Raw genomic sequence first — 144179 nt, 5'->3', positions numbered from 1 at the left:
TTTCAGAAAAACTGATTTCATGCACAGTTTCATCCGTACAGCTCACAATCCCCCACGCTTTGAAGTGAAATTAGAAGTGTGTCTGTATGGATGGAAACGACAGACAGATTAGAGAACAGAAAACAGGCTTTGAAGGAGCATTTTAACGCCCCCTCTCATCCCCCCCTTCAAATCTGTTGAGACAAAATAAAACCCTGCAAAGTATCTTTCCCTTTGTCCCAACTTTAGTTGGATGTATGCGCTAAATTTTAGGGTTTGCTTTTCACTCACTCTTTTGTTTTAATGTCCATTGAGTGAAAGTCCGTGTTTATTGTGGTCCTTGCTTTTTAAGAGCAGTCCTTGAAAAGGGTGTGTTTGTGAGGAGACTGACTCACAGCAGGAGACTGCTATTGATCAGGTGTTTGCCGAAAGGAAGTGGGGATGAAGGGAGGAAGAGGCGAGGAGGGTGAGAGGGGGTCAGGATGGGGTGAGAAAGACGGGGAAGAGCCAGTGACCGGGACGTGCTCTCCCCTCGCACCAGGATGCAGCCCAAGTCTGAAATATGGCTCTTTTCTTTTGATTCTGGAAACAATGCACCTGCTGGAGGCCTGAGGACATGTCCTCTCCACATGTGTCCTCTCCTATGTCTCTGAGCTATCGCTGACCTGTACCCATGTGAATAAGTGCTCTGGTTTTCTATTATCACTATATATCACTGACTTAACTTGGACAATAAAAGTACAAAAAAATGTTGCTAGTCACCTCTTCTTGCCCTCTCACGAGATTCGATTGTTTGTGTGTTGTTTTTCCCGTCAGAGTCAGAGCTGAATGCTGTTTTGTCCTCAAAACAAAAGTCGCTGAATCCTGTTTCACTCGCGCTGTTTATCTAAGCTGTGATTCAACCGAAATGGGACTTTGGGTATGAATTCTTTCGCGTGGAAGCAGAGCGTTGGCAGCAGAGCGTTGGCAGCAGAGTCAGGCTCGCGTCATTGACAGCCTCTTTGAATAAATTCCTTCCAAATAGCTGGTTTGAAAGAATGAAAAGAGGTTTGAATAAAACTTACTATTGATCTAATGCACCGCTATGATGGAGGTCCATTTTTTACCCATAATGCCTTGTGAAATCATCCCTTTTTATCCCTGTGACTCATATTGTGTGGAAGTGAAGCATAATGGAGTAGGTGGCCACAGAGAAACCACCCGGGACAGCTCGTCATAGCACTTCACTTTGATTGACATAGAACTTCCCTTTTTCACATTAGACATGGCGAAGTGGTATGAAAGTGGCTCTTTTACATAACATTGGACAATTGCATGCCTAACCTCCTTCATTCACCACCGGGCCTCTGTGAATTCAAACTGGAGCAACCTCAACACATCTGTGTTTTGTAATGCTAAAATTAGCAGAACCCAAGGCATGTGCTTGATTTGGTAATACGGCAGGAAAACTGTGTTTGAGTGGTAGTTTTCCATTTTAATATGTATATTTGACAGAATTAACTTCTTAAATTAGACTAGAAAGTTGTTTGTATTGTTTGGGCATTTAATTTAGGAAATATGAATGAGCTATATGGACGTCATTTATATCAATGCATCAAGATTTATTACATTTTCTGGAAAATTTAATTATTTAATACAGCTTAAAGGTTCACTCAATATTGTTGTGGATGAAGTTATCCAATGTGAATGTCCTGTTTTTTGGTTAATTCAGTGAGTTAAACGCCTGACAAATCCTGGCACTTCACATTAATGCCATTATTTTGCATATATCTCAGTACTTTAAAAGCAACCAAACGCATCACCAAACCAAGTTGCAGCATGCTCACCTTGACTGTCTGATTGTGTCCCCTTGTCCTTTTCATACTACCGTCTTGATTATTTTACTTATGTCCTCCATGTGATTACATGTTGATTGTCTCACTCTTTATACAGTATATAGCTTTGTACTCTCTATTTAGCCGCTTCATGTTTTGTATGCTTTCTTCTGTAATGATGTTACATGTCACTTGCTTTGTTGTTATTTTAATGGATGATTTAACATTTGGCCAATGGTCAACAGTTGAACACTTACAATGTTTCCAGTGATGTTGATCGTTGTGAATGTAAACTGACAAATGAAACTGATCTCCACTGTCCCTGCAAGTAACTTAAGTAATAAATCATGTTAAATTAGGGAAGTCATTTTTTTGGCCCCAATTCGGATTTGAATCCAATCCAATACTTATATTTAATTAAATGTTGATTGAATATGTATCTGACATATTGAAATATCAGCTGTAGCCTACTTAATTTGACTCGCCTTGTTTTTCCACAAGGTACTTGATCCAAAAAGTCCCATTTCATGATATGAATAAAAGTCTTACTGGGGAGAACCCGACTCCTGAAATCTACTCCTGAGAGAAGACGTATAACTAAAAGAAACACTTGCGACTGCACAAACAATCTTTGGCTGAGAACGGCCAGCGGCTACAAAGAGCACAAAGACCCTTTTGGCCTGATTATCAAGTCAAGGCTTTATTCCATCTATTGTCTTGGCTCTCATGAACTGATCAGACAACTGTAAGAGGCACATTTGCTCGGCCTTAAACATGGATCCCTATGATTAGCCTCACCGTTCTGACCACAGATATATGGAAGTGTGAGGATTGAATATAACACAGGATATCACCTCAATCCCTGTGGGCCAATAGTTTCTTTCATGGTACCATGCAGTTCCTCCTCTGCTTCTTTCACCTTGTCTCCTCAGAACTAAGTGTTTCTATAGATACAACTGCGCACAGAATAGACCACTGTGTTGGATGATTTCTAATAGTGATGGTTGATGTGGAATAAATGAACACTTCTGCGACACTGAGATGTTTTCACACAGTAGCAGCTCTCAGCTGTGCCGAGTGTAAATGTTTAATGGAGAGTTAAGGAATAAGGGGCATCTCCCATCTCTCTGTCGGCATCGTGTCTCATTCCCACCTGGCCAAGCTCCAGTGCTCACTGCAGCATTCTGACCCACTACGCTGCTGCATTGAGACCGGATACAAAGCCTCATTGGAGACTCTGTAGCTCCACTGAAGTTATGCGGTATATTGACTAGTTTCTGCAGCTCAGGCTACTGTTCTCAAACTTGGCCTGACTATAAACTTCCTCCCTCACTTGACTCTTGTGCACCTGTATTTCATTTTATGGCTGTCGCCTTCACAACCTCAGTGTCAGAGTAGTATGCTGTTGTTTGACCACCACCCACCGGCCTGTGTCACGGTCACAGCCTCGGCATTTGGGGAGAAGCCCTGGCTGTCCTTCAATGGCTCTTTCACTGCCGCTTGGTGACAATGCATTTTTTCCATGCCATAAAGCAGATGCTGTATTATAGCAGCACAATACTGGGCCCATCTGAAACTGTTTACCATGTGAAAGGCCCACCGGGATCAGGATGCCTACCACTGTGTGGGGCTTTTTGACTTGCCACTCTATAATGAGTACACACTGGAAGGAAAAGGCGCGGGCAGCTTTAACTGGCATTGTGATTGCTGCATAGAGAGAGGAAATGCAGTATAAAGTGCTGATCCAGGCTATTCTTCCAAGGCCTTTTTATAGTTTACTAGAATACAGAGATTACTGTGACATCAAATGAGCTTGTCAGCAGTTACACCCACAACAGATAGATAGGCAAGAAACAGTTCAGGAGTCTGTCCACCTTAAAACAAAATAGAGAATATCCTGTCAAACTAACACAACTAACACATGCTGTTAAAATAATTTCAGTGGATTTCTCATCCCTGACTGAGTTCCAGCTACCTTGACACAGCTGTGGCAGGTGTCCTCCGGATGAGGACACTGATCTTTTAAGACTTCTTTCACTGAAAGTCAACAAATGAAGAACTAAGAAGTGGAGTGAAAACAGCTTGACTACAGAGGCTTAACCGGCAGAACACAAAAGCCTTGCAGCTAAATCATTAGCGTCCTTTGTGTGACTAGTACCTGTCTTCTCTTGTCTTGCTGTTTGTTGTCGGTGGGTTGAAGAGGCCCCCCTTGTAGAGAGTTGTCTGGCCTCAGGCCTTCTCGTATGATGTAGTCCCCCCCCGTTTATATTAAGACAACTAAAACAGTGTTGGACCGGGACTGCTGTTGGACTTACTGGTAGTCTTCGTCACTAATTGAGCACTCAAACAGAGAGGGACCTTGAAAGGCCAGATGCACCCGGCCAGACAGCCTGGTTGGTCAGTCACTCTTCACGGCCAGGCTGTTCCCCACCCCAGACGTGATTTCAGGGCCTACTGGAGTCAGGCAGCACTCAGACCTCCTCCTGAAGCTGTGGTCCCGTTGGCCCCCCAGCGCCTCTCGGAGGGCTTATCCTCCCTGACAAGAGCTCTGAGGTCTCCAGTCCTCAACTAGTCATCAGTCAAGTCAAGGACACACGTCTATCATGTCAAGAGCCTGGAGAAATAAGAGCAGCACCGCACACATTAAAAGCCCAGACGGGGACGCGTTTAAGTACATTAACCCGGCTCCAGTCCCACTTCAGAAGAAGGATGTCACGATGGGAAATAAGGAAGTTACTGTGGGTGCATAAAGCAATTGTATAATTGCATTTTTTCCTTTGATGGCAAAGCAGTTGGGTGAATGTGCCGCTGAACTCACTGAGAAAACAATGTTGCTGCCTCGAGTTTAGAAAATGTTTGATCAGAGCTTTGCCTTAGCTCTTTTCAGTAAATACAATACATATGTGTTGCACTTTGTTTTTTTTTAGCTAACGCAGTGATAATGTCTGTCGGCCGGTTGGTCCGTCCACTACTTTGGTCCAGACCGAAATAACTCAACAACTATTGGCTGGATTGCCACGAAGGTTTGTTCATACAGTCATGGTCTCCAGAGGACGAACGCCTCTGACTTTGGTGACATTTGATTTCCATCATGAGTTCATGTTCATGGTTTTAGTGAAATATCTATTGAATAAATTGCCGTTTATATTCCCTGCAGGATTTATTTGAATAACTTAGGTGATAGCTTAACATTTCCTTTTGTTTTATCAATGTGATTCATTGCATTTTATGCAGTATTTCAGCTTTCCGAGTAGTAAGAGGGCAATTTGTGTTAAGCACTGTTGCAATACATCTCATCCCTTTCGATATGCTGCACAGCATCTTTGAGAACTATTTGCATACCGATTGCCATTTTTCTGCCCAATCAGCCCATAAAAGACATCTGGGGTGGATAAATAAGTAGAAAAAGATTTTTAAGCACGCTGTCAATACATTCAGCTCACTACGAATCCCCGCCAGCCAATATTTGAATTAGAAAATGTTAATCCATTCACTCAATAAAACGTTCCGCCACTTTTCCGATTATGCAGCTGTCTCGGCTGCCATCTAAGTTATTTCAGCGTTGAGCATCTGTCCCTTCTTTACTGTATCATTTCCCTGAAGATTACAAGGCGTCCTGTCACAACTGCAGAAATGTTAGTTTTGCTTATCAAGAATGAAGCAGAGGGAACCCAGATTAACACTCGCACAATGGAAGCTGCATGACATTTGTCGTGGTTGGGAACAACTGAGCATGCAGCACGGATACCAGAGAAATCCCATCACGGAGGAAACTCTTTGCCTGTAAGTGACAGAGGCTGTTGTCTCCAGCAAATCAAGCGAAGGCATTTTCATGCAGCTTCTGCTTATCTTTTCTGAGCCAGTTTCTCTGACATCGTGCATTCAGGCACAGCTTGTCTGTCAGCTTCGTTCTGTTGCTAATTTATTCATTTAAGCAGCGGCAGCCACATTCAAAGACAATGGTGCACAAGCTCCGCGATGAATTAACCTCAATAATTATGCAGATTTAGGGGAAGAAAAGGCCAATTGTTACACACTCCTCAAAATTCCAGCCCCCTCCTGTGCTTGACATCCAAGTGAATTCATTACTAGACTCAAGAACATGTTCAAACTTTCCCTCTTAAGAATCCACTCTGCACTGCATTATTAGTGTAAGAATATTTTGATTGTACGCTCTAAGGTCAGGTTATTGTTTGTTTGCATTACTGATCATTTTCATATAGTCTTCAGCCTAATGGAATCCATGTATCCACGATGAGTGCATTATCCCATGCCTGTAGTGCAGCGGATCCATTTTTTCAAAACATTTGAAAGGAATTCACGTTAAGCGTTTCCAATACAGACCTGGCTGAAAGTGCTAATGGGTGGTTTGATCAATACATGAGCTTTTCCACTGTAAATACCAAAGCTGGCTGAACACATTTTAAAGGAGAGCATTAGAATCCATTAAGTGTTCATTAGAATCCAGGAGCCATTTGAGCTGCAATATATTTCGAGCATGTATCGCATCACTCCGATTTATTCCTCCCCATGAAATGTCATGCTGTTAGAATATATTCCTATGGTCTTATAGTTAGCGATAGTTCAATTTCTGCATCAAGCCACACTTTTGGCCTTATCCCACATGGGAATAAAAACAACTGCTGTATACATAACATCAACAACATAACAAGAAAAATTCCAGTATACAAAAATACCAAATACATCTACTTAATATAAACATGTTTATGATTATTTTCAGCTGCCTTTCTCTGTTTTATGCGAATGTAAGTTGAATATCTTTGAGTGTTGGGCTGTAAGCCGAACAAATGAAGCAATTAGAAAGAGCTTTGGACCAGAGACATTGTGGTTTGACATGAAATGATTGATAACTATAATACTTGTTGGTATTCCTAATACTCAAAGAGAACATATCAAAACTTCTAAATGCTGGACAGATGCTTCAGTAACCAGACACCTGGCCACATCACACAGTAGTGATATAACGATTGAGGATCGTGGAAGGAAAAAAACAACAACAGAGCAAAACAACAGTAACAGACGTCCATTTGCATCCGGTACTCGGCTGCTAAAAACAGGGGCAGCTGAAATTCTGGCTAATGCACAACGCGGTGGAGGAGATGAGAGCGTCTCTCCAGCAGTGTGTCTGCTACTCAGCTGGTCCCGCATGAAGTGTAATGTAATCTGGACAATAGGAAGCCCAGGGATGTTGTTTTTATTCAAGGGGTTTCTAAGAATAGGACCGAGAAGTCTCCTCACCGTCTGTGTTTACACGGCTCATAATTGGCTTAATATCTGAGCTAATCTGTGCTGTAATAATGCAGAATCAGTCCGTGGGACACGTGTTCGCCTCTAACCAAAGTTATTCCCCGGTTCTCTCTGTACCATTGTGTGTTTGTGACGACTGCCTCCTCTTACTTAAAGACAACCTGTGTCGAGTGTGTGTGTTTGTGTGTGTGTGTGTGTTTGGGGATATATGTGAGGGTGAATTATTGATGCAGTGTAAATCCAATCTGCCTCATGGCAGGCTCAGTGTAGTTTGCATACACACATACGCACGCACGCTCACACACACACACACACACTGATGCTACAGAGAGTACAGTGTCTTTCCTCCTCACTCTCCCCTCCCTTCTCCTCCATTCAGCCTCAGTTGTGCAATACAGTTCGTTTTTCTTTCTCTCTCTCCGTCCCTCACCCACCGTCTCTCTCGCTCTTTGCGGTCCTTATTTCTCTGCCACAAACGTCACACTGTGCCACACTCGAGCTGCAGCCGTCTGTTATTGTGCAGCATGCAGACAAGCTGCTAGGAGCCGAGCAGTGATATCATCCCATTGTCCATGGGCTGTCGCCTGCATCAGAGAGCATGGAGTCCGGGAGGAGAAGGGAGGGAAGGAGAAGGGAGTGGGAGACAAGAGGTGGAGAGGGATGTAGGACTGTGTGGTCTTCCTCCACTGGGCCAGTTAGAAATAGCAAAGACCCTAAAGTCTTTTGGGGGCAAACAACAGAGAAGGCCAAGCAGTAATCGCTTCTGTAACACGAAGGTCAGGGCCGATATTTAGCGTTGTTGGAAACTTAATCGAGACAGGCCTGTATTTATAATTTCACACATCACCATTAACCAGGTCATTTAATTTTGTCCCCTAAATGCTTTGTACCCAGCCTTTATTTGTTTGTCCCGGCCAATCACCCAGTGGTTATTTGAGAATTTACACTATACACACACATACACACACACACACACACACACACACACACACGGGATTCATGTTTCGGTGATGTACTCGTATGCCAGACACACAACCGAACACTTACACTAACGTGCAAACATTTGCAGATTCATGTTGCAGAAACGTACACACTCGCACACAAACGCATATATATTGTTCGGTCCACACACACATAGCAGCTAGCTATCCAACACATCCACCGCCCTTCACTTCTGCTCCTCTAATTTGCTCCTGCCTTCAGCATACCTTCTTTCTCTCCTACATTTCATGCTGTCTTCCTGCCTCTGCATTTTTATCTCGGCACCTGCAGCATCAGTCTGCTGTAGACGGGCTGATTAAACCCTTCAGCGCTGTCTCCTTCACCACTGGCCCAGCACACCTCGACATAATGCCGCGTCACTGACACTCCCACCGCGCCAGCTCTCTGCGACTTGTTTCACTTCGGCAACTCTACGTGTATTGGAGGAGTGAGCAGAAGATGTTATTTTTACACAGCCTTTGCCTTTCTTCCGTTGTTGCCGTTGACTCATTGAGCAGTATGGATTTCACATGAGAGCAGGAGTAGGGGGCGAAAGATCGGATTGTCAGTTTTTGGACTCACTAAAAAGCAAATAATTTTGCCTCACAGCATTTCCTGTGATGTCGGTGCTTCAAGGTGTTTCTCTTTGCTTTTGCTTTGCCATCTGTTTTATCTCGCTGCTTCTATCTCGTGTAGTCGTGTATTTGAAGTGAAGCCTGTCGAAAGTTGAGCCTTTATCACCTTTATCTGCTCATTCAGTACATTGCAGGTTGGTATGCTGATGCAATCAATCGGCCAAAGTTAGCATATTTTAAGCTAAGATGGTGAACATTGTACCTTCTAAACATCAACATGCTAGTATGCATGTTAGCATGCTCACGTTAGCATATAGCTCAAAACTGAGCAAGATGGTGAACATTGTACCTTCTAAACATCAACATGCTAGTATGCATGTTAGCATGCTGACGTTAGCATATAGCTCAAAACTGACTTTGCTTAAGTGTTTACAGAGCTGCTTGCATAGCCCCGGTTAAACTTCCAATTGAGTGCTTAGAGCTTTGTTTAAACCCACGTGAGGCATCGTGGCGCCTCCACAGATGGTGCGAGCTGCAAGCAGGCACAAAACGCGCTGTTCGTTGCATTATTCCCCGAAACGCCGGAGGGAATACAAACAAAACATACTGGAAAGAAGCATGAAGTCAACCGGCAAAACATGAGCTAAACTCCACAATGCCGAGAAAGAATTGTGAACTCATATCTCATATTAATGGACACTTGATTTGCCAAAATGTATGATAGTGAAACGAAGGTTGAAAACCCTGTAAACAATCAGATTTTGCTCGCAAACTTTTTAGTCGATTTTTAAGCCCTCCTGTTTCTAAAGCATTTAAAACGAATTGGTCGTGTTTGTAAAATTGGCAGAAACTTCAATGCATAAACTAGCAGCTGGCGCCTCGTTACAAATATTCAGAAGTGCACGATCAAGCGCTGCACCAACTTGTGCTCGCCGCGATGACGCCGTTTCTGGCATGCGCACTTCCCTCGGACAAATTCTGTGTGGTAACAACAAGAGCCTGCATGTCCACCCCCTGATGATGAAATGTAAGTCACAAAATCCCTAGAGGACCCTCATGGTTGCATAAAGTATATTTCGGCTTGAATTAAGGCTTTAAACTCTTAGTTTAGTTTTTTTGCACTGCTACATCACTTCTGTTGGACTGTGTTTGCATTTGTGTGGATACCATATTGGTTTGTGTGGTCTTGGGAGGCTCAGGGGGTGCTGAGGAGACAGGTGGCGTGAGAGCTGAACACACAGCGTGGGTGAGGATGAAGAAGAGGATAAGAAGGAGGGAAGAAGAGGAATCTCATTCCCCTCCTGCTGCCACAAACATGCACTTCAAAGATGGCACTGGGCTCTACTCAGCTGTTGTTGTGGTTCGCTAATGAAACTAATGAAAACTGATGACATGTACATCGGTAATGACAGTCGAGGAGCAAACGCTAGTTCGGCTTTTTACTGTGCTAACGAGTTAATGCTTTAGCTTGCCGTTAAATGAAACCGACGTCCATTCCTCCGGGCCGTGGCTGGAGTGCAATGCGTCAGCGGGCCGGGTTGTTTCTGCTCATGGCTGCAGTGTTGCCAACAGTAATGAACACGATGACGCGCCCCGTGCAGCGTCGATCGCACACTCTCACACAGACGGCGGATGGAAATTGGTCCTGGTAGGGAAGCAAAGGAGGCTCACACATGCCTGCGCCTTCTGTGGACACATATGGATGCAGGGCTGAGCACACATGTACATACTGAGAGAGAGAGAGAGTGTGTGTGTTGGTAGTGTGTGTTATTTGTCTGCCTCGGCTGCTCACCGGACCTCGGATGATCTTCTTATTGGTGACAGAATGGAGCATGTAGAGGAGGAGACCTGCTCAGTGGGCCTCTCTCCCTCTTTGCTGCAGAAAACTCTGGATCTCTTCCACCTGCCCTCACGTCCTCAGCTGGTGCTCTCTGCAGTTGGAGGAAAGCCCCTCACACACACGGTACCAAACCAGGCCGTAGTGCTGCCTCTACTGCATGGCTATTGTTGGCAAGTCACTCAAAGTCATTGGCTGGAACATGGTGAGTTAACAATAGCTAAGGGAGGAGGGGTTCCTGTTTCAGTTGGCTACGAAGCAGTATTTGTGGTCTATCTTTAAAGTGAAATTTGGTTGAGGATCAGAGAGGTTGCAAACAAGCCAACAATCTAAATCACTTCATAGTTAAAACTCAAAATGTGCACAGTGGAAATATCAGTGGTAATTCTTCATTGCACAGAGAAGCTGTGCAACATGGCAAACAAACAGGGAAACATGCAATACAAAGAAGGCTAAAGAGGCCTCCAGTCACAGTACAGTCAAACAAAAACAATGTAGACAACAACCATATTTGTTTTTTTGTTCTTCTGAGATACAAAGCTTATGATGTCCATCGAGTGGGGAGGAAAACTGAGTTACTACACATTAGGTTTTATTGGCTGTGATACCATTGTACTCTCCAAAGTAATTGCTGAGATCCAAGAACATTTCTAGAAATGGATCCAATGAGGAAACAAACACGAATGTTCAGACAATCGTACATGTTGTAAACAAATCTTCCCATCCCAGTAACTTGTCTGAAAGAGATCATGAAGGGGAACATTCAAATGATTGTTCATTGTCAACATCCATTGCAGTTTACACATTCTCACTCGACTCGCTGTAGTTGTGTGCGAGTTTCTCGCTCTCCGTCAGTTGCTTGGATGGACAATGGGTTTACAATAGAGTGAGTTGAAAGTCTGGTGCGTCGCGTACAGACACTAAAGCGTGCCTCGCTTTAGTGTCTGTATCAGACACACGAGGGCCACCGACCAAGCTTCAGGATTTTGAGATTGTTTTCTCGGAAGCCAACGTTTGAGTTCTAACTTCACCCTTTGCCTTTGTTAGCTCTCACAAATAAGTTTGGCTCCCCTGAGGGTTTGTTTGAAGATCTGTGTGATTGTCTGATCGCACTTGTTTCTTGCCTTGTTGGACTTCCTCTTTGCAGTGTTGCTGCATTCCCAGTTCTCAGCAATTAACTTAAATATTACAATGTAATTAATTAATTATTATAGGAATAACGGCCTAAATTACAAAAATAAGACCCAAATTGAAATATAACTCAATTATCCCTTTAAGCTAGGGTCGCTAATCTTGAGAAACTACCAAGAGTACGCTAGGTTTTGAAAACTATGCCAACTCTTTTCCAATGAAAGTAGCTAGCAGCACGAGCTGCAAAAGTTGCTAAATCTAGCCAGAAAGTCGGCAACATTAACAGCCCGTTTCTTAAGGCCTCCCTTGATGATTATTGTGAACATAAACAACGAACATGGCTATTGTTAGTACTTAAAGCTGTTGAGCGAGCAGCTTGTAGAAGACTCCGGTGACCATCAATGAGTGCAAGAGCAGAATAAGTGAAGCCAGGCAGGTAAACAAAGGTAGCCGTCTAATTGTTTCATTTGGGCGATCGAGCTTATTAGAGTCCTGCGACAGCCACGGATGCCAGATCGTTTCCTCTTTTTGTTTAAGCATTTGATTATTGATAGCTTTTGGGATGTAAGAAGAATTCTTACAAAGATATCCTAACTTCTTTTGAAGAAGATTACCAACCCTAACTCTCTCACAGAAACAGAATTGATGCTGTAAACTGTGAGGGGAAAGTAAAACGAGACCAGTCCTTCTCTGGCTCCTGTTAAGTTGGACTATTGTGTGTTTTGAATTGTGTCATTACGGGTCTTTCAGTTCAAAAGAAATACGAGACACTACAGGTCCTTAACCTCGGGGACGGTCTGCTGCTGCTGTGTGTGGTAAATCTCTCCTATTCTATACTTTCTTTGTTTTATTTTACTGCGCTCTCCCTGCCTCTCTCTCTCACTCCGTCCTTTACTTTTTCTCTCCATCATCCTCTCTCTTGTCTGTGAGCATGTTAACACTCCAGCCCTGTCAGTGAGCCTCATGGCTCCATGGTAACCAGTCACACCATTCTTTACCGGTGTGTCTTTGTGTGTGTGTGTGTGTATATTGATGGGCGGGATCAGGGTCTTGTTTAGTTCCAAAAAGCTGAGAAGAGGTCGCGGCCGTCCCTATGGGCCTCTTGCTGTAATTCATGTAAATTCCCTTAAGACCCCGGCCGCTTTGTTTTCCTCATAGTCAGATCAGATGCCCGTGTCATCAATGCAGCTTGATGCAACACAAGCAAACAACACTCCTTAATGCCTTCGCCCGGCTCCTCCTGACAGTTAACCAGATACCTCAAGTTATCGTGATAGCCTTGCTACGTGATACCTCTGAGTCCTCAGCGCTATTGTGCTGTAATGAGTTCAGCCAGAGTTAACAAGGCGAAAATTAATACGGACATGGACGAGGACAAAATGAACAAAGTGCCAGAGAACAGCGCTGCTCTGTGTTATCGGGGTTACTGTCACGGCTTGAATACTTGATAGAGGATCTCATTCACACAATTGCTGATTCGATGTGACCTGAAAAACGTGTTTGGAGTAGTCAAACAAACGAGCGTTGAAAATGACTTGCATAAGGAGAAAACTTAAAAAGGGCTAAATCATCTATACTTGTCTGAAGTACCCCCCCCCCCCTGCTGCCTAGATAGCCTTCTGAACCCAGCGCTCATTCTCTCTTGAGCCAATCATATTTCACTCCCATTCACATTACTGAATGGGATATTTGAAAGGAGTCCTCGCCACGAACACCCACTGATAAACAAATGTGCACAAACACACACACACACACGCACACCTACACACACAACTACATACACACACACAAAGACAGGGTGCAGCTCTACTTAGGAGGGCTTGGTCTAGACCGCAGCATGAACTTTGTTCTGTTAAAAGTTGCCATTGAAATATGCAGTTGCCATTGAAATATTGTTATTCTATTGGTGTTGTGACAAAGAGCAGGGAGGGCTCTGGTCCTATCTCAGTGTGAGTCTGAAGGAGCAATAGGCCGGCGGGGTTCGCCCAGTGTCTCCGCTCAACAGAGTCAGTGTGCAGAAATAATGCCCATTAGACTTGGTCAATCACGCCCCTCGCTCAATGAAATATGGCCCTTTCTCTCATTTCATCCCATGATGCATACACCTCACCGCTATCCATCATCTCTCCCAAAGATGTCTGCCACTATGAAGGCTTTTATTTATGATACATTTTTCAAAATGAATGCCTTCTCATGCGGTGACGCTGGATGCTGCCAACGCTTAACGTGAAGCGTTATGTGCACGTAGAAAACCACTGAAGCCGTTCATTAGCGAATTAAGGTGGAATTCCAGCGCCGAGGTTTCTGGTCTCTCGACCACCAATGAAGCCCTGACGCTCTGCGGGCTGATGGTTTCATCATGGTAAGTGGGAGGAAATTATATACTCTCAGTAGCATGCAACAATAACCATGTTGTGAAGCTATTAATCTCAAAAGTAACTCGTCTGCCAAGAAAAATGTCGTGGAGTATAAAGTTATTTCCCTTCTGAAATGTTCTCTATAAAGTACAGTTCATAAGTAATTGTACTTAGTTACTTTCCACGACTGCAACTGGCGTCTAAATCATTGTTCAGTTTGACGGACAATGTGCTTTGAGGCAGATCACGTTACATTTTCTGTGCTTTTGTAAAGAGAGGAGCATTATTTAGGGCCGGGCCCAGAGAATAGTGACTCTTTCAAAGGGATGGCTCCCACCATTGTTGCCCTCTGCAACCACAGCTAACGGATGTCAAAAGACCTTTTTCACATCTATTCTTTTACAGCGTGGTCGCTATAATACCGCTGAGGAGTCGGCAATAAATAAGCTTCCCCTCACGGAGTCAACTCGATTAGATTGCATGGGGGACATCTGTTGAGTGTAGGTGAGCACTTTCTCTGGCTTCTCACTGTCTGGGAAAGGAAGTCCTCGGGATGTGCCTTGAGGCTTTGTCCTTTTATTCATGTCTCTTTGCTGGCTTTACTCCACTCTCCATTGAACATCCAGAAAGCTGCATTGACTCGAGCACAATCACTGCAGCTGACAGTTATTCTAGTGTACACTGGGTTTAACATGCAATTAGATAAGATAAGATCATCCTTTATTAGTCCCTCAGTGGGGAAATTACAGGATTACAGCAGCATTGCTCACAAGTAAATAAAATAAAAGATAAAAATCAAGGAATATAATAAACTAAACAGTAAACAGTAAAACAGTAATAAAATAAGACAGTAAAGAAGAGTATTAAACATACCAGTATGTACAGAATATATATACAGAATATACAAACGGATCAGGTAAATACTTAAACGTATTGGATATTGCACGGATTAGATAAGATATTGCACCAGGTGAATGAATTAAAGTGTTCAAAGTGTTCGTGTTCATTGTTGCTTTTGTGTTCTGCTCAGTCATCTCCCCATCCTGCCAACGGTCGTGTCTGATACAAAACAAATAACTTGTCGAATATTTAATGCACTGTACAAATGTGTTTAAAAAAAACAAAAAAACACCCGGTAACTTTGTGGGTTCTGCTCGCTGTTCATGTGATACCAGGAAATGTTTAACCTCTATTGTAGAGAGACAAAAGGTTGTTTTAATCCCCCTGTGAGAGGGGAGGGAGGGTCAGGGGAGGGACGTGGGAGGAGGGTGTGTGGGTGTGTTGGAGGGAGTCGGGGGTGATTTTGTGAGGGAGTCGGCTCGTCTCTCTTTACTGTCACTCGGTCCCAGCAGACACATCGAGGAATACGCAGCCTCAGGGATTATGTCAACTGAACTATGCTCTCACACAGCAGATGCTCACTCTGAGGGGACTTATTCGTATTGACTCGTACGGAGATAAAGGTGATGTATTGTCTCTTTTGTTTAATGGGTGGTTTGTGACCAATAGTCACCCGTAGTGTGGAAAGTGCAGCTTTTGTGATGCTCTTGACGGTCTGCAGGTGATCCAAGTCAAATGAAGATGTGTTGTTGAAGTTCAGAAGATGTTTGGCTTCTCCTGAACAAATGAAACTTCTTTGATTCTACTGCTGGAACCTTTAAGCGATCTCATCATCAACAATTTAGATAATCATGAAATCGTTTGTCATTTATTAAGGAAAAATATTAAATATTTAATGGTGTAAGCCTCTAAAATGTGAGGATTTTCTAGTCTTCTTTCTTTTAACATTGTAAATAAAAGATGTTTTTTTTTTTTTTTAACTTTTGGTCATATAAAACAAGACATTTGATGATGTTGGCTTTAGGATTCAGAACATGTGATGACTGTTTTTCACTGTTGGTCATGGACTTAACAATATAATCGATTAGTGCTGAAACAATTAGTTGATTAACAGAACATTTTGTCAGCAACTAATTTGATAATTGATTGATCAGTCGTGATTTTAGTCGTTTTTTCAAGCAAAACACTTTCAAACATTGCTTAAACTATTTCAGCAATTTAAGCTTCTGAATTGTGAAGATTTGCTGTTTTTCTTTTTCTCATGTGATAGTACACTGAATATCTTTGGGTTGTAGACGGTTCGACAAAACAAAACATTCAGTTTGTGGCCAAGGAAAATTTTCCACTCTTTCTTTCCTATTCACAAAACAATGAATCGATAAGGAATATGGTCAGTTACAGCTCTAGATGATTCCCAAAAAATGTCTAATAAAACAGCAAATCCATTTGTTTTTGTCCTCTGACAATCAGCTGGGTTTTTAACAGTTTCATAGATAGTTTGCACTTTTCCAGCACTCACAAAACAACACATCGTCTCCATAGCGTTTCTTCTGCTGAATCTCATCTTGTCTTCAGTGTAATGGCGTAAAAGCAGATCCCACGCTTCTGTGAGACGTGTCCCGTGATGTAAATTCATCATAGAGGAAGAGAGACGGCGTTCCGGCTGCAGTTATTTCTCCCCTCTTTGGCGCTAATGATGCTTCATCGGGAGAGCGATGCAGCCTCTCATTAGGCAAGAGTCTAAAATTAAACCCACAGGCCGCTACGCTGGTGCTGCTGAGCCCCCTTCCATTTTCAGAGGACACACACATCAAAACAACACCGCCTGCAGGAGACTACCAGCAGACTCTCATTAGAGGAATGTGTGACACCTCACTTCCTTCACCCATTGTCTCAACAGGAGGATATCTCACTTTACTGGACAGCGTGATGCAACGAATGGAAACGTAAACTATCTCTTCAGAAGTTTAAATAGAGGAAAACAAAGTTTCCCAAGTCTGTAAAGCAGACTTTTGAATGCCGTGAGCAGTGAGAGGGAACCAGTGAGCTATAAAACCAAAACAGTGAGTTGATGGACACTAAAAACCCTCAATAGAGCTCAGAGGAACTGTAGAGTCAGGTGATGATTGGGTTCATCACCATGAGTAAGCCCTTTTGGGTCCCACATTCATTCGATCAGGTGTTAACATAAAGATCTTCATTAGTTTCAGGACACAGTTCCTCTGTTACGTCTAATCGTTTCTCCTTGTAAAATGCTGGTACGCCATCTTTATTCAGCTGTCTGTTTCGTTTGTCGGCACTCGTGACACGAGAGCGCTCCCCAAGGTTTTGAGGCCACCGTGTGCCTCCTGCTGTGTGGTGTTTTGTAGTCCCGCTCAACGGCATCCGATCTCAGGCTATTTTCAGTTTCTCTCTTCTTATCACCATGGCAGCCGAGCTGGACCGAGCTCGGCTCGCCTCTGTGGTGTCGAAGAGCTGAGGTGGCGTGGCGGGATGGCTGGCTCGATGTCATGGGGGGGGGGGGGGGGCACTTTTGATGGGATCAGCCCTCCTTCAGTTCATTCAAACAGGATGTGGAAAGGTCATTTTGCTGTGTTTTATTCATAGCTCTCTCCGATGTTTCACTGCCATCTATGCACAGCGAGGCAGACATGATCCTGTAAAAGAGCTGAACAACATGATAGCTGGGCTGTAGCTCTGTGCACAGGTATGGTGTCAGCACAGGTGTCGGCAACAACGTGATGCTGTGAGTGAATAGTATGTATGTCAGTGGTTTATAGAACTGGGTCAGGAGCCTTTCAAATCCAGGGCTGTGGGAAGTCCAGATTTTCTGTTGTAATATTCTGTAAGAAGTAATATTTTATGGAGTAGAGCTCTAAGGCTTTCTGAATCCTTGTATTGCACAACAGTTTGAAGTGAATTTTGTACGTTTTAGGAGAATAGCTTTAAGAAACACATCAAATGTTTCTGGACATGTTTCCAGTGTGCGCATGCCGCAGAATCGATTCCTGGTGCGGTGAGACAAAACGGGGATCTTCAGAGAAAACAACCGAAGAACCCACATCTGTTATTTGTGTGAAACTGAATTAATGTAAACCTGTATTTCGCAATAGTATCTGGGTAGCGGTGCAGAAAGCAGTGTTCGTATTTAACCGGGTGGAAACGGCAGCGTCCCTCAATGGGGCTTCCACACTCTTATGTGGCGCAGCAGGCTGAAGTCGATAAGCCTTTGCTAGAAGTAAATTGGATCGGCTTCTTCAATCATTTTGCCCATCGATTGTGATATGTGTGTCTGTGTTCACTGCGACAGTGTTTGAGAAGAGGAGAGGATCAGGCATGACATAAAGGAGGGGAGGACATAATAACAAGGTAGGGGAGAGAGTAGATATAATGTAAGGGGATTATTAGAGAGGAGGAGGGGAAAAGGACAGGACGGGTTAAGAGAGGACATGGGAGCCTTTTCTGGGCCGTGACCTCATGTTACGAGATAATCGGAAAGGAGAAGACAAAGGAAAAGGACATAATAGATCAGAACCTCCCAAATTCAGAGAAGAGCAAGGATTTGTCATGTGAAACACACTTTTGTACTTTCTACTGCTGAAAATAAGATCATCCATATATCACTTAACATCACTTTCTGCTTTGGGGGTTTTGATCTAAAGGCTGAAAAACTCTGGGATGAAGGAATTTAAGAAAAGGAGGTTATTTGCTTCTCACATCTCCATATTATCCGGCTCCACATGGGATCCCGAACGTAAAGTACCAACACTAAAAGAAGGGAGGAGACCAGGGAGATGAGACGAGACAAGAGGAGAGACGAAGGGAGGAGATGTGTCCTCTTCCAGCTCTCAGCAACAGGCTTTTGTGTATCAGTTTGGATTACACACGTAGAAAATCCATGTTCACACTGTGGTTTGCACAGCTTGGACGTTTGCTTTCTTTTCACCATCAGAACTAGTCACAGTTGGAAGTGATTTAAAGTACATTTCCAAAGAGTCAACACACTCAAGAATGATTACGCTTAAAAAAGAAGTCGCTCCTTTCACAAGACCAAGCGTTTGATGGGGAGGAGAGATTTCAAGTGGGGAACACCCCGGTGTGTAATCTGTGACTGAGCAGGAGACTTCCAATATGATTTTAGCAGATTGTAATAAAACCAAACATGGATGAGTAGGCCCATTGTGAAGTCAAATTGATCGACTGGTTGTTGGAGAATATGCGTACTGCTGCCGTCCTTATTAAGAAAGATTGTATTTTCTTCTGTGGTTGGTTTAAAGCCCCGGGTTGAGCACTCAATGTTTTTATTCTCTCCCATTTTTGTTTAACCAGATTGAAGAAAACCACAGAAGAAGACGAAGCAGCAGACGACTAGCCAGGGAGGAGGAGGAAGAGGAGGAGAGAGGGGATTTGAGTTTCTGTGGTAAGTTCGAAACATTTCCGTCAGGCTTTCAATCCATTTTTTTCCCCCCTCGAGACTTATATCTTCACCAACATCATTTTCCAAAACTGTGTGAACTTCCTGCCTCTCGGAATCAAACGTTCTTGTTCTTCTCAAAGGCATTTCCCCTCCCGTAGGATGTGAATACACACAAATGTCAGTCTGTTTGCCATGCCTGGCAAGTGTCCCCAGTCCAAATATCTCCATCTATGCTACTGCCAGCGTGTGAATGTATTAATACGAACGCTCTCTGTGGAGCTCCTCTGTCCCTGAAGGACTTCCACCGCTACGTCTCTTTCTCTCTCGCTCTCTGTTGCGATGCCTGCTCTCTTGCTCGAGCTGTACAGCAAAGGCCACCGCTTGCTGGACTGGCAAAGTGTCTTTTTGTGTCGACCTCCATTTTGGCAGCCAAGTTTGGCAAGGAATGTATATAAAAAACAAAAACGGATTTCAAGTGTCAAACTGTCTACCGGTAATTGATGCATTTGGTTGTCAAGGTAACACACCCTCTCATCCTCACCCACTGCTGTGCAAATCACAAAATAGCACTTGGAGCCTTTATTATATGCCAAGTGGCTCTCTCTTATTGACACATAATGCGTCGTAATAGAGCATGCAGATGTGTAAACGTTCCCGAATGGCAGTTGCCCAATTAAGAGCTCAAGTAGCTCCCTTAAGCAGAAGGTCTCAGTGTGCATTAGAGCCCAGAGAAAACAGCTCACACAGGTTACTTTAAATGACCCTCAGTAACCTTTGGCTCATCCCCTCATTCGGTAGTACTCAAAGTGTATCTGTGATTCAGCGGGGAGTTGAGCTGACGCTCTGTGAGCGGAGGTGACACGGTGTGATGTGTGTCCACCGCCCAGCGGAGTGTGAAGGAAGGATTCCACCTCGGCCTCGCAGCACGCCGAGCCGGGAGGAGAGGCTGCACGCACAGCCCGGCGGAGAGCTAAGGGACTCTGACGGCTCGGAGCTCATCTACCGCTGCTGTCGGTGCTGCTAGACGCTTGTTTTATTTCTGCCGATAGGTATGTGCTCGCTCTCTCTCAGTTTCTCCATTCATGTGCCTATTTTAATCTTTTGCTTCGCCTCTGCCTATCAGTCTGTTTGTCTCTGAATCGCTCATTCTTTCCGTTCCTCTCTCGTCATCCCGCTGTGGCAGTCGAGGGCTTGTTGTTCTGAATGTGCGCTGCCGGCCAGAGAGGCTGAGTCCACATTTTTTTTCAATGGTCGAGTCATAGAGGGCCACACTTAGGAGCGGCAGACCGAATTTGCGGTTTGAAACGCAGTGAGCCGTGAAGCGACCATTGTGAGCAGCAGCATTCAGGTCCCAGGCCCTTCAATAGAAGGCCGCAGAGGTTTCTGTTTACCTCCATAGTGCTGTCTTTCACTGGTTCTTTTCTCACGTGGCTGACGGGGAGTGTGGTATTATTGTTTGTGTGTTTTAATGCCAAGTGGGGGGAAGGTGGCGAAAAAGATTGGGGATCGGCCAATCGGAGCTTTGCCTTTATAGAAATAGCTATGATATTGTTAACTCTACACAAGTATGACTTTTGATTGATTGAACCCGGCCTTTTCATATACAGTGCAGTCAGAACGCATTTGTGGATTGATGCATTTTCTCTGCTCCAGCACATTGGATTAGAAATGAGAACGTGACTGTGAGGTTCGAGGGCTGACTCCAGCATTTGACATGAAGAGAAGGACGCTTAGCCCTTTTTAAAAGCCTCAGTTTTAGTGCTGCAGGACGACAATCTTCAACACACAGAAATGGCAACCGAGGAGTTATGCTCTTGATCGTCGATCTGACCTCAGGCCAGCTCATCGTGTGTTTCACTTGCTCAAGACCAGACTGAAGGCAAGCAAGAAGTGCAGATGGCTGCAGTACAGGCCTGGCAGAGCAACAGCAGCGAAGATGCCAATCCTCTGATGCCTGTGGGTTGTAGAAGCCAGTCTTTTTCTGCAAAGGATTTGCAACCAAATATTAAATATGATGAGATACTTAAAAGAAAAGAAATCGAGTGTATTGCTTCGAGTTTAAGGATAGCATGGACTGCAAAAACCTTCGCTGCATCTCATTTCCCTTCTAAAAAATTTAAGAAAACCTGTTAATTACGACTTGGATGGTATTTGTTTTAGTTCTTTTCCCCTTCATTTGTATCAATAATGATAACTTCATGTTCGCTCAAATACGCTAATTCCTCTGACTGCTCATGTTTCCTACCCTGTATGACTTCTCTTTACCATTTCCCACATCTCCTCAGCTAACAGGTGAGTACAATGTTGAAATGCATACCAGAAACCGGAATTCCCCCTTGAATTTGGCCAATTATAAAGCTTAGAATTGGCACTTTAACCTCAGAGTTATTGTTTCTTTTCAAAAGCAATGCACCGCAGCAGTTCTGAGATCAGACGAGCTGCAGATGAGTAAAGGGATCCAAACACCCACAGAGGGCCCCTGGGCAGCTCCCAGTACGCGCATTTTCAGATGAACGCGTCGAGATATTTCTTAGGTACCAGCCTGACAATTCTCCAACGGCTACTGTGTGAGAAACGGGTTGTGTGGATGTGATTGAGTGGATGTCTGTGTGTGTATTTCAGTGTCTCGGCAGGCCGCATGACAATCGGAGAGACACAGCTGAAGTGTCAGAAAGAAGGACATGAATAAACAGATAGATGAATAGATGGATACAAAGACGGTGAGGGAGAGAGCAAATGGCTCGGTGATGTGAGAGAGGTTTGTGAGGCCCCTCCTCAGGGGCTTCTGCATCTTTCGGGCTTGTGGAGGAAGCCGGCTTCATGCACAACTGACTCACAAAACTGTTCAGCAGACAGCCCGGAGAGTCTGAGGAGACACCGTTCTATATCCGGCTCTGCATCTCCGGCTTTCTTTTTCTTTTCCCAACTCCTCTCACCTGCACAACCTTCCTCCAGGCCCTGTTCTACCTCCGCTGCCCTCTCTGTGCAATTACCTGGTCCAGTCGTTTCTTGCACTGCTGAATTCATCTATACTTACTCCTCTATATTCTATATAGAAAAAAAACAGCTCAACTTGAAGAATTTCAAGTCGACCGAGGGGTCACCAACAGACAATCCAGCTCCTTGAATTTCAGTGGGCAGCCCTACTATATTCATTTGTTAAGTTAATGACAAGTTAATTCATCGAGTGTTCATTAATAATCCTGAAGCCAGCAGCCGATTAGCTTAGCTTAGCATAAGGACATAAGCAGCCAGCCTGGCTCTTTCTAAAGTTGTGGTTTATCAGTGAGTTATATGCTGGAACTATTTTTCGGACAGAGCCAGGCTAGCTGTTTCCCCCGGCTTCCAGTCTTTATGCTAAGCTAAGCTAATCATCTCCTGGCTCTAGCTCCATATTTAGTGTACAGACATGAGAGTGGTATCAATCTAACTCTCGGCAAAAAATTGCCAAGAAGTATAGTTTCACATTTAATGACTTATTTAACAGAGTGATCCAAGAAAGTGGATTTCTCACTCGAGCTAAAGAAAAAAAGATGTTCAGACAGAATACTTGACTGGCCAGAGAGGATGGATTTTATTTTTTGAAGTGAGAAAGTAGAGCATGTAGTCTGCTCTGAATATGAGAGCACATCACAATAATATAACAAGCTATATACTGTCGTCTTTTGTCTCTGGATTTTTACCACTTCGTCAATTACATCAAACCTCTATCTACCAATATCTAATTGCAATTATTTTGACAGATATTGGCATTGTGATGCATTTTGCAATCTGAGATGGAATGATCATTTTTACATTCATACATTACTTTTTACATTTTACAATTTTACAGTCATCAGTATTCTCATCTTCATTGAAACATTTGGGGATTTTTCTCTTTTTTTCCGCTTTCCACTATTTCTGGTTTGGCTGCCTTGTTAGCATTTGAGTCCTACTGTTTAATGCTATATTTAGGTGACCATAAAATGCATCCATTCATTCGTCATGTGCAGACAGCGGAGGGCGAGGTGGTTCCAGCAGATCCACTGTACCATTATCGGTTATGGCAGTAATTCATTCCTCTGTCATGTGTGACCCTGAGGGCACAAACGCACTGAAACACCCTCTGGTCTCCCTCCCTGGAGGCAAGTCACACACACCTTGTCCAGCGGTGCTGCTCAGCCTCCCAGTGCCGACCTTTTTATGTACACGCACCGAGCGATAGGCAGTCAGAGAAAACCTCCACTACCGCCTCAACCAGCCATTATCAAACCCTCAGCAGGTACTTCGCCTGCATTAGGAGCCAGTCTCATCCCGTCGAACTCAGACACAGAACAGAGGCTGTTAGCGGAAGCCGGGGCGGACTTTTAGTATTAAACGGGAGCAATGTTTCCTCCGGAATCACCATTTGACAAATGAGGGCTGATGGAGCAGTTCTTGCCGGGGCCATTATTTCTGATGGGGCCAGACGATCTGTAAGGATGGAGCACTGTCTGAGCTGCGACACCCTCTGGGCCGAACACCAAACCCACTCAAAACCGCACTCAAACTCTGCACATGATTGATGTAAAAGGGAAAATCTCTTAAGCTACAACACCAGGAAACGTTTGAGTCTCTGGTGAGTTTTCACATTACTTAAAAGGGGAGTTTTGCAGCACATAAAGGGACTTCCTTTATGAGAAAGCTAAGTCCTTCGTTAGTGTCATTACTACTCATTCGGCAACATTTCAGTCATCCCGACCCATGAGACGGATAGCAACATGTTCACACTAAGCCTTGTTGAAGGGCCATCAGTCAGTCACCACCAGGGGCTTTTCCGTAGTTTTCTTTTATCTTCAAAATTCTCTCTTTAATTACACAAAAAAAAAATGGGGTCATCCAATTACATGCTAGCAAAACAAAATACTTCCATTCACTGAAGGGAGATGTTATCTCTTCCCCTGTTATTTAATTGTTGGTAAAATATCACACGTTTCTCAGCCTCGGAACTGAATTCGATCAAATTCCATCAAAAGTCTGGATGGGGGAAGTTTTAAAATTCAAATTCTCGTCAGTTCAACTATAGTGTGAGGAGTTTACTCAGGGCTGTCTTTGATGAATTGTTCACCTCCCCTGAGTTGTTTGTTGAGTTTAGCATATGAAAACCTGACTCGTGAAATAAGTGGCAATAGCTCAAGCCAGTGTAATCCAAGCTCATTCAGACTTTGCTGAAAGAGTGTTTGGATCAGTGCAGCTGGCACACACACTGTTCTCACATTAAGCAGCATTTCTGCACGTGTTATTTCAGTGTCTCCAGTGGATTATAGTCTGCTTGATTCAGTTTTCATACACCAACAGGTTGGATGAATGCTGTGTGCTTAGTTTCACTGCTTCTGTCTCAAGAGAGGGACTACAAAAGAAATGGAAGTCTGTCCAATATTTAACCAAAAGTGTTACTTTAACTCGATTCATCAATTGATTGTGATGATGCCTCTAGATTCATTGTTTTAAGTAATTTATCAAGCAACGATGATAAAACATTACTGCTTCCACATGCATCAATTCGTGGATCTGAATGCTAATCGCTTACAATTTGGCTAATCTGTTAATCATTTTTGATTTATTCAGCTCTTTGCAAATTGAAAGATTTCTTACTTTTACCTGTCAAGCTTTTTATCACAACCACAACAAGACTACAGTTAAATAATATTCATCTTTGAGAAATAAAACTTAAAAAAATTACAAGTAAGCAATGATGAGCAAATATGGATGAACGGACATGTGAATTAATGTCACACTTTCCATAATGCCCGTGTCTATGATGCATTATAAACACACTTATAATTCATGAATATTAGAATTTAAATTGTTGGAATACACGATCACTTAATAATGCTTTGTAATCACTGTTATGATGCATTTGAATGTGATTTATAAATGGCCATTGTTTGCTTCATAGAACGTTTTACCAAATGAATTACTCTTTCTGCATGCGTCTGCAAAATCACACATTTTTTTATCTCCATGAGTGAAACGGTATCTCCGCTGACCCAAACTATCTCCTCTTTAAAAGTCTCTCTGCTTCACCTGTTGCTCTTATATGCAGGATCCTACCTATCAGTGATGGTCTGTCTCATCAAATCAAAACAAGTAATGAAACCGTGAACAAAAAGTAATCATTCGTTGCAGTTATGTTTCAAAGCTTTATACTATTATTGAGTAAAAAAACACAACTCACAGATCCTTTGATAAGTCTGTGAGTAGCAGTGTTGTCAGAACATTTTGCAAGGGTTAACTCCTGATTATGTCTTTCATTAAAAGAAATGCCGTGATTTGATTTTCTCCCATTTTGAAAGGACTATTGTTTGTGTCCTCTATGTCTGAAATTGGATGGTGAGTCCTTCTAGAGAGCAGCGGAGGGGAAATGATTTGTATTCACCTGCCGTATCTGAAAGGAGCTGAGCGAGGGGACAACTACATAGTGCCTCCTTTATGTGATAATGGATTGCTCTGACATTCACACACATTGTGGCGTGGTGTGTCTATCAGTCAATACTCACTAACTCGTGGGATGAATGGCACATTTTAAACGGATGCCATTAAAGAACTGTCTCGCGGTGACACCGCAGGTGACGGGGTTATGTGTTCCTGTCCCGTCTGAATATGCTGCACTAACACATACAACATGTGTGTCTTGTCATCATCCAGTCCTGCAAATGAATCCTTTTTTCTTTCTTTTTTTTTTTACGTTTTGCACTCTCTTTTATTGGCCCGGCTGGGCAAATGGATTCTTCCGTCAGCTGCACAAAGGAGACAAAGTGGAACCGGGGACGGGCGGTAATGAGCAACTCCTCTTACAGTGTTACATATGGACCGGCCTCGGTGTGGGGAAGCCTTCTGGAGACAATGGAGGGGTTTGAGAGGTCCCAAACCTTCTGAAGCCCCTCTTTGATTGAGTTTCCTGGCACTGGGCTCCAGTATTGGGGCTGATTGTGGAATGGGAGCTGTAGGTTTAGGGAGGGGGGGTGAGGACCCTCCTCTGCGCTGACCTTTCACAGACACAGGTGGGGTGGAGTGGAAGGGGCTTGAGGAGGGGAGCGACAGGAGAGGCCTATTGTGGTGCTCTGTGAATGTAGAGGTGGCCCTCGATAACACTAGACCTCGCTGCCTCTGTCCACCTGCTGAGGATTTTCTCACCAATACTTTCACTGGCAAAGTACATGTTCTGGAAACAGATTGTCCCAGCACACTGTCAGTCTTCACGCTTTCTTATCTGGTGGTTGTAAGTCGATTTTTCTAGTTCTACTGCGAAATCGGCTCTTCTTTTTTTTTTAGCCATGCAAGTGATTTATCTCTATTGCAATGTCGGTGTGTGGACATTGGTTGGTCGGTCCACCACTTTGATCCAGACCCAAATACTTCAACAACTATTTGATGGATTTCCAATGTCGTAGGTGCCGGCATTCAATGGTCCCCAGAGGATGAATCCCACTGACTTTGGTGATCCCCTGACCTTTCCACTAGCGCCAACAAGTTATAATTTTTGCCTCTCAGTGATTTATCTTGACAATTGATAAATGGATTGCTATGAAAGTTCGTACAGATATCCACGATGCCCAAAAGCTTTGGTGATCCCCTGATTTTTCCTGTAGCGTCAGTGTCTCAGTAATTCATTTAGAGGTCTATATCGTTTTAAAGACTGCATGAAAGGTTTTTCCTTCATCTCCTGTACTTGAAATACCTCAGAGTCCTTTTCACACGGTGGAGGAATTCCAGCACGCTGTTTAGTCTGATTATAAGTACCGACATGGCCTCAGGGCAGAGAAGATTGTACTCAATGACACTGGACTTTGCTGCCTCGGTCCACCTGCTACTTTCTCACTGGCAAATTACATGTTCTGGTAACACGCAGTGGTAAAGGATCGTTGCAGCCCACTGCCAGTGTTCATGCTTTGTTATCTGATGTTGTCGGCTGATGCTTTGCTCGACTGAATGGTACCATACAAAGCGTACACTCATCTAAATGACTCGTCCCTGCCTGCCGGTACTGTATCAGCACAATCCAAACGCCACCAGAACGGTGTTTATTATACAGAAGCGTTTTTCCAGAAAGGCCTGGCTGCATTAACTGTTGACTCTGAGCAATCACACATGGACACTGTTTCTTTGTGTTAACCCGCAGGAGTTCATTTGCTGCAAAACATCACGGCTGCCAGATTTTGTGTGTCTGAGATGAACATTTCCTCCACCGCCTGTCTCGCACACTCTTTCTGTTGCGCCCCTGAGCTTTAAGTAAACTCCACATATTGGCCCCATCGCGAGAGACCCTTCACGTGTGGAGTAAGCCATCCGGTGCGGACACGGTGGCAAACTGAGATTCTAATCATACCTCTTTTGTTGAGCTCAGAGGAGGTTGAGACGTTTTTGTTTGAGCCAGAGTAGATGCCAAGCGTACAGTTTCTCTCCAAGGTTACTTATGAGATGACAAATGGGTCTGGACCTCTTTGTGCCTTTTTTTCCTCTCCTATAGGTCTGTGTTTGATGAGAGGGTTGACAACTTCTTGTCAGCATGTAGATCTGAGAGCAGGAGGGGATCTCCATGGATACAGAGTGCACTTGTGAGTGTGTCTGCTCTGCTGAAAGCTGTGGAGTGTCCCTGTATTTCGCTTTAAAATACTTTCCTGCATTTGCTGAACTGTTGAGTCGTATGGATTAAATTGTAAAACTATAATAACAATTTGTCTCTCATTCCACGTATGCGTGGCTGTTTCTGTCTGCCGTCTCAAAGCATTTGCTTGTCTTGCCACAGAGGATTGGTTTTGTGTTGATTACTTTCTGAAAGCTGTATCGAAAGTGTGTTTTGTGACGTTGTGTGCCGAGGGTTCTGAGAGTCCTTTTAGCTATTCAGGAAGCCAAGCGGCATGCATTCCACCCACTCTCCTGCATTTGCTCATGATAATGAACCTCTGCTCAGCATATGAATGGCTTCACCCATAACACACTCATGTGGCAGGCCTAGCGTACTGGAGCTCCATCTTGAATTGTCTGACCCCCCCTCTACACTGACCCAAAGGCTCTGTGAACACACAAACAAGAAGGATGCAAATGGTTGTAAGAATGAATTCACATCCACAAAATACATGAGCAAGGACTGCTTGGCAATATTGAAACTTTTAAGGAGTAATTACAGCATCGGGATCAGTTATCAAAGAAAGGTCAAGTTCAGATCCACAGTTGCTCGTTCAGCCTTGTGCTTCTGATCTGCAACCTTGCTGCCGTATTAGCTTATCATTTATAGCTTTTGCCACATTGTGATTGTGAGGCAGTGGGAAGATTGAAAGACCTCCAATTTGCCACCAACAATTATCCTCAGGAGAAAGAGAGAGCCTCGTACGCCCATTCAGTCACCAGAAGGCTCTCGGAGGGAGCGCTGGTATAATGCGAGGACTTGACTCACATTATACGTGATATGTCATATTTAGCTGGTCTGCAGTGAAAGCAAAAACGCCCTTCGGTACCATTCAGGTTGAACAGGCAGGGATTTCCTCCTTCACACAGCCGTCCCGTCTAGCGGCGCTGCTTCCATCTGCATGCTAAAGAGGAGCTCCCGCTCAGAAGCGCCGGCAGTGATTAGCATTTGGGCAGAGGGGACAGAGAGCAGATCCCAGAGTGTTTTTGGCGTGTACATGCAGGAAGCTCAGTGAATGGCAATGTGCGGTGCTCTGTGAAAGGAGGAGGACCAAACTAATTGCCGGACACGTTGCATTAGTAGCAGATCTCCGTTAGCATGAGGAGTTGTGGTGGATTGATAGCTGGGGGAGAAGTATTTAAAACACTGCAACATCTTTACAGGACTGCTCCTGTGATTTCATATTTGCCGTTCCATCAAGTTCATTGAGAATGATCCAAATGTATGCAGCAAAAGCCGAAAAGAATTCTGACTTTTACTTCCTGGTATGGCTCCAGCTTAAAAAATGTCCCATAATGCAGCCCGTTTAAAAAAAAAAAAACTCTCCCTGCCTGTTGAATGCCTGCATTTTTAACTCTGTTTTTAACTGTTTAACATCTGTTTGCCTGTTTGCACCACGTGCTTTCTGTTAAAACAGTGTAGCCTTCAAACCCAAACCGAGGTTTCAGTTTATGATCTTTAACGTGTAAAATGTAACACATCATGTGTGAAGGTTTTTATTAGGAAATGTACAAATAATGTGGATCAGATGTCCATGTATCAAAACCAGTTTTAGCTTGCAGTATTCATCCATCAAGAGAGAAAGGAGAAGGGCATATTCACCGTGTAGCAGATCTTCTCTTCATTGTCTGGCGTTGTACGGTGTAGATGAAAGGGCCACGGCGTGTCTTTGAGCTGCCGGGTCTCCCTGAACAACAGGACCCCAATTCATATGTTAACCACACCAATTATTTGCATACGGTCCCCCAATTATAAAAGCTAATGAGAAGATTATGGGAAACGCACGCTGAAGCTGGCCCGCGGAATTTAGCATTGTGAATCCTGTAGCTGCAGATACAAGGCCTGCGAGAGGTATTAGTCAAAGTCACAGAACATTCATGGCTGTAATTCATATCAGTGCTTATGCCTAATGTCAACTACATTAGCTTTGAATCCGTAGCAGAGCAATTAAAGACAGTGAAACATGAAATGCTCCTTTCAGCTTTTCTTGAAAACGACATACATTATATTGTATCCCAATCTAATATGATTGTGACTTTCCAAACATAACCAAATGAAGGACTTTCTCACATCCTCTTCTACATCAAGGCCTTTCAAGCAACCTCCAACTCCCCCATAGATGTTTAATGGCACGCAGCCCTGGGCGTGAATATCATGCAGCGACATCCTGAGCTGCAGCGGGAGCGCCCGGCAGCCTCGGAAAAATAAACTCTTCCAACCGTATCCTGTTTTCTCATCACCACCTTCCTGAATGCGAGCCATTCTCATCATTATACCCCCACATTCAGCCGTCTGTAGGGCATCCCCGCTGCTCCATTAAGGCCATACCGAGGCTCACGAACCCCCGATTTCATGAGCCATCAATACCACTGATTATAGGAGTTAATTAGGGTGCTTGGCACGAGAGAAGGGCTTTTTCTTTCATCATGGATGTTAAAACTGTACACAGCACTGATGCAACGGAAGTGATTCTGTCAGCGTTGCAGTGTTTCATCACTGTTGTTTGCCACAGACAATGGCAGTATCCTCACTAGTGGTTAGCATAACGCATATGGAGTAGTATTATCTGTTCGTGTAAGAGAAATTCAATTGGGCTTTTTCCCCTGCCGGCTGCTATTCATCTACACATGGTGTGCTTCAGTTCTCAGAGCTCGTGCCCCTGTCGGCTCCATCTGTGTGCGCAGACATGTCCTGACCCTCACGTTCTGCAGCCAGCTTGCATATGTTGCTTATGTGTGTGTGTGTGTGTGCGTGTGTGTGTGCGTGTACGTTGCTGCAATGTGCTACGTCTCTGAAATGTGCACAAAACCAATTAGTTGTGGGAGGGTGAAGTAGCTGGCCATGGAAAAAAAATGACAATGGAGTAATTGAAGAGTCTGGAATAATGAGTGACCAGACAGCTCAATGCAGCTTTTACGCAAGCACAAGAGCGTTTTCTTCACGGACAAAATGAACGGAGAGAAAACCCAGTCCTGATTGAAGGTGGTCTTGTGTAGTTACAGACAGTAATTAACATTGGAGAATTCCATTGTGCTGATTTCTATTGAAGAAACACAATATGGGTTATGTAGTGGCATTTAAAGGTCCTTAAAGCTGGTTTTGTATTCATTAGTTCATTTAATACAACTCTAATTTACCTCACATCACAGCTTACCATTTTGTAAACCGTGCTGTTTGTGTTTCAGGTTGTTTTTCCAAGCAATCCAGGCAGCCATTGACTTGCACCACCAGACGGCAGACGGACCCGGTTAGCGACTAGCTGGTGAACATAGTGGCCCATTTAGCAGCTCAGGAGCCAGATCATTCTCTCAGTAGTTAGTGGAGACCAAACACAGAGCTTAGAGAAGGCTGAATCGTGCACATTCATCAGGTGGCCACAAAACGACTGCATGATAATGTTGCTCTGCATCTGCTTTGCGTGTAAATAAGCAACTGTTTCCCAAATTGTTCATCATATCAACTTAAAAGGTGATTTGCCCAAATGGCTAAAATATAAGTTGAAGAAGTTAGGAGTTTAAACTTGTCAATACACTGTTTTGGTCCTTTTTGTACTCTTCAAGTACTCTTGGAGTTGTCACCATGAGGTAGTGACTTTAGTAACTATTGTCCTGAGTTTGTTATACAGTAGCTCTGTTTATCAGCCTCTTGCCCTCATCTATTTTGAAAAATTGCTTAAATTCCTCGCTGGAAGTGTCCGCACCAACCTGCCATGTTTCTTTTCAAAGAGACCATTTCCTGTTGGATTTCATCAGCAGTCTGACAGCTTTTGGCACAGCACTCCAAACATTACCCTGTTTTTATCTCGGCCTCAGCAGTCTGTGCCGGAGTGAGCCTTATTGACTTTGGTTTTTCCAGTTCCGTCAGCACAAGATGCATCGGAAGTCCAACAATATGTGATGGATATTTTCTGATCGCGTGTCCCCTGGAAGAATTGTATATTCAAATGAGAAGTGGGCTTTGAACTGTAGTTTCCTCTTCGAGGTGCAGGGCTTAAGCTCAGAATACACTCGTTATGCAAGCTTCTGCCTCGTGTCACATCGGTAAAGTGAAGGTTTTAGAATTAAGAACCTGAATACTCCACTGCTAGATTTAAATAGGGTGACGTCTGGCTGTTTTAATTCATTTGCATGCTCTCTGTTCAGGCAGGATGTCGGTAGTTTCTGGTGGTTAGTTTCACGTCTTAAGAGCCCCCACTTGAGTTTCCACTGTTGTCCTGCTGTGAGAGGGATGTAAGGGGTTGGTCCCGTATCACTGCAGCTCACGGGGATAATTATAGCACACGTACACACAAATGAATACAGGCACAGACATATATACTATGCACACAGAGACACACACATGCTGACCGGCTTGAGCTGAGCTGCTACACCTCATTAAATTGGGAAATGAATCCTGGATGAAGCCCTGGCTCCTTTCCAGATAAGAATCACGAGGCGTTCGAGGATTCACCATCAGATGTATAATTAACACATTTATTCTCTTGCTGCCGCATGCTGCCCCTCCCCCTTTTTTTCACTGCCAAGTTCAGGCTTTTTTAAAATGTCTTGTTTACAAATGATAGAGGTCTTAAACAACTTCTTACATCAACAAAATGTATTTGGCAAATTATAACAATGCAATTCTTAACTAATCGCCATGGGTGGAGTTTACATAAATTACCTCTGATTTGTAAATTCCGAACACATTGCAAATTGAAAATAAACATTGATGACAAACGTGTTGTTGCAGGTTTTCTGCTCAGTGCTGCTGCAAACACCTCTCCTTCCCTGCAGCCCATTAGCTTGATGAGATTCCCCCCTCGCTTCCCTCCCTGGATCTTTGAATGTCAAACAGCAGTGGGATTGGCTGCCTCAGGCGTACAATACATGCCTTCCCTAGAGAGGTGTGGTGGAACCCGGGGGCAGCCGGCGTTAGCCTTGGTCTCTTCCCATGCCACCAGACGCCGGTGCCCAATCATGACTGCAGGGCAGCACTAACAAATACATCAGATCCCCCAAGGAGAACCAGGCCAGGGTCTGACTGCCTAGCCTCTGGTCCCAGACACAGCTCCCCCTCCACCTCATCTGCAGCCCTGACCCGCCCCAAACCCAAAGGCAGGAGAGCAGCACACCGGCAGCTCCACTCTTAATGGGCTCGATTTTGATTCTTTCATACAGTAACCGGCATTAGTATCCTAAATTTGACAATGTGCTTTTGTGATAACGCCGCAAATTAGTCTGCCTGAGCTCCAAATTGAGCTGTGACATTTGAATACTATGCCTGGGATAAGACAGACGGGAGAGCAAGATAAAAACAGGTCAGACTAGTTTTTAAAAGATGGAAAACGACTCCATGAGTTCCGTTTCACCTTTTTTACTGATCATTTGCAAGCTGCTCACAGGAAAACAATGACTTCTACTGCTCAGTTCTTCGTGACAGTGCTGAATTATGCAGACGAACATGAATTAAATTGAGCAAAGTCATTATGACCGAGAGTTATGATTATTCTCTGAAGCATGGGGTCACGCTGGCTTTTATGATGCTGGCAGTCATTGTCTCAACATTAGCATTTTGCTTTCATTCCAGCTTTGTCTCACGTAAATAATTGCTGCTGGTTGGACGGAGGAGTGATTTGGCAACACTGAGCTGCCTGGCAACAAGAGAACGATATCAAACCTGTTCAATACAGTACAAACATGTTTGTTTCCAGTCTATTCACAGTCCATCCACACTGATGTTGTGATGGAGGCATAATTAAGTTATATTGTGTAACAAAGGAACCGAAAATGCTCACTCCATTGACAGTCAATCAATAGCCGATTAGCCTTTCACCATTTGGAAAACCTGTAAACAAGTCACCTTGCTTGAACCTGAACACTCTGTTGAACTTGTAACATCTGTCCTCATTGGAGGGTGTCCACTTAGATGTCAGAGATTGAAGATCCGCCCAAAAACACACGATGTTTGAAAGGGTGATGGTTCACAGCCTGAAATCTGACCTCATTGCAGATCAGTTTGCTGCAGGCTCAGTCCGTCACTCAGTCAATCAAACTGATAAAGCTCAGAGTGAAATGGAAAGTAAAGTCCCCTTGTTTTGTCAAACGGCATGCCATCCGCCGGCTGATGTGATCGATGTGGCAGAGAGGCCTAATGGCATCGCTGGCCACGGCGGTGATTAGGCGAGCAAAGTGAGACCATGTGAGAACATGTGTCGGTCTGCATTGGAGTGCACCAGATCAAAAAGATAGCTTCCAGCAAACTGCACTGCATTGCAACTAACATCGATCTGTGGCCAGAGCTGTATGTGTCTGACGCTCTCGCTCTCGCTCTCTCTTTCTCTCACCATGAGCACAAAACAGAACAAACAAATGATGGTTAGAAGCAGTAACTGGATGTGCTATTCAACCCAGTGATGTTCCTGCCTCTACCCTCTTATCTCTGACGCTCTCTCTCTCTCTCTCGCTCTCTTTCTTTCTTTCTTTCTTTCTTTCTTTCTTTCTTTCTTTCTTTATCTCCCTGTAGTTGTGAATGAGCACGTGTCCTCAGGCCGTGTGACTGAGCAGAAAGGCGGGGCGTCGCTGTATTTGGGGGCAGACCTTCGCGTCACACACCGATGATGGAGAGGAGGATGGACGCAGCACTGCTGGTGCTGTTCCTGGTACACCTCGCCACAACGCTGGAGGTCCCACTCGACCGTAAGGCAACACATCACACACCACAGAATGCATTTATATCCAAGAGAGTGTCAACGGACTAATGTCTGCACCAAAGTACAATTTCATGGTTTCTTCTTCTCAAATGTGAGGATTTGCTGCTTTTCTTTATCAAATATGAGGAAAAACTGAATGTGTTTTGGATTTAGACTGTTATTTGGACAAAACAAGCATTTTAGATATATACTGTAACTTATATACTGTACATATTGTTTGGTTGGAGCTGTTGACCACTGGAGGCTGGCGTTTCACAACTGGGAGCTGGCCTTGTTTAAACTATGTCTGAAGCTGAAATAATGCAGGGAGATCTTTTTCCTCCACCAATGTCTGGTTCTCTTTACTGTCACAATGTTTCTTTCTTGTATGCTGATTCTTGGGGGAAAACACTAAAGTTCTGGAAGGATGTAAGTCTCAAACTGGTGTTGCATTCACTGCAGAGGTTGTGCTCGTGTTTTTGATGTGCATTAAAGGCTGTATTTGATCTTTTTTATTTTAATTTTATTTTTGTATTATTAGTATTTGAGTGTGTTTTGGAGTGGACTTAAACATATCGCATGCATTGATCTCTTTGTTTCTCTGTTTGCTGTGTGTTTCTGCAGTGGTTGAGCGTTTTCTTTTCTCCGAAGAGCATTATTGCAAAGAGCATGAGTATCATTTGTGTCGTCATCGTCCATTAGTTATTTCCCCAGCACTGACAGGAACACATTAAGCATGGGATCATTACAATAAAGGGAAATGTACCCGAGTGTTCCGCATGGCCTTTTCTTTTGCTGCTGCCAATGTTACGAGAGCTTTTCGTGTCTTGTCAGCAAACAGCCGTCTGGTTTGATTCAGTGTGGTGAGTCTGCATGTGATTGGTAATGGCTGCTTTGTGTGGTCAATACCGCTACAGAAAAAGGCTTAGTTATGCAGTAACGGTCATGATTAAATATCACGCTCTTTCTGATCGCCTTCAGTGCCGCAGCCACCGACCATAACTCACCAGTCCCCCAAGGATTACATCATCGACCCACGAGAGAACATTGTAATCTACTGCGAGGCGAAGGGCAAGCCACACCCCAGGTAGGAATCTGTGAAGTCGCCAGAATTTCAGTCTAATGTGAGGAGTAAAGTTCTGGTTTATTCAAGCTACGATGAATAAAGAATGAATTGGATCCATGCACCGGCTCCCCCTGCCAATTGATGATTGTAGCAAATGCTTTTGAATCTTTCGCTCCAAGTTATGGCATCCTCTTTGCTTCATCTATCTCAGTGTTACGCCTCATTCATTTGCTGGCACCAACACTGCATGCAAACGCATCGTACTTCAATACTTGCAAGGACCCTCATTGGCAAAATATATTCATTAGACCTGAACCTTCACTTTACTTGAACATAACCGTAACCCTGAAAAGTCTTATGGAACTCTCAAACAGCCCTTTGAAGAAGTGAAGCTCAGCAAGTGCAAAAGAGATTGAATCTTTTGAAAGGCTGCTTTAAAGCCCTATGAAAACGTGAATTGAAATCATAAGAATTTGTCTTTAAGCATGAAATCAATGCTAGAATTTACAGTCAAAAAGCTAAACGGCTTTATCAGGACTTGAGAATTGATTGGCTTTGATTTAAATGTTGCAAACCTCTGATTGGTGCACGGAAATGCAGGATGTGACATCATTTTAAAGCTATTTCTCCATCCTAACCAGCAAACATGTGTCTAACCTTATCTCAGTACCATTTGAAACCTTTATTGCTGTACAGTGTTGAGCCTGTACACTTCACCAGATTACCACAACACAATTTCTCACCTGTGGACACTATTATGACACTGGTCTGTTTTTTCCCCCCTCAGTTTCTCCTGGACCAGAAATGGGACCCACTTTGACATCGACGAAGACCCCAACGTGACCCTGAAGCCCCACAGTGGGACCCTGGTGGTGGACATCAGCAGAGCGAAGGCCGAGCATTACGAGTGCGTGTACCAGTGCACAGCGAGGAACAAACACGGAACTGCTGTTTCCAACAACATAGTCGTACAACAGTCCAGTAAGTGGAGTTCACTTCATTTCATCTTTCTTTCTCTTCCATTTTCTTAATGTCGTGCATATGTCACATCTTTCTCTCATCATTCCACTTTCTTTTCTTTTTTTAACAATTAAGTTGCCTTTTCCATCTTAAGAGCACTCCTGGAAGGTAAAGGTTGCATGTAGGATGTAAGAATTTCCCCTTCTGCGTATTGTTATTCAGTTAGGCATCATCCCTCTCGTTCTACCGCGTCACATCGGTCATCATGTCAGCGACAATGTCAAATTGCAAGACTCCTCATCCACTGATGTGCGTATCCTTCTCCCACCGACGCAGGGTCCCCCTTGTGGTCGAAGGAGACAATCAAGCCGTTCGTCATTCAGGAGGGCGTGTCCCTGGTGCTGCCGTGTCGACCCCCTGCTGGCCTGCCTCCTCCCATCATATTCTGGATGGACGATAGTGAGAAAATAACGTTTCAGTTGCAGACATGAGCACATTATAGCACGCTGTTGCTGACTTGGTTTTTCCCATGAGCCCAGGTCGGTCTGGAAATCTTGGATATGTGTCTGCTCTCAAAGAATCCCCATCAGTGTTCTTTTCTATTGATTGATATGCCTCTTTTCAAAAACACTTGGGATAATCCACAGAACACGCTGCTATTTCTTTAGTAGAACGATGTTCCGATGAAAACTTGAAGTATTGATGTATTGTGAATTGCTGTATGCTTCAAAAATTATTAAATTTGCGGCACATTTCAGACTTCCAGAGGCTGCCGCAGAGCAGCAGGGTGTCCCAGTCCCTGAACGGAGACCTTTACTTCTCCAGTGTACTCCGAGAGGATTCCAGGAACGACTACATCTGCTACGCCCGCTTCCCGTACACACAAACCATCCAGCAGAAGCAACCCATCACCGTCACGGTCCTCAACCGTAAGTCTGACTGTGTGTGTGTGTGTGTGTTATGTGTGAGAGAGAGAGAGGAGGAGAAACCAAGTTAAAGGAAGTCAAATGTGGGTGTAATTAGTGAGCATCACTGAGACTCCGAGAGTGTACGTTTGTGTGTAACGTGCCCGCGTGAGAGGCCGTTAATTCAGAGTAGTATGTGCTAGCGTGACTGCGTAGGAGGGAAACAGCCTTTCCTATCTTTGATCCCATCCTCAGAGACGCCAGCGGTCGTCATCCCACTGAAAAGACATATTGTCAGAGCTCTCATGGCTCCCAGCGCTATCTGCCAGGCAGGCGTGCATTTTATTACTTCTGTGAGACGTTCTGTATATGCACCAACAACAAAGACCGCTCTCATTCAGGGCAGCATTTTGCAGTTGACATTTTTTCATCCCACAAGATTTTTATGATTATCATGACTCATCTCCCAACTTTTGAGTCATTTTACAGTTTTGTTTTAATCCTGAACACTCATGTTGATTTGTTATTTTTGCTCCATGTGCCTGATGATTTCAACTTGTTGCGTGTTTGATTCTTTTTGTTGTGTTACAGTGGATGCAATCAATGACACAATGGCAGCTTTTTACAATGACACTGATTTATTTAGTGGTGAGTTTTGGCACCCTCTAGTGTTTACCCCCCTTCAACGTAGAGCTCCAAACTCTAGCTTTTACCCACTAACACTAACCCTTCTCCCGGACAACCCACAGCTTTTCACCCTCTCACTGATTTATTTGGTGGTGAGATCTGGCACCCCCTAGTGTTTACCCCCAAACATAGAGCTCTAAACTAAAGCTGTTACCCACTAACCCCTCAATCCAAGAAGGTAATTCTCCATCCCTCTGTCACTCCTGCTCTATCCAATCAAAACCCTTCTGATAACTATTCACTTCCTCCTGTGAAAAGCTTAAACCAGCACTGCATGATGATCTAATGTCAACTGAGCTGATTGTGTAACTTGGACATGTAACAACATCTGTGCAGACTTGATGAATCTGATTAATGATAAATAGTGAATTAGTGAATTAATACAACTCCTGTAAGTATCGATTTGTTAAAATTCTCCTCTTTCTTTGCGGTTCCTGTCAAACAGCCGGCTGCAATCTTCATTTTCAAAATCACTCTTTACCCGCTGGCCTGCCTAATGTTAAAGCGCAGCTAGTTGTTAATCTCTCTCTGTCACCAATCGTTTTCACATCACTTCTTTTCTAATTGCTCCAAATGTCTTCTGCTTTGTCTCTTTGTGTAAACTTCAACACACGTTTTCTCACCCGAAACATGCAAGCAGCTCCTCGTCGAATTGCTCACATGCCAGGGTGTTCATTGATCACCATCATCATAAACATTAAGTCTGACTTTTGTATTATTGGTGTAGCAGATTACTTCTTAACACATTCAGTAGCCGAAAGCAGCTCTTAATGTCTCTAAGTCTCAATTCCGTATCGGATTCATTTGAGTCTTTATTATAACCCCAGAGGGGGATTCATTGGCTATAAACACCCACAGAAAACAGTGCAATAAAACACAACATCACAATACAATTTACATCAAACCATAAAATATGAGAATGTGGTGTGTAATGAAGTGGCTCAGTGCCCGTGCATTGCGGACCCATTGTAGGAGAGAGGTTCCATTATACCGCAGAGAAGAAAGGATTGTGAATGTGAAGGGTCTGTTTCAGGCCTGGATCTTCACTCTGTTATGGACATCATGCAGAAGAGCTGCTAATGGTTCTGTTTGTGCATATGTGTGTGTAACTATAGAAGACCCAGCCGATGAGAGGAAGCCAACCTTCTTCATCCCATCTGGCCCCTCCAGCTCCAAGATGGTGTTGAGAGGACAGGTGCTGGAGATGGAGTGTATTGCCGAAGGACTGTAAGTGAAAGAATCCGCCATTACTTCAGCCCTGAAAGCCTCAAGTGCCCACCTGCTCAAGTGCCAGCCTTGCTTTTTTTTCTCTTTGTCTCTTCCCTCGCTCTCTCTTTCTATTTGAATCCAGGCCCACCCCTGACATATCTTGGACCAAAGTGAGCGGCGACCTCCCGGCCAAGCGCACATCTTTCCTGCACTACCAGAAGACCCTCCGGATTGTGGACGCGTCCGAGTCAGACGCAGGAGATTACCGCTGCACCGCCAGGAACCGGCTGGGCTCGGTGCACCACACCATCCGCGTCACGGTCAAAGGTGTGTCTGTGATGAAGCGCTCGGTGTCCCATCGGGCCATTCGTTCACCATGTGTGGCGACACAGACGATCCCTCTTTCTGTCTCTTCATTCTCCCTCCATCTCATAATGGATTTATGCACAGATGCCAACGGGGCAGCATGTTCAGTGATTAATTCTCCAGCCTTCTGCTGCGCTCTGTTCTATTTTCAGCTGCTCCATATTGGATCAGCGGCGCCCCCAGGAACCTTGTCCTATCTCCGGGAGAGAGCAGTGTGCTGACCTGCAGGGCCAGTGGCACGCCCAAGCCCTCCGTCTCCTGGTCTATGAACGGCGTCCCCATAGAGAGTGAGTGCAACCTGTTCCTCAGCCTGAAACTCACTGTCTTTATGGCCTCATTCAGTTTGGAGCAGCTGTGAATTTTAATATTTGAGACATGATTTTGGTTCTGATTTGTAAATATCTCGGTATTGTGGAGCATTTTCTTCCATATCTTGTTTTATATTTACGTTACCTGAGTTTGAGTAACAGGAAGTGATTTTTGAACCAGCAGAGAGACTTCAGGAAGTCACTACACCTAGCCAAGACATGTATAAACCATAACTTGTTGATTATAAGGTTTGCTTTTTGTACCGGTTCAACAAGTGAGATACTACTTGTTCATTCGTGAGCTTTAGAAGTTCTTCAGGCAGATTTTGTTACTTTTGGACAGAACCAGGCTAGATTTCTGCCGTGTTTTTAGTCTTTATGCTAAGCTGAGCTAACCAGCTGCTGGCTGTAGCTTCTCCTTTAATTTGGCAATAAGGCATTTTTCCCAAAATGTTGAACTATTACTTCAACAAAGAGCAGCAATAAAATCACTTTAACAAAATCAAGGTACATTTTAAATGACCCAAATGATGATGTAAATGAAGAAATATCTTCTCAATAAGACGAATCGGGAATTCAAAGAGCCAGAGTTACATCTGTAACATCTGTAACCTCTGTTATCCACAAACAGATTCCCCGAAGGATCTCAGCAGAAAGGTGGAGGACGACACCATCATCTTCGCTGATGTGCAGACTGGATCCAGCGCCGTCTACCAGTGTAATGTCTCCAATGACTTCGGTTACCTGCTGTCCAACGCATTCGTCAATGTGCTCTGTAAGTTCATTTCACGCGATCCATTTGCATTAGAAGGCTGTTCCCCATTTACATTGATTTCCGTAGTGTAATAAATAACTTGGCAATAATTGCTGCTGCCTCACTGCAGCGGAGCCGCCCAGAGTGCTGACACCAGCCAACAAAGTTTACCAGATCATCAAAAATCACCAGGCCTTGATCGACTGCGCTTCCTTCGGGTCACCCATCCCGAACATTACATGGTGAGTTAATGACCTTTTAACTGAGGAGAGCGTTTTGTGTTGCTTCACACAGCTCACAGTGGCTGCCTCTCTGTCTCAGGTTCAAAGTCAGTCAGTCCAGTACCCTCGATGGAGACCCTTACATCCTGCATGACAATGGCACTTTGGAGATCCACGTCGCTCAAGCTCACAATAGTGGCAATTACACATGTGTGGCCAGAAACAGCCTCGGTATCTACGAGAATCACATCTCTCTGGAGGTCAAAGGTGAGAGCGTTGAATAATACTCGGAAAATAAATAGAAATAGATAATAAATTGTTTAAAACTGTTAAAATAACCTGAAAAAAAAGAGTATTTCTGGATACAGCTTCTCAAATGATTTGCTTTTCTCCTGTTGTTCATTTTAAATAGAATACAAAATATGAACTTTTATCACAAACGATTATTGATCAATCAAAAAATAAAGTTTTGTTGATCAAAATGATAGTTGCAGCCCTAATATTAACCTTTGGAGTCAGCCCTATTCCAAACACATGGGATATGTTTGTTCACACTGAACCTAACCTCCCTCTCCCATCAGAGCCCACCCGCATCCTGAAGCAGCCGGAGTACAAAGTGGTCCAGATGGGCAGGTCTGTGGTGTTTGAGTGTAAGGTGAAACACGACCCCTCGCTCATCCCCACTATGACCTGGCTCAAAGACGACGGAGAGCTGCCCGATGACGAGAGGTCAGAGCTGCCTGCACAACTCTCACTTCTTAGACCTGTGTTTGCTCTCCGTCTACATTAGTTATGAATAAATTAGTTATTAAATTGATCCTACCTTTTTAAAAAAACAAGATTTGATACAATCAGATGCATCGCTAAACCGTCTGTTTAAATGCTTTTTTCACAGATTAATCGTAGACTCCGACAGCCTCACCATCATTGATGTGACAGAGAGCGATGCGGGGGTGTACACCTGCATCATGAACACCACTCTGGACCATGACTCGGCCAGCGCTGAGCTCACTGTTGTCGGTATGTTCAGCTTTGCCGGAGCCCAATTTCACCGACTCGGAAAACAAACTCACAAATTATTAAAGTGTAAACTTCTCTCCACCTCAGCTCTTCCTAGAGAAGTGAATCTGTCCAATAACTGACACGACAGATTGCCTTTCGGCCCGTCAAGGTTAATTACCTGAGAGTTTACTGAGGAGGGTCAGGACGGCTTTAGTCAGCTATCGTGTCAGCAGCGTGAATATTTGATTGTTGTCTTCTCAGCGAGCCAGATAATCTTCTTTGTTTTCTTATGGCTGACTGACCACTAAACTCCCTGTTTCACTCCTGTCCTCCTACCTGGCAGAGGCCATGACACCAGCTGTTGTCTACGGTAAACCTGCGGCACGCAAGAGCACCCAGATGTGCTCGGCCGACATGGGCTGGTGTTTGTTGGATGTTTTTCGTCCAGTGAAGCATGTTTTAAGATGATTTATTTTGGAAAATCGCAGTGCATTTTTGTATTTTATTTCGATTTATTTTTATCATCATTTTTGTATTTTTATTTATTTCTAAATGAATTGTATGTTTTTTTCCATTTTCACAAAAATGCATGAAGTTTGAATGCATCAAACACTAAACATTTCGGCAAAAGGGAGGAAATTTCCACTCATACCAAAGATCATTTGTAGAGCAGACATCTCCCCAAAGCACCGGTTGGATTCTTTTCAAATACTCCGTTTCCTCATGATTCATTTATTCCAAGCATGCGTTTCACTCGATCATTACAATTCCAAAACATGAGCATCGATTTCACCTCTCTGGTGAGGCCGAGACTCTATTTCATGCAGAGTGATGATGGAAGATGCTCAGTTGAGCGTCAGTCGTTTCATTTGCATGGAGCGGCGTCTGCATGTGCATCACAGCGCACATAACACGGCCTCATGTAACATGTAAAGAAACACAGGAGTAACTGAAAGGTGTGCTTGGTTAAACCAACATACACAGAATCTGTTATGATAAGAGTATCAGAGAAACGCATTTATGTAACCAGATTCCCTCTTTTGTTTTTGCTTCATCTTCTCGTGGCATGAACCCTCCATCTTCTGTAACTGTAACTGTGTGTTCATGTTGCTGCCTGTGCTGTTCCTCCCCCAGAGCGACCCGACCCCCCAACTGACCTGGAGCTGACGGACCACAAAAAGAGGAGTGTTCAGCTCACTTGGATCCCTGGGGATGAACATAACAGTCCTATTCAGAGTATGTCTTGAGTGTGTTTGTATCAGGGTGTATTTATCGGCGTCTGTTTGGGATTTTTATGCGAAGGCGCAAGTTTTTTAAAGGGACAATTCACTTATTTATATGAATAGAGATATTTTCATTGTCTTCTAAAGGGAAAGCCTGTATTAAAAACATGTGTCGATTGAGAGAAGTTGGCATTTAGGATGCAAGGAGGGCCTAATTCAACATGCTTTTAAGTTGCATTATGGGAATTGTAGTATCGAGCATTTTTGGAGCTTGATCCATACAGGGACTAAAAGATATCTTGGCCTCTGCTGCATCAATTTTGACTTTAAAAAGATAATTGTCTCTGATGGGTCTCCCAACATTATTAAGATGCAAAACTAAATCACTGAATTCACCTTTTGATTAATTCCATTTTTGACATTTACCGTATGTGAACAAAATCACAATGATTTATGAAAATCCATGATTACAATCAACCAATAAGATAGTCCGTGAAAAAAGGGAAAAATCAACCAAATGTTTTTTTTGGTAAAACCCAACCGACGCTACAGGACCAACGGGTTCGTAACGGAGTGTAGTTTCCTCAGTGACAGCTGAGGTCAGCTTGAAATAATTGGTTGCAATGGTGAAGTTTTAACAGCATGCTTTGAGTTACAGCATCCAAAAATGACTTGTGGGCATTTATTTCAGTTATGCAAATATACTGTCATGTACAATACTTTTTCTTTTTCTTTTTTTTAATTGTCCACAGAATTTCTGATCCAGTATGAAGACTCCCTGCATCACCGAGGGCACTGGCATAATCTTACCGAGGTCCCCGGCACCAGGACGACAGCTCACCTCAAACTCTCCCCGTACATCCACTACACCTTCAGAGTTCTGGCCCTCAACGCTGTGGACTTCAGCCGCCCCAGCTTCCCGTCCAGAATGGTTAAGACAGAACCTGCAGGTACAGACTCCTCCGCCTTTTGTTTAGGCTGTTTCTGAGGCCTTGTGTGTTTTCACTCTGTAAATTCATTGTGTCACGCTTAAATATTAGATAAATAATCTACTAATCTTCTAAATACAAGTGATCTCTCTCTAAAATCACAGCTGTTTTGTGAGTAAACGGGTAACAAAGCATATTCATCAGATTTTGAGCTGAACCTCAGGTTTTCCTTTAAATACCGTTTCACATTGTCTTTATTGTTATTTTAGCTCCAGACGAGAACCCAACAGGTGTACAGGGATTTGGAACAGAACATGACAATCTTGTAATCTCATGGAAGGTAATAAAGTTGTATGAAGCCATCTGTTTTAATCCTGAAGCATTTACTGTTGTCCAGGGAGTACCATGAGAAAAGTGTCCTTGTACTGTGAAGCATGAATTTCTTATTGCCTGCTCTTATGAGATTCCTATCATCTGCCAAAACCATATACATCATGGCGTACAGTCATTGTTCTCCTGAAAACAATGAAGGAATGAAAAATCAGCAACTTTCTCCTGTGCAGCCGCTGTCAGGCCTCCAGTCTAACGGTCCAGGGCTTCACTATAAAGTAATGTGGAGGCAGAAGGTGGTGGACAGCGATTGGACCGCAGTGACTGTGGCTAACAACTCCAAGTTTGTTGTGTCTGGAACGCCCACATTTGTTCCTTATGAGCTAAAAGTTCAGGCAGTGAACGACCACGGAGCTGGACCTGAGCCTGCTATTGCCCACGGCTGCTCAGGAGAGGACTGTGAGTTGGATCGACTACAAAATGAAATATGTGCAAGAGTCTGGGGGGGATGCATTCGGCTGTGTAACCTAAAACATTTACTCGGTATTGTACAGTGCCAGTAGCAGCTCCAGAGAATGTGCAGGCCATGTTGCGAAACAGCACTCTGGCAGAGGTGCACTGGGATCCTGTTCCCTCTAAATTAATACGAGGACATCTCAAAGGATACACGGTACAGTCCAACAGACCACATGCAGTGTGACATGTACACCAATCCCGCCTACCATAACACACACACACACACACACACACTTCTTACTGTATACGAACTGTGTAACTCGTAGGTGTACTACTGGAGAGAGCACAGCCTCCACAAACACAACCCCCATCGAATGGAGAACCAGATCCTGACCTTGGATGGGAACCACACCCACAGAATGCTGCCTGGCCTGCACCCCTTCAGTCGCTACTCATTAAATGTCAGGGTTTATAACGGCAAGGGAGAGGGTCCCCCCAGCCCCACCCTGCGGTTTGAGACACCTGAAGGAGGTAAGACAAGGAATACTCTGTTTCTTTTTCTCTTTGTATTTTATCACAACTGAGACCTACTGTCCTATGGTGCACCTCTTTAACTATATATATATATATATATATATATATATATATATATATATATATATATATATATATACTGTATATAAAATACCAAATGTCACTTAATCTATGTTAAATCCAATCATATGTCCTTCCTGTAAAACGAAATATGACGTGTGCTTACATAAGCGAGTACCAACCAATTTCAACAGATTAATGACAATCAATTTGTAGCTGTGAGCAACAATGGAAGTGTGTTGTGTGCGTGTGTGTTGTGTGTGTCTGGTCTCTGTTGCTCTGCATAGTGCTGCATTTTAAGCCAGCCTACGCTTTAGCGGTCCAATTAAAAGCAAGGGATTTGATTTAAATCTCTTTTGTAACTACAGATCAAATGTTCCGTTTCACTGGAGAATGTGTCACCGTGCAGAAGCTGAGGACACTCTCACTTCTGTTTCATTGGGTTTTTAATACAACAACATCAAATGATATCATTTGAGTATTATGATAATTAAATCTTAATGTAATTGTCATAATTTCTGTCTGAAAAATCAAATACCTCGTGAATAACTTCAAACATTAAATGCACATCTTCTGCTTCTCCCTCATTGAAAAACAATCCAGGATCCATTAATAAGCTAATATTTTCTAGTTTAACAAATTGCCTTCTACTTCACTGAAAAGTCCAGTCTCAGTGCGTTATCGCTGGAAGTTTCAAGCATCAAACGTGTGCAAGTTGCATGTTGAACCACGATTGGCTTTCAAACTAGTTGGGATGTCACAAAATCCTGCTTCGTCTTTTACATGTTCAAGTTGTGAGTTGAGCACAGAGAAACTTTCCTCCTTTAGCAGATGAACGTAAAATGTCAAACATCCAAACAAATTAAGAAGAAGCAAAACCCATTTTTAAGTGAAAGGGGGACTTTAAAATTCCTTTAAAATGTAATTTTGTAGCCCTGTTTAGCTTTACATGGATGAATTTGTGTACGGTTCCATGATAAATGTGTTTTCTGTAGTGCCGGGTGCTCCTACTTCCCTGGTAGTCACCAATCCCAACCTGGACTCTCTGACCCTTGAATGGAGTCCTCCTCATGACCGTAATGGACGCATCACTGGCTACACCCTCAAATATCAGCCAGGTGAGGCTTCTTTCTGTCAGACTTCTAAATCTTTGCCTAGTTCCTTCATGTAGTTTGTAGTTTTGTACGTCTTCCTTTGTCATGTCTTGTAGTGTCATCCTGTTCAGAGATTATAAAACAGAAAGAAGTGAAAAATAAAAAATTTAGAGTGGTACGAAGAGCATTTCAAGCCAGTTATTTTGCCTAAATTACAACACAAATTAACAAATCAACTTTTGTCACTCCCGTCTTCTATTCCTGAACCCAACACCTCTGTACCCCAAACATTTTCATTTCCACCTTTCTCATCACTGACACTGCGACCCCATCTCCGACCCCCCCCCCCCCCCCCCCCCCACCCCTCATACCTCTATTCGACTTATCTCACTGCTTCCCAACCTCCATCCCCCCCGTCCCATTATTCTTCTCACCCATCCTCCATCCCAGTCGTCAATAACTCCAATGAGCTGGGCCCAGTGGAGGAGCTGGCCCTGCCCGCCAATGAGACCTCAGTCACTTTGCTCAACCTCAAGTACAGCACGCGCTACAAGTTTTATTTGAATGCGAAAACAGTCAGGGGAGCAGGCCTGGCCATTTCTCAGGAGGCTGTCACCATCGTGGATGAAGGTAAGTCAGCAAATGCAGACTGTTGAAAGTAAATGACCTTAATTGTATTCATGTTTCTTCAACTGGAAAGCTGACTGACATGAATTATTACATCTATAACTCAGGTGAGATAATCCAAACATGCTATAAATTTACAGATCATATTTACAAAGTATGAAGTCCGTGCAAAAAGAAAACGCATTACAGAACACGTCAGTACACCATATTTCATTCGCCAAATGTTTTGACTATCTTGCCTTCATCAGGAGGCATATATGTTTAAAAAGATGGTGATGTAGTTTGTCATTTAAATTGTTTATGTGATGTAGAAGTGAGGAAACCAGAATCCAACCTCAAACATTTGAAGAATGAAGCATGGTGTTCTGGGTCGGAGTTGTGTGACATGTTTGGAGTTTGGATGGAGTCCCATTGAAGCTCACACTGGTTGCACCTCGCTGTGTGTGTCTTCTCAAATTTAGAAACTGTTGGTTTGCATTGAAAAACATTCCTCCCGACAGTGAAATGCTCTTTATTGTGAATCAGGGCATTTTGTTTTTGTGTGTTTTCTGTGAAGTCAATTTGATTAGTTGACACTTGACGGCATCAACAGCACATTGTATTGTGATTTTGTTTAATACGAGAATGGGAAACATTTCTTCGCCTCAAATCTAAAAATGTGCTGGTTTTATAATTAAATACAGTATGTTGTAGTTTAGACTGCCGGGCTGACAAAACAAGCAATTTGAAGGTGCCAACTTCAGAATTATGATCTGCATTTTCTTACTATTTTCTGACATTTTACAGACTGAACAATTCATTAACGGACACAATGCTCAAAACATTAATTAATGAGTCAGCACATTGTCTCGTGTTTTGTGAATGTCACATCCTCGTCATTCTGCCATGTATGATGCACACTCTTCCAGAGCGTCGTCTTTTATTTTTAGCATTTCACATTCAGCAGCATGACGTACACAAGCTCGAGTGGAACATGAGTGTGATCCAGTTGCATTGTTACACGAGGTGACCCATGCCGCTGTAAACTTCGTCTCTTATATTTCTCTGCATGAGCAACATGAATGTTGTTATTACTGTTTCATGCAGTGACGCAGATGGCGGGGGGGGTCCTCCCATAGTGACCCGTGTCCTGTTGTTTCTCTGTGTCCTGTTTCTCTCTCCAAGCTCTAATATCACAGCATGACGTAGATGTGGGCGCAGGTACCGCTCGTATCTAGACGCGTGCATGTTTTTACCGTTACAGCCACAGCTTCAAATCCCCCCCGCAAGCATGCACTCACTGAGCAAGTTCAAAGCTGAGTAAAGTTCAAAGCCACATAGATCAAGATGCAATTTGACGCGTGCCTTTTTTAACGCCATGTGATAAAAGTAGATGAGTCTCTGCTGTTTTTTTTGGGGTTTTTTTACTTGTGCCTTTGGCGACTTTGGCCCTCTTACTCACTTCCTCCACGCTGGCTGCTAGTGATGCTTCCCCGCTGCATGGCAAGCGTTTGCTTGGCATGCCAATGAACTGTGTGCATTGTGTATGATGACTTCAGTGTCTGTGGTGTCTCTGTTTGCGTCTCTGTGTGAGTCTCGTGTGTGTGTGTGGTGCGGTCTTCACCCCCTCTCCATGTTGTTTACAGGAAACACGCAAACCCCTCATCCCATTGCACGGTCTCCTCCACGCCGTCCGCCCCACGAGGGTACAGATACTGCTGTGATCTTAGTACACCACTGTACCGATTTGTTACATGATCAGCTTTGTGTATTCCTTTGTTTGCTGGCATAGTGTCCCCATTTAAAATTGCTATCGTGTAAGGCTATGAGGTAAGATAAGATTATCCTTTATTAGTCCCACAGGGGGGGAATTTGCTGGTTCTAGATTTGGTGATGCTAAGAGCTTTTATTGGGACATCATTTCTTAAATCAAAGCAAATAATTGCCAGTTATTGGACTGTCTTTTGACCAACAGACCGAGCTTGATGGTTGTCTCTTCTTTTGTGTGCTCAGCGCGGCCTGTGAATCCTTTCGGGAACGTTAGCTCCTTGTCTGGAGAGGACGGGACCCTGATCAGTTGGGAGTACTGGGGCCCCGAGCAAAACTTTTATGTAGAATACATAGTGAGAAACAGTAAGCAAAGCAACACACCTTTATTTCAGTTCCACACATAGGTGGCAAGAGACTCCTACTTCATTGTTGGCATGTGCAGGTGAATAGAAATATTGGCAGTCACGTTGACGCTGGCTCCTGCCAACGTGGGCCCAGATGTGACAAACAAGGCTGTCTGTGATTGGATTTCTAATTAACCAGGCCTGTTATTGATTGGAGTTGCATGCAGCTCCCGTTAACAATCTCGTTGGAACTTATGCAGACAAACATCACAATCATGAAAGGCAGAACAAGCATTCTTGTTGTGCCAACCGATTTTGACTGAAGCGCTCTCCATTGTTTTTATCCACCTGCAGTGAGGATGAAAACCTGTTTGTTTGTAGTATGGCTCTCTCACACCTACTGTTTCAATGGATTCAATTAGGGAATATCATAATCATAGATTCCCAATAATTTAGAAAAATGTTGTCATCAAAAACAATATCTTGTGATCATCAATCAAACACGTGTCATATTTAGCTCATCACCACATGTATAGTTCATTGTGGCCCCGAGAGTTCGACACACTGCAACTTAAGAAACGCGTGCAAATGGACTCAAGAAAAGCTCAAAGAAGACGAAAAGATCTCCACCAATTTGACAACAGGTGCACAGCAACAGACTCGCATCTCCAGCCGTACAAACGCTGCAAAGTGACAATCACAAATCACAATCACAAATCACTGCAAATCCTGCAGATTGTGACACAAATGAGTTACAAAACAAGTTTCCAGCTGTGTTTAGCACTTTTGTCGTCCCCTAGAAACGTCTGTTTTGCAACTCATTTTTGTTGCATCCTGTGCAACGTGCAGCATTTCTGTATATGGTCATGTTTGCTCTTTGTCGCAGCATGCTGCACATGTTAGTGAAGTGGGGACATGTGTTTTCTTAAATCACAGTGTGTTTTTACTTTCAGGGCCATAATTAATTCACAGACTTAATTGGTTTTAGAACTCCATAATTCCATGAACATTAACAGTTTACATCTAATATAGACAGAATTATTTGCAGCGTAATCCTATGTAAGTAGATGTTTGTTCAAGTGACTAGATCCCATGATCCCGTGATGTCATGATCCCATTTGAAGTGTTTGCTCCCTCAAACGTGCCTCTCTTCATGAACGTCCCTCCTGCAGGTGAAGGTGAAGAGGAGTGGCAGAAAGAGCTTGTGAACGGCACTCAGAATGTTATGCTGAAGGGCTTAAAGGGGGGCCTCTCCTATAGGGTGCGTTTGGTGGCCAAAGGTCACCACGACCAGCCGCTCCACCTGTCTGAGGAGCTTTTGGTCTCGGTCCCAGGTGAGGCAGTTCCTCGGCGGTCGCCTCCACCATGGCCTGGCCCGGCCTGGCCTTGCTCTGTGCCGTGTGTGAACCGTGTGGTAGCTGGTGCCGTTGTGTAGTCATAATCCAGTCAAGCATGGGTTTAACAGATGTGTTGTGGTGGCTCTGTATGCCAGGCATGTACTGTAGCGATAGAGAGACGGTGTGTAGCAGCGTGCATGGTTGTGTGGTTTCATTTCAGTTGAATTAAAGTCAGTCCTGTAGATTTGGTGATCCTCATATAGAAGTTTGATATCTGTTTAGTGATATAATATCCCGCCTAATATTACCAACAGTAATCCTCCGTACGTACAGTGTGTGTGTTATCTGTGTGTATCTGTGACTGTCTGTGTGTGTGTGCACTTGTGAGAGACGGGTTGATTTCCTACGCTGTGTACTAATGTGGTTTCGATAATGTGTCTAAGTCACCATTAGCTTAATCTAGGAGATTTCTAACTTCTCTAACATGAAAGTCGTCCTTTTCTGTGACAATAAGCAATCATGATCCACACTCATGCACTGAATTCTCTAACAAATAGATGCCAAGTGAATGCCTTGTTACACATTCGTTTTAGCACATGACTGTGGATGAATGTTTCTATTTTACCGTCCCAATGGGGAAAAGATCATCCAGTCATAAATGTTATGTCTTCCTCTCCTCCTCTGGCCAGCTGTGGCGAGCCGACAGGTGGACATCGCCACTCAGGGATGGTTCATTGGCCTCATGTGTGCCATCGCTCTGCTCATCCTGATCCTCCTCATTATCTGCTTCATCCAGAGGAATAAGGGAGGAAAGTACCCTGGTGAGCAGTCGCACAAACACCACCACGTACACACTCGTACATAAACCCACACTATAATGCTTTGTTCGCGACCATTCCATTATGTTTAATACGATTTTATGATGAGATTTTTATGTTTTCTGGCATATTGGTGTGTTTTTTATAGCGATCTGTGGCAGTGTGTGGCTGCCACAATGACAAGAAGATATTTGCCCAGTTGTTTTTATAAAGATACAGTTTCTCGGATCATAATTAATTAAAGTCTCATTAAAGCAGGAAACCTTTCTCATTAAAACAGTAACATAAGGAACGTTTTCTGACAAAGTCTTTCGTCAAGAAATGTTTCTTGTTTTAACCGGTTCATTTGACATGTAGTAATGACAAGAAACGCATCTTGTTCTACCGAGAAAAGGGTCTGGTTATAACGAAAACGGAGCTAATGTTTTGCAATACTCTGCCGTAGCTTTTTGCCACATTGCGTCTGAATGATGAGGAATCATCAACATTGTTTCTCACTTTACCGTATAAGCCGGTTTGTCTAAATTGCTTCCTCTTCTCTCACCAGTCAAAGAGAAGGAGGACGCACACACAGACCCAGAGTTCCAGCCAATGAAAGACGATGACTGTACTTTTGGGGAATACAGGTGAGAGAACAGCGCTCCGGCCTCCGGAGCCCCCAGAGCCCCATTGTTCCCCATCAACCCCTGCCCCGTCCCTGCTTTCTATCCAGATCTGCTCTCTCTGGCCGGGCTGAAGCTCTGCACTCCCTCCCTCCCTCCTCTCAACCTTTACAGCTGACCAATAACTGACCCAGGATCAACATTAAGAGAAGTACAAAACAAAAAGAAGAAGCGAACCTCTTCTGAACCTCTACCACCGTGAAGCACAAGAATTTTCTTTCCTTTTCTGGGTTCTGGGAGGTCCTGGATGCCACTTGTGTCGGACTCTATTGATATGACATTGTGGTGTCATTTGAGGAGCAGGATTCTTCAGGTTCAAGGGATTTGGGGTTTAGGTGTTTTAAATCTTTCAAGAAGACTGTCAGGAAAACAAAAAATATAAGCTAGAATCATTTGCAACACATCGTAAACTGACCCAAAGCATCAAATCCCATTCCAACTAATAAGCTATTCATCAACATCCTGTGTACAGCATATATAGTATTAACACTTTGCCTAGTGTATTGCTACTTACATACACAACCCTGATAGGATTGAAAATCACTGAAATCATCATTCCTTCTAACTTACAGCGGTTATCCAGATGTGCTTGTTAGCGTCCTCAGTCTAGGCCGCTTCTCCAATCGCACGCAGAATAAAGAACAACAAAGCACTTTACTTCTGTATACATAGCATTGTTGAATTGTTTTTTATAAGTCAATTTATAAAATGGTCTTGCTTTTATATTTTGTATTATTTTTTGTATTATGTAAACACAAATCTGTTCTATGGATTTTATGCTGTGATCAATACATATCGATATATATATATATATATATATATATATATATATATATATATATATATATATATATATATATATATATATATATATATATATATATATATATATATATATATATATGTATATATATATATGTATATATATATATATATATATATATATATATATATATATACATACATATAATATGTGACATGCATGGTGTGAAGATCTGAGATATGAAAATTAGCTCTCGGCAATAATGTGTTGAATGGAATCATGTTTATGTAGATAAACGGTACAAAGATGAATACGGATCTCATATGGAATTATCAGCATGTTTGAGGGAAGCAATCCTCACTGAGTGTACACGAGCTGGTTAATGCTGTTTATATGAAGCCAGGCGCCATTCTTTAATAGTGATGCATCCTTAAAGGATGAGGCTGTGATATTCTACATTTTTATTACTGTCAACAAATTCTTTTAATCGACCAAAATCACAATAGTCTCACAATACTTTTCTTTTTTTTAAGGTCACATATATAAGTTATAAGATACATTTTAAAAGCCAAACTATTTCCTAAAACTGCCGGGAACTTCTTATTTTTTTTAAAGTTTAAGAAATAAACAGAGAATTTATTGGGGACTGTTTTCAGCCGCAGAATAAAAAATATACAGATGTTCATTGTAATGACGCAATATGTGGCTCGGTGTGGATCACTGGTGTTTTTGTTTTTGGACAATAATGCAGCACTATGGCCCAGAAGTAGAATCTATGTGAGCCTTATAGAATGAGTTCATTGATGGTTTTGGTCTTTTCACAGGATTTGTTGACATCACCACACTTATCCTTTAAAAGTCATGCAGAGAGACCCATTTACACGGCTGGGAATCTTCCAAATGGACATCAACTCGAAGGACAAAGTAGACAATAAATCACAACGCAAAGTGTACAAATATTATAGTGCCTTTGTGAGAGTATACTTTCTATCCATGCTGTTTCATTCAGCTCAGCTGGAACCTCACAGTATGTCAATAAAGGCAGAACTTCACTCAACTGAGCTGTTTTTGTTTGACTGCAGGAGAGCGGACTGTAAGTTCAGACTATACGTGTACGCGGCGTATGTGCCTGTTAAAGTGCATTGTGAGGAGTGACTGTGGGATCTCAGCTGGATCTCCTCGTCTGATGGCAGGGGTGTAGGTCTCAGGAAAGGTAAGGGTGGCGATGGTGGGTTGAGGGTCAACATGTAAATCTAGCACGTGAGGAGGGTCAGTGGACAGCCGAGTCACTGTGGAGAAAAGCGCTCGCTGTGTCAGCATCCCAGGCTCTTTCACGGCTGTCATCAAGTTTAATATTGGGTCATAAAGCCTTCATCATGTCTTTTAAGTCATTCATTGCTTACCTGTGCGAGTTCTCTCCCTGAAAAATGTTTTTGCCGACTGATTAATCTCTGTTCTAAATTTAAAAACATTTCAGCATTATGATGGCTTTTTGTGATCTTATCTCATTGATGTTCAACTCATGTATGTGGAATGTGTCTGATATCCAAAGAAATCTTTCTTTGCAGATTTTTCGTGCGTTGTGCCAATTTGTGATTATTACCATGCTTGCTTTGGGGGATGTTTGGCTGAAAACCTTGCTTTTCCAAGTTTTATTCACATCATTGCCTTGGATTTTCTGTTATTCATCACAACCTCTGCCTTGGGGGGAGGGGGGAGGGGGGGGGAAATGCTTTTGTCAAACAATACATTTACCACTTCATATTTGGTTTCAGGGGGAATTTGAACAGGGTATGGCTGCTTGAGCTTTATTCCCCTGTTGCCTGATGGAAACCAACTAATCATCCATTGTTTTTTTAGACATGGAGGAAGCTAAATCCAAATTAGCTTCTCGTGCAGTGGTTCACTGTTGCATATTCATGAGTTTACACTTTTAAAAAGTGAAGAGCTAAAGAAACGAACCAATACGTTGGTTTCACCAGAACCAAAAAGTACAGTCTGTTTTGGTAAAATTAGCAGTTCAGTGCTCCATCTAAAAAAAAGTCACTAATCTCCTTGTTGCATCTGTCACATCATCTCACCTGTAACACCTGCATGTTATTTTCTCCTTCAGTGACAATGAGGACCATAAACCGTTAAAAGGGAGCCGCACGCCGTCTAATGGGACAGTTAAGAGAGACGACAGTGACGACAGTTTAGTTGACTACGGGGAAGGAGGAGACGGACAGTTCAACGAGGATGGCTCGTTTATCGGCCAGTATAGTGGAAAGAGTGCCATCAGGGAGACTGCTGAGGGCCACGAGAGCTCGGAGGCCCCCTCCCCGATTAATGCCATGAACTCATTTGTGTAAGCCAATCAGTCGTCACAGACCGGTACGAGGGGCTGCACGGACTCCTCAATCCCCACATCTCTCTTTAGAGGGCTGTCCCAACACTGCATGGCTTTATGATCACATCTCCAGCCCCAGTGTCGTACATGAAACGCACACAACTCGTCGAAGACATTTATGGTTTCACTTGGAAGTCTTTATGGAGAGGCTTTGGAGACCTGTGGCTCATTATACCTTACGCAGCATTCAGGAATGAAGAAGCTCAGCCACACATTTGATTTGAACAGTGCACGCATGAGACACCTGATATGACCCAAATCCATATTTCAATTTACACTTTGATAGTAACAAGTGAAGTATTCTTACCGGAAACCTCTTATGGACTATGCAGCGCTTGTCTCAACTATATTGGATTTTGTTATTGGTTATTATATCATCTACTATGTTCAAATAGTAATCAGTGTCTAAAGACTATTACTCCATGTTTTGTTTTTTCAACACAGACGCTTGGACTGGAATCTGTATTTAATTATGTAATTCATTCATGCAATTCCATCAGTGCACAAGGCAGATGTACAGTGTGTGTGTATGTACATATAAATATGTGTGTGTATATGTACATAAAGTGAACTATCTGTAAACTGAATATTGGGAGCAATGCACAAAGCATGCTTGAGATCTCTGCATTGATACATCCTCATCTGTCGCCACTCTGTCGAATGATCCAACTGCCCCTATGAAGGAAGAAGCTGAAATGCTGCATGGCGTGTCACGTGACCTTCTGCCCCGCATGTAACCGCTTCTTATTGAGCTTGACCTGAAGGCCAATGGGAAATGCTGAGGGTGCGACAGCGTGCGGCAGTCCCTGCAGTGCTCCTTCCAGCAGGTGTAGTGCCTTTTTCTTCAAAGCATCAATTCCATTCTGGAGTCTCTTCCCGGAGTTCAGTGACTGGAACAGAGACAGTAGTAGGAACTGCGGAAGTCACATCCAAGAAAGGATCAGATAAGCTTGAGAAGAGGAGTCTGTGGAAGGAGGAATAAATCATATACTCTTGTTGTGAAGACGTCCCAATGCCTTGAGACACGGGACTGGTTTTGATTCCTCCGAGAAGATAAGCACAACCTAAATTGGATCAGACTAAAACATCATTAAAACCACGTCTGGTGCATTTTTTTCAAAGTCTGCAGTCATTATGTACAGAAGCTGATTGTATTTCTGCAGTGTATGAATGTATGGATACCTGTGTGAATACTACACATTGTTCAATTCCTTTTAGGCAAAGATCGTCGTTCACTTGTACTAACTACACTTGAGGGCCTTTGGACGGAATCGAGATTTCTTTTCTCTTAACTTGCATCAAGTTTTTTCTTTTTTTTTAATGACGTGTAGAATATCTGTTGAATTTGTAAATACCTTAATTGATTGTACAGGGACAAGCAGCCTAAGAGGCAATATTGTGCATGATATGGTTTAACTTGTTGATAGGACTGTATTAAATATAGAGTACTTGTAGAACATATATATATATTCTACTTTTCTTTGCTGTGCACAGTGTAAATTGTATTGTAACTAACTGGACAGAAAATTGCATATCAATTAGAATTTTGATCGTTTTCTGATTTGCTTGTCAGCGAGTTATATGACTTTGGTATTGTACAACATGTAGTATTTAGCAACAATATTAATTGATGCACACAATTCTATTATTCTGATTTGTATTGGTTCTACGCAGTCCCAGTTTACTGCCAAACCCATGCTCTTTTCTGACAGTATTGCAAATGGTTTTGTATTTAAGAAACAGATTTGTACTAATTGATACTTTCTCTGTCTCTATTTAAGTTTCTCCTTTTAGTGCAAGTATGAAATGCAAGCTACTGGAAATATAATGAATGAATAAATAATTATCTGCTTTAATTTCAGTTTTCAGACTGTTTACTCACTAATGTCATTGCCCTCTCTCTCAAAGAGATGATGTTCTGAATCACGGAGATTTCAATGAGTCATGAACATAAGAAAAACACATTTCTGCTCTTCATTTTTATGAACTACTGGAGAGTTTTACTTCTTTGTGCCTCAACAGTTATTGAACTGAAACAATTAGAGAAGTTTCGAGGGGAAATCTGGCTTCAGTGGATCTGCTAAAATATCTAAAAGGTGACAAGGAGCCCCAACAGACACTGGCTTTTTAAATTGGGAATCACTGATTTATGGTGCGTTGTATTTTAGTTTAATATATATATTTTACGTAGAATATATTGCGTACCAAGTAATTGCACCTGTCAAATGAATAGAGGGCAGGGAGACCTCTTAATTGCAGTGGAATAAAAGTATATAGAAGAAGAAGACCTTTCGGTTGGCGGACAACCCTCTCTAGCCAGTAAGCCACGGTCACCCCCCAAATAGAAGCATAAAATAGAAATTTTCCAGAATTGTGCCTCAAAATTGTGTGTTCAGTACTTGAGTAAACCACTCTAAATGACTTTCCACCACTGTCAGTGTGGTTGTGTTGGCATTGGACCAATACCATCTCCTGCTTCACGTGCCTGGAATATATTTAGAGCGAGATGGATTTCAGCCCTGCAGAACTTCATTGCAGGAGCAGTAAGACCAACGTACAAATGCACACACAACAGCTACCGGGTGACGATTCATCCATCTGTAATTGTTTGACAGATCTTTCCTCTTGACTTTACTGCCCCCTAGTGATGTGAGGCAATCGCACTGATGACTGAAACGAGCAACAGGCTTTTTAATAAACAGTGAATGTAGGAAATGTCATGCAAGGCACATGATTTAAACTGTCAATAGAATAGATTGAAAGCATTGTTTTATGGTAATCAATTTCCGGGGGACAACAATTTAAAAAAAATCTGAACTGTATTCAACTCACAATATACTCAATTAGCTCATATATTTAAGCCGACAGCCTATGAATTTGTTTGGCCCTCTCTTGACATCCCTACTCCTTAATTACAAAGGCTTCCGGTAAGAGGCTAAGCTATTTACTTTCATGGCAACAGAATCACATTATTTGTCCGTCGATCGGTGATGATTGAGACCAAACAAGCAGCTGCCCCATTACCCCCTGTGCACTCCACCCACCCCTCCTTCCTGCCGCTCCACACCACCCCTCCCTCCATCCTCTCATTCCTCATCCAATCCTCGTGGATTCATTCAGGGTCGGCCGTGCGTCTGCCGTAGCATCCATTACCCATTCCTCCTCTGTGTCCAGCTCCTTGATTTACTGCTGGGCAGAAAGCCTGGTTTGACTTGATCTATAGCTGGTTTTATGTCCTCCAGTCTGCTTTCAATGGGGGAGTAAGATCATTACATGGTCTCTCAGTGATGTTCTGTTTCCAAACAACCTGCGAGCTTTAAAACGCATCATTTGCATCCCAGACGCTCAAGTGAAGGACATGATCTTTCAGCTTACAAGCTTCCCAACAAGACACCATGTAGAATAAAGGACATCAAAGGCAGGTATTAGAAAAAAACATTGAGTTTCTGATATGTCTTAAGTGTGTGTTGAGCTTCTCGTCTGTTTCTTAGATGTGAGTGGCAGAGCCTTTGTGCCTTTATGGAGATTTGCCCTATCCTGAATGCTCTGAGAGCTGGGGAGGATAATTGTTTATGATTACTGACATTTCCATATGGCTGACAACACAAACACAAACACACACACACACACACACACACACACACACACACACACACACACACACACACACACACACACACACACACACACACACACACACACACACACACACAGGGAGTGAGCTGATTTGGTGGCAGATATTATTGCCGTCCTGTTGGATGGATGCTTCATAAAGTGAGAGTGCTTTGTTCTATTGATCTGATACTCTAAATCACCCGTGATGTTTTTTTTTATCATGACAGCACCAGGATTATAGCTCATTCCCTGCCCTGATTCCTATTCCCCATGCACCCTCCTCCATGTCCCATGTGTATTTGGACCGAGTGGGTGGGGGTTACATTTGCACGAGCCCCCTGTGGAGATCATCGGGGCTAAATCATATTTACCCTCACCCCTCCCTCCTCTTCCTCCTCCTCTGCCAGGCAGATAGATGACAGCCACCCATTCTTTCCTCCAGACAGCAGGGTGTTTGCTGTTCCTCTTATCCACCCCAGAGACCGGCATTGAAACAACGTTACTCACCAGCAGGATCTGTCTCTATTTGCATTGCCATGTTGTAAGAGGAACAAACGTGTTTGTCTGAGGCTTGAATACACCTCGATCTTGGATAACCCGCACACAAAATAATATCCTTTTGGGCCCAGTATTATGCATGCGCTATTTGGATTTCATGAATTTCCTCAGTGTTACTGAATCCCTCTGGCTTGGCTATTTTCTGTGGAGCGACATGTTTTTCTAATACATCCCCCTCGGCTCAAGATAAAGCCTTTTCTTCTTGTGGAGTTCCCATCTCAAAGGAAACAATACGTTTCTTTGCCGAAATTCTGAATAATAACAACAGCCTTAGGGAACAAAGCAGCAACATTCAAAAAGAGATGGAGCCATAACCATCATGAAAAGTCAGTTTGTGGTCACATTAAGAAGATATTCTTTAATATGTTCCCCCAAATTCATCCAAGTGGGCTCAGACCCTCAATTAATTCTACCCTGCTCTTTCTCAAAGATTCCTGCATTATTCATGGGCCGCCGCCACGGCAGATTATTATTTGCTGTGTGGTGTTTACATCCAAGATTTAAATCTAATCCCAAGGGATTGAGACGGTCTCATGTTTGGACCGACATGCGGGCAAGGCTTTGCAATTAGCAGAGGTGCCCTTTTGATATCTGCCAGATGAAAAACATGGCAAGGCTGCCGTGTCACTCACTCGTTTCTCATCTACCCCTGGAAGTGTCTAGTCATGCAAATGCATTTAACTGCTCATGTTTGGAGATTTATTTCTCTGAAACTTGAACTGCTGCTACAAACAATGGAATGGAATTAAACAAGGTCAAATGTGGAACGGTTTTTAGAAGCATTTTGACACAAACCTCAGTGTCAATTTTTTGGACTCCTTTTTTTTAAAGAGTTTAAACAAAACATTGTGTGATCTTTGACATCGCTTGAACTTATTCTTTTTTTTTTTTTTGCAAAAGAATCAAAGACAAGAATTAAAACTCTAGTGTAGCAGAGGTTGATGGGCAAAAACAGTTCATTCTTACAAGAAGTGAAAGGAAGTAAGATGGCATGCAGGTCTAAAAACCACCATGGAGAAAAGTGAACACTCGGTGGGGGCTGATTGCTGATGGGAAACAGGTGTGTAGGCGATCGGTCAGGTGATACATTGTTGACAGGAAACACACCGAGGACCACTTGTGGCCAGGTGAGGAATGGCAGGTGACTGGAGAGGATAGCAAAGCCAGGAATATAATTATTTATTTGTAGGCACAATTAACATAACTGCAATTCTGTCCATTTTGGAAACAAAACAAAACCAACTCTGCCATGTCTTTGGTGAAGATATGTCACCGTTTAAGATACATATTCATATTTTTGATATTAATACTGAACAAAACAAACACTGGAGAAAGCCAACTCTGCATCTCTATTCAGCTTTTTTCCCCCTTTTATGACACATTTAATGTACGATTGAGTTCCAGCAGCTCTATCATCAACTCTAGAGACAGCTTTTAGTTAAATTAGTAACAAGCATATTCCGAAACATCACATAAATAAATAATAATAATGATAACAATAACAAAGATATTGTAGATGGCATATGTTGTCCAATTAATTACATGTCGGTCAACTATGAATCCACATAGGGCCGTTTAATGAAAAGACCCCTCAAACCATCAGTCCATTGATAAGACCATTAATCAACCTTTTAAATATTTTGACTGTGGGGATGTTGGGAGTTGGGAAAACTGATATTATATTACACAACGAGCACTTCAACTTTCCACTATAAGAGGAATGCATTTAACCTATCACACACTGAGGTAAACGCGTGTCATTAAATGTATAAAGATAGTAAAGGTTTTGTAGAACTTCTTTAAATGGCCCTCGGGTCTTCCTCGTGCTGGGGAACACCTGTGAAGGAGCTCAGGAGGAACCGGACACCACTGTGGGAGCCACCAGCTCCGTGGAAAACAAGCAAGTCTAGCGCCCCCCTAAGTTAACAGTCATAACCCTTCATCCAATCCACGGGGACAGGACCGCCAGTTTATTCCCCCTCTCTTGCGCGCCCAGCGATGCGGTGCTGAGAAGGTGCGAGCGTCGTGAAGGACACACGGACGCACGGACGGACCTGGCGCGTTTAAACCCGCTACGGAAGGTAAGGACACGAGCACCGGGCACGATATAAAGTGAAAACGGATTGTTTTGCAGTGTGATCAGAGAAGACGGGCGCTGCGTTTGGACAGCTGGGAAATCAGTGTTGTTTACAACAGACTGAGTGTGGGATGCGCGGATGGGATGGAGCTCATATGCAGCCCCTCCGCAATGCAGAATCCTACGACATGGGTACGAGGAAACTGTATTTAGTTGTTTTCGTGTGTGTCGTATTGACAGATGCAGAGACATACTGCGCGTGTGTGCAATATCTGACATATCGTGGCGTGGTGGGGAGTGATGCTGTAACATGATCTGCTGCATATCTTGCCATGCACTTTCCTCCCTAAAAGAAATGAGTCGATGCACAGAGCAGATGTAAGGACGTATTACAACACACAGCAATTTAAAGCAATTCATCAGAGTATTACATTCTGCAGAGCACGCCAGAGGCCATAGCCTATAACAGCGCCGCGCATACCGACGATTCAAACTACCGCCTGCCTTTAACAGCCACAAGATGTCGAAGCACCCGACGACTGTAAACACTTTCATCGGGGGTGGAACTAAAAACGCGTGTTCTGGTGTTTAGTGCCGCGATCGATTGAGGCGTGTGATTCGGCTCTGTCATCTTGACTGGCAGATTGAGCCGTGTGGTGCTCAGTAATGGCCCGTCGCAGGGTTATTCTTCCGGGATGTCAGGTGCTGGAGAAGGTGTCATGGGCGCGTCCTGCCTCACCAGACTAAAGGGCTTCGGTGGAGAGAAACCGTCCATGCTACATGTTGCTAAAGTAATGTTGAGGAACCTCAGGAAGTTCTAGAGAGATTACTAAAGGGGTCTTCAGTAGTAGTTATTCTTTTTATTATGATAATAGTTTGTTTATTGATGACATATGGTAAAAAAGGATGATGGTAGCCTCATAGAAATCATGCAACTATGCACTGACTTGTGAATTACAAAAATCCCAGATGTGAGTTTTGAAATATTACATTGGTTTTCTGCATCTAAGTAAAGTTATGGTTTTCATAATGCCGTTGACTAATGACTTGATTTGGCACAGCTCCCTGCAGCAGATAGCAGAGTGTGATTTAAGCAGCCACAGCTTTCCATTGTGGTCGAATGAGCTTTCAAAGCCATGTGATTAATGATGTAATCGATACCAACAAACTAAAAGGGAATTATGATAGAGTTGTTTTGCTTTTGTGATGGGCGTATGTGGCTGAACCACATGGTCCCTTGGTTTATTGGTTCTAGATTAACATGTTAATGTTGGTTTATTGACGAGTTGATTATTACAGTATATTACAATTGCTCTTGGAATTGTGTCCCCACACCTGTGAGTTGCACACAAAAATGTGTATATTTCCAGATGATAAATGTCTGACCTCCTCCTGCTCCTGGGCACTGTACACTTACGTGTTTCTGAGTCACATTTTCATTTCAACCTGATTTGCCGGTCGGTGCCATGTGTGAAATTCTTCACTGTGTTTTTGTCCTGATTGAATCAGAGCCATATATGTGGCACACAATGTCAGAGGGATTCCGTGGCTGTCAGGTGGAGCACTTTGTGAATCTTCTAAGCTTGACTGCTGCTAATGCATCCTGTGCTGTCCTGTGTACGCCCCGAGGACAGACCCCTCACCCATGCTAGGTGAATGAATTGACTCTGCTCAGAATAGGCTAACCTGCTCCATGCAAAGGCATCATCTTACATATTTGATCTCCCTTGCTGCGTAGAGAAACATGTCTGAATGTAGCGTTTTGAATTTTGCAATGAGCCGTTCCCTGCCAGCATATTGTCTGTAAGGCTGCTGCGGCTTGAGTGGTCTGCATGATGGGGAACTTTCTTTACGTAACACAGTACCCTGCAGGATGTTGCTGTTCTGTGATGCATTTCGAGGCTACAGCCTCAGCCTCCATTAGTGTCACAGTCAAATGACTCGACATAGCCGTACACTTACTTCTCCTTTGGTGTGAAGCTTCAGTCACACATCTGTCATAGCCCAGGTTAACCTCACCTCAGGCCGAAAATAGAGCTGCCTTCAACCTCTCCATCTCCACTTCAGTCAGAATGTAACTTATGAACACGAGTACGAACGTGAGACAGATTGCTTTTATTCATCTGGTGTATAAATGTTGACTGCAGTTTCTTTTTTTATACATACATATATATATATATATATACACAAAGACAATGATTTTCCAATTCAATTAATGTCTTTATACAAGCAGCATTCTTTTGGTGATCAAAGCAGAACCTTGGATGTAAGATTAAATCATTTTAGAGTCGTTTCACGAGATTAGATTTGTTTCCAGATGTCCTTCTGAGCCCTGGGCAACACATTTGTGGGCAAAGAGTCAAAGCATGAGCTAAAAAGAGGGAAAGATCCTGCGTGCGATTTTGAGCAGACTTTAAACTGATTGGCATCGTTGGCATTTGCCAGCAACAGAGCTGGTTTGTCCGTCGCTGTTTGTGCTGTCACACTGAATACAGCCTCGGTCACGCTGGAGGGAATTCGTCCTGTGGACTTGTTTCATTGGTAAATTGAATGCACTGAATGAATGAGGATACAGCCTATGAACGTGAACGTCTGTGTGCAGAAACGCACACAAACACAAGCCCTCATTGCGGCGACTGTCTTCACTGCATGTACAAGTGCTTCTTCTCTCTGTCCTGCTGACAAAACTGCTCTCGTCTTCACGCTTCCTTTAGATTGCTCAGCAATTTACGCAGTGGCGATCAATAGCGAGATCCACTAATGGTACGACGGTGAGGCAGAGACGTGACGTCTTCTATGTTTGCCTGGAGACAGACCTCTCCTCTGTTCATGCCTGAGGAGGAGAGAAAGGCCCCCAGTCCCCCATCTGCCATCTCTGGCTGTCTGAATGCAGTTTGCACCAAACCGACCATCGATTCTCCCACTGCGGACAGCTCCCTGCTCTCTGCATCCATGTGGCAAAGCTTTCAGATGTTTCATCGTTTTGTAAACTGGTGGTACTTGTTGGCTTTGTGTAGCCAATAGGTAGAAAAGAGAGCCATAGAGGTTCAAGCTGAAGCGAAAAATTGGGTTGTTTTGGTTATTAGTTTCCAGCAAAAATGCCAAAAACTTGCTTCTAGCTTCTCAGATGTAAGAAATTGCTGCTTTTCTTGTCTGATGTGAAAGCCAGCTGGATATTTGAAGCACCTTATACATTGTGTTAAATACATAGGACTTTTCTCTCAAATCAGTCACTTTGTTTCACTGGATACGGTCTTGTTGCCGGGGCTCATGTTCTATTTCTGGGGCCATTGTTGCCTACTTGAATCTAATGATCTTAAATAGCTGCTCCCACTTCTGGAGGCTATTTTAAAGGAAGAACCCCAAATGAATAATTATTCAGCCACGCTGGATTAAAGTTGTTTTAGTGTGCGCGCGTATAAATGCATGTGTATGGCTCATCTATGTCTTCTGCAGTCCATGATTTGTATCTGCCATGTCTAAGATTAGGATGAAATAATGCCTGTATAAATGGCCTTTTGTTGCTTTTACACAAAAGCAGCACAATGCTGAAGATAAAAATAGATATATTTGATTTCAACTGCTGGCTTCTTGTCTATTTATAGCATTAAAGCTCCTGGAGTAAGATGTTATTTATTTACTGACAAGGTTTTTGATGAAATGGCTTAAAGATGTAACAGTGTCTTTTCTCCTGGAACATTTAATCTGTTCCCCCGCTCTTTATCAGTGTGATTTTGTTTGTTGATAAAGTTCTGCGCTTCCTCTGTGGCTCCTACGCTTTGTCTATCGGCTACAGTGATGCCTCATTCTAAATCAGATTACCCCATTTCCATTAAGATAATGTGGGCCGGACAAGCAGGTAGTGTTCGGAAATGAGCCGGTATCTCCCCCTGTCACTCATGGGGGAAATAAGATGACATTGATCAATGTCATCAGAGTGTTCTCTAGAAGTGGGTACAAGCTCCATGTGCAGAGATTTGTTTGCGGTCTGTTCGGGAAGCTGAAGGCTTCAACTGCTCAAAATCACATTTAAATGATGTTGAGGAACAAAGCATAACGATTTATTTATTAAAGAGGTCACTGATGAACTGGGCAATGGATTCATTTTCTGAATGATTCATTAATTAAAGACCTTCTGTGTGTGTGTGTGTGTGTGTGTGTGTGTGTCTGATTTTAAATGTTGAGTTGAAGTGACATAATTTAACTAGGTTATATTTGACAAGTTAGCGCGCTTTCCTCTGATTTGTCGCTCAGTTTCTCTATTTTTAGACTTTACAATCACAGTAAATCGTTGGGGATTTATGGACTCAATTAGAAGAAGATTACAAATGTTTGCCCTTTGCCTCCTAATTTCTACACAGCATGATCATCTTTTTGAGATTTTTCAGATAATATTTGACTTCCTACATTACAATAACAGCACAAACGACAGTTTGTTTTCCTATTAGCAGAGCAAACCTTATCTGGCTTCATTGGCATCCATTCAATTTCCCCAGTAATATCAAGAGTTGTTTGCTCATCAAATACTTAATTGCATTTTGTCAACTCGTACCAAAGAAGTTTGTATTTAATGAAGCTAAGAAGTGAAAGTGACAGTACTGGAAGGTTAACAAGTTCAGAGGACAGTTTTCCCGAATGAAGTAGTCAATGTGAAGCATCCTAATATGAATGGGTCTTAATTAAACTCTGTCTCAAAGTGTCAGATTACACCTCTTGTGTGTTTGTGAAACATTTCACTGAGCAGAAAGATAGCGTTATGCACAGTGGACTTCTGAGCCATCTGTTTTTGCTCCTTCTTAAATGCATTGAAATCCATTGTTTACAGGGCTGCTGAGAAGATGTGCAGTCAGACAACACTATATGCTATTTTGGTCCAGTACGAGGTCATTTTCAGTTTCATGCAATTTGAAAATCAGTGGCGTGTGTCTGATTTATTCCCTGGGATTTCAGCCAGAGTGTTGTTTGTGCAGTGATTAACATGTACATTCCTCATCTGTTCAGATATTTTTGTTCCTTTCATGGCTCTCCACAATTTTTGTTGTCTTGATCAGTCCAGATCATAAGACTGCAAAAATAAGGGCTAGCTCTTGCATAGAGTAGAAGAGACGCTTTGCATGATTAAAGGTTGGAACAGAAATGATCACCTTTGATGCTGGCAAAACCTTACAGCTATATCCCATCTGACAGCAATTTATTCCATAATCTTCACATGAAAGCAAGAATTTAGCATCATTATAAAGTTCAGTCTCCCTTTGTATCCATCGTCATTCATCGTCTCAGTAATGAGCTGCATTGTTTTGGTTTCAATCCTATTTCATCTGTGTTTATTATTGGATTGTGAAAGCTTAACCGTAGTTTCAACTGCTAGCATTGTTATCTGATCATGCCGGGGATGAAAAACAAGCCCGATGGTGCAGAGAACTGTCCAATTAGGTTACCAAAGCGTCTTTCTCATTGGGGCCAAGCCACTCTTGGGGCCTTTGAGCAAGGCCTGTTGCTATGGCGCTGCATGGGAGCATGTGTGGAAGACACGGCTTCATCTACATGCTAGTTCAGCAGGCAAGGCTCCCAAGCATAGCCAACACTCTCCTCATCCTATACTGTCACCTTTCAGGTATACTTGTTTCTCATGCTACCCCAGTGCACGCCACCTTACAGTGACGATGCATGCTGGTTACAGCTCAGCCCCGTCACTGTGATGCTAAACTGAAATCATGAACTCTCCATCACTTGTGTGTTGAATGTAATGAAAGACCGAGGGGGTCAAAGAGGATTCTTGCACTAATTAGAAACGTCCTTGGTGAGAAGCGTACCAGCTCTTTAGCTGGCTGACCTTTAGCCTTCTCCGGGAGGGACCTGTATGTGTGAGCAGTGTATGGATGGAAGGCTAATCGCAGAGAGAGCCCAAAGGCGAAGGCCTCCTGGCACGTGGAGCGAATACTGAGCTCTTGGGAAGCCTCATTATACATTTAGGGGCGTCCTGTTTTCCCTCTCTCTGGACAGCTGGACAGCTAAATTGTTTGTGGATCAATAGTTTAGCTTCCTACTGGCTCCATGGAGTGAGCAAAGTGCATTTAAACCCAAGAAATCCCATTACCTTTGGCAGAGATGGGAAGCATAGCACTCGGGGCCTCCGCAAGTGCTATTGCTATGCCCATTATTCATTCTCGCTGTTTGTTTACCTGCACTGCCTCTGCCGAGACCACCTGTCGTCGTTTTATGCCCATGTTATCAAATTCTCTTTGATTTCCAGTTTCTTGGCTGTACAGTTTCATCCATAAATATCCCATTTGGTAATCCCATTTGGTGTTATTTTTCTAAGGATAATGCTGTATGCACTGCACTTTTAAATCATGCATTGAATGCTGTCATTTCCAGGACACCGAGAGATCCTCACTAAGATCGATTGAAAGTTCCAAGTTTGCAGTGTGCAAGCTGATTGTATATTAAGGCTGCTGACCGGAGCCTGGCTGCAGCCTGTCTGGATTGATTCGACACTTATTTAAAATGCCTGTTGTTTGTCAGTCCAGCTCTTTGGTTATGTAAAAGGCAGAGAGAGAAAGGGGATTGAGAGAGAGAGAAAGAAGGGTGTGGGGGGGAGGTTTGGGGAGCAAACGAGAAACAGAGAAGAACAAAACATTTGGAGCTCTCCCTTCATTCCTCAGATCAGTGTAACCAGAAATAAAAGCTGTGGCTGGTGCAAGCTCTGGGCTGCGGGCCGCCGCTGTCCTCTCCTGGCTCTGTTGCTGTGCTGCTGGCGCGCTTGTGTTTCACTGGTCAGCCTCCGAGCTTCCTGGGCCCAAGGCTGCATCTCGACATGACGAGCCCATTGATGTGGCCAACATTAGCATTCGTTGTAGGCGAGCACGACAAACGGGTTGGTTTTCCGTTTCTCGCTGACAAACCTGCGCTCTCTGGATCCCCTCAAAGGGTCTCAAATCAACCCTCTTGTTGCATAGCTAATGAGCGTGGCTAAAAGAGGTCAAAGAATGCTAATGCAGGCCTCTTTTAGTCCATGCTGTGTCCCATTTGTATCAATCACAGCCCTGCCAACTGACACGTCAGGGCATCGCTGTCACATCTGGCTCACAAACTCAAAAGGTGATGTAACCACCTGCGTCATGTTTTCTGTAAGTGCTGGTGGGACAATACACCAGCGCTAATAGCTTCCGACAAACTAGCCTAAAACGTCCCTGAACAAAACGGTGTTCCGTTCAGTTGGCATATCATTATTCAGATCTGAACCCAGCATTCTGAGGGAATCTGGCTGACTTATGCATGAGATTTGTGCACTAATTATGCCGCAGATTCTTTTCCCTGGCTCGGTTTGTTGCTGCAGGAGCTTTTGTTGCAATCTGCTAATTCACGCTGCTGCTCAGCAACATCTAATTGCCCCCAGAGAAGAAGTGGCTACTATCACCCCATGCAAAATAACACATTCATCTTTTTTTAATCATCATGAGTCAAACTACTGCTTGAGCAAGTCATCCTGATGCCAACAGAGAGCGAGAGAGAGAGAGAGAGAGAGAGGTCAAGCGCGAGAAGGAAAGAAAGCGAGAGAAGGGGAAGCCAGCTTCCTAATTATAGATCTTTTTCTACCATTGTACATTCCAGCCTGACTGTAAAATAATTTATATGAACAGTAAACAGGCATCTCCATTTTTATTCTCATTACTGGCAGTCTAGACTGAGGGAGGTGCCAACAATCAACTCACCGCCCGACTGAAACTATCTCTCACATTATTCCATGGAGAAAAAGAAGCCATGCATGAATATGAATATGGCATTTGTTCAGAGTTCAGTTGGGCATGGAGGTGGACTGCCTCCATGCTGTATATGTGTGGGCCGTGTGGTGAAATGTGTCAGTGGTATAGTGGCCAGTGTCACTGGTTGGCTTATTCATGAGGAAGGTGTAATGACAGTGAGTGGAGGAAAGGGCATCCAGAGGTGAGTCTGACTGGGAGAAAGGGCACTGAATGCTTTTTACACACACACACACACACACACACACACACACACACACACACACGCCTTTGCAGTGCTCTGACTCTTATCTGCAACGCACAGCTTGACTCACACAGGGCCATAGTGTGTGGAGGACAGACGGAGCGAAGGGCACAGCGTTGAAGCCAGGCAAGCATAGACACATATGCACACTCACAAACACACACACACACACACACACACACACAAATGCACAATGAATGGAAAGAGGGGGCGTTGGACTTTTCTTAATTCCCCTGCAACAGAGGACGACAAGACCAAGCAAAGCACTGCTCTTCTCTATGACTGAAGAGGGGAACTACTCTGTGTTTAGAGAGACTTCTGGAGACTTCATGTTATTCACACTGACCCATGACCAACCAGGTTATAATTTGACTCCAGCACAATGAAAAGAAAAAATTAATGCCTCGAGTAACTGAGCATGAAGCTAAAGAACTTCATTTTCCAAAAAAGGTTTTCAAACAAAACACAAAAGTGAGAATATTATCATGGATACAAAATTTGAAATAAGTAAGTAAATTGTTCATACACTTTTTTATGATAGGAATAGTTTGACATTCTAAGGAGGTGATTATAATGTCTGTCTGTTAAATATGAAGCTGGAGCCAGGCAGACAGGTAGCTTAAGTTAGCTTAGCATAAAGACTAGAGGCAGGGGAGCTTGGTTGTGTCCAAATGTATAAGAAACAACCTAAACCACGAACACTCACAAATAAACATGTTGTATTACATACAAAAACCAAAGTCTAAAATCCACTATAAGTAGTTTACCAGCAGAGACACCAGATTACCTTTGGACAAAGCCAGGCTCGCTGTTGCCCCCTGCTTCCTGTCTTTAACTGTCTGTTGGCTTTAATCTTCTTCAAAACAAAATAATTGAAATTTTTTCTTTTTTTTGTCGTTTTTTCATGAAGATCCATGAGATTTGCTGAATACAATAATATAGATTAAATTAGGGAGCGAGAGTCATGAACATATTACTTTAAAAAACACACCGCTCAGTGTTGTAGTTTACTTATTTACTGGCAGGAATAAAACCCGACACGATGTCGGTGAAAAGGCCCCGTGAGAACTCTTTGGGCAGTCAAGCGAAAGCCTCCGTTTGAAGCATAACATATGAAAAGTCTCTTAACCTAGTTTAGCATTCTGGCTGCTACTGTAGAGAACACCAGCTTGATTGGAAATGCTGTAAGCTGCGTGGGCTGTTATCTGAGCTGTGTCTTCTACAGCAGTTGGACTGTGTCGCAAGCAGCTTCATAACAGTGCCGATGGTTTCCTTATGTTCCAATTTTGTGTTCGAAAATGTCAGTGTTTGAAGAGGCGGCACATTAGCCTTGTCATAGTTGCAGAATGATCTAGACAATTGCTTGATCATTTGTCTGGCAACATGACCTAAGCACTGTTTTTCAGGACCTGTGTTCTTCTCTGTTGTTTACGTGGGCACCTGTTCGGCATTATGAGCCATGATCACATGGCGTGACTTGGCCAAAAGGCACCAGATGACTCAGGTCTTTGCCCAGCCTGTGCTCATTGTCAGTCGACACACACACACACACACACACACACTGCTTTTTCAACAGGCTGTCTGACTGTGGCCATGTGCTCTGCGCTAAACACAGCTGACTGGGTTTGTTGACATGGACACTGTGTCCCGAACATGAAGGTATATGATGGTGGAGGGGTCTGGTCCTAATGAAGTGTTTATCCCCTTTGCAAATACCCCTTGCACAAATTAACAGAATCTTTTAATTCATACAAAGGAAACAACCAACCCAGACACAGTAAATTGGATAATGTGTTCACATGCCGTAATATTTCAGCAACTATTTGGATGGCCAGCTGTCATACTGAGGCTTCTAGCTCATGCCGACTATTTTAAATAGTATAATTCAGCTTTTCAAGGAGGGAGTTACTTGAGTGCCAAATAACAGGGGAATATAATTTTACACATAAACGCACCCATTGCGAGAGACTGTGGAGAACGACGTCCTGATGGGTAGGCATGAATATGCATGGCACTGCTTAGAAGCACTGGCACACACTAATACAGTATGGCAGTCAACGGTCTCACAGAGCAGGCTTTGTCTGAGCCTCTTGTTTTAACTGTTCAGCCCTGAAGTGCCTCTGCAGAAGTATCAGAAAGAGAAACCTCATCTTGTTCAAGAAAATCTTTAAATGCTATAAACGTAACGAGGAGCCTTATTTTCTGTTAATTATATCTCCTCCCTCACTCGTTAATCACTTATTTATCAGTAAGATCGTATTTACATTCCACTACCACTACCACTACTTGGAATTATGATTTTTCATTTGGGATTTATTCCGATTGAGTTTGTTTAAAGAACTGCAAAGTGATAAGTTACCACAGTAAACAACTCAGCATGTGTGGTGCACGTGGGATCGTTAAAAGGGCTTGTTAAAGTGTCCTAACAAAGCTCCTCTTGTGGTCCATGTGCTGCTACTTCCTGGAATGATCTGTCATCCACCCACTTCTGCCTTGGAGAGAAATCGTGAAATAGGAAGTATCAGAAGTAAACAAATATCTGCAGAGCTCGCTTAACCCCAAAATTGCTCCTGCTGGCTGTGCCAAACATACAGCCACACACTGCTGATTGGGAAGGAAACATAGATATACAAATGTATATATACTAACAATATAATCTGAGCCAAAACAAAATATGGGGACTTGCCGTATCTAGCAAAATCAGGGTTTAGTGTAATTACTGTGAACAAAGCATGAAAACTCTGCGAGATTGCCTCATGGCACGAAAGGACATTTCATTCCGGCATGAGAGTCTGTGCAGACTCCACTGCCAACAAAGAGCTTTTCAATACGCTGAAGTAACTCAAAGGCCTATTGTGAAATCATGTCCAGGGTAGAGGACTTGCTGTTGAAGTCTGACTCCCTCCAAGCATGGGGAGCCAAGAGGTCCGACATCCACAGTCCATCAGGGCTCAACAATAGAGGTTGTTAGAACATACACTGTCCCACCGTAAACACTCACTTGGGCACCAAATCCACAGCAGAAAGGTACCCAACACATGTATTATTCAGTCCGAGCACAGTGCTCAGCTGCTTTAGCAAATTATTTTTGCAGTTTTTAAAAGTTAAAGAACATATTCTTGACCAGTTCTGAAATATCTTTTTCCTCAGCGGCAATGAATGGGCTGAGAGCCCCAGACAGGGTTGGGTCGTCAGAAAGTAAACATAGATGGGTTCGGTCTATACTTGGGCTTTGTTGACAATAGGAACAATACAGAATAGCACACGTCTTTGTTAGAAAAAGTGGGAAACACAACCACGAACTGCAGCACTGGAATCAAAGGAGGTTCCTTCTGCAAGTATCCTAATCCTAAGGTGCCATGAGGTATCCAGCACCGTATTAACAAATCAATTCAGTGCGATTGATCCAGCCTCTCTGACTCAGATTTACCTGAGCTTTACTGACGAACATTGATTCATCTCCTGGTGGATTCCTCTTCTCAGGCATCGCTCTGTGTATTCTAGCACACAAGTGAATTGATTCATGAATGTAAATGATTGGCTGACGTCTCGCCCGCATCCACAAAGACGTCGCTGTATCTTCTTGCAGTGAACAGCATCTTGTTTGGCCCGTGACCCTCACTGATTTTCATTGTGTCTCAGTGCTCATTATATTCTCATGTGCTTGGAAGGTATACATTTTCTTCCTGCCATTTTGCAATCGGTTTTGCTGGAGGTGAAAAGGTCCACTCAAGTGTTGAAGCGACGAAACACTGGGCTCTTCAGCTGACTTGCACTTACACACACACATTGCTGGCACTCACCCACCCACCCACCCACTGGCTTACTCTTGAGTTGCTGGATTTCTCTGACAAAGCTGATGAGAAAACACAGAAATGAGGCAGTGAGTGGAGGATTGTTTGGTTTGACTGTGTGTCAAACCTCTGCGGAGGAAGGTAAAGATTACCGCCAGTCCACACATAATAGTCCCCGCTTCAAGAAATAAACTAACAGTCTTCTAGGCAGACGTGGATAATGAAGACAAAATAGCTCAGAGGTGAGATGTTGGTGGGGAAGAGGAAAAGGAGGGAGTGGGCAGTTAGCTGCCATGGACACTGTGTCTTTATGATTCGGGTTAATGCTTTGATGTACAGCAATAATTCACAGACCGCTTAACTTTCAGGGTTCAGTTCCATACTCTGTTGTCAGAGGGAACGAGATTGTGTTCTATTGATATTGAGGCTGTTTGCATTTGGGTGCTTTGCAGAGAGAGGGAGAGAGTGTCACATCTCCAGGACAGCGGGAGACACAAACGTGGGACCTGGGCTCTGTGCTGTGACCTTGTTTGCTAATTAAGTGTCAGACCTTATGTCTTAGGGCTTCGATTGCCAGAAGGCGATGGGAACACTCATTCCACTACTGTTGGCTGGCTCCCCGGGTTGTTCATTACTTTGTGTGTGTATGTGAATAAAAGTTAGGGGTATTGTTAGAGATACAACTCTATGGGCTGCCCTTCCTCATGAATACTGTATAAAGCTGTGAACATAGACGTAACTACGCGATTGAATGCGGCAAAAATGTCACTCTTACCGTCACAAGTGTTGGTTCCAGTGATCTGTTCCACACGGGCCCAGTTTGGCTCGACATTGATATTTCGGCATTTCTCTGCAAATACTGGCCCATGCTATTATGTTTTATCCATAAATGGTTTCTCGGCTGAATTACAGAAAAAATGTGCTTCAGCGTGTAATATATACCGCTGTTGTGATATAAAGATAGTGCGGTGGGAGATTGCAGCCATAGCTGACCCCAATTTCTGCAGTCTTAACTACTAGAGAGATGCTGTATAAAAAGAGATCATGTTTTTACGTTCCATTAACATCCATCTTCCGTTCCCTTTACATCAAATTCCAGGCTTGAAAAATGAGTTGTCTTGACACATTTTCTCTTGTCTCTTTGCATCTCGCCGCCCACTACATACATTGTATGTGTTTTGTTCAGCGGGCATGAAAATTGCCCTATTTAATGACGCCCTACCATGTTCCTTAAGATGCAACGCTTCTTGAAGCACAGAGAACGACTCACCGACCCTTCCCTTCCAAAGGCTCCGATAACTTCATAGAAGCTGCTGCTTTAAGTCAACAACAGATTTCTGGTGTGTCCCCGTTTGTACTGGATATTGTTATATTCTGATGCTGCTGGTGATTGTCTGTCCAGTCCTTAAAAGAGCAGCATTGTGTGTGTGTGTGTGAGACATGTTAGTCACTTGACTGCCAATGTTGACCTATATATGAAGACCTGGGTCAAAGGAGGGGCCGGCTAGCCACAGCACAGGGCAGATATCGAGTCGAATGAGCCTCGAAGCAGCACCCAGTGACACGACGCCCCTCAGACTGTGGCACGCACAGATCGCCGAGAAGACGCTGGATATCTGTGACTTCGGTGAATTCCTCTAGCTGAAACAAATTATCGTTAATTTCTGGGTTTATTGTTGTGCAATGCAGATCACTGCCATCTGGATGAGAATGACACGCATGAAAACCTTCACACACATTTGCTAGAGACTCCATATCCTCCCTGAGTCCCTCTCTGCTTATTCTTGCTCCTACTCTCGTTTTATTTTTACTCACTTAGATACTTGCGTATACACCTCCAGATTGGATAATTCCCAATTTTTCAGCCGAATAATCCACATTGTTATTTGGATTGTGTGCATTTTATGATGGACAGGACAGACGGTGTAGGACAGGAGAAGATCGATGTGAGGGAAGGATGCAGAAAATTCAGTGTGACTATAAGCCTTATTATCTATGCCTTGATGACTTCTCTGGTGCAGGAATCAATACAGTCTGACTGGCTCCAGGGGCACGGGGCCCACTACAGGAAGCGGATATCTCCGAACTATCCATTATGGATGAGAGGAGGGTTGTATGGAAAATAAAAAAGAGGCGAACTCATGGAAGACAAGGCCAAAAGAGATGGATAAGAGAGTGGAAATACAGGAAAGAGGGGAAATGAGAAGATGGGAGGAAGAGTTGATCCACAAGAAAAGTGAATGAGTGAAGGAGGATGAGGGGATGAAGGTGAAGATTGCAGCAGGGCAGGGAGCCTCGCAGCTGTTTTTGTTGCAGCTCAGCTACCTCGCAGCTGTGGCTGGTTTACTCTCGTGTGGTCTAGTGTTTCCAGCTGAGGGAACAGAGAAGAAATGTAATTGTCTTATTCCCTCACTCTCACAGTTTGTGCTCAGCTCTGCAACTGTTTTGTATTTGTCTTGTTCTTGTTCTTGTTCTTCTTGTTGTTGTTGTTGTTGTTCTCCAGCAGCATCCCTCACATGGTACATACTGTAATCTTACTTTTTTCCTCCCCTCTGTGACTGCCATGCTTTCTGGCCATACCCTGTTATCACTCACCCTCTCTCTGTAAAACACACACATATGCAACCCCATTCCCCCCTCTCTCTCTCTCTCTCTCTCTCTCTGTCTCTGTCTCTGTCTCTGTCTCTGTCTCTGTCTCTGTCTCTGTCTCTGTCTCTGTCTCTCTCTCTCTCTCTCTCTCATCACTCTCATCGCTCTCTTTGCTCCCCCTCCACTGTGATGTGAGGTCACATCTGGGAAGCCATATGATTTGACAGCTCAATGTTTACGTGAGTGTGCGTTTGTTTGTGTGTGTGTGATGGAGAGGGCTCCTGTGCCTGTGATAGAAGGGGGCAGGATGCCATGACAGCGGTTGCTAACCAGCAGTAGCAGACTTGTGGTTTGATCCAGAGGCATACTGTAGCGGAGAGATATACAGCTGGCACCACTGCTGCCAACTCAACGCTCACAGGGCTGCAGCTATAGGGGTGTTGGGGTGTGTGTGTGTGTGTGTGTGTGTGTGTGTGTCTGTCTGCTGGCCACCAACAGAATGACATGTTTCCTCTCTCTCTAAGAATTCAGGCACTCTCGCTTTGCTTCACGAATATGTTGTGAGAGCCAAACCTTCATGTGCAATTGTGTCGGAGAGATCATCTTCAACCAAATGAGCAAAATGAATATTGAATAAATTACGTTGAAAATAAGTAAAGTAAAGTAAACCCAAAGGTGAAATAACCTTGGCTTGAATTTACCACAACTTGAAAGGCCATGGAAACAGCTTTTTACCGATAGTGATGGGGTTCCACATGAACACTCAAATGTCTGCCACAGTCTGAACAGTTCTGGTTATTTTACAGACAATATGACTTACTCCTGTGCACCGAAAAGGATTTAGCAACATTTGAATCAAAATATGATGAAAGATTTGGGGATGATTGCGTATGTCACCAGGTCACTGTCAATCAAATTGATCAAAACACACACTCACACACACACACACACACACACACACACACACACACACACACACACACACACACACACACACACACACACACACACACTCCTGAAGAAAAAGATAGCATTAGCACATTGCATAACCAGCCGAGTCATTTTGAAACTAGTATTTTTAGGGGCTTGAAAGAAGTTGTTTTTATTTTCTCTCCCCTATCAAGTAATCAAAGTAATCCAATTGTCCTCCACTCCCTCCCTCGTTCCCCAGCTGACGTACAATAAAAGCACTTGCTACAAGAGCTGAACACCTTTCAAGGTAGCTTCATTCACCCAAACCTCTCAGCACTGCTCATATTAACGTGCACACAAAAGCTCTTTTGGGCAGGTTGGGCCCAAATGGGGCTCTTCTCCGAAGTCACAGGTTGGCCAGCTTTTGCTGCTCCTATTCTCTGACTGACTCACTGAGCAGCAATAAAAGGCTTCGACAAAGAAAGGACCGGATCTGGGCAATCAGGAGTGATTTACTTTGGCTTAAACTCAAGCCATGGAGAGACTGTAGTCGTGTCTGTGCTTTTATCAATCAACCATCAACAGCAGCAGTAAATCCCTATCAACATTATGCAAGTTGATTAATTCATGTGTGGCGTCAATACGTTCTGATTCACTGACCTGCTTTTAACCTGCAGCACATGAGGTTGCAGTTCACTACTTTGAACAGGACAGCTGGTGACACACACACACACACAGCTACTTATTCAGACACTCTTCTCTACATGAACCAGCTCACAGTTTAAGAAACCCAAGAGGGTGTTTTGTGGAATAAAAACGGTTCAAATTGGTAAACGACTGTATGTTAGAGGTCAGGAATAATGGATGTACTGTTAGAAGCTGAAGAAGAAGATTGTAGACGGCCAAATCTCTGTGGAGTACAGAAAACAAGAACCATGAACAATGTCATTGAATCTGTATTTCTGTTCTTCCTCGTTATACTGCTGATTTTGATTCACATATTTTATTGGCAGAAACAGTGTTTTTGATGAGATTGTCTGCAGGTATAAAATGGAGTGTATTCCTTGAATAACTGTATTCAGTCTCCTTTGTGTTAGCTTCCCTCCTGTATACCTTTGTCCCGAGTAAAACTGGACACCCACTTAAAAAAAGCGTCGTATTAGTCTAAGAACATCTAATTCGTCCTTCCCCAATCTAACATGCAGTTGATTTCCAATAAGCGCTCAGTTGCAGACTTTACAATATTAAAGCAATTCCTGCTCATCTTGTTCCCCAAATGATATACATCAAAGAACCATATCCAATTAAAACAAACGGCAACATCTATCTCTAAAAGCGAATGGCATTGTTGCCTGTTGTGGTCAGAGTGGTATTGTGAAGCAGCACAAACACTATTTCCCCACTTTGAATGTATACCGTGACTCCGTAACACAGACCGAAGGGAGGAAAGGAGCCTCTTTTATTCCCGTCAGCGGTGGGATTGTGCTGACTCAGAAGTCTTGGGTAAATCGCATCCGAAGGAAAAAAAGCCGGAGCAGTGAGGCCAGCCAGACACAGGCCGGATGCTCTGCCGCTGCACTCTGCCCTGCTCCACATGCTGTATGCTTCTGACAGATTTGCATCGGTTTTGATTACCCAGGGAGCTCACGGTTCACAAAAAGTAACGGAGCGTTTGCTAAAAACAAGAAATTCTACTTCTTGCTTCTTTGCACAATTCTCCTGGCGTTTTAGTGTCCCGTCTGACCGTTCTTAATGGACGCCATTAGGTTGGCTTTGGTCTCAAGCATCATCTGCAGCTCTCCTCTTGACCTGATCCATTAGCTCTGATGACTTGAAGGTTAAGTGCAGACATTTGTAGATTTCAGATTTCATTCGGAACATTTTAGTACGAAATGCACTGCCTTGTATCTGCTTCCAGCACTGAAACACACTGCTCACCACTTGCCCTCCATCATCCCTTTTATTTTCTGTAATTACTTATGTAAGTTGAATGACCCACAAAGTTAATCTTACTTACAGCCTTATGTTACGAGCGGATCTTCTTTTACTGTATTTTATAATTATCCAGTCCTGTCTGGGTCATCTCCAATCCCTCCATGACATGACTTAAGGTTTTAGGAGTGAATCATATCAATTAAGAAGCTTTTTCTTCCTTTCGAGCTTCAGCTGGACATAAATTACAGTGAGATAGATGGTAATAGGGTATCGGGACCTCTGCATGATTAAGCGCCGTGGAATCCAATCATTTAAATCAATTCATTGCTCTCTGTTTTGTTGTCCCAGCATAAAGCCTGCAATTTATCATGTTGTCAAATCCGGCTGGGATAAAAATGCTGCTGCATGTGTTAACACCAACATAAAGCTCATTGAATCTCAGACGAATTTGTTGTGTGGGCCATACAAGGCTCCAAATCTCCTACATCTCCTCTAGTGCCCCCTGTACCAAATCCCTGCACCACTTGCTCTGCATTTTCCAAGTTCATGCAACCCAAAGGCACAATGTGAGAGTTTGTTTAATGGCGGCTGCCTCCTGTCCACAGAACAGAGCACACACCACTTAAAGCTCACGTCACCACACAGGCTCAGTGTAGAACTCACAACAATAGGAGCAGCTGAATAATGTATCATCATTGGGCTGTCAGCCTATGAGTAGCTCCACTAGCGGTGTGGGGTTCAGTGCCTTGCTTAATGGTTCTTGACGCCTTATTTTAGCTTTTCTTATTCTACCTTTCTCTGTTGTTTTATGTCTGAAGTCGGGTGACTTCCGTTTGCCTTTGGTTGAAACTGGAGCTTTGAGATATTCAATCTGCTCATTCGTTAATAAAAGCAGAAGAAAGTAAAAGTAGAATTATATTCAAGGAGAGGAGATGAATGAACTTCAAAGAAACGCTCAGTTATTGTTGTCTTTCTTCAGTAAGATGAACAGAAAAGAAGAAGGGAAATAGAAAAGACTGAAGAAAATGAACTTCAGTCTACTTCGGACTGACTTTCAAGTTACTAATCCATATCGCAGCAACAGCCGTATCGTCACTTTTTTGCAAAGCATGCATTTTCTTGTCTTTTTCAGCTCCTCACAAATGGCCATCTTTTCCAGAAGAAAAATAATTCTCTCTGCAACGGAAGATGAATTTATGACAGTGCTGATGGCACGTCTGGCCCGCTGTCAAGCTTATGATGAGAGTGATGGTGGGTGGGGTGCGGGTGGAAAGGGGTGTTACTTTTGAAATTGTGTGTGTCTGTGTGTGTGTGTCTTTCTTTGCTGGTGTGTCTGAGTGGGGTGGGAGGGCTTAAAAGATTAAACCCCAGGCTGGCCACGGCTCTTTGGAGCGCTCTCACTGTAGGGAGGCTCCTTCACTGGTGTGACATTTGCATGGCTCCCTGTCCTGCTCGGGGAATTAGCCTTTTCTTTTTTTTTTGCCATCGTCCCTCCCTCCTCTCTGCACCTTGGAGAGAGCGCTTCCATCCAGCAGCGCTGCTCGTTTCTGAGTGCAGACAATGGAGCGTCGTATTTAGGACACTTGGCAGGGTTGTCACGTTGGAGGGGATGGGGACACAGGCTGCTAAGTAGCTCATCTTGTCACATAGGCACTGGCGTGATAGCCCTCCACAGCAAGGTAAGCACTGTGCAGAGCAGCACCACACACTCTCCTTGCCCTGATTGTTTTACCGGGCTTCTCTTATAGTTTTGTGCGGTGATTGTTTTCCACTAATTGGTGACCTCCTCCTCTTCTTGACCATGCAATTAAACATTCAGTTTGTCAAGTTAATCTGGAGCCTAATGTTGGATTCACACCCTCTAATCCAAGAAGGGGATGAAAGGGATATGTCGTGGGGAAGGCCCAACTTAGATTAATCTCTCTATTGTTTGTATTCATTGCTGCCCAATGCAGAATAAATGCACTGCAGTGACACTTTCCCTCCGAGACCTTTCCTTTGTGCAATCTGAAGGTATTGATTGTTCTCTCAGTTTACTTCAGGACGCACTAATTGCAATATATGCACTCTTCTTCCTCGTGCCTTTGCCATCAAGCGTGAGATTCACTCTGTCACTTATCAGTAACGGTTATTTACAGCAGAGTGTGCAGCCATGAGTGAAAGCATGCCACTGCTCTCCTATAGAAGCTCTTTATCTTTAATGGACAGATGTGGCGTTCAGTCATTAAGTTAAGTACTCCTTCTTTATGTGAGTGCACGTCTCCTCTGACCTTTGCCTACATGGCACAATTTATCATACATGATGGGAGATACTTTCCAGACTTGGAGAGCACATCTAGTATTTCATATCTTTCTCTTGAGTTTTATTCTGACATAAACTGCATCACACTCTTTGGTGGCTGTTGGACTGAAAGGTCAACGCATTTCTGTGTTAAGATAAATTACCTGAACATTAAAACAACTGCAAACCAATGTTATGTTGGTAGCATTTCAAATATTATAAAGGCCTGTTTGGAATGGGAATATCTTTTAATCCTCTTAATATACTAAGTTTAGTATCATCTTTGTCCAGTCCGTAGGTTGTCACACTGTCAAGAAATGTTTGCTTCGATCCTGAAAGGGTAAGGAAGTAGCTGATATTATGATTTGGCATGTGTGGCACCCTGGACATTTTGATGGCTACAATTATTTGCTGAATTGTTATTGTATTAGTTTGTGTCATTAACTTGCTTGGAGTTTGATGTTCTTTGTTTTTTTGGGGGGTTGGAGCAAGTCCTTAGGTTAAAGATTCAGAGATCAGTTATAGAAATGAATTACAGATTCATTTTTAATTGAATCTAAATTACTTGTTGAATCATTTTTGTGTGCATAAATACATTTATACATCTGTACATGGCATACCATTTGTATTCGTAAATCAACAGTTTTTTTTACCTCTACATTTTATTAAAATGAATTGTTGTCTTCCAACAGTAAAATGAACGTGGTCGAGTCCAATATTGACGTTTAAAATGCTTTCCCCGCTCATAGAAAACGTTGCTGCATATTAAATCAAGTGCTTCCTAAACCGCCAGCCACCACGGGGCGATTTAAATGTTGTGGCTTTCCTTCTGGGGAGTTGTCAGTCTCCTGTGTGTGCGCACAGCATAGAGCGGCAGCCTGTGAAAAACTTCCCTGAATGTTGCAAAAATGATTCCATCACCATTATTCCATCATTCCCTGCTCTCGGTTTGTCCCTCGCAATTCAGACACGGCATGAAATGATAGCTTCCTCAAACTCACACTGTGAAAGGCAAAAGTTGTATTCATCTTCTTTATGATTCAAGTCACATGTTTGCTATTGCCCCTCTGCATTAGTTCGCAGACATTACCTGAATTGAGGTTAATGTAATTCATACAGCAGTCCAGCTCCAGATCTCATGGACTCTGGGTTCACGAGGTGTTTTTCCACGGGATGGACAAAACAAAGCATGAGCTAGCACACAACACACCAAGTAATAACAGCCTGAAGACGAATACAGACTAAATTCACACCTCACTAACACAGTTCTACCAAAATATGGTTGACACTAAATATTTGTTGCAGGGATCTTCCATTACATGGCAATGTAGGTTTAGGTGTTCATGAGATTCACAAGTAATCCATGCTAAATCAAACTCTACCTTTGTTTTAAATCAATGCATAATACGGAATTATTGGACAGTTTCTCATTTAAGAGAACAAGATGAACTGGATTTCCGCTGGTAAAAGATGGCTCTGCTATTTTAGCTCTAAATTGCTAAAAGGAAAAGATGAAAAGTGAATTCTGGCTGCAGAAGAAATGAAACAGTTACGAACTGAAACATAATATTTCTCTATTAAATGCTGAATCGGTTCCTGCTTAGCAACAGTGAACCTGTGCAGCACAGAAAGCCTATTTTTCTTTCTGCAGGTGTTGTTATGTGTGTCTCGGGGTTACTGCTTTATCCTCTGTGTAATAGGCTTGGATAGCCTCTGTATCCTTTATCTGATTGAATTTCTGTTGATCTTCTGGGAGATACAAACCTGTTTGTCTGGAGCACATTCCAGTCTTGTTTTGCACACAGATGCAGGATAGAAGGAGTGCATCGCTCTGAGCTGAGGTTGAAGTGACACGCTGGCTGTCTGTGGCACATTTCTGAATCAAAATCAATGATTTTGTCATGAATATTTTATAAGTAAGCATAAGTGTATCACTGCTGTTTTGTGGTAAAATATCACCAATTCAGCACGATTCAGCATGCAAATTGAAGGGTCACAGATTGTGTTTCGTTCTGGGACTTGTGCTCAAACACAGTATGTAGTCATATCAGGTGTCTGATCTCATCAGATGTGATATGATTTGTGCGGTCTTCTATTTCCATTTGAAGGAAAAGCATGTCAAGGTACATTTCTAAAGTTAGCATTTTGAACCCATAGCTTTTACCAGCAAGCAGAATATGTAACATAGAAATATGTAGAGAAAGTAGAGTATAGTTAGTGACACCACAAATAGAAGTTGTTGTTCTTGTGGCTGATTAACTGGTTTCGAATGAGCTTAATATCTGAATTCTTGATGGTAAAATGAAATTATGAAACTTCCCTGGTGCTTCAGTGGACCCTCAGTAGACCTTGTTGTATCGGGCAGCTGTGGGGCATGTTTGTGTACAATATCAGGAATGTGAATCAGAAAAACAGCAACTGTTCTCAGCAGGCTCAGGATAAATAAAGCTTCAACAACTAAATTGAACAGTAATGAGTCACTGCTGCCTCTCGAAGATGAGTTCAGACCCAATGTCTCCCTCTTTCATCTTCATTTAATCTGGATGTACTGCCTGTCCCGCTTCTTTTTCCCTGTAGCGCTTGGTGATGACATTGCATCTTATCTGCTGTATGTGTGAGATGAGAGTTTTCAGTAGTCATCAGAGACCTTATTCAAATTAGATTCCACATCTCTTTCCCCAGTCCAAGCAGTAATATGCTGCCCAGAGGCGGGGTGATATGACCGGAAAAAAACACACACACAAAAGGCTGAGGGCGCTGCTTATTGACTCCATTGAGGCGACACCCCAAACCACACACTGCAGTGAGGAGCTTCTCTTGTTCCCCGCTGAGTAGACGGCTGAATAGAATCAATGCAGAGTTCACCAATGGTTAGCGTCACAAACACCTCTGTGCACAAATTTGTCCAAAACTGATGCATTCAAGGTAACTCTGATAAGTTAGTCCATCTAACGCAACGCTGTCAATCTCGCCAAGCAAACTCTTCAAATAAGTTATAAGCAAGCATGTAAGGAGCCTGAAGGATAGTTTTGAGTAAAGTAACAATGTCAGGAAGTAAAGTGACGTTTTTTTATCAACCTGACAAAATTACGTTCTTGTGGGAAGAAAAGAAAAGGCAACACTGTAACTTCTTTACATTCTATTAGAATGTAAAGAAGCTACATTGTATTAGAATGTAACTTCTTTACGAACTCGAACTCTCAAAAAACACATTATTGAATTATCTCCCTGTTATTTTCCTGATTCATCGATACAATGTCTTGAAATTGTGAAGATGTCCAGTTTACAATGATATAAAACAAAGCAAAGCGGCTCTTTGTGCCTTGGCTGCTAAAGACGTTTGCATCCTTGTGGAAATCAGACGAGACTTGGACGCCTCAGTAGTTGACGCTGTGTCTTCAGCAGCGCTCATCTTCTCATCTTCTCATCTCCAACTGATTAAGACCAATCCAGCGTTAACCCCATCTTGGCTTCCCCTTGGCAGGATTACTGCAAATCTGTGGTTAATGGCTGATGGTGATGATGATTGTGTTTGTGTGTGTATTAGGAATGACGGTGGTGGTAGGGGGGGGGGTCGTTGGATCAACGTCTTTGAAGTCTAGCACTCTGGCCTCTCCCTCATTCTCTCCCCCAGCCTATCCTTTCCGCCTCTCCTCCCCCACATCACTGGATCTGCCAAAAGCTGATAGAGGAAGACATGTTCATAAAGTTACCCACTTGATTATGCAGCACACGTCGAACCGAGCGGAGAAAAAGGGAGGGGTTTCACTTATCCTACCCTTAGGGGACTATGGGGTCAAGATAAAAGCATAAATGACAGTATTGGCCATTGGAGTGCAGCAGTGAGAATCTGCCCCCAGCAGCCTGTACTCGGTGAAATATGATTTCTGATTTCAGGGCAATGAGGCTGAGAATTCTAAGGGGAGTATAAGGAGAGGGAAAGAGATTGAAATTCAGCAAGCAAGGCAAAGCTGGGAAAGGGGGGGGGGTGTTACAAGAAAAAACACCAAAATCAAACCACAGTAACAGCTCTGGCGACGTCCAGGGTTGATTTATGGGGGAGAAGAAATGGCCTTGTTTGAGCGCTGTCACGTCGAGGCCTTGTGATTTACTGTGATGACTGGAGCGCTCTCATCATGTGCATTCAGGCTGCGAAGGGAGGGAAGGCGAGGTAGGAGGCCCCGTTAATACTGATTGTAAGAGCATGCTGCCTTTCTAAGTGGCACTGCCACTTAGAAAGATGTTTTTTTTATTATTTTTTTTACAGTATATCAATTCGGTGGCAGTTCTTAATGGGATGGACGGGATTGGTTCTTTCACTATGTACTGTGGCGCTATAATGAGGCTCCTTGTCATCTCCCCTAATCGCCTAAGTGCATCTATTAAGATCATTTCTGTTTTATAAGTGACAGACATTTCAGTATCAATATAGCGGTGGAGAACGGGAGTGAGTTTTAATTAACTTATTTTTTCTTCTTTGTCTGAGTTTAAGAGATGACTGTCTGTAACAGCTGAGCGGAGAACCAGATATGTCTTTGTTCCACAACAGCAGTGTTGTTCCAGATCAAAAGGAGTGTTTGCATAGTTTCATTGCCGGTCACAAAAGGCCCCCCCGCAGCACACTAAACTGCTCCTTTTGAGAAGCGTTGCTAGGATACAGGCCGGCGTGAAGATGAATTCCCCTCTGTGTTGCTTTCCTGCAGCTGTACAGCTCGGACATTGTGTCCAACTTATCGTGCATGTGGTGTAGTTGTACAGCGCCTCTGCCCATTTGTCTCAATTCGTTTTTTTGTGTCGGGATGTTTAGCCGTTACAGTGCAGTTATGCTTGTGTCGTGCAAAACCGTAATATTACACCAACTCTCTTCTATCTTCATCAATTTTCTGTAATAAGACTCCGTTTGTCTGGTGAGTGCTGAGATCTCAATCCTGCTGTCACACCTCTGAATCTCCACCAGCTGACACCTCAGGCTGTGCACAAAGAATCAATAGTGTCTGCTTCAATGTTCAATTACACTCTCATCAACACACACCAGTCCAGCACGGCCTGGGAATGACCGGACAAATACTGAACTGATGCTCAGAACTGTAAGGCCAGTACATGAATAGATGAGGGTGTTCGATTCGGAGTTGTGAGTTTTGACAGTGCAGGTTGCCAAGCAACAAAAGAGACGTTTAAAGCAGGACTGATTGACACTGACAAAAAAAATTATGGCACAAATGAGAATTTTTCTTTCTTCATTGTTTCCCTGTCAGCTCCTAAAATGTCAAAAGATTTGATAATGATGCTACGAATTTACACACTTTGATTGTTGTCATCTGCAAGCTGATGTTTTTTCAACTTAATTTCCCTTCAGGTTCTCTCTATGGCTATAATGATTCATTGTTTGTTTAATTTGGCCAGTTAAAAATTATTACTTTGGTTTAGTTGGATACCAATCCATTGGAAGTGCATTCAGATTCATTTAAAGCCCTTGGTCCACATCGTCTTCACTCATATTTACTGCAAGCTTGTGCTATGAAAACAGATCATTATAAACACATAAAACTGATTTAGAATATTCATTTTACAGATGCAATCCGTTCATTTCAAATCAAATTTCCTCACCCATCATGGAGAGATTATAATTCTTCCTCCCGTCTCTGTCGGCGCCCCTGAGTCAGGCAGCTGTTGCTCTTCACATTGTGTTGTTGGGCGTGAGGCTGAGAGCTGGTGCTACCCTGGTGGTTCTTGGTGTGGTGTTATCATCTTGGGGGCAGTGAGTAAGCAGCGAGGTGCCTGCTCAGCTAAACCAGTGCTCAGTTGTTGTTGTTTTTTTGGCAACGGTCGAAATGTCAATCATCAGGCGTCAACCTATCACGGAGCATGTGCCTTGAGGGCTGACAGGAAGCAGAGACACGGTAAAGATGCTGCGACGCTGTTGGCCTTTGATCCGCGTGAAGGCAGGGATTGGCTGCCGATGTTCTCATACAGTTTCAGAAAAACTGACATTAATGAGCAGCATTTCTGATAATAGATCAATAGATTAAGGCATTGAAGACGTTACCCTGAGCTCTGTGAACTTTCAAACTTTTTTGGGACATTTTATAGACCATAGAAAATGGATCAGTTTATTACTAAATGAATTAACCGATTAATCACTTATGAAAGTAACAGTTGCAGCCCTACACACACACACACACACACACACACACACACACACACACACACAGAAGCTGAAACAGAAGCCATTCATCGCTGACGTTTTCTATGTTTTGACGATTTCTCTGTCTTTCTATTTTCTTTTGTCTCCTAGGAAAACCAGGCAGTCCTGCTAATGTTCCACCAGCTGAGCTTCTAGCTGTAACCCCACCTGGTGGTCCTGACTTCAACATCATGCTGCGCCTCACCCTGCTCCTCCATCTCCTGGCCCTTTCTCTCTCCCCTGCAGGTCAGTAGCACATTCAGATGAAAGGGAAGCGCTCCATTTATTGGCAGAATGTGTGTTTTGAGATACACTGTATCACTGCTGTTAGATGAAAGCAACACGTCTCTAAAACTCGTGCCTTACGATCAGCCCTTTTAATGTCAAAATCATGTTACTTTATACAGCTATTGAATGACCCCATGAGTCATTCAGTTTCCCAGCGCAGAGTTACAGTTGAAATAAAACCTTGTAAATCACAAAAAAAGGAATTACTTGGCTTCAGTGATACATTAAATGTTTTAATTAGTTCAACAGTAATCGCAGTGTGCTCTCAGAGAATGTTCTTTTCAAACCATGTTGGTGAGACGCACTCAGAAATTTACAAACTGTCAATACAATGTGTCTGATATGCTCATATCATATGGAAATTTGGATTTGTGGCTCCAGCTACAAAGCATGAAAATGACACAGGTGGCAGATAGGTGACAGAAGCGCAGGAGGCACAAGAAAGAAAAGGTTTTAACAAGCTACTAACTGTCAGCTTTAAAGAACACAGTCAACATAATGATGCTGAAGGTGATAACAGGGGAGGAAATAGAAATCTGATTTCATTGACTACAGTAAAGATGCGTGTTAATGTCAGGTGTTGAAGCAAACTAACTCAATAAATCAGATCTATACTTAAGATATGATACACAGGCTAAGGCTAACTGAACAGAAACAGCTCATATTATAGAAGAAGCTACAGCTTACGTATACCTGAGAGGCCAGGCTGGACAGTCGTGTGACTTGAAGGGCCTGGAGTTTTGCTCCCGGTTTCCCTCCACATCTTCCTCAAACAGACTTCGGGGAGATGTATCTGTCTCTTTTCTTCCTACTTGGTGAGGCAATTGTAGCTGAGTTCGCCAAAGGTTTTGGCAGCGGTGCAGCGAAAGCTTAGAATATCCTGTTGAAAATGCGCAGACATTCATCTCCAGAAGACGAAATGGGTGGAAAAAATGCTCAAAAACACCACATTCATGGTTGCACGGCACACATGCACTCAGCATATAGAGTTCACTGTATGGCTGCTCATCTAAACAGACAGCAGCCAACATACAGACTCTGGTGGTAATCCTGGAACATTGGCTTGACACTTTTGTTTAGCCCCAACAAGAATAAAGTTTGATGATTAATATGACATTAATGCTCTGACAGCAGAACAAACGTCAAGCACACGCATATCCTACAACTAAAGTATAGAATAGGAGTGTGTATTCTCTGTGGATCAGCTGCTTATACTACAACATGCAGTCTAAAGATGCAACAGAATGATTGTTTAATCCTCAGGTTGGTATCATGTTTTTTCCCTTCTGTAAATGTAGCTGACCATTGGAATACAGCGTTACCGAGTAATTAAGGCTGTAATCACTGAAGGCAAACCGCAAAAGCCTTGAGTTTTCTATTTAATTGTGAAGAGCAGGATGTCGTGGATAGATAGTGGAGATAGCCCTCAGCCTGAGGCAGTGTTTCACTGCAAAGCAGGGTCTCCAGCTACTCCTCACATTCTCAGCAGCAAAAAGGAATTCTGTGACCTGCACCTCTCTAAAGAAACTCTGCTGACTGATGATGACCATTTGTTTTGATCCATTTCCTTGTATCCTGCTTGTAAGTGAGCGAAATACACCTGCGGATGCAATTCAAATGTGGATATCAGCAGTGATGTATTTAAAGCATCATAGTTCAATATGTTGACATGATTTCCTTTGTTAACTCTTGCAGATGCATCAATGCATGAGGAGGTCCCCGGCTTCTATGGAGGTAAGACGGATTATGATACCAAACAATAATGGTTACTATGGAGTTCTTAATAGTGATGAAAATAGATGCTTCTATTTACACACACACACACACACACACACACACACACACACACACACACACACACACACACACACACACACACACACAGAAGACATTTCTCTCCGCTGAATGTTTGCCAGCACCATCAGTCTAGCCAAGAAACTCACTGTCTTTGATGTGAGTGAGTCTAATGAAAATGATACTTCAAGTTTTCACACTAAATTCGTGCACTTAAAAAGAAATGTACTTATGTGTCCAAAGTTTTATGATTGGTGACAAGGTTTGAAGATCAAGGCAGACGTACACGCTGCACCTGTTTACTGGTTGGTGAGGCTGTGGTGTTTGAGTTTTAAAGAGAATCTGATTCAATTAAATTGTATTCATATAGCAACAAATCATTCATAGTTAAGGGTGCACCACAAGATCTGTTCAGGCCTGCGACTGGTGATAGCTTTTTGCATTACACTGTCAAAACAATCCTTGCACAAGAGCTTTTGCTGGTATGAAGTTTTGAATTCAATTTTATTCTTTATAAAGAAAACTCTCAGCACTGACTGTTTTTTTTTTTTCATGGACGATTTTCACAAAAAGACAAATACGACCTCACCGTCCAGAAAAGGGGTCTGCTTTCGTTTTACACAATGTGTAAATCTAGTAGAAAGCCAAACCACACGGCATGTCTTTCCATGTGAAATACAACCCTCTGAATACTCGCTCAAAAAATCAACAATGCCGTTTCGTGAAAAATAAGAGCGATAGTACGTCAAACACGCCATTCAGCTTTTGTACTGTTGTTTGACTCATTTACTGAAATACAATGAAAGCGGAAGAAAATAAGTATGGCAGATCCAAACAGGCTTTCGGTTGCAGCTCTACCCGTCTTCTGCCCACTGCAGCCCCTGAGGTGGTAAAACTGCAATAATATCTGCCTGTCTGAAGGGACGGGCAGTGACAGACGGCTCCCCTTTGTCATGGTCCACAATAGGACGGGACTAATGAAAATCTATCTGGAGGTCATGTTTCTTTCAGCTGTAGCTATTTCTGGGATTCTCCTACTTGCAGATGCACATCAATCCTAATGGAGATGGTTAAAGTCCAAGACATGAGACATTTCTGCGCAAATGAATCTCGGATCATTAGAACTAGAGACTGTATTAGAGCTGCCATGCCTCATTGTGTAAGGGGGGTGTGGGGGTGTATTATATCGGTGGTGATTATTGGTATGATATTGGTATGATGGACAGCAGTGTGAAATCTGTGTGTATGCATATATTTCATTGAATTTTTACTGTTATTTTTAAGATTGTTTATCCCTTTTTTTCATACAACCCATCCATCGTTGTGAGGTTTTACAGTGGGACATGTGCCAGACTGTTTCTTGGTGGGGCACATTTGCTGAGAGGTTTCCAGGCAACCAGCAGAAACTCCAGGAAGTCACTGCCCAGCCAAGAAATAGTCCATAAATAGTCTACATCAATCTTTTCACTGAACACCCTGCAAGAAAGGGAATACATGCATTTCCCAAAATTAATGAATGAATAAATTAATTTTATTTATATAGCGCTTTTCACAGACAGTAGTATCACAAAGTGCTTAACAGAGCAGACATTTAAAAGCATAAAAAACACAATGGATTAATAGATCAATTAAAACTAGAAAAAGGGGTGAAACAGACACTACGCACAAGTGAGCTGGATCAGGTGACAGGCAAATTGGAGGGAAAACAGCAGCACAGCGTCAGCAACTCGTCAATATGGCGTTCACGTCAAATGAAAAGTAATTGCTTTGTTTCATGTTCTAGCAGCAAAAAATGGAGCTTAAGTAACAGACACGTAGTGTAAAGCAACTTTAAAACTAAATCCTTATTCTAAATGCATCCAACCAAGTTGGCAGTCATCAGGCACGCTTTACCCGCCAAAATGTTGGCGAAAGAAATCCAAGCGCAAGTGTGATTTTCAAACATCCAACAGAAAGCTGTAGCTCTCTCTCTCTCCATGTCCAAAAATACTGTAGGTCTCTATTGATAGATATAAATTGAGGGTTTCTACAATATAGAGCAGCTTGTCGTTTACTGTACTGTCAGTGTTCACTTCAGTCTCTGCATTAAATCTCTTCCATGTTTGTTTCTCTCTGGGAGAAGAATAAAGTGCAGGCAGACTGCCAGCGAGGGGTAAATTGGAAAAATGGAAGGCTTGCTGATTCGTTGCTTGGGAACACGTTGGGATGCTGCATGCAGGTTGAAATGTTGAGTAAGGAGACAAATCATTTTTTTGGTGGCATTTCTTTTTTTTCCCCTACCCATTCACTCGCTGTTCTGCTCTACGAAGCATCGACCGTATATATAACTTTTACAGTCTGTGTGCCTGTATGGAGTGTCACCTCCTGGACATGTTGACATGATCTCCAGAAATAACGCAGCATGAAGCAGCTAGGACTCTGCGGAACGCTTTTGATGCGACACGCATCAGTCCAATGCACGACTAGACCACAGGTTTTTTTTAAAGTCACTCAGCACTAATAAATGTGAGAAATGCCGCTTCGGCTTTAAAATGTTGAAAGCTTTGTCAAACTTGGACACAGATGAAAGCGTAGCCAAAGGAGGAGGCAGTCGATCCCACTCTCCTCCAAGGTCAGATCATTGCGTAGGTGGCCCTCCAGCTGGGAGAAGATGAAGAATCCCTTTTTTGTTCTTGCAAGTGAACTGCTTACCGTTCAGTCCGCAGCAATGTTAATGCGGATTATTCTGCTGTCAGAGCGACCATCACCCCGCAGACTTGAGCGATGGCTGTAAAAAGTTTGTAGTTTGCACCGCATTAAATAGTTTGAACATGTCAACAGAGACTTCTTGAATCACTTCTCAGCTATCCAGCCATATAGTCAGTTTTCATATGGATGATTACACCACTTCCATCTAACTTGGTTGGCATTACCTCGTTGAGCTTTGTGCCTGCCCTGCAGTTTATTTAAAGTTTCCAATAGCTCCGTGAAATGATAGCTGCAACCGTCAGTCGATCAGCAAAAAGTGATTTGCAATGATTTTCTCATTGTAGAATAACCATTTTTCGTTATTTCTTTAGCAAAGGGCTGGTTGCAGATTTTGAAATGGGAAGATTTAAGAGCACATCTCTGGTAAACACAAGTTTTAAAGTGGTGCTTTTGTGAGATTCTCTGTAGAGGAACTCAGGTCGAGACAGCCGTGAGCTGCAGCTCTGTAAGTATCAGTGAATAAATATGCTGAACAGCTGAGAAGTGGATGAAGTTATTTTCATCACGCTTGGTGATGGATTCTTTAAAACCGTGTCATCGATTTATTACAGCAGACTCTGTTTAAGATTGATGTGTTATGGCTTGTAAAACATCTGGATTCAAGTTCACCCTCTCACGTGTCCTGTTTGAATACCTCTGCTCTGTTTCAGAGAAGAATTCGATTTGACAGCACTTGTGATTGCACAGCTGGCACCACGCTGACTGACACTGACACTCTCATGTCCGCACCTCTGCAAAATAGTTTTGCTGGCAGTGAAACAGAAAAATGATTCATTCAACATATGACATTTAAAGAGCAGATTTCTACCCAAGGGACAATTTTGTTGGCCACCGTGCCTCATTATGTGGCTCAAGGGCTTGTGGGTAATTAGTGCTACACTGTGCGTTTGGTGCCAGGAAACAATGTGTTATCTGTCCCACTTGGACACTCTAGGTCTAGGCCATGCAAACAAACCGTGCAGCAGATGTAGCCAGAACACACAGCTGTGAGTAAAGTTAAATTCATTAGAGGATTAAGTTCCTCTGGGCTTTTGATTAATTATGTGACGATTTAAATGTGAAACAAAAACATTTATTTTGCTAAACACTTTATTGTACAACCCCTTGAAACAGCTGGACATTTTGACAGAAGAAATTAAACAAGAAAATAATTGAACAAAGAGGACAGATGATTGCTGTTGTTTAATGTTCTTATGTGTCTTATACCGTTTCAAGTCGACAAGTCTTTGTCATGCACATCAAATTATACCTGAAACCTCAATGAGTAATTGATGTCTCATGAGAAACGGATGCCAGGGACGATAGCTGGCTCCTAAAATAACAGCCTTTTCGGTACCTCAAATTCAAATGAGAGTCTAAACTTACTTGCTCTTCAGTTGAATAGGAGTCTGTGTTTCATAATGAAATCTGTCCAGAGGAAGATCACTTACAGTAAGCCCTGGAGACACAGTCTCTGAGTAGTGTGTGTATCTGCCTTCCCCTTTTTGTACAGATGTGGTCTTCCCTGAGAGTTTGTTCTGTCTTTGATTGTGTGTGTGTGTGTGTGTGCGCGTAAAAAATTACTTGCATGTTAAACCGGGCAACTCAGGGAATCCACAGTCAAGTCATGTTTAAAAGAAAAACAAACAAATGTTTTATGCAGAGAAAACGAGAACCTGAGAAACAGAGAGATTAAAATAGCGACGTAGCTTCGGAGAGCTGGAAAGAGATTCTCTGTGTTTTGGACAAAACGTATCAGGCATGTTGAGGATGAGGCTGGAAACAGCTTATGAGAGAATACACTAGTCAACTGAAGGTGGGAGGGTTTGAGAAAAACAAGCTGACTTTGGGGCTCTCTGAGGCTGCACAGTGGTGCTTTGAGCTCAAAATGGCAATGCTGGATTTTAGCAGGTAATGTTGACAATTTCACCATCTTTCTTTTTTATGTTGGCATGCTATCATCTTCTAATTAGCTCTAAATGTAAAGTAGGGTTGAGGTTTTAGGATCGAGTTTTTCCATAAACCAGGGTTGGTCAAAATAAAAATGTGACCTGATGATGCTGCTCGTTGGAATATTCACCAATGTTAAAACAGTTCATCCTGAGGGGGACATGGATGTCTCTACTGATTTTTGTGACAATCCATTCAACGGTCGTTCGGGTTTATTCTTTGAGCATCGTGACTATCTATCCAGGAGTTGAGGCAAAAACGGCAACATCACGATGGCACCAGACTCTAGGATCACCAGTCAAGTCCATAGGATCCATTCTATAGTGGACCATGAATGTCGATGTAGAATTTCCTGGCGACCCATCCAATAACTGTTTGAATATTTCAGTCTTGCGACTGACATTGCGCTCCCTGAAGCCATGTCGCTACCATGGCTAACTAGAAAGTTGAGAGACCTTTAGAATGGAAGTAGATGTAGAAGGAAGTCTAAGAAAGGTATAGAAAGAGGAGCAGAGCGTGAGGATATAGGTTAGAGAGATGGAGCGAGGATGCAGCAAAGCCAGAGAGAGTTACAGACGGATAGACGGAGAAGGTAAAGCGAGGCAGGAAGAATGTAAGAGGCCTGTGTGTGTGTGTGTGTGTGTCTCCAGGCAGTGGGCCTTATGTGGCCTGCTTCAACACTCCCCTTCACCATCTGTCACAACCCACATTGCAGGGAAAGGATAGGAGCGGCACCAGTGCTCATCTCTCCGATTTTCACTCCAACTGCTAGTTCAGCACTGCCTGCAGAGCCTTTGTGGCCCCCATCCTCCACCCCATCCTCCACCCCATCCCACATTGATATTTCATATTTACATGCAAAGCATTTAGCAGACAAGCATGAAGAGCAATCTGAGTGCAACGGTAGAATAGGGTCACTACTGTAGTACATTCCCTTTACTCTACTCATCCCTCTTTCTTTTAGTTCATCTTCACTCTTTTCTTCTTTCTCTCTTGTTTCCAGAACATATTTTCCAACTTAATTTGCCTTCCATCAGCCCCAGAATGCCCCATTAAGAGTATGTTTGATTCTCTCTCAGCCAGCAACGATTCAGACTCCTTGGGATTTGCGTCAATGTCAAGCGTTCACACACCAACGGCTGCTGGAGTGTGTGACTGGGAGCGGATCCTGTCTCCTAACATCTTAATTGCTGCCTCCTGGTTGGCCGTCCTGGTTACAAGCCGGTCTTCGTACTGGTTAGGATTATAAGATTTTTAATTCCTTTTGCTCCCCTACAGCAGATGCATATTCATCTGGTTCACTGATGTTTAACTACACAGAATCGGAGATTACTGTACCTCAATGCCAAGCGCTCACACACGTTTGACTGCTGGAATGTATATGACTATTGCTTTATTTCCTCGTTATTTTTGCACAAACGCGTCCCGTTTTTGTGGGAGTAAATAGTGAAAACGCTCTTTTGTTCAGGTTTCTAAAGGATGCTCGCCGCCAGTCAATATGACATTTTCAGAGTAAATCCTAAAGCGCCAATGCAGGGCTGGTTGGAGGGATCGAATGGAAGCAGGATATCACCGTCTGAAAGGGCGAGCTTCTCCCCATTGAGGTGTCAGCTGTGCTCTCTCAGAACTCGGAGGCGCTGGGGAATGACACACGTGTGCACACATTCACACGCGCCGCGCATTTGTATTCCTGCAGTCACATACATGCACTCTTGATCTGAGAGAATAATCAGCGTTTGGGAACATTTTGCCTCATTGCTTATTCATAGCCTGGCATTGTGTTTATGAGTTATTCATGCGTCTGCCCGTGATGTCTGTCTGTTCTAATGAGTAATTGGGGCTAATTGTACGCGTGTGTTGGTGGCGTAAAAGGCATTTTCATCAAGGAGCTTCTTCTCCCTGGATTTGCCTGTGCAACCGCTTCACAGCGGCTCTGAGGATGACACATGCGGTATGAAAGGTTTTTGGATTATGCTAAGATTAAGTCAAGATAGCATTTCCAGTTCCGGGATTTGTATGAGGGTGCTGGAATATCGTATGCACTGGCAATAGATAAATGTTTAGCTGTGGTCTGGCACCTGAGTGAGCACAGCGCTGTCATAATTAGTGTGATGTTGTGATTTGGGATAAAGCAGGGGCTTATTACTGTGCATCATGCTTTTAAAGAGGCAGTTTGAGAGAAATCAAGGATACGATTAGTTTCAGCTCCAACCAAGATTTCTCTGAAACTCGCTGCTGAGCAAAAGATTGTGAAAAAACCACAAACCAGACTGAAATATCTTACAGGGCCGATCTCACATAGTCAATATGTTGGTTTTTTTTGTGTGTCATACATCTGAACCCTGCCGTCTCATTTTTGATGGAGCTGCCCCAGACGTGCCAGACAGACGCTGAGCTCTAACACCTTGATGTTTCCTGTCTGTAAGTCTGACAAAGCTTGTTATTTAACCCGGTGTCGTTTGTTTGTTGTCGGCAGAAGAAGCCACAGGTTACGGGCCAGTGTTTGAGGAGCAGCCGGTGGATTCTATCTACCCCGAGGAGTCGCCCGAGGCAAAAATCACCATGAGCTGCCGGGCCCGGGCCAATCCACCTGCCACATACAAGTAACATATGTTCCCTCTAAACCCGGTCTCATTACTACCCGCTGTGCGCATCCCGTGTGCCTCCCATCGCTCGCCATCTCTCAGGCTGAATTCTGACTGTTTTAGGATCTGCCTGTAAATGGCAAGTTCACACAGATGTTGACCCTAACCCACGATGCACCTCAAAGGTTAATTATGTGTGTGTGTGACCATCCAGCAGGCCATGATTATATGATGCATTTTCCCTAAATTATTGTGTTGTTCAGCACAGCTTAGATTGTTGTTGTTTGAATGCCAAAATATGACACGCCAAAAAAAAAAGAATAACAAACGGGATGTTGTTCTTGCAGCAGCTGCACTAACAGCACTGCCACCGTGTCGCAACGTCATTTTGCAACTCAAAATTGAAAGCGCTTCGCATGATCCATTTCAATTTAAGATGTAAATGTATGTAAATCATGTTGCTTGGCATCCTCCAAATCGGTTTCACTGTCAGAGAGCCCAGAATTAGATGTCAAAGGGGAAGGAATTAGCTTTGACCACAGCTGGTATAAAGTGTTTGAGAGGGTTCATCTACAGTACAGTCTGTTATGCCTTTCAAAACATGACATTTGTCATTGATATAGAACAGCTTGGTTAATTCTTACAGTATGTGCAGACGTCGATTGCAAGAAAGAGCAACTGTAATGCAGACTCTGTTCAGCTTTTGACCTGCTTTGAGGGGCCAAATGTAGTTACATACTCCCATATCACACTTTACAGCTCACTGCTTTCCACAATGCACTACTCTATTGACCCTAATTTGTTTTTCTTGCAGGTGGAAGCTGGAAAACATAGAAATTGGCATGAATACACAAGGCAACCACTACAGTTTAGTAGGAGGCAACTTGGTCATTAGCAACCCCAATAAAACCCAACATGTAGGACAGTACCTCTGTTTGGCTACCAACATCTACGGCACAGTCGTCAGCCGAGAGGCCTCAGTCCAGTTCGGATGTAAGTAACCCAGATGTGAATCCCAGATGTGAATCCCGTTTGGGCTGCGATGATGTACAGTACCATACAGACCTAAGAGAGAACTGCCCTGGAGCTGTACTTTCATGCATATTAAGCGAACTGAAATTGCAAGGGCAGCTGGGACAAATCATAAGTGGTGTGGAAAGTGCAATTATTGAACGGTCTAACTTTATGATGCCAGCATGACCAATGTACTTTTTTTGTGTGTATACTACAGCTCAATTCGAAATCAGTCGTTGAACTTTATGCATCCTTTAGTGTTGGTTTTGTGTGAATTAGCTACAAGAGATGCTGCAATGTGAATGTATGGCGGCAGATTCTGAGTAGCTTGAATCAGAAACGGTCTTACAGTTGGTTCTTGTCTCTGCCTCTCTCAGACCTCGACCCTTTCTCGTCGGAGGAGAGGGAGTCGGTGTACGTCAAAGAGGGACAGGGGGCAGTGCTGCTCTGCGCTCCCCCGCCACATTATCCAGGTACGGCATGTGACGGCTGAGTGTGCTTCTGCTGAAGTGTTCCTACAGGTCCGTGTGCAACCTCCATCGTCACGTAGCCGTATAGCATCCGATTGATTGAAGTGGGTGGATGGCCGTTGGCACAGTCGTTTGCACTGTTCCCTGTTGTGAGTTCTGGTCCTCTCTGTGTGTCATGTTCTGTGCTTGATTGAGTGGGTTTACTGTTTGCTGCTGCAGTCCATAGCCATGCAAGTCAGGGGGACTGGAGAGTGCACATTTCCCATCTATTTAAATGAAAGTGTGAGTGTCATTAGACATTACTGTCAGCTTTTTTTTTAATGCACATGGGGGATTTCATGACACTGATGAACCGATTATATGAAATGAACCAAAGTATATATTTTGTCCCCTGTTGGCTTGGGATTGAATTGCCCTTCTTAATGTCCTCTAAGGTATAAAAATAACGACATCACTGACTTTGTCTTAATATGAGTTTTAAGCTTTTTTTTTCCTTCTCAGTTTGCAGTCATCCCCTTGCTGGTTTCAGTTCTACTCCCTTGTGGAAGTAAAATGGAAAGAATTCAACATGTTTTCATCAGTCTCATATCGAGTTCAAGTTAAAATGTCATTACAAGGGTTGTTGTTTATTTTCCCTCCTTCTGCTTGTCTGCATGTGGCCTCATTATATAAAGTGTTTTCATAGCATTGCCGTTAATTTAGCCACAGCCATCAACCCAAAAAGCTGTACACATATTTTCCATATTCATGCTCATGCAAATCTGTCAAACACAGCAGTCTGAAAGCATTGTTAACTCTCTCCGCAGCATCAGAATTACCTCAAAAAGCCAACGTGCTCACAGTATTCCTCTATTATGCCTCTCAGCTAAAATAATTCTAAGATTTCATCTGAAAGGTCAATAGACGCTTGAATAATAAATCCCCCTCAGCACCAAAGAATTGTGCTATTTTTATTTGCGTGTTTTCACATTATTCAAAGTGAGCCCGTTTCACATCCAATCCCCTCGGCTCTTTCCAAAGCTTTGGCTGTGTGTCCAGGGCCTTGATTGACGGGTGCCGTTTTGTCGTTTCTCTTTCTGTGCAGAAGAGCTGTCATTCCGATGGATCCTCAATGAATTCCCCATCTTCATCCCACTGGACAAAAGGCGTTTTGTCTCCCAGATAACGGGTAACCTCTATATCTCCACGGTGGACTCCTCCGACAGCGGCAACTACTCCTGCATTGTGTCCAGCTCATCCTTTTCCAAGAGCGTTTTCTCCAACTACATCCCCCTCGTACCTCTGGCTGAACGTTAGTACCTCACTTTCTGCTTCCCATTTTCGTTCCAGTTGCTTATTTCTGACCTTTCTTTAAATTAAACTTCTAATTACATGCAATGCCACTCACAATACAGTACATATGTTTTTTGATGTATGAAATGCACTTAAGCTGAATACAATCTTGCATTACAACAGAGAGATTGAATGTGTGTGTCTCCATAATAGCCAGACATGTTTAAGAAGTGTCCGATAAAGAAATAGCATCCAGACTGTGCTCTTCTACCAGCCAAATGAGGTGTGAGTGTAAAGACGAGTTTCAAAAATAAGCTTGAAGATAGGAAGCGACTGCCTGGCTGCAGCAAAGTAGCACATTGATTTTTTTTCCTTTTCTCTGCTGAAGCACCGTGTTTCATCACGACAGTGCTTGTTTTAAATGTGATAAGGTCATGCCGCTGTTGTTGACTCTTTAAATTAGATTTATAGGAACAAATTAACTCGGAGGTAAACTGACACACACAAACTTGCTCTGAGACAGAGCCAGCAGTTTAGACAAGAATTTTAAATGAAGTGGAACATGAACAGCACCGTAGATAGACACCGCAAACGAGCGTACAAAGGAGCAGTTATTAATGCTCTGTGTGTATGTAAAAGGTTCAAACTCAAAACTAGATGACAATTTCAGCATTTTCCTATGTGGCCTTCCCAGAATCCATCAGTTTGAGTTTGACTTTCATGTAACTTGTAGACAACATCCCTTTGCATTTTGTCAGGGCTTTTTTAAATGCTTGCATATGTGTAGAGAGGACACGACGGGCCTCATGCAGCAACATTCTCTGAATTTGCTCTTGTGCTTTATATTCATTTTCTGTTAAGAGAAAAAAACTCCAGATGCACCAAACATTCTTAACCATCTAAATATGCTCCTACCTTGTCCATGTATGCAGCATGTAAACACCATAATCTGGTTTCAGAAAGCAGGATGAGCCCTTACCTACCTGGATGTTCCCTGAAGTACCCTGATTGAAACCTGGATACTTCAGCATGTTAACACCTCATCCGAGGATCCAATCAGTCTGTGCAGTGTGGGCATGTGTTTCATTATATGTAGTGATGTTAGTAGTTTGTTCTTAAAACAAAAAAGGATGATCTAGAAATAAAAGTGATAATATGACACCGGAACGGATACATTTTTGTTGTTGTACCTGTATCTTGCTGTCTGTCTTACTGCTGATGACACAAATTCAAACCATCAGACCAGTAAGTGCTCTGGTACTGTATATTAACTGAACTGTGTCTTCATTCCCACCTGCTGAGGTAAATCTGTTAGTACAGTCATGACAGAGAGGCTGAGGTGTTGAGAAATCAGAGGCACAGCTAGATCCACACACAAAATCTTGATCCTGACAATCCCCAGATGAAATCAAGTTTACAGGTTTCCTTCTAAAATTACAAACTCCTCTGAGTTCGGCTGCAAGAGACAAATCCCAGTTGAAATGAGCCGCTACAACTTCCTGTAAAAGAACAGGAATACAGGGAGGCAATTACTGGTCTCTCATGTTCCATGTAAACGTGATAACCCAAATACTGTAGAAACAGCCATTGTGTTGCTAACATAAAAAGCCTTGTTATGTCATGCTTTTTGTGTGTGTGCGCTGCAGTGGGACATCCGAGTAAAGAACATTTACAAAGAAGTGTCTTTGGTTTCATTTGACCCACTAAAATAATGAAAGAAGAGGCTTTTAAGCAAAACCTTGAATCAAGCAGCGGTTAAAATCATCACAAAATCATTTTGGTCCTCTATTTGTTTCATGCTTAGCATCTAGAAATGTTTTTTTATCTCCAGAGTCATGATTCTGGCTTCTTCTTATTCCTTTTAGGTTTCACCAGGAAATACCCTGCTGACCTCAAAGTCAAGTTCCCAGATACCACTGCTCTGGTGGGGCAGAATATCACCTTGGAATGCTTCGCTCTGGGGAAGTAAGTGTGAGAGATCGTTGCTTACCTCTGTTTGACATGTGCAGTGTTTGCACTGAACGGTTTCATGGGAATCTGGTATCAGCCAGTGAGTCTTATCTAATAAGTTCCAAGTGTTGTGAAATGGATCTCAAAGGAGAATTGAAATGAATATCGGTACAGTTTCAGAGGTTCTTTATGCTCGCTCAGTAATTAAATGAGGAAAGGTTCCTCTTTCTTATTATTGTGGCATTAAATAAGTTAATTGAAATGATGCAGCATATCAAGAGAGCATCTCGCTCTCTCTCTCTCGCTCTCTCTCTCTCTCGCTCTCTCGCTCTGTCTCTGTCTCTGTCTCTGTCTCTCTCTCTCTCTCTGCCCTTCCCAGTCCTGTCCCCGAGATCCGCTGGAAGAAGTTAGACGGACAGCTTCCACCCAATCACGAGGTGCGGATGGCGGGGGCTCATCTGCACCTGTACAATGTGCAGTTTGAAGACGCCGGCAGCTATCAGTGCGAGGTGATGAACTCGAAAGGGAAGGACTACCACGTTGCTCGTGTGTCTGTAGAAGGTAAGAAGTGTTTCATGTCAGCCTTCGTCACTCATTCATCATATGTAAGGCTTATTCTTTGTTAGCTGTGTTTGTTATCTTCTGGACACTGCCGCGTGGGGTAAATTTACCAGCCCTTCGTTCTTTACAATGCTTCGTATCATTTCTCAGGTTTTTCTTTCTTTAGCTCTAACACCTACTGTTATGCCATATCACATATTATTCAGCAGCTTTTTTGAGTTTGCTTAGATTTTTTTTTTCCAAACACTGTAACTCTGATTTTGCTCATTTGCAGCTTTTCCTGAGTGGGTGGAGCACATCAGCAGCACAGAGAAGGACCTCAGCAGGGATTACACTATGTCCTGCATAGCCAGCGGCAAACCTGAGCCACGCATCCGCTGGCTGAAAAACGGACAACCGGTAAAATTGAAACGAATAATATACGTCTTGTCTCATGAACCTTAATTTAGCTCATAGCTGTAATATCAGCAGAGCCCCTCTTGGCATCACTGTGAGGTGCGCACGGTGTGCATCCCAGGGTTGTTACAGTAGCACAGCAGTGACAGGAAGCTGGCACTGTGGGTACACATCATGTCAGGAGGAAGTACCTGTTGGTATTGAGTGTGTGCCAGCATGGGTTGTGTAACCCTCCATAGAAACACCTGTCATCAGGCCTAAAAAATACCCAAGAGAGTAACAATTAGAGGCAGCCGAGTGGGGGAGGTTGTTTGATCTATGCGGCTCGATAAATCATTATGTATTCATGAAATCCTCTCCCAGTCAAATCAACAAATTGTCTTCTGTACCTCTGTGGATGTCAACAATGGTTTCAATCATTTGCTTGCTAATATAATTGAAACTGTATGAATGTGGTTAAATGTAGATATGATGATATTTTAACTTCACACTGTTGTTTTCCACAGTCTCACAGGAAAGAGATGAGGTTCAGCAGCTTGACGTTTGATGATTCAGGAATGTACCAGTGCATTGCAGAGAATCACCACGGAGTCATATATGCCAATGCTGAACTGCGTGTGTACGGTGAGTCACACTTTGGCTGCAGTCACATTAGAGATTTAATTAAAGGTCAACTTTCAAGCTGGCTAATTGGAGCTCATTAGGATTCATGGAGTGCAACGTCAGATTTTATACAGAAAAACAACAATTTAACAGCGGAATAAAACACAACTTGAGAATGTTGTCTAAAAATGTCATTTGGTCATCCAAAGTAGCATAGTCGATCAGCACACTACACATTTTTATGAATGTAAAATGGACCATGCATTTCTACAGTCAATGCATATTCTGCTATGTGAGCGATGAATAATCCAAACTGTCCCTCCTCAGCCTGTGCTCCCACGTTTGAACGCAACCCTGTGAAGAGAGTCCTGGCAGCTAAAAACGGCCGGGCGGTGATCGAATGTCGACCCAAAGCGGCTCCGAAGCCCAGCTTCTCCTGGAGCAAAGACACCGAGCTGCTCCACAACTCCACCAGGTGAGCAGTCTCCAAACAAGATGGCCCACTTCCTTTTTGTCTTCTGATCTGTAAATATTGTATGGATATGTATTCATTTAGAGAGGCTGGTTTATCATGAATTTTCCTTTCCACTGTAGTTTTTAATGCAAATATTCATCCACCTTTCTGTGGCTGGGAGACACATTTGGGTTAACACGGGGACGAGCAACTGAGAATGTGATGTCTCACTACCCTAGAGGGGCTCGACACATCCAGTTCAGTGTTTTATGGGATCTAAATAAGCTCCAGAGCTCTTACATTTACTTTGCGCCAGAAAATCTTTCGTGTTGTTGTTTGTCAGTGGTTGCTGTTTGTTGTTTGTCAGTGATTGCTGTGCACTGGTCTGCTGTCTGTCAGTCGTTGACATTAAACTCATTCTCAAGCTCATCAACGTGGACAGACTGGATGTGTAAAGCCCTGTCATGTCCTCCTCACTGACCAAACAAGCCTAATCTAAGAGCTCTAAGCCACCCCCCCCTAACCCTAACCCTAACCCTAACCCTAACCCTAACCCTAACCCTAACCCTAACCCAACCTACACTCCCCCATGCACCACAGTGGGGGACTCGCATAGAGGAGGAGCAGTGGCCAAATTACTATGCAGCATATGCTTCATAACAACCTCTATGGAGGCTGTCGTGGTGTGGAGTAGTGACGGGCATCTGGCACGATGCTATTTGTCATGCATGAATATGAAATATGCCGATGAAAATGAATCAAACATTGCCGCCTTTGGTTTTAGCGCAATTCAAGTTGACATACTTGTCTTTCTTGTAAAAACATATATCCCATTAGGGAACCGGCGAAGAGTACTTTCATCATTCATCATGATCCACATATCGATGGAATAACATCCGCCAGACTTTTGACCGCCATATCGTGCTGAATATTTCATATGGCATCGCTCTTTCTTGTCAGTGTGGAAGAAATGAATCCCGGTTTCTCTTTAGGTTGTTGATCTGGGAGGACGGGAGCCTGGAGATCCTCAACTTGACGCCAGCAGATGAAGGCCGGTACACCTGCTTCGCCGAGAACGACCGGGGCAAGGCTAACAGTACGGGCTCTCTGGTGGTTACAGGCAAGTTCGAGCTCATGAACAATGCTTCATTGATAACTCTCTTCATCCCTCTTTTTTTGTAATCCAGAACAGCTTGTGTGGCTTTGACCGATGTCAGCCTTTCGCTGCCAATCATTTCCGTCACTCTCAGTCCCACTACTAAAGTCCCGGCCTCCAAATTTCTGCTGTTGAATTATTACCCCTCTGAGCAGAGTGACAGTATGCGGCTACTGGTGGATCTTCAGTCATCCTCCAAGGACAGAAGGCGAGACGGGATTGCTTGAGATCCGATGCGATGAGACGCACTGTTCAATGAGGAGAGGACTTGCGTTATGAACCCGTTGAGATAGTGTGATTGAATAGCGAATAATAACATTGATATGAGGTTTTTTTTGCTTGTGATTCTTTTCTTTAAACATGCAATCTCAGCTGTCAAACAGTTTGTTACCGTCGCTCTCATGTGGTTCTGGATGTAAAGCTCTTTTCTGCCCTCTTCTGGACATTTGTGCACATTGAAGAATTCTAGCTATTTCATGTCAACACCATATTGCTGTCCACCATGCGACTGCTCAAGATCCCCTTTTTCATTCAAGTCATTTATCTGTTATTTTCATCCATATCATCACATTTTTAATAACCTAAATGACGTTTCAGCGGCTGGACTGATCTCTTTCTCATCGTCGCTGATTCCCTCGTCCTCCCGTGTTTCTCCCCAGACTCCACAAAGATCACCTTGGCACCGTCCAATGCTGACGTTAAAGTGGGTGAGAACACCAGGATGCAGTGTGCCGCGTCACATGACCGCTCCCTGGACATCACCTTCATCTGGTCCGTGGATGGCCGGGTCATTGACCCACACAAGGACAGTCTCCATTATGAACGCACCCCGGTGAGACAGCATGTTGGTTCATGAAGTATTTTTAAAGGGAAATGAAACATAAATCATCAAAAGTTTAGCTTGATAGCCCTAACTTTGCCCCCGATCGCAAATCTCCGCTCTAGTCTGGAGTTCATCCAGTCAAATCATATTTCAGGTCGGGTTGATGTCTGTTGTAGTTTTATTGGAATACCTGAAATGGAAAAGTACAGCCTGCTTTAAATAAATAGGACTCTAAAAGCCATTTCACATTCCTTCCTGAGAGGAATAGTGCATTGTATATCAATTTAACAGCAATTTCCGCTAACATCCATTATTGTTGACATGACCGGCTCTCTCTCTCTCTCTCTCCGTGCAGCTCTAACCATCACTTAGCGGTTAGCGGTTCTCATTTGCCACTCTGCCCACTAGGCAAACACTGTTATGATTGTGATTGATGATACCACATTTTTGTACACAAGGAGGATTTTCCCCTCGTAAAAACGTGGTCCAGTTCTACTTAATACTGTTTGTGTGGTATTAGCAAAGCAAGTTTGAGTCTCAATCCGTGAGTTCTATGCAGTCGTGACTTTTTTTCAGGACGATTTGTTTAGAGTGCAAACACTGTGCGGAGGTTGAGATTTCTTCATAGGAGCAGAGCTGACGCCTTTGAGCTGACGCCTCCGTCCAGTTCACGTTCAAGTTGGATAACTCAGTCTTTCTGTGTTGTTTGTTGCAGAATGGAAACTCAAACGGCGAGCTGCTGATTAAGAACCTCCAGCTGAAGCATGCTGGACGCTACACCTGCACTGCACAGACCCCCATCGACAATGTTACCGCCTCTGCCAACCTGGTCGTCAGGGGTGAGTCATGAGCGGCACAATCGCACATGCAGTCATGTATCAAAAAAAAGGCTCTTCAGACATCCAACATGAACACACTATTCTCTGTCAAATTTCTGACCGTTTTAGTTATTTTACATGACAGATTTCTGTATTTTGTGTTTTGTTTGTGCTCTTCTTCACTGTGGTTTGTTTGGGTACTGTCGTTTAAATCTGATTGAGCTGCGCCCACACAGTCCCGATGAAGCAGTTGTTGGTGTTAAACTGCTTAAAATAATAAGTAGAGGTTTTTTCAAACTTAATGGTTGACAGTTGTGAATATTTAATGTTGTAGAGAAATACTTAAGATTTAAAGCTAAGTTTTCAGGGGCATTAGTTCCATAGAGCTCATTAAACTGAGAATTTCACAGTTCCGAAGACACATATTTCTAAACTACTCATTCAAATTTTACCCCAACTCCTTGTTGTCAAACCCTACATGTAACAAAAGAGAGGGAAGAGACGGAGAGAGATAACACAAGTATCCAACGTGGGTTTCAAGAGAAATGAATCTTTCCAGACTAACCAGACCGTAGACGATCTGCCGACCCCGAGACTCCGGAGCAAAGGACAGCAAAAGAGAGAGCGTGATTTATCAAAAAAAACTCTGTGTCCAGCCAGGCAAAGTATATAAATGTAGTTCATTTGATAAGCTGTTGCTGTGGTTGATTAATTAGAAACAGTTGCAGATTTAGCTTAACCGAATGGGGCAAGCAATGCTTCTGTGTTATTATGAAGTGTTTTGAAGAGAGTGTCAGCCTCCACGTGTCTTCATTAGAACTGAAGTAGTGCTTTTTATAAGGTAGCCTGAGAGCTGTTGACAACACAGCAACGAGTATGTTTGTGGTTGTTCGTTGTGTAATGTCATGTAATAAGTATTTGATGACTAAAGTGTGTAGGACATCATAGATTTCTATCTTTCACCACGATATTTTGATACGGAGAGCTGCTGATTTCAGCACTTCTTCTTCCAGCCACATACAGATATCAACACGCAGAAAACGAACACCGCCGCTCTTCCGCGGTGCGCCGTCTGTCACTTACTGTAATTCACCTGCGGGATCTTCTTGTTTTCAGCCCTCACTTCCCGATGAGCGGGAGCTTGCCTTGCAGCCTGCCCTCGGCTCTTGAAACAGGGCCCAGTGTCGGTGGACAAAGGGTCTCTTCAGATAGGAACCCAAGAGCTCTCGCAGTGATCTGGTTGCCAGTGATCCCTGTTGTGCCCTGGGTGTGCTGGCATTTGGCACCCCATTAGGAGCGGCCCAGGGCCTGTGTTTTGCTTCCACTCTGGGAAACGTTACAGTCAGCCGCTGTGCTTTCACCTGGCCATCTGTCAACACCTGCTCAGAAAGCATCAGCGGTGGCAGCAGTCCGGGTTGCAGCGAGGTAGAGATGAAAGACGGCCATTTATCACGGCAGATGAGGAAGCAGCTCTGCTTCGGGAGATCGTCCGAGCTAAAAACACAGCTCTGCACCTGTAGCTTGTTGTTAGTGGGGATTTGAGATATAGGGAGAAGAGCTGTTTTCATATGACGGGCGTGTGTGTTATTGTAGCGTAATCTTACAGGCTTGCCTGGAACAGCGTTGAAATGTGGCTGTGTTTCTGTAATTGTCTGTGAATTGGGAAAAGTATTCGTAAGCTGTATTAAATGTGGTTCTTGGGAGTGAAGGATGTCAGTTAGTTTCAAGTGCTGAAGCTAATCAGTTTAAACACATTGTGCCCAGCGTCCATATGACACAGTGTTGTACAGACACGGGACATCTGTACAATATTTCATCCCTGACACTGAATTGTACAAAGCCTAAATATTTTCACTGCTTTACTTTCTCCCCTGACTTGTAGAGGAGAGGGGAAGCTTAGGGGCCGTCCAGCTATGCCTAAGCGCCTTACTTGTCTCGGCTCACATTCATGACTTGGAGAAAGTAAATCCTGGCTGATTTCTGAGGCTGTGGGTTGGGAGCCTAACTTTAACACAGTCTGGGTTTTCAATTAGGCCATTTTTATGTTCCAGAGGAAGAATCGAGGGGAGCAGGAGGACCAAGAGAAACACTGGATTCAGGAGCTTTTGCTTCAGCCTTAGTTCATGTATGTTAATGGCTTCTAATGTTGTAATCCACATCTGTCTTTGCTGGCGTCTCTTAAAGAAGAGACTAAAAAGAGAAAATGCAAGAGCTTTGATGTGCTGTGTTTCATATGCATCAAACGGAGGAGATTGGTGTTGAAGTATTACGTTGCTTTGCGGCTTTTGCAATCATTTCTTCATGAGCTTGAATAAAGATAAAGCTCTTTCAGAAACGCCACATCCACTTTCTGTCTGTCCACAATTTGAGGGACAAGTCAAAGTGGCTACTTGTAGGGTTTTAACTTGCGAAGGCCGAGGGGACAGTGTCACTGTTCTCAACACGACTGTGCAGCCCCACTTGTATTCATCATCCATCGAACAACACTTTGAACTTGTCCCCTATTCTCGTCTTTACCCCAGGTGCCCCCGGTGCTCCAGGTGGGGTGCGAGTGGTGAACAAAACTGACAAGAGTGTCACGTTGCAGTGGAGCCGTGGAGCAGACAACCACAGCCCCATCTCCAAATATACCATCCAGTACAGGGACCCCTTCTCAAAGGATGTCTGGAAGAATGCCACCACATGTGAGAACTTCAGAACACTACTTGGCCAAATAAACACCGCTAGCTTAATGCTGAGCTGGCTCCAGTGTTATAATAATTTGGGTCATGCCACAGTAATATTGTAGGCCTACATAGTGGTTCATGTCTCTTAAAGATGGCTTAAATAGAATTTTGTCATGCGTCGAGGCTTTGAAATACAGGAATGTATTCTGAAAATGGAACTTCGTTATTGTTTTCAAGATAATTTTGTTAAATAGAGGGAAAGCACAACCTACACTGCAGCGCTGTATGATCCTGAACTTTTGGCTTTGTAAAATGAAATCTGCGTTTTTCGCTCCAGCTCCCGCAGATGTAGAGGGGAATACAGAGATGGCCACAGTAGTGGATTTGTTCCCCTGGATAGAATATGAGTTCAGAGTGATCGCCAGCAGCACTCTGGGGACAGGAGAGCCAAGCAGCCCGTCACCTAAAGACAAAACCCTGGAAGCATGTAAGATCACGTCCTGACTTTGGATCTGACATTTGGTACATATCACTTAGGAAGACTCAGAGTAACTTAAGATGTCATGGAAATGTGGTCCTACAGTCTAGCTTTCCATCCTGATATTTAGTCTTCATCATTCAATTGTGCCGCTGTTTACTTATGTTAAGTATCGCTGCAGAAATCCCATCAATCTGAACTTCCTACAGTAGGAGCATGCTGCCAAACTCACCACACAAACCTCTACAAATGAGCACTTTGCTGAAACTGTATACTGAAATTCAATTATAAAATGGAAATCACAGGCCTACGTTGACCTCTCTTAAAACAATAACCTTCATTTGAGAGTGAGCTACACTAGACTCGAGGCAAAACAAGAAGACCTTTGCCTCCTTTCGTGGCAAGGCCCCCGCATTGACATAATGGTGTTGCATTTGGCACAGGTCAAGACATCGATATTGTATTTGCAGAGGAAGGATGTTTCAGCACTGCTGCCAGGGATAGGTTACAGCCTGTGTGGGTTTGGCGATGTTTGTGTGGATTCTTAGCATGTGGGCTCAGAGTTCTGCTGTCTCATTGTAGTTCCTGTGGTGGCGCCCTCGGACGTCGGTGGCGGTGGAGGAACGAGCAGAGAACTGACCGTCACGTGGACGGTAGGTCTGGACCTTCCACTGGGCTCATGTTAAAGCTCACGGAAAGGAGACATGCCGCCCTTATCGCACCTCAAGCTAATTCCAAGTCAGAATGTATTCAAGTTCCAGTGACAACAATAACCGTTAGAGCACTGTTGCTTCACAGAGGAAAGAAATAACATGCCAGAACAATGAAAAATAAACATTTCAAGGATGAGGGGAAAACGCACATCTATTGCAGTGAGGTGCTGGCTCACAGGCAGACATGAAAAAGAAAGAGAATGGATCATCACACGCTCATCACTCCAGTTGCATTTATTTCAACTTTGATCAATGTTTTGGTAAAATGGGCCATCATTTTGACGATACAAAATAAAAGTGGTCCATGAATTTAAAGTGAGCCATTGATAAGTTTCCAGTCACTTTGGAACAAGTAGTACATCAACAGATGAGCAGAGGAACTGCAGCATTGAATAGTCTCATACTTCACACCAAACAAAAACAATCACTGTCAACAAAAACCAATGCCTGAACTGAATCATTATCTTCTATTTCCCCGCTGCAGCCGTTGATGAATTAGCTATCGTAGGTAAATTGCCTTTCGCTTGACTGAAGCATTGGCTTCTCAGTTCTCCAGCAGCTGGAGGATGAGGCGTTGCGTGTAGAGATGGGTTCGCGGTGCCTAAGTGCAGGCATGTCTTACTGGAAATATGATGATGAGAATAAAGCCTGAGTGCCAACAAAGGAAATGAGGCGTGAGGACAGATCAAGAGGGACGAGCCAGCAAAGTGTCACAACTCGAAACTCTTGTGTATCACTCAGAGAATGCAGTCATTCTACCGAACACTGTGTAAAAATCATGTGATGAGTGGAATTGTCATTTTTTGAGTCTTGCTGTTAATCCTAGTACAGCACAAGCATAAGTGAATGATATTGATTGACGGATTACGTTTAATTCACATCGGGGATGCGCAGGCTTGAGAGGTGTTTTAGACATTTGCCACATTAAAGTAATGTTTGATGTTTCTGTCATCAGCCTGTCCAGCCACAGTACTACTACGGGCCTGATTTTGGCTACATTGTGGCCTTCAAACCACAAGATGGATCCCAGTGGATGAGAGTGACAGTAGCTGACCCCGAGGCCAAGCACTACATCCACAAAGACTCCTCCATCCCTCAAATGACAGAGTATCACGTCAAAGTCAAAGCGTTCAACAGCAAAGGAGAGGGACCCTTCAGCCTGACAGCCTCCATTTACTCTGCACAGGACGGTAAGCACTGAAGAGATCTGCAGCTCTCAACGCTGAAGCATAAAAAAAGGGAAAATGTGGCAAACTGATCTCAAAACGATGCCACAGACCAACCTGCTTCTGTTTTCTCGGTAACACAGAGAATGAGGAGTTCTTCAACATGCCAACACTCTGCTATTTCAATCTGTCAGTGTCAGCTCCTTATCACGAGCAGGGTTTTAGTAGGACTCATTTAATAGGAGTTCTCATGTATATCTGTGAGGAATTTTAATACCCCTTGAAAGTGAACCTATCTTCCCCTCGCTCCGTCTTCCCTCGCGGGGGGATTACCATGATCTATGTAGCATGAACCAGAAAGCTGATAATTCGCCCAAGGATGCAAAGCATTTAGCCTAGTTATTAACTTCCACTGACAGACAGTTGAGATAACCACTGGGGACCCAGACGTGACGGGTTACAGAGATGCCCCCGTTGCCGTTTGTTTGAGTGTCTCTGACTTTATAGCTCAGCCTGCAGAAGCGCTTTGCCTCCAGCGTTGTGACCATTCCTATTCGTCTGCACGCTGGTGGCGCGGTATTGTTTTTGTGCATGTGTTGCTTTGTGCAGCACAATGACTGTGACGTGATGGGCTGCTGGTTCGAGGGCCAGCGTGACAGTTTAACATTCAAGGACAGATTCCTGGCAGGGGCAGCCTATACTCAAAGTGTAAAACTGCCCAATAAGTCACGGAAAAGTGCCAGAGTGCCCAGTGAAGGAATGTGGGCCAAGAGAGATTTGTGTCACTTCCCTTGTACCGCATAGGGATTCATTCACATTAAAATGATGCCTGAGCAGCGCTGAGAGAAAAATGGCATCATTAAGGCCAATAGACACATCAAAATGAACACTCGATAGTTTATGGTCATGGCTCCATGAGCGCAAAATATGCTCATACATATAAAATATGCTACGTTGGAGTTTTGCGTGGTCACTATGAAGATTAGCTCTGATGGACTCGAGGAAAATGGGTTTTCTTACTGCAACCTGTTTACCGAACTGTACTCTGTGTCTTCATCAGCTCCATCTGAAGCTCCTGTAAGGGTTGACGGCAAAGCTCTCTCTGCCACGGAGGCCGTCGTGTGGTGGCTGCCTCTCTCCCAGAGCAATATAGATGGATACCAGGTCAGTGGGAAATGTTTTATATATGAAGTGTATAATAAGCAATTTTTCGAAAGACAATTGTCATTTTTTTCTCTCAAATTCTCACACCTCTAGGTATAAATGAGCTTGTACCTGTGTTAATTGTACTTTGCTTTTTATGACATTTTGCCCTTCCTCCTGCTTTAAATCAGTTCTTGCAAGTGCTGTAAAAGCAAGGTGTGCACACCAAGCTGGTGTTGGATCCTAGCCATCTCACCTCTGTCCATCTGTGTCCCAGGTGAAGTACTGGAGGAATCAGGAAGACAGTGAAGGGGGGGCCCAGAAAGTGGTGGTACCCGGCAGTGAGAACCACACCAGGCTGGAGGGTATGAAGCCAGACTCCCACTACCTTGTTGAGGTCCGGGGCTACAACTCTGCAGGATACGGGCCGGCCAGCGATCACCTCCAGATCCACACCAAGAGACCCCGTATGTTGTGCTTCAAAGCAGTTTAGTCCAGGGATCTGCATGGGAAACAGCAACACGAGTCATTTTAATACACTTCTTATTCATTACCCCTTTTCTTTCTTTTAACAGCTCCAAGTCAAGCTCCCAAAATACTTGGTACAAAGTTGAAGGGCCAGTATGTAAATATTGCCTGGGAACTGGTGAAACCACTTGCTGACGAGGCATCAATAGAAGGTTATAAAGTGAGTACAGTTCTACATTCAGGTTTACACTTATTATAATCTCTCTGAAGTGAAGCAGTAGCTGCTGGGCACCTTCCGTATCTTATAAATGATGTGTGTGTGTGTGTGTATTGCTAGGTGCTGTACAGGGAGCAGGGCCACTCCCAAGGCGATCTGTACACAACCACCAAGCGGAACATAGACCTTCCCCTGTACGTAAATAAGATCTATGTGGCGGAGGTCCGGGCGCACTCAGAGGGGGGAGACGGGGCTGTGGCACAAATCAGCATCACAGGTAACACCAGAAGCCACCATTTACTTGTCCCCTTCATGAACAATTCTGAATAGTGTAATGTAGTATTTTGAAAACCATTCATGATCCTTGTTCTGCAAAATTAACCAAAAGGCAACCTCTGGAGGGTTATGGTACAATTCAGGTGCCTGAGTTTTATTCAGTGTTCATATTTTTTTCTTTTTAGGAAAGATGTTTCCTCTTACTACACTAATTGTGTTTTCTGTTCGATGAACACTGAATGATTTCAGTGTTCATCGAAATTTAGTGAGTGAGAGAAAAATACGACTGCGTTCTGTTTCCACCCAGGTTTAGTTCCATCAGGGGATCGAAAAATAAAGAGAACCTTCAGTCATCTGTCCTCATTTTAAATCCGTAGTGCTGAGGTGACACACTGTGACGGTTCATTCCTGGCCTGCCATTTGCTGGTGAAATTATGCAAGGTTGAAAGTTGGCGGTGGGCTATCGTTTGTCACAGCTAGAGGGGTTCCCATGGGCCAAAGCAGAGCTGACACTTCAGGTTTCATACCTTATAGTGGAGGGCTAAGATGGGAAACCTTACGATCCGTGACGAAAGCCTTGATAGCCCCCTGACTCGATCCCCTCACTGGCTGATGGACTGACAGGTAGGCTGACTGGATGGAGGAGGCCTTAAGCCTCTGTAATTGATCTTGATGAGTAGAGGAAACCCCTCCCGTGCTTTTCCTTATCCCTTATCGCGCAGTCCAGACCCATCTGACAGCTTGATTTCACAGACCCGGGAATTTAAGCCGTGAGGGATTTCAAATGCAGGGCATTGACAAATGTAGGGGCATTTAGGGTGATCTCCACACAGATGGGGTATAATATCACACTTCACACACCAAACATGGTCTTTAGTTTGATGGATGAGAGCTGGACACTCGAGAGACAAAATGTTTTTTTCCTCAAAGCAACAGCAGATTTGTCCGTCAGTTCAGGTATTCTAAGCAAAACCTGACATACCTCTGTCTCTGTGTCTCCCAGGTGGAGGTGTCATGTCCGCCCCGTCTCTCTGCGTACTCTCCCTGCTCCTGGTGGCTCCCCTCTGCCTGAACCTCTGAATGTAGCGCCATCTTTGTCTTCACTTCCCGTGAAGGAGACGCTTCATCGGTTGACGCCTATGACGACTTTGGGACCCTTTCCACAATCTTTTGGTTCCACCCCCGTAACCCGGGACGTCATATTCCAGCTTGTCACCTCTGGAATATGTTTGTGAAAATAGACACAGAAATGGAAAAATTGGAAATGGACAAAGACATCTCTTATTTATCCACAAAAGGCCTCTTTGGAGGAGTGTCAAAGGAGTTCTGTCAACTTTTTAAATATGCCTTATATAAATGACTGAACTTATCTTTCACAATAACTTGTTTTAATTCAAATGGATCATGACTGAAAGTGTGAACATGACACTTTAGATTGTCCGTTAAGTCTACCTACATCATGAAGCCGACCTTTCTTACACATATGAAGTTGCTGTTTGTTCAGAAATGTGGGCTTCATTTAATCTGTGATGTTTAAGGAGAAGCCTTCCTACAGTGCATTCCATAGTAAAAGGTAAACAGGTCGCTGTGAAGGATAAGTGTACGAGTTTATCAAAATGTCTTTCTGTCTTTCTTTACTTGCAGTTCAGTGGCATCGGCTCCTATTGTCTTTCTAAAATGAAGCACACCCTTTGTTACAGAGATACAGTCAAAGCAAATCTTATCCTTTCATACTTGCGTTGTAATGACAAACATAGAGGAAGAGCAATTTATGTCATGCTGAAATCACATATCCAACAATAAATGGTATTGTTTTTGCTCTCTAATAAACTATGGATGTTATTTGAAGAGAAATAGATTGGGTTGACCTGCAATCTATGCTTATTTACAAATCATAACACAAGCTCTACTGATCGAATACCACTTTCATAGTGTGTGCATGTCAACATTGTTACATGGAAGGGAAGTCTGAAATGGATCATAAGTGTTTAGATGTTTGGGCACATGGATCCATATTTGCAAAGTTGAATGTAAAGCAAACCATAAAAGCAGGAAGTGAAACTGAACAACATATCAGACGTGCAGTTTCAAATGTTTCGAACTGCAGCAAACATCGTGTGACGGCGGTTATTTGTTCGTGCTCGTCACCTCTGGTAATATGATACACATGTATAGAAGTGTGCAGTGATCAATGCTTTGCCACAATATCTGAGTCGTTGCTGAACTAAACCGAAACTAAAAAAAACAACAACTTTTGTTTTGACTGTATCATTAGGACCTCCGTGGTACCAGCTGGTGCTTTGTAAAGAATGTGGGCATTTTATTTTTTGTAAACCTTTTCACTTCATCTCGCTCGTTAATGGCTTTGTGTGAGAGTCACGATTAACAGTTACGGTGAACGGTATAGCGACGCTCGTGCCCTTCAATAAGCCTGCAATGAATGAGTCATCTGTGGCTACTTTATATTTTCCAATGAGACAACTTGCCTAGTAACAGTAAGCTAATTTCATTTTTAATTATCTGGCATAAACAGATGAGACGCAAAGCCATCCATGGGGGCAAGAGAACATCAAAGGTTTTGCCAATGCATTTTTTTGTCTTTTTATTAACATGTGATCAGAGATATATAAACATTATCAACTGTTGTCGTTTTTTTGTTTATGATTGTCATATCTGTATGTCATGATCCACCTCTAGTTGGACAGTTTCAAAAGTTAATTTCCCCCGAATGGAAGAGAAGAAACGCTGCGCTTTTGAATTCCTCCAAGTCATTTCTTGTGTGACTGATGCTGGCCATGCTTCTACATTGTGACTATATCATCATCCACCACAAAGTGCTTTTCCCAGTTTTCCTTCATGTGACAAATCATAGAAAAGAGTTGCCAAATGCATGAATGCCTTGAACTTTTGACGTTTTGGAAGAAGCAGCGGCTCTACATTCTATCATGCATGACACTGGAGACGAAGCGGTACGTTACTTTGCAACAAATCAACATCATCGCAACTTGTCAACCGCTCAGCTTCGTATGAAACTCATTCCATTCCTGAGTGACATCACTGTACATCAGAGACAGTGTAGCCTAGCGTGTGCATTAGCTGCTAAGTTACGTTAAGCCAGTCATTTCATATGAAGTCTTGCAGAGAGGATTCTAGAGAGAGTATTAAACTGACAAAAGGCATCTCACTCATTCAAGGTCAGAAATGGTGCTGGTCCAGAGCGCGCACCATGGTGAGGGTTTGATAGCGTCACCGGTGGCAGTGGCGGCATGTTTGCTGGACGTTCAGTGCTTCGCTGGACTTGTGAGGGATGAAACTGGAACCTCTCATTGGCTGGACAAGATACAATAAAAGTGTAGTTAACTATTAAAGTGCTCTGGTGTTTGGTTTTTTTGCTGTAACTTTTCTGACATGAGTGCTCAACACTGTGAGTTTACTGTGAGTGTGAGAGCAGCTAACACCTGACAGTGTCTTACAAGATTAAAGTTAATTATCAGGAAAATGTGAGTCAGTATCATAACTAGAAGTACTGGTTCAACTTAAATGGCTCCTCTCTCTATTTAAACTCTTAATTGATATGATACAACTTGTCATCTCTTTATAAAGAATGCATTAATATAAATCGGTACCCGGTACTTTAATGTTGGAGCTGGTTGCGGTACCAACATTGTTTACATACAAGGAATACCTAACTACTACAAGAAACAACCATTTAGTAAAAATGGTAACTTATCTCTTCTCAAAACAATAGTTTTGTAATAAATGTCACATGAAGAAAAAAACAAACATTACTTTTATTTTGGGAAAGTTACAGGAAATTTCCATACTGTGTAAAGCGAAAAGAGACAGATCTGCAGTTGAGTCCTTTTGTGCCTTTTAATACATTTGCATTTTTAAAAAGCACAAATTAATTAAAGGTACAGAAAGAAATAGAAAGATAGAAAACAATGATAGGAAGTCATGAGGAACAAGTTGATTGACAAGGTGATGAGAAATTGGAACGAAAAAGTAAAACACCTGAAATACACAACAGTTTATAAGGAAATGTGCTTACACTCCATAATCAAAAGGTTGTCGTCACTGTTCAGGATAAAGATGTCTCAAATATGACTTTGACTCTCAATCTGAAATAAACCATAAATGTCATTTTTATTGTTGTAATGAACACGAATATACAGATGAGGAGCTCAAACAGATGCATGATGCTTATGATCGACCTCTGAAGAACAATATGAGTCGTGGAAACACAATCTCACCACTATTTAGTTTCGCAGCTTTCCTTCATATCACATGATCTTCAACAGCAGAAGGAGTTGAGGTCCAAAGTGAATTCTTGAGCAGTTGAGAAAAGAAAATCTCACCACCGGGTCCATTCTATCACGTCACATGATCTTTATCATTTTGATTTGCACTGAATAAAGTTTGTGGATTTGTGAAGGACGGATGACATGAGTCCCAGCTAAAGCTTTTAGCTCGCAGCGAGTCAGCCCGAATGAATTATGAATGGAGTCTGAAATAGTGACGTTACTTCGACATCGAAAGTCCGTCCATGAAAGCCAAAGCAATGCAGACACCCCGGGAGAATATTTCCAGACAAGTTTCACTTTAAACACACACCGAAAAGCAAATGTGTCAAAGGTTGTAAGAAGTGTTATCAAATCCAGACAGATTCTCCACTGGGGTCGGACAACTGGTGGTCTCGGGTGCTTTTCCCTCTGCTCTTAGATGTGCCCACCCTCCTGAGGTGGATTTAAATTTTTTTTAAATATCTGCAAAAAGGAAGCTTTGTTGGAAAAAAACCAACCCCCACCAGTCATTAGTGCTTTGGGATTAAAGTATTGTATGACTGTAACTTTAGACTGGACGTGTGACACATTCAGTGTTTCAGCTCTCGCAAAAAAAACCCACAAAACTAGAGCTCCATTTATAATCTATGAGTAGATCTTCCGTTATCAACTCAAGCATTTGCAACAATTGTTGAATTTATGAGTCGATTTTTCCTTCTCATTAGAACCATAACTCTCTCCAGGAGACGGCTATTATTTACCAGACACGTCAGAGAAATCCTTTCAATCGGTCCTCCATTACAGATAAGGCCAACTCTGTCAATGTCTGGCCTTTCAGCCAGAAACAGCTGTTGGAGTTTTGTCTCCTATCGGGTGTACAGCAGATGAAAAGTAGATTGATATCACTTCTCTTCATGGATTAGGTCAGGCCAAATCAATCCCATTTCTGATTGTTTTTGAGCTTTAGGCCATCTCTCCGTTTCAATCAGGGCTCTTTAATGGTAATTCACTGAAGTCAGCTCACAAAGAAAACAAACGACAGAGATAACTTCTCAGTCACTGGCTTATCGGTCCCAGCATACGGCCTGTGTGATAGATGTGATCCCAGGTGGCTGAGTAACAATTTACCCCCCAAAACACCCTCGCAATCACTGTTACCCTGGCAGCTGCTTGGTTGAGTCTGACTGCTCCTCCAGATCCCATCCTCCAGACTATAAACTGTTCTGGAAATATAGCTACTTGCTGACAGCCGACTTAAAAATAATTGAATTTAATATCAAATCATAAAGTAATACAAGAGGTACTATTTCATCTGCAGTGATTGACATGAGGAAAAACATGCTCCTCTGACCTCCTTGTGCGTGTCTTTTGGCAGACAGGTGTGCTCTTGTCTTTGTAAGTCTACACCTGTTCTTTGACAGCTCAGACAACACAAAACATGCTTTAAAGTGGTGCACAGCAGACTAGAACCAGACTGCTGCTCTGGGAGAGCTGAAACGTGACGCCCTCTCTGAGAGGCCTGCAGTATGTCATGCTGCGTCAGGCAGCGAGGCCGGCCCAGACTCATGCAGGAAGGCTTTATTGGTGAAGGTCTCCGTGCAGATGTTGTGTTTCAAGCCGGGGGTTTAACCTCCGAAGGACCATCACCCCCCTCTGAGACAAGTTCCCCTGACATGTCATCGCTGCAGAACCTGTAACAGAGGCAGACTGAATTCATTTAACGGGGTTAAGATGAGGCACAATAAAACCCCACTGACAATGCCAATCATGATGGGGACTGTTACATTTGAGGGATCTGTTGCTAAGTAACCCCTTTGAGAGTATATATAAGAGAATAAGCGACCTCTGCTGGAGAGGTTTTAGAACGCACATGAAGTGCACAGCGCCAATCTCTGCGCACAAAGATTGATTTCTTTAAACTGCACGAAAAACACCACTCGAGCGTAAAGATGCCTCAAACACGTGATATTCGTTTATGTGAACAGCTGGGAAAACACACTGACCAGAGAGAGAGAGAGAGAGAGAGAGAGAGAGAGAGAGCGCAGGAGTGCGTCATTGGGGAGAAGTTTTCCCCTCAGAGCAGCATCTCATCACACGTGATCAGACTAACTTTTAGCGCACGCGTCCCCCCCTTGTGACGCACGGTAAAAGTTGCCGAGCGCAAACTATGTGCGCTGATTGCCGAAACTTCTGTCAAGTTTCGAACCACAGGCGCGATGGAGTCACACAGCGAGCTGGAGACGGGTCACCGTGCTGAAGGTGTTTGCCAGCGAGGATGCAGGCGCCTGCTGTCCAGCGAGGACTTGGACAAAGGGGACCACCGTTGTGTGGACGCGCTGGAGGAAAGGAGCGCCGCTCTGGAGCACGAAACCCGGATGGCGAGGCTCAGGTGGAACAGGAGGGAGCAGTCCTTGCTGGCCCAGGTGTCGACTCTGCAGAATGAGGCCCAGCTGTCGGCTCTGAGGTACCAACGCAGGCTGCGCCAATACATGCTGCACATCAACAGCATCGCAGAGCAGGTCGCCGGGTACTACAAGGTGAGAGGGATGTGTTTGACGCGAGCATGGGCTGCAACAACCGTATGCTAATTAGGATGGAAAAGTGTGGTTGGTGTTTTTTTAAAACTTTGAGTCAAGACTGGATCAAGACTGGCAGATACACTTCACACACTTCTGTGTTTCGTTGGCTGGTTTTAGAGAGATGCGAAGACAACTGATGCCACGCAGAGCCAGATATCAGACACAGCAGCACGTGCAGAGGAAGAGCCACAGGAGCAGCTCCAAGCACCTGAGGTAAGAAGAGAAACACTCACAGCTCATGTACTCCTTACTGCTGGAAACACTGACATTTATCATGGCTCATTCATAAAACTGTCAGATCACAAGCTCGGTTGTGCTCATCCAAAAAGCAGCAGCAGGCAGAATCCCTGTTGGTGAAACACTTCCCAAATGTCTTCCCAAAGCTTCTTCGGAGAAAATTCAACGACATTAAATGCAACTTACGGATTGCAGTTTATTCAAACAGGATGTGAGTGAGCATCTTCTCGAGGTGCTCTTTGCCTCGAGCCCCATATCGACACTTTGCATATGCCTGCTGTAGTCACGCCAGAATGAAAAATGACGAAAGAACAAAGAAACCTGTCTTGTGGTGTTAGCAGCTTGTGTTAAATGTTAAACATCGTTTGCTTCTGTGGTTTTGCGTAATGTGTTTGGTGCATAATGATGATGGGCTGAACTACGGCTTTCTAACTGCTCCACAATCTTTGTTATTGCGGGGATTTTTTTATTCAACCTCTCCCATGTGGCTGCCAATTCTAAATGTAGCTGCTTCAGAAAGCTCAGAAGGTACAGCCTGACCGTTTGTGTAAATCACCCTCCAGCCACAGAGTCTGTTGTGTTTGGGCTGCTGCTGAGGGTGGATGGGTTTAACCGAGGGGACGGGCACGTAAAGTATCTCTCTAATTGCCTACAGCATGCTGTGAGTGCAACAGACTCACTTTTGATTAATGTGGAAAACTGTTCACTCTCCTCTGCTTGTGCTGGGCAGAAACACAGCAAGCATCTATTTTCAGCTCCTTTTTTTTATCTCTTCGGTCCAACGTCTCCACTGTAATGCCTCTTTAAGAGTCTTCTCACTGTTTTCTTCTTTCGTTTTCCAACACTTTGGGAGAGCTGGGGTTGCAGTTCATCAGAGTTTTACAGTTTAGCAGAATTCCACTTTGTTAAAAGGTGAATGGGCTTTCTGTCTGTAACGGACAATAGAGTTGGATGACGAGTAAACACCCCCGGTAGCAGTTATGGATCGTCCCGTTCAAGGTCCCTTTGTGTGGCTGGAAACTCTAATTGGCCCTTTAGCTGCTGTTACGTCGGTCACGCCCTCCGTACTGGCACACATGCGATGTTCAAGGGAAATGTGATTTCCGGCAGGTAGATAAAAAAACAGGTTTCTCAACTATAGCCAGCAGATTTCACAATACCGCACAAACCAATGTAGTAGCGTGAAAGATATGCTCCTTGACTTCTGAGGTACACTTACTGACTGCTGTATGTATGTAGTAAGCTGGGAATGCGGAAGTTTGCAGCTTACGAACAAGCAGAGAGACATTTTTATTCCATTCCAATTGCTTTGGTTTTGGAAAAGCTAAAAAACACCCTACAAACTCTATAAATGCTGAGTATCGGTCTTACTACAGATCCATGCGCGCCACTCCACCATTCGGGGAAATCCTTCTACAGCTTTACATGCCTGCCGTGCCCAGTTACCGCTGCTAAGTCATGATTAGTTATGAGGACAATCGTTGTTCAGGGGACACGTTCAGCAAACCGTCCATCGATGTTCCGATCGGCTTAATCGATTGAGTTACATCTTGCCTGATGGGTTTGTGGACAATGACATTATTGTGAAACAAATGAACAAAGAAGCCTTTGAGTGTATTGTTGAAGTGGCTCCAACAACTTAAGCAGTTCCACAGATGCCAGTTGTTCTTTATTGTCAATGAACCTGATGGCTGCTGCAGGAAACAGCTTGCTGAGCGCTGCGTCAGTAACGTGTGTGTGTGTGTGTGTGAAAGGAGGGAAACATGGAGAAGACTGTGACTGAGTGCCAATCGCAGCATGTGTTCCCATGCACCTTTTTAGAGATGTACTGATCTAGATCCAGCTGGTCTGTTCACTGGGCCCGGCAGTTGAACACAGTCGCCGGCCGTGTGTGAGTCAGCCTGTTCTGCTACGTTGAAGAGGGATAATGGAAGCACAACATTGAAACGGAACAGGATTAGTCACCTTTGCAAAAACATACAGTTGTCTCCCGTATGTTTGATTCAAACCAGATGAATACACAAATGAAACCGCAGTTGAGGTAAACGGTCCCACTTTTCCTCTTGTCTGCAGCAAACATCCTCCCAATCCTAAACTTGAAGTCAGTTCGGAAACTAAGGAAACAGATCGTTCGTTTCATCATCAATTACCAGAGCTGTAGAAAGTGTCTACTGCACAGGAGGGTTAAAACAATCTATTTTACTGACCCAAACTGTGACATTTGAGCGACGGGCAGAAACACCAAGGCCTTTCCCCCCCCCTGTCTGACAGTGAGCTCAGTGAAGCTTCAGGTAATTCTGCTTTTTGTTCAGATCAAGAGAAAAGAAAGAGGGAACGCAAGGAGCAAATAGTACACAGCTCGAGTATCGGTCTCATCAAAATCCAATCTTGCGTGACAGTCGGGGACGAAAGCAGGCCAGTTTGTTTGCTTCCATAACAAAAGATGGCAAGAGAAGATTGCTACGCGACAAGAGAAAAGATGGATTTATGACCTCGGCTTTTTATCAAGTTTAACTACTTGAGAAATATGGAAAAAACATTTTTATATGTTGCTACAAACAAAGGCAGATGTCTAACGGCCAAATCAGTTGGGCGCACTGTTGTACACATCTTTTTACTGCTCGTCTGGACAGCTTTATCGTCCTTGTGCTCCAATTCTCCAAAGCACTCTGCCGAAAAATGGAAGAAATGGAACGCTTGTATCCAGATAAAATGGCATAAAGTCATTGCTTTACTGCTTGCTGTCTGTTTCCCTCACAGCTGACGGATCAAGAAAGTGGGATTGGTGCATATGGAAATTGAGTCGATCCAACAGTCCCTTTCAGCTTGAATACATGGTGGTCATGTCCTGTGTGCTTTAACCCTCTGGAGGTGTTTTCTCTACCTGTTCTGCTCTGTTTGGGACGTCATTTGCCCCAGAATTTACACGGCAGCTGTTTATCCTTTGCTAACACTAAGCTGCGAAAACAAACTTCAGCTTGCATTCATTTCGATTTATATCAGTTAAAATGAATTCAATTTAGATAAGCACGTCATTACTCAATGCCTCTTTAGCAGCATTTAGACTTCTTGTTTAATGTCTTGCTATTTCTTATCTCCATGCATTTTTATAGGAATTAATTTAGTTCAAGTTTCAGGTGTCGTTTTGGCAAACAATATGTTTTTCCAAAGTTCTTGGCATGTGCCTGTGTTTGCTAATAAGGCAGATGTTGAGATTAGGATATTCCAGATTCCAAGGCTGTGGATTTGTGCCAACCAAGAGCAGTGTCTGTGGAGTAAATCATGCACCGTTTGTGGGTTTTGTCCTGAGCTGTGAACATCTGTGTGTTTTCATGGATTTACTTAAATAGCCCAGGTCTGTTGTTTTAGGCAGGAGGTGTGAAAAAGAAAACCGTTCCGCTAAAGACCACCACGCTCGTAGAAGAGGAGCACTCTGGGTAAATTTGTCCCTACCTGCTGAAAGGCCCCCTTTTGAATGTCAGTGGGATGTTGGTTAGTTTGGTCTGTGGGAGTTTGGACAGTAAATCATCAAAACCTGAGCTCAGGTGAACCGATTTCATTTTCACACTTTTATGTCAATTTATGTCCCTATTCGGATGGCTTCATTGAAAACATCTGCTGAGTGAAATATACAACCAGAGTACACAGCAGCCCCTTTGTGTTGCTGGTTTATTAGATACACCGAGCTAATATTAATGCAGCCAGCAGTACATACTGTCTTTATGGTTATAGTATATATAGTTTTTGTTGAGGTGTTTCTTGTATTTCCTCTGACCTCATTCATGTAAATGGGGTGGACACACTTCATCTGTGTGCTTGTGTGTGTACGCATGTGCCTGCTTCTCTGTTACAATGTGGTCCCAGTATCAACCTTTCTATCTGTGGACAGTTTCTCTATGTGTTTTCCCAGGAACAAGGCTTGAGCAGATGTTCATGCATTGCAGCTCAGTCTTATATTGTGGCTCCGGGTCTCGGGTGTAATGCAGGAAGCACTCGGTGACGGGAGCGATTCATCATTTCGGTTATCCAGGAGGAGAACGCTTGGCTTTACTCACACCTTACTGACTGTAGCCCACCGCCCTCTGCTGCGTTTCTATAGTGAGAGCCACGAGTTGAGGATTCATCAGCCGACATCTGGGGGGAAAAAACATATATGCACTGTTCTGATACACGCACACTTATGTTGCACAACTGGCACACATGATGTATACCTCTTATGAATGACGTCACGGAACGCTCCACTGTACACAAAAGAGCTCTCGTGCAACCAAATGCTCCCGTCCGTCTCTTTGTGTGATGAGAAAATGGCTTGTTGTGAAGTTGATTCACCAACTACATATCTGTCTAAATTCAGTCGCCCCCTCTGTTCCCATCTTTACCACCACTGGGGGGTTTGGTTAGTCAGTGACCTGATGCCTTTTGAACTCTCACGGACCTACTGGTTTCCCCTCCAGTCTTGATAAACATGTGGCTTTAACCTACAGCTGTTACAGGGAGATTACAGCAAAAGCCTTCAGTCAGCATGTGTACACAACCAGCTGCATGTGTACACACACACACACACACACACACACACACACACACAGCAGTGGCCACTCATCACTCATCATCAGGGTTCTCCGCACAGCTTGTAATGAGTGTGTAAATGAGGTGAAGGTGTGGCTCGGCCTTCCACAGGGAGACTACCAAGATAACGTCGACATGGCCAGTGCGTGTCTCACGGGGCAGTTATTCGTGATCAAGTATTCTAATAATTAGTTTCATAGTTAATCAATAAAAATCTCAAGTATATTTTTTTAAAGAACCAGAGTAAATATGATCACTATGACCAGGTCTCTTTAAAGCTCCTATAAGTAGATATTTTATGTATTTATGTCTTACTTCCACCGAGGTTTGTTGTTTGTTTGGCAGCAGGATTACGGAAAAACTACTGGCTTTATTTCGGGCTCGGCAATATATTCAAATCATATTGATATTGTGACATGAGACAAGATATGGTCTTTGATTTTGCATATCATAATATGGTGCAAGTGTTGCAGCATCACAGTGAAGTGATTTGATTCTCTGAACCTAGCAGACTGCTTTAGCTCTTCTATTATTTTCCGTTACCCTCTCAGTCATAATATCCACGTTACTCATGTTGAGAAAATCTAAAATATTGTGAGATTTGAATTTCTCCATGTCGAGTCTCTTCAAAATAAACCTCCGTCTTCACAGGAAGTTGGGTTTAGGAAACCACACCAGTTTCAGTTAACTTTCAGTTACAGTGGAGTTAATTGGAAGTGCTGTGCTTTGGCCTCAAACACAGAGGGGTCGCTTAACAACTGTTGGCATTCTACGAGTTGAGTGTGAGACCGTGTGAGAAGGTTGTAGCGTGGGCCAAGGAAAGAACGGATCTCAATCATGGGGCGGATACACTTAGTTATTTTTCCCTTTTGTTAACATTGCGAGATAAGGCATGTATTATTGCTGTACTGTCATATCATTATATAACGAATCAACGACTTTCGTTAGTCGTGGTCACTATCACATAAAACAAGCTGGAGTAGCAGCCGGAGCTGTCCGCATGTTTATTGTAGTTGAGCCTGAACCCATAAAAAAACTGGGGCCTCACACTGTTGAATCCATCCAACATGCCTCTGTGGATCATGTTGAGCTGCACATCGTGGCCTTTGTCAGAGAGGACTGTGACATTGCCTTTGGCCTTTTTTTACTGGAAGCGCAGTATCATCAAAGCACCGTGCCTGCAGACTGTATTTACTGCACATTCATCTGCAAACTGAATTGAGGCTCTGCCTCTGCTTTTGTCGACAGGAGGATTAGGACTTAATTGCATCTGGGCAGAGGCTGCCATATAGTCGGGGAGACAACTGCAGAGTTGGAGACCGGTGCAGTGCATTAGGGAAGTGTTGAGGAGAGGGATAAGCCTGTGTAATATGCCAGGTGCGTCCAGGGTATTAGCAAACACTGGCACGGCACTGTGCGCCTGCCAAGACAAGGGATCAAAAGAAGCCTACTCCTTTTGAATCCTCGCTCCGATTTCCTGGAGAAGGCCAACACTCGCCTGTGTCGGCCATTGTTTGGTGGAAAAAGAACAGTACAAAGAAAAAACAACGGTATCTGAACCAACTCTTTAGAGGTGAATCATTTATGAACAACACTAAGAGTCTACAGCTGCGCTAGAAGCTCTGTGAGGCTGCACTTAGCCACAGTGGTGCTTTGAGCTTAATGATAGCATTAGCATACCATCATGCTCACGGTGAGATAAAGTGGCTGTTCAGCTGGTGTAATGTTTACATGACATGTTTGCTAATTAGCAAATCTTAGCATGCTAACATTAGCTAATTAGCTCTGGCCACACAGCTGAGTCTGATGGTGTCGTCGGTGGTTTAGCAGGTATTTTGTCAAACTAAAGTTTTACAACTTTGATTCTGATGGCGCTCAATTCCAAATGTAAACCTCATGATGGCGATGGATTAAAAAGTCTCAAAATCACCAAAGTTGTTGTGATTCATCCTCTGGGCACCATGCATGTTGGGACGTCATTTCGTGGCAATGAGATATTTCAATCTAAACCAATCACCACTTCTCAATTTCTACCTCATGAAATATAGGCTTCCTCTTTCAGAGACGCTAACTCGTGAATATTACTTTTGTTCCGTTATTTTTGGACCGTTATTTCTGTTTTAAAGACTCATGCCATTATAATATTATTATTATTATTAACAGCAGCATTACATCTCAAGTCTCCATCACAGTGAATGAGCGGGCTCCCTCCCCGAGTGGTGTTTGCCTGTTGTAGCGTGACCTCTCAGGAGCTAGTTGGTGACGGGCTCAGAGTATTGTTTTTACAGCCTGATGGAGCTCTTTAATTCTATTCCAATCATCGGCGTCGTGTTATTGCTGGAATTGAGACGGGAAGCTCTGACGGATGTTTTTAATCAGCTATAAAGGCTCGCAGAGGAGTATGAATATTCATGGTGATCACTGTTATCATACAGATGGAGCTTAGTTTTAATCATAATAGTTCAGATATCTTAAGAGGAATTGTTTCAAATAAACATTAAATTATATTTTTTTCCAGTCAAGCGCATACATTAAATCGTAGCCAGTATGTAGTCCTTTCATCACCATTGACTATATTATTTACAGAATGTAATGTCTCAGAAATAATCATGTGGGCTTATTGATTGCACTATTAATTTACAGGCACTTAAATCACGTCTCAAATCTTCTAATAACAAGTGTCAATTAGAGTGTCAAGTCTAACAGGAAATGGCACGAGTCACACATAGGCCTTTTAGTTTTCAGGACCCTGAATGCACTGGAACATTCTTCTTTCAAAGCTCTGTTACATATTTTTACATAAGTGAGACTGAGACCTTCCATTGCATGAGCTAATGATTAGTTCTCAGAAATCATGGCACGTTTTAACACCCACAATTCAATGGCAACGGAGAAAACTCCAGCTTTTAATGAGAACTGTGTGACACTATTGAAAGCTCCAGAGCAAGTTGACCTTTAGATGAAATGGTTTTGCCAGTTAGATGCCACATTTGTCACTAATTAGTTTGATCACTTTGGGAGTTTATCAGGTTGAAGCTTGACGCTTGAATATTTTCGCTTTCAAGTGTCACAGCATTTCTTTTGTCTCCAGTTCATAGTTCTGCTCACAAGTGTATGATATATTGTTTTTTTATACCACTTAGTAGAAGCTCATCGTCAAGCTTCCTGCAACATGCGGTGTCAAAGTTTCATCCCAGTTGTAATCACTGTGAATGCTCTTTAGTCTTCTTGCAAAGTTCTATTCACATTCAGAATTTAAAGCCGATTGGAAGTGTTCCTGAGGTCTAAAAAAGTGTTGAAAGTATTTCCTTTCTCGTAAAATGTTTTTACAGTGTAACTGCCACCAGTTGTGGAATAGAACAAAACATTGAGCAAGAGTGTGTCTTGTGTTGCTGTAAAGGGAATATCACTGCAAAAATCCCGTTTTTTCATCAGTAAGGGGAGCATGTGAGAGTGTGGCAGCCTGGAAATGCGTGTCTGAGTTTGAATTTGCAATGTTTTCACAGGGCAGGGCACGTACGTCGGTTTTCACTCATTTCCTGCTAATTGATCTCCAGCATGCAGAGCAGGAGGCCGATAGCAATCTGCATGTGTGTGTGTGTTGTGTAACTACCGCCAACAGTGAGCCAGATCTATTGGACCGCAGTACAGCTGGTGGTGTTGAGTCAGCATGTTGAGGTCACAGTACTGGTGTTGGTACCAGACCTCCATCTGGTCGTTGCCAGCAGAGAGCGACGCCAATCTCCCACCCAATCTGATTCCATCTCCGCGCTCCAGATTGGGTCTGGCGTCGCTGCAGCCTCCCCACTTTGAGAACACATTGTTTTTGCACGTCATGTGTTTCTCATTAAGCGCTGTTTGTTTGGCAGAATAGAAAGCAACTGAGGAAAGCAAGTGCAATTGTGTATATTTCTCCTGTGCACTGACTTGAGATCAGTATCTACTCAAAAACGAACCTGCACGTTAGTACGTCTGAATGCATGTGGGAGGTGTAACAGCGGTATCTCGCCAGCAGATGGCAGAAAGCACACACGTGTGCAGTCTGTATGTGCGGCCTGGTACAGATGTTGGCAGGCTGTTGATTTGTAGTTACCGTACTACCGTACATCAATAAACATGTGTCTGTTTGCACATGTTTGTGAAACGTACTCCCTCTGAGCATTGCATTGTGCGTCTTTGCTCCTGGTTTCCTCTGTATAGGAAAACCTCTTCAAGACAACCGAACACAGAAGAGCACCATCTCTCCAATACTTGAGAGGATTTGGTGCCGACGTGCTGCTCTGTTCTCCCTCACCTCCCGTCTTGTCTCCCAGTGTGACTCATCTAAGCTATGCACTCTGCTTCTGTTCTGAGCGTTTGTATGAAGGGGATCACATAGCGGCACGCCGTGCCTTTCATGTTCTACATTTCACAGAAAGAGGGTGCATATGCGGTGTTGCATCGCTTTGATCAGCACAGATTAACTACCTAATAGATTATTGATAGAAAACACACTGGAGTGTTGATTTCTAGTTGTTTAACAGCTTCCACCGGCCTGATTGACCCGCCGGGAGAACCAAGACAAACTCGCCTGTTGTTCTCCCCATTAACCTCCACCAGTTGTTGATTAAGTTTCAATAGACTTTCACATGCTGGTTTCCTCCGCTTAGCCTCCTAATAAATGCCAGGGACGATTTGGCCGCGATTGTCTTCCCTCATCGCTGCAAATGACCGCTGCGTGCTGCTGCACTGTGAAATCGATAGCCTTGGACTATCAGAGCCTCAAACCCTGGCAGATTACTAATGAGAGTGATTTTTTTAGGTGTTTAGTTGTGAATGTGAGTATATATATGTGTGTGTGTGTGTGTTTTGGCTGGAGACAAAGATAATGATTGTGTGCAAGAAAGAGCTTGACACAAAAGAAAGAGAAAATGAGAAATAACGATGGTATGCTTTTTTTTTTGCACGCTTTCTTTTTGTTTTGCATGATTGTTTTCCTCCATGATAATGATTTGGCTTCTCTTTGGAAATCTCCTTCCATACAAATGACAGCAACGTCCTCCTCCCTACAGAGCATGGGCGGAAATCGATGTCAGCGAGCAGTCGGTGGCGAATCAAAGTGAGTAGTTGGCCCCCTGTTGCAGAAGGCAGCTTTGCTCCTTATTGTTTTTAGGGCTGTGTAATTGGCTTGAGCCGATACCGGCTGGAAAGAACACAGAGAGAGACAATGCATCTTTTTTTTTTTGTCCATAATTCCGTGTTGTTTTGTGGTGCCTACAATTCACCAGGCCGGTAGCAGATGAGGATGTCAGTGGAGAGAATAAGACGTTGTTTCTCACCCTCATTCAGTGCGTGATATTGAGCGAGTCTGTAATGTGCTCGTCTCTTTGTCTTGAGTCGGCTGCTCGTGGACGGAGAACTTGCCTTGCGAGGCTGAGGCGGCGTGATTCATCATTTTAGTCGCATATTCATCGAATTTTCATTCCAGTTTCACCGTCTATCTCTCTTATTTATTTATTTTCTGCATTAAGAAGCCTCACTATTTCAAATATTTTTTTCCATCTTATCAATGTGTGTGTTTGTACACAACAAAAGGCCATAAATCAGACCTGCATTTGCACTCTGCATAATGTATCCCGTGTTTGAATGAGGACATGTGGGTGATCTTATGAATAATACAAGCTGCTCAGTCGTCGATGCCAGTGCAGATAATAATAAAGCAAGCTTCTATCAACGTGGGCCAACCAGGAGAGCCAGAGAACCCGGTACATTAGCTGTGTGTGGCTGGTGATAAATCAGGCATTCACAGAGAGGATTGCTTGGCACATGGAGCTCCCTCCGGAGGTCTCCCCGGAGCGTTGCCATACGGTGAGGCAAGGCATTCAGAATGCCCCCTTACCCGCTACCACAGGTCTCCGGGGTGGCTTTTAATCGCCACAAATGGGTGGTGATAACAACTGGCCGTATTTCACGCGCTGTCCGATAGTTACGGCCTCCTGTAGCTTTTACGACAAGGGGATGTCAGGTTCCTGGCATAATTGGCTCTTCTATGGGGATTTTATGAGTCTGTTTACTCTGTGAGGAGTACTTGTCTCTTGGATGCGAAGCTCTCCTAAGGGCCCACTGGGTTGGCTGCTTGATATACTTTCAGCTTGTGTTTGTGCTGGGGGGAGGGTGTCTAATGATCAGCTACTGTATCGCCTACTGATTGATGTGCCTAGGGCCAAAGCCCGGGGTGGTTAGAGTTATCTGAGCCCAAAATCTGACCGTCTTCATGCACACGCTCAGAGTGGGGGGACAATGGAGTGGAGACTCTCCTCTGTCACTGTGCTGATGGATGGCTGCTGTCTGGGCCAATCCAGGGCTATTTTTCATATATTTACATATAGCAGTAGCGGTTGTGGGAGGGGCTTGTCTCACTGCCTTGGAGTGAAGCATCCTGGTAGAGTGAGTGAAGCGTAAGTAACCTCTTTTCTTGTCTTTAACCAGGCAAGCTGGTAGTTTATCCTCCCAGCACATGTTTCTGTCACAATGCAAAGCTCCTACAACCCGCGTCGATGTATACACTCACCTCTCGGGCGAGTTGCAATAATTCATAAGCTCAGCGTTGACCTGCCGCGCACGGTAACATCATGAGCAGATGAGGAAACATTAAACATAATCTGCGTCGCATCTTTCAACTCAACGAGCCGTGGCAGAATTAGCATTTCTCGTTTGATGTTTAAGTACGATGATGTGATAAAAGAGCTCGTCTTCAAATGTTTGTCTGTGAAGTCAGCCCAGTTATTATCTCATATTTCCTTTAATCTCCTTTCTTGCTGTCAGTAAGAGTGTTCCGGGCCGGTCACTATTAGCTCATCACCGACGCAGTGAAAGGACTGCAGTGGGCCACAGGGGGAAGCCAGTGATGGTGAAAGTGTTCGGACTGGCAACATTATGGCCTGTTAATAATCATCCTATGAATAGGCAGAAACAGTTACTTGCAGAACTAATTAAAAAAGGTCGTTCCATGACCTGATACTTTCTCTACACGTTGAAGTCGGGCACTTTCAAGTTCTGCACATAGCGGGTTCAATGCACACTGTTTCCAGTTTATTAGGTACAGGTATCGCGAAAACTAATGCCGTCGAATGCAACAGTCCTGCAATTAATCCTACCTTTATGAAGGTTCTAATGCTCAGTTTTTGTTCATTAGTTGTTGATTGGAGAGATGTTGATTCAACTTTATGGTCATTTTGGAGGCTTTAGTTTGTGGTGCCGTTAAATTATATATATTATATCAGTATAACGCAACACGGTTCAACGGCACAAAAGCTACAGCCTTCAAAATGACCATGAAGTTGAATCAGCACCTCTCTAATCATCAAATCAAATCACGTTTAGCTCATCGTGTTTGGTAAACTGGGAACAGTTTATTTTTCATGTTTCTCTCCTGTTCTTCAAAAATAAAATATATATATATATTAAAAAGGCTCCTATCCAATTACTGGGTTATCTGTCACAGTCATTGCTTGATGATGAAAGTAATTGATAGTTGCAGACGTAGTGATAGTACCTAAAGCGGACTGTTAGTCCTTCCTGGTTGAAGTGTCCTGTTGCTGTCCTCTGACCACTTCTCCTGATGAGTTGTGTAAATGTGCATAAATAAAGAGTGTGGTTGGTTCAACACACATTCACAAGTCATTTCCTTTTTCGTTCCCTTTTCGTTTTTCTTTTAACTGTGTTGTTGTTTTGCCTTCACCAAAACACGTCTCTGCGCTCCCCTGTAATCTCCAGCATGGTAGTGCTTTGGTAAGCGCACAGTCCCAGCACACCTCATTTCTTATTTATGGTGATAAATGTCTATGATGTTGGAAGAAAGGAGTGCGTGTGTGTTTGAGTGTACCCGTGTGTTTGTGCAGATGTCTATATATCTGTTTGAAGGTGACGGGATGTTCTCGGCTTGTCAACTGCGATCACTAGAGACCCTGGCTGATGCCACAGAGCAGACAGCAGAAAGACGGCACATTGTTCTGTAGGTAGTGGTGCGAGTCTGTGTGTGTGTGTGTGTGTGTGTGTGAGAGCCCCAGTGCTCCAACAGCAGTCACCCTATTGTCTTCTTATTTCCTCACACCCCTTCCCTGCATGACACCATCAAACTGATACACTCCCCTGTGCTTTGTAAGACACAGTTGTCTGTCGGTGACACGTGCATGTGTATTTGTTTACCCTACTGTGTGTGTGTGTGTGTGTGTGTCTGATTGTGTCTGTGTGTGTGGTCACATGCTGTGCTGGGGCGGCGCTGCACCTGTTTCATGTGTCTTAACGTGCTCATCATTTCAGGAAGCCTTTACAGGTCCCAGTGCCTCAGAAATAAACACACACACACACACACACACACACACACACACGCCTTGAGGAATAATTAAGAAGGCAGCCACGTAGATAAGAGGCCAGTGTACCTGAAGGAGCATCTCACTCACAGCCGTCATGTCGAACACGCTCTGATTAAACGTTCTTTGTTTCCGCAGTCATACGTTTGGCTTCTCGTCGGTCAGTCGTGTCGAGGTTCAGGAAAAGACGCATATGTTTTTAATGGCCGTGCACTCACACACGCACACACTGCATGTGACTACATACATTAACCAGTTAGTTGGCAGTTATTCACTTAATAGTTAGTTAATAGTTGCTTAATAGTTATTTAGTTCGTTAATACATCTCTGAGATTTCTTCTTTCATCCCAATTCAATCGGGGTGAGTACTTTTTGTTTGTGGTACAGACGGCATTGAACCAACATCTCATGCCAGAAACTGGTTTCTCTGGATAATTGACAGACCTCACTGTTGAAACTCACACTGTCCAAAAACTGTGATCACAAATACAAGTGTGTGTGTGTCTATCTATATATAACAAAACTATCTGCATGAGATACCATAGCAGCAAGTGAAGAAACAGGCTTTTGTTGTAGTTTTTCTATTTTATCAAAACTAATTGCTATTTCCCCAAATCCCACGCCATTAAAATGCATAATTACGATAACTAATAAATGCAAAGCTGCCGTGCTGAGACTGCAAACATTTCAAAGGAGATAGCGGTGTGTTTGCATATCTAGTTGTAGCATGTCGTCAGTGTGTAATTGAGGATGCTGTTATCATGGCAGTCTGGCCCTGTTAATGGCTCTCAGTGCTCTGTCTTTTATGACATTCTGTATTATGGATGCCTTGTGCGTGCAGTTTCATCAGAGGCCATAAACATTGGCCCAGTCAGCAAACTCCACTCATTAAGAGACATTTTAAATGTAATTATTTATTGATGCCTCTTATGATCTATTGTCCTGGCTGCACTAGTGTGGGTTTTTATTTTTCATGTCACGAGGCCTGGTTGCTCAGATTACAGAGGTTAACAGCTGTCTTAACTGTGGCAGAGCTAATTAACGCGCCCTTTCGGCGATGTTCGAAAGGGCAACAGAAGAGTATTGTCTGTGAAACAAAAAACAAAGAAACATTTTTTTGTTTTGGTCTTGATAATAATATTTGAGGTATTCTAACAAGCTGCAGTCTGTTATGGGAAAAACCTCTCCACTGGCTGTTGATTGTCCATGTTTTTGGGAAGGTTTGTGCCCTCCAGCAACACCACAGATCCAATGAAAGATTCGGAAAATCACTCGCGATTATTAACTTAAGCGTGTGAGCGTGTAAGATTTAAATAATTTCTACAAACTGTATTACTCCGTAATTCCTGAAGGGTTTAAGAAATCAACACAGATTTGACTAGTGTAACTACAGCCGTAATAAATAGATGATTTCATGGATCATGTAAAGCTTTATTGGCCATTTTACGAGAGACTTTGATAGAGTGCCAATGAAACAATCCCGTTTGACATTTGCTACAGCCGGGAAGATAAAGCTGTTGAACCGACACATTTTATGAAAGACATTTTTGCTCACTTAAGGTTTTATTAGAGTACAGAAAGACAAGAGACCAGCTCACACAGCCACGAAGGGCCGTGTGAACTGGAGCTCAGGAAAAGTCATTAAGAGTTCAAGAGGTATCAAGGCCATAAATAAAAGCGTTTTCTGAGAACAAGAGCTCATATTCCCACTCGCTGTGGATCCTTTGTGTGGACATGTCTGCAGATAGCAGCGTGGTGCCCTGTAGCTAATGAGATGTATATGGTCTCACTTGTGTCGTTTGAAGAACCAAATTCAAATAATCAATGTCGTCCAAACTGTTGTTGTAGGGTCTACAGCCATGCCGGCTGTTCTGTCAGGGCACTGTGGTGACTTCACCTAAATTCTAATGTCAGCAAGTTTGTCATTTTAGTTTAGTGTGTTAACATGCTAGAATTGTATTACCGGCACTAAAAACAAAGCACAGCTGAGGCTGATGGGAATGCCATGAGTATGACCTGCAAAAGTTGGACAAATTGAAATGTTGTCTTGATGACTGTGCTTGATGAGAAGTTAAGAGTTTTTACAATTCATCCCGAGGGGAACACAAGTGTCTGTACCACATTTCATGGCAATCCATCCAATAGTTGCTGTGATATTTCAATCTGGACCAAAGTAAAATATTTCGTGCCACGCCGCCAACACAGCTATAACCAACGTGAATTAATGCAAAGGATGGAAAGTATGTGAATTTGTGTTTGGGTCGACTTCCTCCCACTTGATTCATCAGTAGCTACTTAATTCCAGTATCACCAGTGGTAGTCATGGCCTATTTCTGCCAGAGCAAGCCTGGCAGAAACCTGGTTCCTTCAGGTGCTGGAGGTTTAGATCACCAAAGACCAGAAGGAACCTGCTGGATCTAAAATTAGATAAGGTCCTGCAGGGACATGCATGCCCTAATCTCCATTCCCACTGCTCACAGCTTGCAATGTCTCCAGATGTATTACCACATTGTGTTATCACAGGGAACTGAAGCAAAGGTAATCACATACACAATAGGGGTGTTGGCATCTCGGTGTGTATAAATGCTTGGTAGTGGAATGTGTTAAGCAAAGTGCATGCTCAGCCTTCTTGAGTGTTTTGAGCTCATGTTGCACCTCAAGACGACACAATAGCACCTGATTGCACATGATTTCATATCTCCCACACACTCCCTGCCCCTCCTCCTCTCGCTACTATATGTCAAACTGGTCACCAACAGTAAGAAGTCTATTTGCAGTCTCTTGTTGCCCACTATTGCGGTGCCGTCTCTATCGAGGTTAAATAATCAATCAAATCAATCAAAACAACGGCAGAGAAATCCACTAAACCGGGTTGAAGACCTGTCATTTTTCAAAAAGAGCTCCCCATACACGGGCTATATGTTACACAAACAATCTCTTATCTGACATTTAGCATGAATAGATGTTGGGGTCTAGCTGATTATAAACGGATCCAGGGGGATTGGCCTGCCTCAGCAGATAAAAGAGGTTGGCAGTACAGAGACGGCCTCCATCCATCAGACACAGAGGTGGCACGTCAGCCGTTTTTTCACAGTACTGCAGGCTGACGGATGGCTCTGTCGCTGACATGAAGACATCTGAGGGGCTGTCATTACCAACGTTCCCCTGTAGCCAACTGGGGGGGGGGGGCAGTGGCTAATCAAAATCAATGGGAGCGGGTAGCCAGGGAGAAGCTGGACAGACGGGCACTGAAGTTAACCTTGGCGTGCCAGGAAGTTACTCTAAAGTTTGTAGCTGCAGTTGTCGTTGCACACTGCTGGGGAGAGTACTAGTTCAGTACATTTCCTTAACAGCCTGCCAATGCAAACAAATTGAAACTGTAAGAGACCCTCTCCGTACGCTGCTGAAGAATCAGTGGGTTATCACGATTGTATTGATGCTGTTGTGCATGCTTAGCTGCATGGAAGCAAAATAATGGAGAATAATATGGATGTTATGTTAGAATTCTTTTTAATTAGGCAATCAGTGGGAGTGCATGCCCATTTACCATCTGTAGAGTGTGTGGATCATTACATTACTGTGCCAGGTTTTGTCATAAGTCTGAATGGAGACGTAGTCGTGCAAAATACCTCACGTGCGATGGTCTTAATGCACTGCATAATTGAGATGGATATGTTTTTAATGATTGGCATCGTTTGCGGTCCGGCTCGAGTGATACTATGTGGAAAGAGAGGAGAGTGAATGCAGCGCTAATAAGGATGCTGTGGCCGAAGGTTAGCGGTAAAGCTCATATTTGTATTTCATTTGATTTCTGCGGCTGAGGGAACATTCTTTCTTCATTTTTAACGGGGGACGGCAGTAATTGCGAGTCTAATGGAGGTTCACTCTTCAGCTAGTTGGCTCGGCAGCAGTGGCTTGCTGCTCATTTATAGAGCTAAGAGAGGGCAAGGGGTGTTCATAGTTAGAAATTGACATTAAGAGATCATTTCACTGTACGCTGTTTGACAGAGAGCTAAACCCTCCTTGTTATCGACAGAACTGGGAGCCCAGGAGTTTATTGCTCCCGCTCCTTTAGGGGCATGCACACAGTTCCATTTGAGGATTAAAAGATAAAGATAATTAATCCTCTTTGGTTCGATAAATTGCAATATTAATGTTGATGGTATCTCGCCCAGTCCGTGGCCCCAACAATCCGCCATCATTAAACAGTCTGAACCGTCGTATAATCAATCTGTTGTGCAGAGCTGTTTGCTGTTTTGCCACAATTTATTTCGTTTTTTTGTTGTTGTGGGGCGCTGTAATTGTGACCTGCAGAGAAATGGTGGACCCACAACATATGGCTGCGCTCTGACCGATGGACCAGAGCGTCGAGTATGTCACAGGGCCTCATGTACCACAAGAGATATGGGAGTGTGACGGCTGCAGATCATTAGGGTCCCACAGCTCGGAGAATAGCCTTCAGTCAAACATTTATCTCTGCTCGTAGGCACCAGAAGTCTTTGTTCACCCTCAGTACCACTGATGGAAGCCATTCCTTTTCCATGTCCTCCGAAATCAATGTAAAGAATGATTCTGTCAACCTCTTTTTCATCTCATTCCATGTGAGGAGAGAAAAAAAAAAAAGTACCGTCCCATTTTTAAGATGATCCAATTTTCCCGAAAAACGTTCCACCCCAGCCTCGTCACGGATGCACATGTCCTGTCACTTCATTTTCCGAGCCATCAGATCTTCTTGCGCTGCGTCACAAACTACCCTTCAATCAGCTGCGTCATCGGGAGGCCGAGGCCGAGCCTGAGATAGCGACCAGACCTTGTTGCATTCGAGGATACCCCTCCCCTCTCCGCCCTGACAGAAGTGACACAGGGAAACGTTAGATTTAATTTAAGAAGGGATCGTATTATTTTTGAGTCCTTGGAGAAATAACACTTGTCGGCAATGGAAATGTCATTGGTTTGCCCTTTATGTTTATGGATGGGAGGCCGTGTAGTGAAGGTCTGTAACAGGGATACTGTCACTTGGAGTTATTAGATGTAAGAGACTGCAAATAACAAGTGCTTTGTCCTCTGGAGGCTACACTGGGAATATGCACCATTATGTAGTGTGAATGGTGCTTTAAAAAATGACTTTGAAAGGTGCTCTTCACATGACAGAAATCAACACAGTATGCCTCCGAAGTGTAATTGCATTCTGTATATATTATTGTATTACCGCATGTACAAGGCTTTGCAGCTTCCTTTTTAAAAGTTGAATACGACTCAATGAGTCCGTATTTTACTTCCCGAGTGCCCGTTTGTCTATTTGTCTTTAGCGGAGAACCGTTTCGACGAAAACTTCCAGATTTGTTTTTGTTTTGGACCGTCTACCGACAACAAAACATGAGCCAGAACAACTTTGATGAACACCATTTGGGCTGGCCAATAGTGGGGCCCGTGCTTAAGCTAGCGGCCGACTGGAGCCGAGGCAGAGACGATGTGCTTCCAGCCAGCCTTCAATTTCTTTCAGCATCACTTCTTTTAAACACACACACACACACACACACACCAGCACCACATTTTATGTTACAGAGTGACCATAGCCTGGACACCGATGAGTCATTAAGAAGTGGGCACTTTTTTTTGGTCTGTGAATCAGTGCTTGGTCAGCATTGTTTGCAAGTCTGAAGCGGCCAAACCTTTAGTGTAATGAGAGAAAAAGAGACGATAATAAAGAGTTTTTATTGACTTATCATAGTCAATGATTCTGTTGAAATATCCTCCATGTAAAAGTGCAGAATCTGCATCCACAGTCCACCTGCCCGTTATTCGTTTAATTTCAAATCTCATTTTCATGAGCGAGTAGGGCGGCTTGGAGGGTGGCTGTCATCACATATCATTTAGATTGCTGGGGGTTGCCATGGAGGAGACCTCTCTGTGGTGTTACCAGGCAAGGGGAAGGGAGTGTGTGATGGTGCCGGGTGGGTGGATGAGCGGGAAGGTTAGGAGATATGGCGTTGATTACTTTGGGTTGCCATGGCTGAGGAGACTAGTACAGCAGCAATATCCAGCTGGGTTTCTTTGGCTGCAGTACTCCATGAATGGGAGAGTGACCAGGATCTTAAAATGAGGATTAGATTGCTTTCATTTTCCAATAGTGCAAAGCCATCTGCTAGCATTTGATGGCAAGTGAGCTTTTTGTCTGGTTTGTTTTGGTGTTCCTTCTTGATTTTCAATTGACCCCCGATTCTCTCCCAGTCACTCATTGTCTCCTTTCTTGATTACCTCTCTATTCTTACTCTCGTTCAAATACTTAATTTCATGCCGTTTCTCCCCCCCCCCCACGCCTTTTCCCCCTGCCTCTTCATGTTTACCTGCGGTGTTGTTGCCTCTGATTGTCTCTCCCAGCGGCTGATGAGAGCACTGATTGGCTGGAGGTGATCTCTGGGGTGGGGTCAGGATAGCTGGCACTGAGCCATCCCGTCTCGCTGCGTCACAGCAGTCTGCAATCAGGCGAGCAGGATGAGACGGTGCCTTCTTACTTGCTCACCACTGTTTAAGGACCCCCGAACACACACACACACACACATACTCACAAACACACACTCTCTTTTTCATTACGGTTGTGCTCGAACTCACGGAGAAAAGTGGGATTGAGGTGGAAAGAGGGGACGAGGAGTGAAAAGAGTCAGACACAGCAAGACGGGCAGAAAAATACATCGTAAACAAGCACTTTAACAGAACACGATAGCCCTGGAAAACAGTCCGACAATGGGGGAAAAAGAGAATGGATGAAAATGAGAAATATAAAAGGAAATGGAAAGTGAGTTCGGAGTATATGAAATATTTTCCCGTTCTTTGAATAATATCCGAACTCATTGATGTCCAGCGAGATAGTAGCTGCTAAGGCAGGCGCAACAAAATACAGACGATAACGTCTCGTGTCCACAGCGGTGTAATTAAGCAATATCACTGTCAGATATGTATATATGTAATAATATTACCAATGCCATCAAAGGCGGAGGCTTCATGTCCCTGATGCTCAGAGGAAGAGAAAGAAACAGCCAGCCGTTTGATTTCCTCTCCTTTCTCCTGATCGACTGATCCTATCGCAGAAAGGAACGGGAGAGATGGAGCTCTTTATTATCCATCAGCCTAGGGAGTGCATTAACATGAAAAAACACAGGGTTATCTTCCAGAGCTCGATTAATTGAAGTTTAATCAGAGGCAGTGTTTCCGCATGTCGCAGTCGTTGCCGGGGTGGATTGGTCTTTGTTCCCTCCAAACACCTTTAAGGTTCTTAATTAACCATCCTGACACTCTGACATGGGACCTCTCCTCCAGATTGGTCTTGACAGTTAATTACAGTCAAAGGGAGGGAAGTGTACTACACTGACCTGATCTGATCACACACCTCCGGAAGAATGGAAATACTGTAGCAGGGCTGTGTTTGTTCTTACCCTCTTTGAGGAACTCGAGTGAAGTCTTACAAGCAGAATATGAGAATATGAGTACAAGCATCCTGCAGCACGCCTCACTGTCGGTGCTTTTTCAGATTTTGCCACAAGACTACATCACTTGGTTAGGGCTGCTTGATCATGACAAAAATCATAATCACGATTGTTTTGGTCAGTAATGAGATCACGATAATAAGCCGCAGAACACTCACGGCTGACGGTCCAATGCCCTTGCGCGGCCGTCCCTGACCCGGGTGACAGCGCACTGCTGTAAAGGAAAGGGGCATCGTTGCGAAACAGAGTGGTGCATAATAAGTGTTGTTTACGTAATTGTTGGAAACTCAGAATTGAAAATAAAGTGTGTTAATCACCCAGCCCTACTCGGTTGCTTTATGCAGGGCGGCCGCTGTACTGATTAACCCTAAATTGGTTGCGTCTAAATCATTTCAGAATTGGGTCGAATTTCTGGCAGATTGGTTGTTGACGTCAGAAATCGTGATTGGCTGTCTTGGAGTTTGAGTTGTTTCGCGGTCTTATGTCCCGTTTTTCGTCTTGTTTGAATAAACTTTATCGGAAGTGTTTCTGGACAAAACCGTTCAGATGTTCTCAGTTTACATTTATTGTGAGCACCACATGACCGGTCGATTGAACATTTGACTGTGCAGAAAGACTGATCCGAACATGTAGTGTGAGTTAACGTCATACAAGATTAATGAATACACACACACACACAAAGAGTGTCTACAGTGCTGCAGGCCTTGCTACAGATGTATGCCCCCCCCCCCCCCCCCGGCTTGAGATGAAATGCTGCAGGAGCATCTCTTCTTTCTTTTGTATGCCTCTCCTACAGCATGCTACTTCTACTACAATTCATTGCCATCGTGCAGCGTTCCCCATGGGATTTCTGCGATGTTACAGAATTCCCTGAGGTCTATTCCAGAAGGCAAAGTCAGGGAATTTAAATGATCTACAGTAGTCAGAAAACAGCAGGTCAATAAACAGCAATTCAATAAATGGTTCACTTTATAGAGATATTACATACATGAATGTACTACACTATACTGTGAAAAGTTATTTAGGGCTTAGAATGAGGTTGACGTTATCAATCTTTTTTTTTATTGGCACTGCTGTGAAAACTTTCATTTTCTTTTCCTTTTCCTGTCATCGTTTTATTTCCCAGTGCAGGGATTTCAAGATGGGTACAGTATAAAGAACGTGTTTTGTCTTATAGGACACAAACCCGTTGGTCTCGCAATGAAGTTCTCTGTTACTACAAGAGGTGCTGGGAGTTTAGTTTTTGAAGATTGTTTTAAAATGTCTTGTAGCCGAGAACAAAATGTACAGAATGTAAACAAATACCATGTGTAAAGGGTATTGGAACACTAATGTGGTGAATCTGTTTTTTACGGGTCGATTGCTTTTGCTTGATCAAAGTTTCTCTTCATCCTGAATTTGTTTCACATTCATTTCATGTTTTATACTGCATTGTCTTAGCAGTGCTCCAAAGCAGTGCATTGGTAATGAAAAGATAAAACAAACAATACGTCTATTCCCTTCTGTGTCTTTTCTGAGAGCAACATAAACCAGCAACCGCTCCAGACCTCGGGTCATGGAGGCGCTCCGACTCACGTTTTAAGTTATAGTCTTGGACATTTAGGCCCCAGTTGGACTTCTGACTGTCTACAAGAATAAAACACGATTCATTATCTCTGTTTTCTAACGAAAAAAGGAATAAAGTCTCTCTGTGCGGAATTTGATGTTTGTACAATGAGTCAAGAATCCGACTAATCCTACAGTTTATTCAGCAAATGTTGTTAAATCTGCGTTTCATGCTTAATAAACCACGGATGCCATATTTTATTACCACGCGTTAGATCTGCAGGTCAGCAAATAGACCTAATGGCGCAAAAAAAAATCAACATAAAACAGGGACCATATGCAGTGTCCTGTGCCTGGATGTTTATGAGCCCTGAGCTGGTGATACAGTAAATCACCCCTTATAATCAGGGCCATTGCCATTGGTCGTGTGTAATATGAGTTATATGAGCTATATTCCTCATATCGCTTGGCTGTCATCCCCTTCATTCAGCCTCTTCTCACAAACCAATGCGAGGCTATCAGCGGCGACCTTGCCATTGCACCCCGGCTCCAGGTGGAAGTGATAGATACTCGCTCTCCATGACAGCCGGGCCTTTTTGTATAAGAAAAGCCATATTGATTCATGAGCCAATAAATACAGACACAAGAGCTTTTGCCTCAGTTACTCCTCCCCCGCTATTTGGGTGCCTCTTCTCTATCTTTTTTTTGTTTTTGTTGTTGCCTTTTTATCCAATCACAGTGAAAAACAGCAGTAAAGTTCTCGTCCTTATCAGAGGATCAGCACTGTGCCAGGGTTGATGGCAGAAACAATGGAGGGTCAGTGGGGAGGTGGTGCATCAGTCGCCGATGTCGCCGGCTTATCGTGGCGTGCTTCATCGGTGGCTGCCAATCAGGCGGCTCTCAGGCCACCCCGCAGAAAGACAATGCCTCAGCGTTGTGTTTCTGAGATAACCAGACGACTCGTCGTCTCCATCCTGAACGCTCCCTCCGCTCAATGGATTGAATATCGATCACAACAATCCTGAAAATGGAGTTATTATTTTCCACCATGTGTCATTATAGAGGTCTCTGCTCCCTCTGCTGTGTGGTGGATGGACCCTTGTGTCAAATTTATATTAGTGTCATAAGTCACAATGGAGGGGGAAAAAAAATCGTTTTACCTGCAGGCTTTCTGCGTTTATATGAAAGTCTCATTTATTTTAACTCTAAGTTGTTTATTGATGATGTGAAATACAGCCAGTATTTGCCATCATCAAACCGACCCTTCATCCCTCCGATCTTATTTAAACTTACAATGTAACACAAGTGGCATAAAGGGCTTGGCAATCATTGTAGGGGAGCATTTGAGCTCACATAAAGGACTGAATGGCTCATGTCCTTCATCCACCAATCCTCTGTCCACTGGTACACCAGTTACAGGGTGACCGTACAACTGAATGCATACTCGCATCCAGCACTTCCACTTGCTTTGAATGCTTGTCGTGGTTCATCTCACCTCTTTGTGTAATGTCATGAACCAACATCCTGTTTTCAACCAGAAAATTAACAGAATTATCGAAAAATATGCAATTGAAAGCTCTGAATAATGACAGTAAGTGGCCTTTGAGTACATATGAACCCGAGTGCAAGAGGCTACATTTAACTAGATGACACACATATGTCAATTCTACCACATGTAACATTTATTCCCAAGTATACTCTACAACTAGCGATCTCCAATGCAGTCCTGCGTGTATCTGATGCATGTCATTGTTTCAGCTCTAGTCATTTCTTCCTTCAATTATCCACTTCCTGTCAACCTCCCTCGTCTTTTACTTCTTCAGTCATCGATTTCCTACATTTCCTAGGATGCCAATCCAAGAAATTTGCGTCAACTTGTCGTATTTAA

At 43.4% G+C, this 144179-nt stretch overlaps 2 protein-coding genes across 11 annotated transcripts in view; both read left to right on the top strand.

Moving 5' to 3' along the window:
• The window catches only part of LOC306780864 (neuronal cell adhesion molecule-like), a 67518-nt gene extending 10367 nt beyond the window's left edge, over positions 1 to 57151 (top strand). The window contains exons 2-31 of one of the 6 annotated variants that reach the window (XM_079273371.1): positions 19112 to 19202; positions 34348 to 34520; positions 35495 to 35600; positions 36367 to 36560; positions 36876 to 36998; positions 37298 to 37468; positions 38036 to 38092; positions 39247 to 39358; positions 39483 to 39667; positions 39859 to 39993; positions 40646 to 40789; positions 40899 to 41010; positions 41090 to 41256; positions 41571 to 41718; positions 41885 to 42009; positions 42335 to 42361; positions 43126 to 43227; positions 43967 to 44164; positions 44413 to 44483; positions 44707 to 44932; positions 45028 to 45143; positions 45256 to 45460; positions 46519 to 46641; positions 47068 to 47247; positions 48870 to 48929; positions 49237 to 49356; positions 50510 to 50671; positions 51364 to 51495; positions 52040 to 52118; positions 55031 to 57151. In XM_079273371.1, the coding sequence (XP_079129497.1) occupies positions 34439 to 34520; positions 35495 to 35600; positions 36367 to 36560; positions 36876 to 36998; positions 37298 to 37468; positions 38036 to 38092; positions 39247 to 39358; positions 39483 to 39667; positions 39859 to 39993; positions 40646 to 40789; positions 40899 to 41010; positions 41090 to 41256; positions 41571 to 41718; positions 41885 to 42009; positions 42335 to 42361; positions 43126 to 43227; positions 43967 to 44164; positions 44413 to 44483; positions 44707 to 44932; positions 45028 to 45143; positions 45256 to 45460; positions 46519 to 46641; positions 47068 to 47247; positions 48870 to 48929; positions 49237 to 49356; positions 50510 to 50671; positions 51364 to 51495; positions 52040 to 52118; positions 55031 to 55268 (3900 nt within the window). In that variant the 5' untranslated portion in view covers positions 19112 to 19202; positions 34348 to 34438 and the 3' untranslated portion in view covers positions 55269 to 57151. Of the gene's footprint in view, positions 1 to 19111; positions 19203 to 34347; positions 34521 to 35494; positions 35601 to 36366; positions 36561 to 36875; positions 36999 to 37297; positions 37469 to 38035; positions 38093 to 39246; positions 39359 to 39482; positions 39668 to 39858; positions 39994 to 40645; positions 40790 to 40898; positions 41011 to 41089; positions 41257 to 41570; positions 41719 to 41884; positions 42010 to 42334; positions 42362 to 43125; positions 43228 to 43966; positions 44165 to 44412; positions 44484 to 44706; positions 44933 to 45027; positions 45144 to 45255; positions 45461 to 46518; positions 46642 to 47067; positions 47248 to 48869; positions 48930 to 49236; positions 49357 to 50509; positions 50672 to 51363; positions 51496 to 52039; positions 52119 to 52268; positions 52812 to 55030 lie in introns of those variants that run through there. The other 5 variants (XM_079273375.1, XM_079273374.1, XM_079273373.1 and 2 more) reach the window with 5 other exon arrangements.
• A 4269-nt stretch (positions 57152 to 61420) lies between these two features.
• LOC306788973 (contactin-1a-like) lies at positions 61421 to 115891 on the top strand. Of its 5 annotated transcripts, none has more exons than XM_079284715.1 (24): positions 61421 to 61560; positions 87370 to 87504; positions 89242 to 89280; positions 96497 to 96620; positions 97417 to 97595; positions 97994 to 98089; positions 99171 to 99377; positions 101224 to 101323; positions 101688 to 101869; positions 102144 to 102268; positions 102772 to 102889; positions 103196 to 103343; positions 104315 to 104442; positions 105138 to 105310; positions 106017 to 106140; positions 108642 to 108803; positions 109123 to 109272; positions 109846 to 109916; positions 110932 to 111166; positions 112203 to 112306; positions 112563 to 112752; positions 112861 to 112973; positions 113091 to 113247; positions 114250 to 115891. In XM_079284715.1, the coding sequence occupies exons 2-24, from the start codon at positions 87450 to 87452 to the stop codon at positions 114324 to 114326; spliced, it is 3057 nt and encodes a 1018-aa protein (XP_079140841.1). In that variant the 5' UTR covers positions 61421 to 61560; positions 87370 to 87449; the 3' UTR covers positions 114327 to 115891. The 5 variants fall into 5 exon arrangements, with proteins under 5 accessions (XP_079140841.1, XP_079140837.1, XP_079140840.1 ...); XM_079284711.1 differs by having other exon boundaries at positions 96494 to 96620; XM_079284714.1 differs by lacking the exon at positions 61421 to 61560 and adding an exon at positions 61917 to 61934 and having other exon boundaries at positions 96494 to 96620.
• The last annotated feature ends 28288 nt before the right edge of the window (positions 115892 to 144179 follow it).

Source organism: Melanostigma gelatinosum (genome assembly GCF_949748355.1).
Source record: "Melanostigma gelatinosum genome assembly, chromosome: 1".
NCBI lineage: Eukaryota > Metazoa > Chordata > Actinopteri > Perciformes > Zoarcidae > Melanostigma > Melanostigma gelatinosum.
The sequence above is the reverse complement of the archived record's forward strand: the minus strand, read 5'-3'. Positions and strand labels throughout refer to the sequence as shown.

What these genes read in the sequence shown, in the direction of transcription:
- LOC306788973 (XM_079284711.1), top strand. Translation starts at nt 87,450, where the DNA reads ATGCTGCGCCTCACCCTGCTCCTCCATCTCCTGGCCCTTTCTCTCTCC. An exon ending in CTGGAAGAATGCCACCACAT is followed by an intron (nt 108,804 to 109,122) that starts GTGAGAACTTCA and finishes TTTTCGCTCCAG; the next exon opens with CTCCCGCAGATGTAGAGGGG. An exon ending in GGCACAAATCAGCATCACAG is followed by an intron (nt 113,248 to 114,249) that starts GTAACACCAGAA and finishes TGTGTCTCCCAG; the next exon opens with GTGGAGGTGTCATGTCCGCC.